We start from the raw sequence: 144,179 nt of genomic DNA, 5'->3' as shown, positions 1-144,179 counted from the left end.
GTCTGGGTCTGAGCACCGGCAGTTATTTTCAGGGGACGTCGAAACTGGTCTCTATCGGGCTCTATTTTCGGGCCTCGCAAAGGTAGTCTGTTTTCTTTTTTTTTTTTCTTGGACTGTAGTGCGAGCATGCACATCGTTGTGCGCATGCTCATTTTGCTCACTACTGAGTAGTAGAGGTCAATGCATGACGTCAATTCCAGGTGAGCTGCGTTGTAGGAGGAAGGGAAATCCTTTAAAGAGTCATTTTCTCTCAGGATTTCCCTTCTCTTTTTGCAGTTAGCAACAGCCATTGACAAAGTCAATAGTCCTGACTTGTAGTTATGATGTTACTTGTTGTATCATATATCTGGATGCAATGACAGAGACAGCAAAATACAAGTCGGGCACCCTATGCTAATTACAGGTTTTTGGCTGACATGGTTTTAAGCCACGCCCTTAATTACATAGGCCATGCCCCTTCTTGAGACCCCCCAGTTTTTTTATCCCACTTAAAGCTCTGCCTGATGAGCATCACCTATGCAGAGCTGGAAACCCTCTCTTTGTAGGAGTTACCAACTCACTTTCTCCGTTACCACATCATATCGACTTTTTGCCGGTAGATCGTGCGAAGAGAGGCAATATCGTTCGACAGATGGTGACACCATGGGTGTTGGCAGGTTTGATTAACTTGCCTCTAAGTATTTTATAATAAGCTTCATGCCTCAAGGTTCAGCTACATACCAGGAAAAGGATGCAGGCACTTTCTGCTCTTCCTTTTGCCCAGGGCGCAGATAACTTTACATCACATGTGGCGACGAGGCTGTTCAGATGTATCAGGACAGTGCTGGGTTATGGAGAGCCTACCTGATGTCTGAAAGGGTCAGCCATGTACACACCCTGTAGTTAAAAGGGTGTTCCCTTTCTCTCGTAACATTTTTGAGTGGTGTGGTGGTGAGGCAACAATCTGGCCAAATCCTATTCCTGAAAGGTTGACCACTCCACTCCTGGTCTTTGTGGACACTGTCTCCTCCCTTGAACTTTACACCTACAAATCATTGATTTCTGGTTTGTTGGCTACTTCAATGGAAGCAAAACAAGACTTCAACACCCAGAATGCACTAGGCACACAAAAGCTGAGGACTGTAAACAGTGTCCGTAAAGAACTGGAGGAAGGTGGTCACCCTAATGTCTTCCCATCATACGTTGCCTGGACAAGCCCTGGATTATTATATGTCCACATACCTACAGGGCTCCCAATGAAACTCACTGGCTTGGAATGTTGTGAACCCATGACACCAGAACTTGTGCCAACCTTTGCAGACACTGAAAAACACAGACCTACAGCCACTCCAGTGGCTCCCTGTAGATGAAAGAATATTGTTGAAGGTTTAAAATCATTGCGAACACTTGCCTCCCACTGTGAACCGTGATTGCTTGACTGAAGGACTCAAACTGCACCTCACTGATGAAACCCAACAAAGCATAAAACAGCCTGTGGCTGCTAGAGTTCTCAGTAAGAAGGGGCGCGGCCCGACAGTTTGTTCTGACTGTTCCCATTGGACCAGGACCAAGGCTGATTTGCATGCTGCACTAGACATCTAGTGTAGTGAAGTGGGCGTAAAAAAGAAGGATTGGAATGCAGTCCACGTGATTGCCTGTTCCTGAGACTTTTGCAAGTGTTACGCTCATCGCCTACAGTTTTACTTATATTATTTGGGCAGGAAGCCAACACACCCTAACTGGGACTGGAGTAGACGAACACATGGAAGACTTAGACACACCCACTTATTTTACTGCAAATTTCAGATCATATTGCCTCTACAAGGCCTGCTTCCCTACGCTTCAGAGCTCAAATGGGGTAAACGAAGGAAAGTAGGAGCAGCCACCCTATGAAATACCCCAAAGACAAAACCCAAGATATAGTGCACACTCCGTCAGTGAGATGGAAGCCGCAATCTCAAGCAAATTTACCACTCAAGATCACATCCGAAGCAAAACCTCCAATCATTCAGACCACACCACCAATGCTTTCCTGACCTAGAGGATGGCCGGGAAGTCCTCCGTCATAGGCCTCTGGAAAACTCACCAATAGCAGCCCTCAGTTTGCCCTCTAGAGAAGAAAGTTCCAATCCGAGCTAGAGACTAATGCACATCAATATTAGAATCGGCTACAAGTGGCAACATAGCCAGTGTTGTTGGCTTAAATTGCAAACTGACAGGAAGTATGCCTCGTGGCATAGGATTATTTTTCCGTTCTCCTATCTTTTTGTATTATATTATCAAGGGGTACTTCCATTAAGACTGTTTCCAAAATAGGTGCCACGTGTGACATCTGTAGCAATGCTGGCATTTTCTTCAACTGCAGTGGACTAAAAGTAGTAGAAAAAGTGAAACTATAAGTACCCCGTAGGAAAGTGACCCCTTTTGCATGGTTAACCCCGAACCTTTTGAAAGATACTTGATTCCAACTTGACTGACTGTGCCCTGGGTCCTGAGGCAAAGTGAAGCACACATCTCAGTCCCCTCCATCTTGAAGATGAGGGATTTCCCCAATCAGGATGAGGCATATGCCCCCTCCCACTGGAGTGTGCCATAAGAGGGGGTGTAGACACCCCAGGGAAGGGATCCATTGTTCCCAACCCACACACCCCTGTAACACCCCAAAATCTAAGTATTTAGGGGCACCCTTGAACCTTGAGCCTTAGATTCAATCACCTACAAAGAAGAAGGACCAAAGAGCCGTGCAGCAGCGATGAAGGATGACAAAAACTGCCTTGGCCCCAGCCCTACCGGCCTGTCTCCTGCTTCAAGACCTTTCGTTTAGCAACCAGAGTGACCTGCATCCAGCCAACTCCAGGACCCCCTGGAGACCTGATCTGCCTTCATCAATGGCTCTTGTCTCCTGAGGACACAGATTGTCCTACAAAAGCCTCCAACTTCAAGGACTCCAGATCCAGGCGGATCCACATCCCCTGCACATTTTGCACCAGACGCCTTCGGCCCGAGTTTGAGTGACTCACCTATCCTGTGAAGTTTCCCCGGCGATCCTTACCTTGTCTGCATCAGTGACCAACCTCTCCAGGACCCTCCCTCACCGCCTGCTGCCTTTGTTCAAAGGGTCCCCCAGACAGCGACCGGAACCAGCTGAGAAAACTCAACACCAAAGGGCACCCCTGCATCCTCCGCCCGACTTTGGGGAACTCAACTGAGGTGCCCAGGTGTCCCCCAGCTATCCAACATACCTGCCTAGCCGTTGGTCACCTTTGTCCAGCCTCCAAGCCTCTTTCCGAAACAGATGACCTCCATTGGAAAACATTGGGCGGGCGACGCTGATTTGCACCCGGCCGCCCCTGTGCCACTGGTGGTGTAGCTTTGGTGCTGTCTTGTGCCCCCCCCGTGCTCACCTTAACCCGAGGGGCATTTGCCCAAAGTCCGCCGGTACCTACCTGCAAACCGTTCATCTTCGAGGTACTCCCGGGCTCCAGTAGATAACATTGCACCCAGTTACCTCTGCACCCGGCCGCCCTGGTGCAGCTGCTGGTGAAGTTCCCACTTCGTCTTGAACCTTGCCCTGTGTAGTCCTAAACCCCCAAAGCCTGGGGAAGTAAGTTGAGTACTTACTTGCAAACTGTTTAACACTGTTTTCCTCCATAGGATTGCATTGTACTTCTATCTATTGCAATGAACTGTCTAACCTTATCACTGCATACGCATACAACTGTACATTATTGACATCTACAGAAAACATTCTTAATACTGTAAAGTATTGTAACCTGGGCTTGGGGTTCTGGGGTGACTGCTATACCAGGCTGCGGGTCAGGAACGAGAGTAACACCGGGTCGAGTGGGTAAAGAGGGTTTTATTGGAATCAAACGTCTCGATGGTAACATCAAAGTTCTTCTGGTTCTAAAGGAGAGTCGTTCCTTTGCAAACTGACTGGGATCCGTTTTGGCATTCTGGTGTTGGACTGTTCGTCTTTTCCTGTTTGACGTTTATGGGAACTTCGGGCTCTGGTCTGGTCGATGTGGCAAATCTCTTGGCTCCGGTGACCCATGCAAAGGAAGACCAACAGAGAGGGAGCCGTTAGTTCAACTGTCTACTGGGGTATTCCCTGGGACCGTGTGTAGTGACTGGAGGGAATCACCGGTGAACAAATACAGCTATACAAGTGTGATGTGTGGCTCTTACAGACAGTGAGGGGTAAACGCGGGGATATGGAAATGAGAGGTTGGGGAGACGAGGAAGAACAAACACGGGGGTTTTGTACACTATTTACACACGCTTGCCCACCCAAGCTGCCATCCGCTCCCGTACCTGGGATAGCCACGCTCCTCCCCCGGGAGAGTGGCACAGCAGCTCACAGGGTCGTTGGCCTCCTGGCTCTCCGTGGGTCGCTTCTCCGCCTCCTCGGTGCGCTTCTTCGTGGCTCGGCTCTTCGATCCTCCGCTCTCCAACAACGCTCCTCGCCTTCTCCTCCGGGGTGATGTCACACGCCACGTACATCACTTCCTGGGGTTTATCCAATCCGGCGTCCCTGACGTATGCCGAAGGTGTGTCCTCCTCCTCCGTGTATTCCCAGTTAAAGGCGCCGTGTCCCTCTTCTTCGAGTCCGTCCTGATCTGAATACCAGGAGTCCGTCTGTAACGAAGGAGGCAGTACGGGGTCATTTCCGGGAGTCCACCACCCCTCATTGTCACTCAGCCTCGCCCCGTTACACGTATATAACCACATTCACAAAACATTACTGCATTCTTGAAAAGTATTGCTACTTTTACAAACTGTACAACTTACCTGCTATAAGTGATTCTTGGTTCTAGTAATAAAACAACAAAGTAAGAACTTTTTGCACAACCCATTGGTCTGGATTCAGTATTTGTGTGTGACATCATTTCTTGCCTGAGTGTGTACAATAAATGCTTAACATTACCCTCTGATAAGCCTAACTGCTCTTTCTAGCTACCACTTAATTGATAGCATGGTATTATCCATTTTAACCTCTGCCATACCATTGGAGACTCACTGAACTCTGTGCACATTATACCTCTTTTTGATATAGTATATACAGAGCCAGCTTCCTAAATACCCCAATGCAAAGACCTCTCACCTGGAGTAGTTGATGAAGCAAAATGTGTCATTCAAGTGCCCTCTCAAAATTGTCCATTCGTTTGGAGTCAAGCCCCATTTTTCCAGCTACGAGCAGTGAAAGACTCTTTTAGCGCATTCTCCTCCGATCGGACCAGCGGAGGATGCACTAAAAGTGTGTTTCGCTGCTCCGATCAAAAATGATGCCATCAAAGGGCTTATTTACAAGCCCCTTTTGCCACCAGTACAACACTTTTTCCCATATTAAAAGTGACATACCGGTGGCTTAAGGGGCTTGTAAATAAGCCCCTAAGTGTTTTATACTTTTCATGAGGCTATAAGACTTCCTGTTGCTGCCATTTTCACTGCAAAAATCTTGCTAGTGGGAAGTTCTGTCCAGGGTGAAGCTACTATACACCAAAAACAGAAATCGGCTACCCCTTCAATCAAAAGTTGACTGTGCTATTTTTGTACCTTCTACAGAGCCCTACTATCAGCTAGGTTTCTGCTAGTCAAATAAAAAATACATACATATAATCATACATAAATACATACACTTACCCATCTCATTTGTGTTCCTGATCTGAGTGGAAATGGGCTAGACGTTCAGGCTGAGCGGAACCTTTGCCACATAGCTAATATCAATGTGCTATGGGTGATCTATGTATGTAAGGTCACAATGAGGAAATAAAAGATGGAATGGAATACTACCCGCAGCAAAGCCAGTGCAATGCCAAGGTTTGAAGTATTTCATCCACTTCCGGTTTGTTTGGTCTCATGCAGTTACTGTAGGAGGCTTATGATTGTCCAGAAATTGTGTACAGTTGGTGTAATCTGCTTCAGACAATGCATTCTTTACTGAGACCAAAATACATCCACGGCCATGTGCATCCGCGTTCAAATGGGACTTGGATAAACGTTTGGGCTGGGCGATCCATTTTGGAGTAGATTCAGGGTAATTTGCAAATGGCTCACAAGGTGCACTGCTGGTGTTTATGATAATTCCAATCAGTCGATCTGTCACATCATATGTCCTTATTCTTCTTATTAGGCAGATTTCTCTCATCTGCGTTGATTTCAGCAACCTCTCTAAGTTATGTGGTCACCTTTCTGCACAATTAAAATAAAATAATTTGCTCCATTTTGTACCTCTAGCAATTGCGTATGCTTCTGTAAAGAGACGTTGATCAGCAATTCTTAACCTGGAGTCCACGACACAATTCAGGGGGTCCGTGGCTGTTTAGAAAAAAATTAAACCGGAAAATGTTTAAATGCTTGCTAAATGTTAAGGCTATTTGGAATTGGAGGCTCTAAACATTAAGTTGGTATTCTTAGTTTGATTCATGGGAGCAGCACAGGTACAGCAAACAAACTTCGTATGGACGATTGGTGGCGTGAATTGAAGAACTAGTACGTGTTGACACTAAGAAGGAATTCATTAGGAGCACATAAAGTCAAGGATATGCTACTGTCCAAGATATTGCTTTAGAAATAAAACCAAATTAAAAAAAACTCCAAACTTTAAATTAAAAATAAAATGTAGACTTTTGTCAATTTTTTCTGTTGGTGAATTAAATAAAATATTTCAGAATTGGTCTATTCATTTTATGTATGCATTGAGTACTTTGGCCGGAGCCCATTGCTTCCAGTAATGATTCAGTCAGGGTCCGCAGAAGTCCAAAGGTTGAGACCCGCTTGCCCAGATGACCAGTACTTTTTTATAGAATTCGCGAATGCTTGCATATGTGTCATTCTGAAGGAGATTGCAAACATTTAACAGTTTAGTTACCAAAAATATTGAGTGTGATGTGTGAACCGTACAAATAACCTGGCTTTCGACGAATAGGCGAATACCAAAGGTACATCCATATTTCTTTCCTTCTTTCTGGAAGTCGCTGGGACTCCAGCTCCTAAGGTTGATGGTAAAGATGGTTGAAGGTAAAATGGAGGCCTGGGGTTGGGACTGGCTGCACCTGACCCCTGTGAGAACAATAGTTTCATCTCCAAACTCCTTGCAGACATTGAGAACTATTTGAATGTTTCTGGCTCACAAATGATGTTAAAAACCAAATCTGTAGGAAACAACCGTGAAGCATTAAATACAAAGGGTGAAAGCTGGAGCAATTATTAGTAAAAGCAGCTGAAAGAAAACCCGACCATGTGAGCTCAGAACACTAAGACATTTGCACTTCTTCCTACTTAGGTGTGCAAATGACTTCATTTCCGAGTAGCAATGCACAAACAAAAGTTTACAGAAGGAAATTGATATCCATAGATGTAGAATTGCCCAGTTTTGTGTAGGGGTGGGCGGAATTTGCGTAATCGCGTTACGCAAATCTCTGCAAAACGGAAAAAAATCACCACGAACACGCGGAATTGCTTGTTCGCGATGCTTTTTTCCTGTTCGCAATCGCTGTTTCCGTGCTCGGGGGGGAAATATCTTGCAACACGCATTTTGAGAATGCGAACAAGCAAAAAATGTCCCGAAGTCGCGGAACGCAGAATTTCGCGTTCTCCGCGGAACACGAAATTACCCAAATTCCGCGAACGGAACAGAATTTACCGCCCAGGCCTAGTATTGTGGAATAACAGCACGGCCGGGAGCATGGGATGGGCCTTCAAGAAGGACTGTGTGCTCAAAAGTTGGTGAACAGACTAATGTTTGCACAACATTTTCCAATCAATTCTTACCCTGGAAATGGTTGGAGGTTTCTTTCTGTGAAGGGCGGAAGTAAATGTGTTTCCTGGAAAGCCGTGACTTCCGGGAGTAATCTTAAACAGCAGTGAAGGGGAAATGACTTTTTAGAGGATATCCAGGCGGGTGTGTTCTTACTTGGGCAGGGAGCCACACCCCACCCGCAAGGGACAGGATATCTGAACATGTTCTGTACAAATGCTTACTTTGTTGCCGTGCTGGAGTAGTAAATATAAATGCTACAATCAGTGCTACTGGATTTATGCAATTCTGTGGCTGTGAGCTTTTCCCGTATAATTTAAATTCTTCCCACATAATTTAGTCGAGCCTGTTACACAACTTGTCCCTCTGTTGTTGCATAATTCCAGTGGCCCCAGTTGTAATTTTGGCCTCTATTTCCTTAACAGATCCTACACCAGCCCCACTACTTTGCCGGTCGCCTTCTGCAGCACTCTAGGATTCCCAGCTGAAGAAATCACTATAACATGTGGCAGCCTCCTCGGTGGAATGCAGCGCTATAAAACACTGTAATACAAAACATACCTTCTAGCGGTTCGGCAAACTCTCAGAATCCTGAAGATCTAACACGGACGCGTGTGTATCGAAATAAAAATCTTTCTAACAACATTTATATGGCATGTCTGCCCTTTTTATCCCCTCATGGTCTGGATATGCTGGTTGGTGAGGGCCCTGCAGAGCCTAATAACAAGAATATTTCTCCTGAATTTAAGTGTGGCTTTAGTGTACAAGGATAAGTTCTTACATTATCTCGCCTCAACTCACGAGTAGTGTTTTTGTTCTTAAAATAAGCATTTGTTTTTTTATTGCCCCTCTACCCTGGCACCCCAGGTGCTCCCACAGTCCTGCGAGAACCAACAGCTGCAGAGGAGGCAGAGAGGGGTGGCGGAGGGCTGGTGCCTGCTCGAGTAACACGGTCATGTGTGCGCACCTGCCAATAAATGTCCGAAATGGCGTCAGGGCACACACGCCCGGGCCTCCCTGGTGGGAGGGGCGTGTAGAGGCCCGGGCTGGAGGGGGTAGGGAAGCACACTGGAGGGGGGGTTATGAGACTAATGAGAAGAGGGATTAGAGACGTCTTGGAGCAACAGCATATGGGCAGACCCCCAGACAGAGTGGGGGCGGGGCCAGCCAGCCCTGCAGTGCTCAAGTGCACTCATCCGGACACTTCAATGTGGGCAAAGGCACTGGGGCTGGGAGGAGAGAGTCGCGTGACACGATTTGCACACTTTATTCTGCCTTTTTAAAATAATTATATTTTTTGCACTTTTATATAGCATGAACTCGACCCGAAGGTATTGGAGCGCTTTACATGAGCAGCAGTTGTGTTACAGATGGACACATTCATTGGGAGATTTAGTGATTTGCCCAGAATCACAGGGTGCGGAGACCACGCGGAGACAAGCGTGGTTCCACAGTTCGCGTAGAAATAACCCTGGTTCCACAGTTCCACCAGCTCAGACCAGAAGGCCACATCCTGTCCATAATTCTTTGTTTATGCTTTAGATTCAAATTGTCAAAATGCATTTCAAGGAGACTGAAAACAGGTACACCCTTCTGCCGAAAAATTGAATTGCATCACCCATTTCATAAATGAGAACCCTGTATGTACTGCTGAGATATCCCTTAAAGACAGTGGAGTGGGTGGGGGCCAATAATGGCTGGTAAAGGCCCGCTGCTCCAACATTCCAGTGCGTGCTTTTGTTTCTCTGATTTATTTTGAACTTCTGTCCTCCGTGTTTGGAATTTATTTTTTTAAGAATTTTTATTGGGTTTTTATGAGTGGTACAAACAGTCGTATACATCTCTTGCAGTGGTCTGGAAAGCATTACCACCCTTCTGACTCCGGCTATCTCAGTTATTAAAGCCCCTCTTCTTCATTGTAGGCCCTTGCCTGCAGCTCAGGCCTTTCACCCTGGAGAGTGACTTAAATACCTGCTATTGTGCTCAGCAGCAGACTATATTACTAACAAGCACTGGCAAAGCCAATAGCTCTCGCCTATGTAAGAGCTATTGACTTTGCCGAAGTGTTTCAGTCATTTTGTACAGCAGCATGGCTGCTGTTCAGCATGGCTAAAAGTTAGTGGTGTGGAGTATTGCAAAGTGGAATGGCTAAGAGTGTCGTGGAGTGGCATAGTGTTGTGTATTGGCATAGTGATGTGTATTGGAGTGGTATAGAGTCGAGTTGTGTACAGTGGAGTGGAGTAAGGCGGACTGATGTAGATTGCATTGGTGTAGAGTGTTGCAGAGTATAGTGGCTTACAGTGCAGCGTCGTAAAATGCTGTGGCACAGAATAGAGTGTTGCAGAGTAGAGTACAGTAGCATAGAGTGTTGTAAAGTATAGTGGTGTAGAGTAGAGTGGCAGAGAGTGCAGTGGAGTAGAATGGAGTGCTACAGAGTGCAGTGCCATCGAGTGCAGAGTGGCATAGAGTTCAGCGTCTGAGAGTGCAGTGTTGCACAGTAGAATGTCGTAGAGGTGTAGAGTGGCGTAGAGAGAACCGTGGCGTAGACTACAGTGGTGCGGTGTAGAGTGCAATGACTTAGAGTGCAGTGGTTTCAAGTAGAGTGGTGTAGTAGCATAGGGTGGAGTGGCGCAGAGTGCAGTGGCATGGAGTAGATTGTTTCAGTGTAGAGTGAAGTGGTGTAGAGTGGAGCAGGATAGAGTAGAGTTGCCTAGAGTAATGATGTTAAGTGGTGTAGGGTACAGTGGCAAAGAGTGTAATGGTGCAGAGTAGATTCGAGTGGAGCAAAGTGGATTGTATACAGGGCAAGGGTGTAGAGTGGAATGGTATAGACTAGAGTGCATTGACATAGAGTGTATTAGCATAGAGTGAAATGTTACAGAGTGGCGTAGAGTAGGGTTGTGCAGAGTATAGTGGAGTGGCCTAGACTGGAATGATGTAAAGTGTGTTGGCAAAGAGTGCAGTGGCATAGAGTAGAGTGACGTAGAGTGCACTGGAATAGAGTAGAGTGGTGCAGAGTAGAGTAGAGAGGCGTAGAGTTAAGTGGAGTGGTGCAGAGTGGAGTAGAGTGCAGTAGCACGCAGTGGTGTGGTGTAAAGTGGAGTGGTGCCGAATAGAGTGCAGTGGCGTGGAGTGGTATGGCGCAAAGTGCAGTAGCATAGAGTGAAGTATGCATGGTGTGGTAGCCATTACATTTGAACAGATGTTCAGTTTACTAGTTAAATTATACAGCGCACAAACGATAATGTGTGGAAATGGCATCACCTAGTGTATTGATTTGTTTTGATCATATACCACTAGAGAGAGCAGTATTGGCTCCAAAATAGCTGCACATGTGATTGTATATAGAGTATGTGAATACAGCGCTCAACCCTGAAGTGGCCTTACAGCTCAGAGACCATATATTCAACAAAGAAAATGGGAGTGCTTAGGAAATCCAGAAATTATATTTTCAACGTTCAGAATTCAATTAATTCCAATTATCTTCAAATTCTTATCTCATGAAATATGATCCAATAAAGCAGGAGCCATGGAAAAATGTTTCAATCATATCCATAGGTATTTTTTTGTATTCTTTTTTTTACCTCCAACCGCTGCCCAGCCAATGCGTTTCGTCCCCAACATGGGACTTCATCAGGGCTGAAAGTGAAAAAAAAATATTCATTTATATACACAAGTGCATAACAATATTTACACCAAAATACATGCATCTCACCATCGTATCAATGCATATTTACACACATTTCATCTGTAAAACATACTATGGCTCCCTACCCCAATAACAAACCAATGACAATTAAAATCTCACTGTACATGCATTACCTAACACATAAGATCTAATACTTATAGTAACTCTATATTAGAAGGTCTGTATTCAGTCCATCATCACTCCTGTTGGACTGCACTCTCTTTGTGTGTATATTTCGTATTGATCATATTAAAGTATTTCTGTCCAAAGCACTTCAGAATTAACAAACAATGTGCTTCATTTATGGTTTGCTAATTCTGCTATATTCTGAAATACTTGCACAGTTCCTTTAAATGTTGTTGTTTTCCAGACAAAACCCCTTTCCTACCCCCACCCTCACATCCAGCAAGATTGTCAAATAAATCCTCTCACTAAGAAGACATCAGAGAAAGAAAAGTAAACACCAAGCTCCCTCGGAAGATAGAGCCTGACATTTGACCTCTGTCTTTGAATACACAGCGATAGTGATAAGATAAGAACCAGATTTACAGGCCTGATAACAGAAAAGGAGGACTCGTGGAAAAATACAAGGAGAGGTAGTGTGAAATGGCTTTGCTCCTTGGGTGGGACGAACTGGACTTGGACAGCCTAAAACAAAAAGCCAGCAAATAGAAAGCCAGAAGCTTTATTTATTTATTTATTTATTCAAAGTTTTATATAGCGCGAACAAGATCCTTCCAGATATCAGAGCGCTTTACAAAGACAGGGTAGGGGCAATAAGAAATAACAGAGAGAATGGGAGCAGTATAATAGTCGCTAACATGGTAGGATAATAATAACATACATAGAACATATCAGTATATAATCAGGTAAACAGTAATAATAATAACATACATAGGACATATCAATATACAATCAGGTAAACAAGTAGTATCAGGAGAGCGAATCAATAAAACAAAGTGTATCATATATTGGTCTGTAGTAAGAGAGTAGGGTGGGAGTGTCCCCATCAGGTAGAAGTATAGTGCCAAAGGACGGGTGAACAGTGATACAAAGCAGTGCAGAGTCTCTGATCCAGCACCTATTAGGTTCAGGAGATCTTGGCCAGAAGGATGGTTTTCACCTCTTTCTTGAAGAGTGCAGTGGAGGAGATAAGCCTAGTTTCAGGAGGGAGCGCATTCCAGATCCTGGGAGCCATTCCTGAGAAGGAGCGCTTGTATGTTTTCTCTTTCCGAAATCTAGAAGGTTTCAGGAGTAGATTTTTTGTACTTCTATTGGCTCTAGAACCTCCTGATATAGATAACTTTTGAGCGAGGTAGTTGGGTGCATTGTGGTGCACGGCCGCGTGTGTCATAACTGCAATTTTTAGTTGTATTCTGGCTTCAAAAGGCAGCCATTTTAGAGACTTTAAGTCTGGGGTTATATGCAAATGTTTTCTTGAGCCAGTAATGAGTCTCGCGGCAGCGTTCAGGGAGGCTCTTAAGAGTGCTGTTGTGGATAGCGGGAGTCCGCTGAGGGCCACAATTCCGTAGTCTATTCTAGGGATGACTAAAGCTTGTACGGCAGTTTGGAAGTCTTCGGCCGGGAGGAAGGGTTTAATTTTCCTCAATGTGTTGATATGGAAATTAGCTCCTTTTGTGGCTTTGCTAACGTGCTGCTGCATGTTGAGCTTGGCGTCGAGTGTAATGCCTAGGGATTTAGCCGAGTCCACGATGGTCGGTTGGACATTGAATGCTGTTAGGTTATTGATCCAGGTTTGGGTGGTGGAGATTTTCGCCGGGGGTGAGATGAGTAGGAACTCAGTTTTCAGAGCATTTAGTTTGAGGTGATTATCGGCCAACCAAGATTGAGTGTTAATAAGCGTGGAATTCAGATGTTTGATATCTTCCGGGGATTGTAGCTTTAGGTAAAGTTGTGTGTCGTCAGCGTACATATGGAATTGGACATTGGAAGCTTGGAGCAAGGTGGCGAGCGGTTCCATGACGAGGTTGAACAGTGTGGGGGAGAGGGAGGATCCTTGTGGAACACCTAGGTCTGCAGGCACAGGTGTAGATAGCACATTGTGGATCTTGAACTTCTGAGACCGGTTGTGGAGGAAGGACGAGAACCACTTGAGAACAGTTCCCGATAGACCCATTCTAGTGCTTAGCAGCTCCAGTAAGTTCTCATGTTTGACCGTGTCAAATGCTGACGAGAGGTCGAGAAGGATGAGGAGGCAGGACTCATTGCGATCAAGAATTTGGAGGGCATCATCAATTATGTGTGTCATAGCTGTTTCCGTGCTATGTTTCGCTCTGAAGCCTGATTGATGAGGGTTGAGGAGGTCAAATTGGTCAATGTGTTTTGTTAGTTGGAGTTGGACACATTTCTCCAGCAGTTTGGCCAGGGTGGGGATATTGGTGATGGGCCGGTAATTGTTTAGGTCAGACGGATCTGCTGTAGGTTTCTTGAGTATAGGTGTGACTTGCCCCACCTTGAGGGAGTCTGGAATGAGGCCTTGTTGTAGGGAGCTGTTGATGATTTTGGTCCAGAGAGGGAGGAGCAAGGGGATGAAGTCTTTTACAGCATTAGCAGGTAGAGGGTCTGTGAGGTGATTAGAGGGCTTCAGGGTGCAGAGTAGTTTGTGTATTGCTTCTTCCGAGTAGGTATCGAAGTACAGCCATGATGCCTTGTTTTTAATGAGTAAGTGTGTAAGAGTACGGTGAGCCCGTAGGAAGCATTGTGCACATCTCTGCACAAGGTGTTACTGTCAGCAATGCATTTGTTAAACAACAGAGTTAGAAAGTGACTGCATACTCTGTAGAGAGCAAACCCATTGATAAATAGCTGCACAACTCCCTGGTGCTTCTGTGAACACATGTGAACATGATCACTTTATGGCCCCCAGCCTTTCCCGTAAACCAGGCTTTTCATTTGGCCTAAATCTGTTGTGATATTCCTGCTTGCAGTAAGAACCACTGAAAGTGCGAACAAGAGAACTGCTTCAGTCCTCGCTTTTCTACCACAAAACCAATGGTAAAGAACGACGGGAATGTATTCCCACAGACGTTTTCTGTATATCTCCAAAATGGCTTTAGCAAACCAGACAGCTGTGCTGTCTGGTAGGCTTCGACCCAAAAAAGCGGTATTACGAATCCAGCACTGGGAACAAGGACAACAGCGGGAGGCTGGATGGGAGGGGGAGACAAGGGCGTGAGGAAGGTAACAATATGATCAATGGCAGGAAGGGGCATCAGGAACAACAGAGGGATTACGTTTGGGGAAAGCACGACAGACAGAGTTGTGTCTGTGTGTAGGAGGAACATGGAGGAGGTAGAAGTACACGAGGGAGACTGCCGAAAAAGATGCACTCTAGAAGAGTGCTTAAACACACATTAAAAAGTAGAGCTTGAAAAAATGAGCAGTGGAAGGGCATAAGTAATGCACCCATACTTCAGGGGAGAGACAAACACACGAAGACAAAGGATGACACCAAAGAGATCAAAAAGCCATTTCCACCTTGGTGATAGAACTGTCCTCCATCATCTGGTGAGTTATATTTGAAGGAGCATGTGACAGCAGTGGGTCTACACCAAAGGGCACATGGACAGAACCAACAAAGTACTCTGGATTAAGGAATTGTTTGAAGGAGATGGTGGTACGGCTACATGAAATTCAATGTCAATCGTCAAAAATGTTCATTTTGCATCATAAAACAAATCTAGGGTCCGTGGTCACATTCTGAACCCACCATGGAGCCAGGTAGCGGGACGATCCCTACAGTGATTCTTAGCACTATATATTTCAATAAAATAAAGTGTTATGTCAAGTTCAATTTTTTGGGGGGAGGGGGTTAGTTTCCTATTTTGTTTTTTTCAGGCATGCATTTATGGTAGTTTAAGGCCTCCAGTGTACGGATCTCTGTGTTAATTCCAGAAGAGTGCCAGGTACTGCAGGTCAGTACTGCAGTGCATTGGTGTAAGTATACAGTTGGCTGGTGTAGGTACTGGAGCAGCTGAGGGTAATGCAGACTAGCTCTGAGGTGCATGGGCAGTAGTAGTAGCGGTGGTGAAGGAGGGTGGGGTACCAGCCCTGGACTGGCAGATATGAAGGTCCCACCACTGGAACAGCTGATGGATCAGGGATACTACCTCAGGACTGAGGAAGGTTAGTAGAATTGTGTGTGAGAGCAGGAGTGAATATTGAAAGGGTGCGGGGTACTGTAGAACAATGTTGCAGGGCACTAGCAGATCAGTGGAGAAGTCACAGTACTGGAATGAGGGGCGCTCTAGGACCGGGGCGGAAAATTGAAATATGAAAGTCATGTGCTCACTGTCTAAAAGCCATCTTTACTACCAAGAAGTGCCCGTACTCCCCCATTACAAGTAATGCACCAGTGCTGGTACTCTCCCTTCCACATGAAGTGCAGGTACTCCGTACCTACCCATTTAAAGCACTGTCTAGGACATCACCTAGCCACAATTAAACTGCTGTCCCATACCTATTGGTGCTCCTGCTTTGTAATGGGACTGCATCACCGAAAAAGCATTATTGCAAGTGTGTGTATTGTGTCAACCTCAAATCTTGTTTCGGAAAGCAAACACATCCTGGCTGGGGATTGGAGTGCTCGTTACAAAAGGAAACCCTGATCCAATAACAGATATTTCTAAACCTGACATCTCCTTCTGTGTCAGCTATCTTTAATGCACGTTCAGGGCTGTGGAAGATAGGAGAACCAAGGCTACAACTCCCAGAATGCCTTAATGTCAAAGAAAACAAGCACTGGCATAGCCAATAGGTCTGTCCTTGGGGACCTTATAAGTGTCTATCCATGCAACAGTTGATGTTGTTGCACCAATGATACCTGCTTCAGGGCCGGTCGCTCCACGCACTGCGCGGCTCCCGGCGAGTGTGCCCAGGCTTCACCGCTGCTGCCACGAGTTCGCCGCTGCCCTGCAGCTGAGTATTCAGTTTTTTGTGTTCTTTTACTGTATTTTCTGCCCGTGATTCGCCGCTGCTCCTGCAGCTGAGTATTCTGTGCCTGTATTTGCTGCCCGTGACTGTATTGTATTCTTGCCCCCTCGCCTCTTTTTTCCCGCTCTGTACTCCCCCCGCTCCCCTGCGGCCCCGCCCCTTTTTCTCTTCTGTACCCCCTTCCCATTCGCCGCCCCGCTCCCACCTCCCAGCTGCTCCTCCCTCCCACTTGGCCATTTATGGCGGAGTCCACGCAGTGGTGAGCTGTGTGCCTTGACCCTGCTTCAGGGCCGGTCGCTCCACGCACTGCGCGGCTCCCCGTGAGTGTGCCCAGGCTTCACCGCTGCTGCCGCGAGTTCGCCGCTGCCCTGCAGCTGAGTATTCTAGTTTTTGTGTTCTTTTTCTGTATTTTCTGCCCGTGATTCGCCGCTGCTCCTGCAGCTGAGTATTCTGTGTTTTGTATTCTGTGCCTGTATTTGCTGCCTGTGACTGTATTGTATTCTTGCCCCCTCGCCTCCATTTTCCCGCTCTGTACTCCCCCGCTCCCTGCTCCCCGCCACTGCTCCCCTGCTGCCCGCTCCTTTTTCTCTTCTGTACCCCCTTCCCATTCGCCGCCCCGCTCCCGCCTCCCAGCTGCTCCTCTCTCCCACTTGGCCATTTATGGCGGAGTCCACGCAGTGGTGAGCTGTGAGCCTTGACCCTGCTTCAGGGCCGGTCGCTCCACACACTGTGCGGCTCCCCATGAGTGTGCCCAGGCTTCACCGCTGTTGCCGCGAGTTCGCCGCTGCCCTGCAGCTGAGTATTCTGTTTTTTGTGTTCTTTTACTGTATTTTCTGCCCGTGATTCGCCGCTGCTCCTGCTGCTGAGTATTCTGTGTTTTGTATTCTGTGCCTGTATTTGCTGCCCGTGGCTGTATTGTATTCTTGCCCCCTCACCTCCCTTTTCCCGCTCTGTACTCCCCCACACTCCCCGCTGCTGCTCCCCTGCGGCCCGCCCCTTTGTCTCTTCTGTACCCCCTTCCCATTCGCCGCCCTGCTCCCGCCTCCCAGCTGCTCCTCCCACCCACTTCGCCATTTATGGCGGATTCCACAAGTACGCGCAGCGGTCACGCCGATTGCGTGCCAAAGGCAAGCCCGTCTACGCCTGGACCGCGCCCAGCGCCAGAACCCCTGGACCTCGCCGGACCCAGACCAACCAACTGAGATACGACCCCGCCACCCTCAACGCGCTCAACACCGGACGACCACCCGCCTGCTATCAAGCCACCCCCAAACGCACCCACGGACCCTTCACCTGTCAAGTCTGCAGATTCACCTGCCTACAAAACCGCTCCACACCCGCCAAACCAAGCAGCAACAACCACCTCAAGTGCATCCTCCTAAACACCCGCTCCGTACACAAGCACGCCATCGACCTCTGGGACCTCCTCGATTCAACAGCACCGGACGTCGCCTTCCTCACGGAAACCTGGATGAAAACCTCCTCAGCTCCCGACATCGCCATAGCCATCCCGGAGGGCTACAAAATCACCCGGAGGGACCGCATCAACAAATCAGGAGGAGGGATCGCCATCATCTACAAGAACACCATCAGCATCACAACCAACTCCGAAGACACCATCCCCACCGCCGAACACCTACACTTCCAGATCCACACCGACCCCCAGACCACCTTCAGAGGAACGCTCATCTACAGACCCCCAGGCCACGCACACAATTCAGAGAAACCATTGCCGACGTCATCAGCCCGCACGCCCTAGCCTCACCAGACTACATCCTCCTAGGAGACATGAACTTTCACCTAGAAAACAACAACGACAGCGCCACCACCACATTGCTCGACAACCTCGCCAGCTTCGGACTCAAGCAACTAGTGGACTCGCCCACTCACCTCGCCAGCCACACCCTCGACGCCATCTTCTCAGCCAGCGACCACATCGCCTTCAACCACGCCACAGGACTACACTGGACCGACCACAGCTGCGTACACTTCACATACAAGAGGACCACATCCCACCACCATACGCTTCGGATCCCCCGCAGATGCTGGAGCAAATGCACCATGGACCAGCTTACTACATCACTGAGACAGAACCCACCTGCCGACACCAACATTCCCGACGCCAACATTGCAGCGCTCAACCTCGCACACTGGATCACCAACTGCGCCGACGACCTCGCCCCACCCAAGAACACCCACAGCAAGACCACCACCAGAAAACCCTAATGGTTCACGGACACCCTCAAAGCCGTAAAGAAAGCCTGCCGAACTCTCGAAAAAACCTGGCGCAAAGAACGGACAACGGAAAACATGACAGCCCTCAAATCCGCCTCCCGCGAATACCATCAGCAGATCCGGAACACCAAGAGGACATCGCTCAAGGAACGACTAAACAACAACGCCCACAACAGCAAAAAACTCTTCAGCATCGTCAAAGAGTTCTCGAACCCGAATGCCAGCATCAACGACATCACCCCTTCGCAAGACCTCTGCAACTCCCTTGCCACGTTTTTCCACCGCAAGATTGCAGACATACACGACAGCTTCGGACCCCAACCTCCACCTCCGGACACCAGCCCTACGACCCCCACCAACACCATCAACTCCTGGACCCCATCAGCAGTGAAGATACCATCCACGTCATGAACACCATCCACTCCGGCTCCCCCTCCGACCCGTGCCCCATCACATCTTCAACAAGGCTGACACCATCATCGCACCCCACCTGCGGAACGTCATAAACAGCTCCTTCACGTCAGCCACCTTCCCTGAGAGCTGGAAGCACGTAGAGATCAACGCCCTCCTGAAAAAACCCTCCGCAGACCCCAGGGACCTCAAGAACTTCAGGCCCATCTCACTTCTCCCCTTCTCGGCTAAAGTCATCGAGAAGACCGTCAACAAACAGCTGACCGTGTTCCTCAAGGACAACAACTCGCTCAACCCTTCCCAGTCCGGATTCCGAGCAAACCACAGCACCGAGACCGCCCTCATCGCAGCCACAGACGACAACAGAACCACGATGGACGGCGGAGAAACAGCCGCCCGTGGTATAGTTTGCCACGGTTATTCCAAGCCTTTCAGTTCCTTTGGCTGCCAGTCTTTTGAAGGGAGTCCTGGCCACAGAGTCCTTGGATGGGTCTCTTGTGGATCTTTCCTTCGGCCATTACTCCACGAGTGACGTCTCCTCAGCAGCTGGTGAAGAATCGACTAGCTTCTTCCTCTTTGCAATTCAGCTGGTTTCCCTGTTGGTTGTGTGGACTATACACAATTGGTGTGCTCATAACTTTAATTTCTCCAAATAAAATGAATCCGCAAAACATGGTGATCGCCAATGAGACGCAATGTCTCCAGTCCTGGGATCTGAATTCGCCGGTTTCAAGCAGCGTGGTTGAATTGCTCTACTTGGAGTTGCCCTTGCAGAGCATTTTCAGGATGGAATGAGGGAACCGCATTAAAACTTGATGTACCCCTGAGTAATCTGGCACTGATGTGTGTGGGCAAAACCTACTGTGACACCCCAGGCTTCCTCTGTTATAGGCCACAATGTGGCTCTTTGTAACCAGACTCAATGGAGGCGGATAGGAAGAACAGAGAGTGAAACTGCTATAGCAACTGTGTACACCCAGGGAGGCAAGGGGACTTGGAGGCCTTCAAACTGCAAAAAATCCTAACTGCCTTGTCATTAGTGCATTTTCTCACAGTAGTGTGAGGTACGTTAAACTACAACTTTCCAAAAAAAGCTTTTCTGCCATCATCTCATTATCTGTACTTGAGTGCCCTCAGTCGAGTAATTTGGGCTCCGCAGGCTTTTCTAATGTATTTCTCCCCCCGCCTTTGATGAACCTGGCCATCTCCAAACTTACTTTGTGCACTATGGATGCCTAAGAGCCAAATCTTACCCTGACATCTTACAATTCTGTGTACCCCACAAACTACATAGCTGTTTAGGACAAAAAAGACCACTTTCAGCACTACATTTCTCAAGGCTAGGAGTTCAGATTCTTGAATGAACAGATCAGAGAATGGGAATTCATTCTACCTCCTGGCTTCAGGATGGACTTGCCCTCTATACAATGAAGGAAACTCTTCAATCTACCTTTTATTGTGCTCCTGCCTTCACCAGAGAATCTGATGCCAACCAAGCTCCCACCTCAAACATTTCTCACTGCCAGTATGATGTGTCGCAGTTCATAGTATGGATTCTACCATCTCCTTATTCTCAGCTCCTGTGCAGCCTAAAACCACAAATTATAGCTTGATTTAATGTTTTTCATCTAGATGATGGGCAGTGCCACGTAGTGAGCGGGTGGCATCAATTGATTAGGATCACTGAAGATATTTTTGAGAATTAATGCTACTGCCCATATTACACTATGTAGGCTGTACATTTTTTGTTCATGACTAGGTCAGAGGAAAAAGCAACCCGATGCCGCTGCTGACTCTGTGTCCTGAAGACACCGCAGGGGGCACCGCGACCCTGGTCTCACCGACTACGCCTGCTGACACCGCCACCGAGCCGCTGCTCACACCGTGACCTGTGGGCACCGCACTCCGCACCGCCTAGCTTCACGATGACGCCTTGGTATCCCCGACAATGCTCCACGCCAAAATCTATGCCGCTGCTTGCACCGTGGTTCGAGGGCACCGCTCGTAAAGCTACACGACGCACCGTCCTCATCCCGCACCGCAGCCTTCCCTGGCCTACCGACGCCGGCACCATCGACTCAAGTTTGTCAGCCGACAGCGATTCAGCCATGACGATGCAGCTGCTTGCACCGCCTTCACTTCCCACCGCGACCCTGTTCTCACCGACACTATCTGATGCCGCTGTTCGCACCACAACCTGAGGGCATCGCACCGCTGCACTTCGCACCGCAGCACCCAACGCCAGCGCTCCTGACTTCAACAGAGGGGACTTTGACCTGCAATGTGTGTGACTTCAAGGGCCCCGACGACTCCTGCATCGACCTCCGGAACAGACTCCGGCGGCCGCCGTGCTTTCGGAAGCTCAACAAGAGGTTGCAGACGCCCTGCATTACTAAAAGGTACTGTTTGCGGGTCTTCCCGACACCGTAGCTGGCCCGCGATGCCGCGGTCACCCAGAACTGTTTGGATTTGTTTGCTTACAATGCTGTGATAGCCCCAGGCGTAGCTATCGACATCAAGGAACTATTTTTCAAGCATATTTTGATAATTGAAGATGTTTAAGTACTGAATTGTGGATTTTTATTTTTTGTTCTTGTCTTTAATATATAAAAATATTGGATATTGTTCTACACTGGTGTGGTGTCCTTTTGTAGTGCTTATATCAATCAATCAATCAATCATGCCATTTGTATAGCGCACTACTCACCCGGGAGGGTCTCAAGGCGCTTGGGGGAAGGGTATGCTACTGCTCGAACAGCCAGGTCTTGAGTTGTTTCCTGAAGGCGAGATGGTCCTGGGTCAGCCGAAGGTGGATGGGGAGGGAGTTCCAAGTCTTGGCAGCCAGGTAAGAGAAGGATCTTCCTCCGGCGGTGGCTCTTCGGATGCGTGGTACGGCTGCGAGGGCGAGGCTGGTGGACCGTAGCTGGCGGGTGGGCGTGTAGAAGGTCAGGCGGTCGTTGAGGTACTTGGGGCCCAGGTCGTGGAGAGACTTGTGTGCGTGGGTGAGGAGCCGGAACGTGATCCTCATGTCGACGGGGAGCCAGTGCAGTTTCCTCAGGTGGCTGGAGATGTGGCTGCGTCGGGGGACATCCAGGATGAGTCGGGCGGAGTCTTTTCTGTAGCTTGGCTGTGGTTCCGGCGTAGAGGGCGTTTCCGTAGTCCAGTCGGCTGGTGACGAGTGCCTGGGTGACAGTCTTCCTGGTCTCGGTCGGGATCCAGCAGAAGATCTTGCGAAGCATACGCAGGGTGTTGAAGCACGATGAGGAGACGGCGTTGACTTGTCTGGTCATCGAGAGGGTTGGGTCCAGGATGAAGCCCAGGTTGCGTGCGTGGTCGGTTGGCTTGGGTGCGTTGCCCAGGGCTGGGGGCCACCAGGAGTCGTCCCAGGCGGAGGGCGAAGATCCCAGGATGAGGACTTCCGTCTTGTCCGAGTTCAGTTTCAGGCGGCTGTCCTTCATCCACTCGGCGACGTCTTTCATCCCTTCGTGTAGGCAGGTTCTGGCGGTGTCGGGGTCTCTGGTGAGGGAGAAGATCAGCTGGGTGTCGTCGGCATAAGAGATGATGTTGAGGTTGTGCTGGCGTGCGATGGCTGCGAGAGGATTCATGTAGATGTTGAAGAGGGTGGGGCTGAGTGAAGATCCTTGCGGGACGCCGCAGATGACTTCGGTGGCCTCGGAGCGAAACGGGGGGAGGCGGACTCTTTGTGTTCTTCCGGCGAGGAACGAGATGATCCACTCCAGTGCCTTCTCTTGGATACCGATGTTGCTGAGGCGCTGGACTAGGGTGCGGTGGCAGACCGTGTCGAACGCAGCGGAGAGGTCCAGGAGGATGAGGGCCACTGTTTCCTCCTTGTCGAGCAGGGTCCGGATGTCGTCGGTGGCTGCGATGAGGGCGGTCTCGGTGCTGTGGTTGGCTCTGAAGCCGGACTGCGAGGGCTCGAGGGCTCCGTTCGTCTCGAGGAAGGAGGTCAGCTGTCTGTTGACGATCTTCTCGATGACTTTAGCAGGAAAAGGGAGGAGCGAGATGGGGCGGATGTTTTTGAGATCGGTGGGGTCCGCTGTAGGTTTCTTCAGGAGGGCGCTGATCTCGGCGTGCTTCCAGCTCTCCGGGAAGGTGGCGGTGTTGAAGGAGGCGTTGATGATGTTCCGGAGTTGGGGTGCGATGGTGGAGTCGGCCTTGTTGAAGACGTGGTGTGGGCAGGGGTCGGTCGGTGATCCGGAGTGGATGGTGTTCATCGTGCGGGCTGTGTCTTCGGTGGTCACCGTGGTCCAGGTGCGAAGGGTGGCGGTGGGGGGCGTTGGTTCGACGGTTGGGTGCGTGTGTGGGGCGCCGAAGCTGTTGTGGATGTCGGCGATCTTGCGGTGGAAGAACGAGGCGAGGGAGTCGCAGAGGTCTTGTGACGGAGTGATGTCGTTGGTGCCGGTGCTGGGGTTGGAGAACTCCTTGACGATAGTGAAGAGCTCTTTGCTGTCGTGGGCGTTGTTGTCCAGTCGTTCCTTCAGGGATTTCTTCTTGGTGGTGCGGATGAGCTGGTGGTGCTTGCGGGTAGCGTGTTTGAGGGCGGTCATGTTGTCGGTGGTCCGGTCGAGGAGCCAGGCTTTCTCGAGGGTGCGGCAGGTCTTCTTGGAGTCCTTGAGGTCGTCGGTGAACCAGGATGCCTTCTTGCTTCTGGGTCTGCTGGGAGGGTTCTTTAGTGGCGCGAGGTCGTCGGCGCAGGCGGTCAGCCACTGTGTGAAGTTGCGGGCTGCTTCGTTGGGCTCCGTTGTGTTGGCGGGTGGGCTCTGGCTGAGGGAGGTGGTGAGCTGGTCTGCGGTGATCTTGCTCCAATTCCTGTGAGGTACCTGTTGCGGGTGGTGGTGGGTCGTGGATCTTTTGAAGCTGAAGTGGACGCAGCTGTGGTCGGTCCAGTGGAGTCCGGTGGCGTGGCTGAAGGTGATGTACTTGCTGGAAGAGAAGACGGGATCAAGCGTGTGGCCGGCGTAGTGGGTGGGGGTGTTGACCAGTTGCTTGAGTCCGAGGTTGGCGAGGTTTTCCAGCAGGGCGGTGGTGTTGCGGTCCTTGTTGTTCTCCAGGTGGAAGTTGAGGTCCCCGAGGAGGATGTAGTCGGTGGAGGGGAGGGCGTGCGGGCTGATGAAGTCTGTGATGTCTTCGCTGAATTGTGTGCGTGGTCCCGGGGGTCTGTAGACGAGGGTGCCTCTGAGGGTCGTCTTAGGGTCGGTGTGAATCTGGAAGTGGAGATGTTCGGCTGCGGCGAAGGAGTCGTTGGCGTCGGTCGTGATGCGGATGGTGTTCCTGTGGACGATGGCGATGCCACCTCCGGTCTGGTTGATGCGGTCCCTCCTGATGATCTTGTACCCGTCCGGGATGGCGATGGCGATGTCGGGTGCAGAGGAGGAGTTCATCCAGGTTTCCGTGAGGAAGGCGACGTCCGGTGATGTAACGTCGAGGAGGTTCCAGAGTTCCACGGCGTGTCTGTGAATGGAGCGGATGTTGATCAGGATGCACTTGAGGTGGTTGCTGCTGGTGTTTGTCTTGGCGGGTGCGGGGCAGGTTCGGAGGCAGGTGAACTTGCAGGTGCAGCAGGTGAAGGGTCCGTGGGTGCGTCTCGGGGTGGCTCGGCAGCAGGCGTGGGTCCGGCCGGCATTGAGTGCGTTGAGAGTGGCGGCGGTCGTAGGTCAGTCGGGTCGTCTTGCCTCGGCGGGGAGGGCCAGGGGTCCTGGCGCTGGGCGCGGGCCAGGCGCGGACGGGCGCAGACGGGCTTACCTTTGGCGCACCTTCGGCGCTAAATCGGCGCGCGTCCGCTGCGCGGTCGCTCTGGGGGCGTCATAAGTAAGGAGCCGGGAGGGAGGAGCAGCTGGGTGGCGGGAGCGGGGCGGCGAATGGAATCACAGGGGGGCGGGGCCGCAGGGAGGCAGCGGCGGGAAATTCCAAGAAGCAGCGGGCAGCGGGAAATTCCCAGGAGCAGCGGGACATTCCCAGGAGCAGCGGGAAATTCCCAGGAGCAGCGGGCAGCGAGCGAAGGAATCTGCAGGCAGGAGGCGGCAAAGGCAGGCAGGAGCGGCAGCAGTGAGTGGGGCGACCAAGCCCTGTGGAGGGCTGAGCGTATACATATATATATATATATATATATATATATATATATATATATATATATATGGAAGCTCCCTCGTTCAAAGAACGCACCACACTCACGGGGGTTACCAGGTTAGTGCTTTATTCACAGCAGCATGCACGATAGCTTACAGGCACAGGAGAAGGTCTCTGATGTATTCAGGGGCCAAGGTTCGTCTTGTATATAGTCCGACGCGTTTCGAAGGTCTTGCCTTCTTCTTCAGGGAAAAGACGAGCAGTGCTTTAAATAAAGCAGAACAAACAAGTCCATTATATATGACACGCCTCATTGCAGGCTGGGCTTATGTCGCAGTGTCTCATGGTTGTTGTAGTCCAGCAATGAATTTGCATATGTTGTCTCCTGTAAACGCCCTAAGCCGCTGTCTTCAAACACTTACAGGGCGCCCCCTCGCCAACCACACGGCATCCTTGCGGTCGGAGTAGGAGCGGATCATTCACGCAATCCTAACAGCCTGGATGGCTGCCGTTGCACGGCTCCGTTTCAGGGTGTCTCTTTGGCGGTGCTGGGCGTATGCAGTACTGCTGCTAGGCTCCTAGGTCCACCGAAGCGCCTTCTGCACTCTTCAGGGTGGGTGCAGTGAAAAACGGCGGTGGGTCCGTTGTAATATGGAAGCTCCCTCGTTCAAAGTACGCACCACACTCACGGGGGTTACCATGTTAGTGCTTTATTCACAGCAGCATGCACGATAGCTTACAGGCACAGGAGAAGGTCTCTGATGTATTCAGGGGCCAAGGTTCGTCTTGTATATAGTCCGACGCGTTTCGAAGGTCTTGCCTTCTTCTTCAGGGAAAAGACGAGCAGTGCTTTAAATAAAGCAGAACAAACAAGTCCATTATATATGACACGCCTCATTGCAGGCTGGGCTTATGTCGCAGTGTCTCATGGTTGTTGTAGTCCAGCAATGAATTTGCATATGTTGTCTCCTGTAAACGCCCTAAGCCGCTGTCTTCAAACACTTACAGGGCGCCCCCTCGCCAACCACACGGCATCCTTGCGGAGTAGGAGCGGATATATATATATATACATACAGCGTATTATACTGTAATACTGTTGGTTATGTGCAAATGCTCTACACACTGCCTTTATGATAAGCCTGACTGCTCGTGCCAAGCTACCAAGGGGGTGAGCAGGGGTCATTTTAGGAATGTAACTCCATTATTCAGACTAGAGTGGTGGTTTCTGCCTGACTTTGGCACATGCCCTAGCCGACCAAAAATCCAATTTCTAACAATGACCATATGGGTGGTTTGGACTGGTGCAAGGTGCCCACTTTAATTAGTGGACCGCATATACCAGGCCAACTTCTCACAGTAGTTATAGGCAGTATCACTGGAATTATGCGTTTTTTATTTTGTTTTTTTAGCCATGGCATTTTCCTCTTGGTTGGGGTTAATCTGGCAACATGTTGCTGCACAGAGGAAAGCTTATCTTTCTGTTACGTATTGCTGTATTTGGGTGTCAGACTCATGCTGATGAGGTGAAACCTCTGCCTGGCTAGTGTTAACATGTGTAACGAGCATTGGCAAAGCCATTAGGTCTTGCCTATGCAAGAGCTAGCTGCTTGCCAATATGTTTAAGTAATGTTGTACACCAGAGTGACAGCTGTTCAGCACAGCTAAAAGTTAGTGGGGTAAAGGAAAGTAGAGTGGCATACAGCAGAGTTGAGTGGCAAGCAGTGGACTGGCATGGAGTCTCATGGAGTGTCGTGGAGGGAGTACTGTCATAGACTGGAAGGGCATAGAGTTGAGTGGCATAGAGTGGAGTACAGAGTCCAGTTTGAGTGGCATAGAGGGTGTGGAGTAGAGTGGGGTAGATTGTCAGAGTGGAGTGCATAGAGCATTGTCGAGTGGAGTCAATGGGAGTGGCAGTGTCATAGAGTGGAGTGGCATGAAGTGGAGTAGTGTGTAATAGAATGGAGTAAACCGGTAGGCAGTGGCATAGAGAGAGTAGCATCGTAGAATGGCATGGAGTGGCATAGGGTGGAGGAGAGTGTCGGAGGAGCAGAGTTTCATGAATTATAGCATCACAGAGTGGAGCATAGAAGAGTGGCCTACAGTGAAGTGGAATAAAGTACAGTGGTGCAGAGTAGATTGCATTGATTTTGAGCACAGTGCAGTAGCGTGGAGTGCCATAGAGTACAATGGTGTGGAGTAGAGTACAGTAGATTGTTGTAGTGTGCAGTGTTTCAGAGTAGAGCGGTACAGGGTAGAGTGGTATAGAGTAGTGGTGTAGAGTACGTTGGCAAAGAGTGTACTGGCATAGAGTAGACTGACATAGAGTGCAGTGGCGTACAGTGCAGAGTATATAGCCATACAGTGACAGAGTACAATGGCGTAAAGTATAGTGGCATAGAGTGCAGTTGCGCAGAGTAGATTGGCATACAGTGCACTGGTTTTGGGTAAAGTGGTGACTGCATTGGCATAGAGTACAGTGGTGCAAAGTGGAGTGGCGCTGAGTACTTTGTTTCAGAGTAGAGAGCAGTGGTGCAGGGTAGATTAGAGTTGCGTAGAGGGGAATGGCCTAGAGTAGAGTGGCATGGCGCATAGAGTAGTGTGGGGTAGAGTGGTGTATAGTAAAGTAGTGCAGGGTAGAGTGGTGTGGCGTATAGTGAAATAGTGCGACATAGTGGAGTGGTGCGGAGTATAAATGCTTAGAGTGGAGTGGTGCAGAGTAATGTGTAGTGGCATGCCGGGATGTACAGTGTGATAAGGTGGAGTATGCATGGTATGGTAGCGTACTGCCATTACAGACCATACAACTTCAATTGAAATTACCATTACGTTTGCACTCTCATGCAGTTTTACTGATAAAAGTATCCAGTGCATGTAGCCGGCTAACTTAGTATATGGTGCACACTTAAATAAGTGAAGCACCTTGCAGTAATCCAGACAACCCTTGTGGTGATTTTAGTGGTCTTAGACAACCATAGAAAGATCTGTAAGTGATATCTTTGGAGAGCAGCCTTCAGGCTTAGTCCAGGAGTGTTAAGTAGCTTGTTTTACCAGAACTAACCTTTTACTGTAGTTTAGACGAAAAAGAATCACACAGTGTAGTTATAAAAATAGTTATATTTATTATACACACTACCACATGGGGATATCATTTTAGTAAAATTTAAGTCTTGGCTAACGCCAGACAGAAATACTTCTGAGCTACAAAACTGGAATACTTTGATTTCCTGCCTCATATTTTTTTTTAGCTTTTTAAGGGCTTCTAAGCACTACCACTAGGTTGTATCTCTCAACAAATCGTTGTTTGGACGCTATCGCACCCCTTGGGTGCATCTTCACCCATGCAAAAAACCCACACTAGTCTTCCAGTGAACCACTCTCCCTGGAAACCTTCCTCGCCCACCCAATTTTGTTCATCTCCATTGATTTCAATGGTTCACCTTCTAAACCCACTTATTCTTACTCTCTTTTGAGCTTCTAAACTTTTATAGGTATGCCCTATTTATTTTATTTATTTATTTATTTATTTTATGCGTTTTTATATAGCGCAGACTTTACCCGAAGGTGTCAGAGCGCTTCACAATAGGAACAGTAGTGATACATGAGGAAAAAATTACAAGTCAGCATGTTACAAAAGCAAACGTTACGTTACATGAGGCAATAGTGACAATTGTGCATGTATCAAGAGGAAACAAAATACAAGAGGTAGCAAACGATACGTTCGAAGAGGAAAAAGGTGACATATGTGTATGTTACAAAAGCGTACAAAGTACAAGTAGAGGTATAATACTGCACAAAATGGCAGATACTCAAAACACAAGAACAAACGTTACGAGACATGAGGCAATGGTGGCAATTGTGCATGTATCAAAAGCAAACAAAATACAAGAGGTAGGAAACGATACATTACAAGAGAAAAAGTGACATGTGCATGTTACAAAAGTGTACACAATACAAGTAGAAGCATAATACTGCAATAAATGGCAGACACTCAAACCACCAGAACACACTGGGAAGGCACTTCTATAGTCATGTAGAGCAGAATTTCCTTTAATGGAAGGACTTTCTTCAGATAATAGAGAGGGCGTGAATTAAATTTGGAAGTGTCTTATGGGAAGGGCATGTGCTTGTCCACCTGGCACTGAAGGGGTTAACTCACTGACCTATTTGACAAACGCACCCAAAATCTAACCTCCAGCCATTTAATAGTTTCAGAGGGATCTTTTTTAATGGACTTAAATAAAGTGGTCAATGGTAACTACAAAGCATTTTCTATCCCAAACTTAAAATGCATCCTTTTCGTTTTGTATGACGAGACATCCGGGTACAACTTGCAAGCACATTGTGGCAAAAAACATAAACCACTGTCTGCCTGATAAGGGACTGACTCTGCCCCAGCCCCAGAGACTTTCAAAGTCAGCCAAATGGCCCATCCGAATGTATACAGATGTTGCATACTCAAACACACTCTCATCTGGGCTCTAGGCGCCGCGCCAGCTGCAACAGTTGGCTTCCTGCGTCCCCAAGAGGCGCTAAATTAAAAATAAAAAAAAGCTGCAGCATTTCACATTCAAAAGCGTCCTCCGCGGTCAGTGCGTGCCAGGGGCCTCTCGCAAGGCCTGCCGGGAGCCAGCACCACACTTGAGCTTCTATTTCTTTTCGCTCTGACCAATCACAGCTCTCCCCCTCTGGCTCCATATTTTCCATAATACACAATCATGCACGGATTGTTTTCGTACTGAGGTCAGAAGGGGAGCAACGGGCGTTGCCTGCTCTCTGGGGCTGAGGCGGGAAGGTTAGGTTACCATCATGTTTTAAATTAACTCTTCTGGCAAGAGCCGTTGGCGCGCTTCAACGCGCCCAGAGTTGTAATCTCGGCTTCCCTCTTCACTCGACTGTGTGATTCTGGGCAAGTCACTTCCTACGCGTGCACCATTATCTTTCAAAAGCAGCGCCCCTCAACAGACCCGAGAGTCAGACAGGTTCTCTCCCGACTAAAATTAACTGCTTTAATAACAGTCAGTGGGGAAAATATATACCCCTATTTTTATATATTTTTTGCAAAATCTCTAATTTCCCTGTTCTAGAATGTTGACACGTATGGCTCAAAACAAGCGAACTGCCAATGCGAAGAGGCACTCCCAATTGGTCTGCTGGTTTATAGGCTGGAGTAGAGAGTTACACTTTCTGGCAGCTCACTCCTTCACATCTGATTTAGTGTATATTCTTCCAATTTGAGTTCCTTTTATTAATTTGTAAATAAAGTGTCGTATTAAAAATGTTGTACTTGCCCATTATGACTTAATCCTGCCGAGTATCCTGAAGTGTGACACCTGCCGCGAGTTGTTTATTTAAAGCCAATACACAGTTGGATTTTGGGACATGTTGTTTTTGATTTTATTACTATAACTATAGACAACAAGCATTGGAAATGCAATAGGTCTCGCATTAGAAAAGTTGGAGTTATTGGTCTTGTAAATGACATATTTTATTTATTTGTTGGTTTTTAAAATTGCTAAATTGATGGCTTTGTCATTTACAATGCCAATAGTTATAACTTTCGCGAATGTGACACCTATAGCATTTGGAATGCAACATGTTTTGTATTTACGTGACTTAGATGGCAGCTCTGGTCGTTAGGCCACATCTCTAGAGAGCAGGAGAGTGCAGCAGGGGAGAGAAGCACAGCAGTGCAATAGGTCTCGCATTAGGAAAGTTTGAGCTATTGGTATTGTAAAGGACACATTTTTTATTTATGTGCTTGTTTTGAAAATAGCGAATTAATAGCTTTGTTATTTACAATGCCAATAGTTTTATCTTTCGCAAATGTGACACCTATTGTAACACAATATGTGTTGTGAGGGTGGGTGAGGGGTTGAGGGTGAGGGGTTGAGGGTGGGTGAGGGGTTGAGGGTGAGTGAGGGTGAGGGGTTGAGGGTGAGGGGTTGAGGGTGAGGGGGTGAGGGTGAGGGGTTGAGGGTGAGTGAGGGTGAGGGGTTGAGGGTGAGTGAGGGTGAGGGTGAGTGAGGGTGAGGGGTTGAGGGTGGGTGAGGGTGAGTGAGGGTGAGTGAGGGTGAGGCTGAGGGGTTGAGGGTGAGTGAGAGTGAGGGTGAGTGAGGGGTTGAGGGTGAGGGGTTGAGGGTGAGTGAGGGTGAGGGGTTGAGGGTGAGTGAGGGTGAGGGGGTGAGGGTGAGGGGGTGAGGGTGAGTGAGGGTGAGTGAGGGTGAGGGTGAGGGGTTGAGGGTGAGGGTGAGGGGTTGAGGGTGAGTGAGGGGTTGAGGGTGAGTGAGGGTGAGGGTGAGGGTGAGTGAGGGTGAGGGGTTGAGGGTGAGGGGGTGAGGGTGAGGGAGTGAGGGTGAGGGGTTGAGGGTGAGTGAGGGTGAGGGGTTGAGAGTGAGTGAGGGTGAGGGGTTGAGGGTGAGTGAGGGTGAGGGTGAGTGAGGGTGAGGGTGAGTGAGTGAGGGTGAGGGTGAGGGTGAGTGAGGGTGAGGGGTTGAGGGTGAGTGAGGGTGAGGGTGAGTGAGGGTGAGGGGTTGAGGGTGAGTGAGGGTGAGGGTGAGTTAGGGTGAGGGGTTGAGGGTGGGTGAGGGTGAGTGAGGGTGAGGGGTTGAGGGTGAGTGAGGATGAGTGAGGGGTTGAGGGTGAGTGAGGGTGAGGGGTTGAGGGTGAGGGTGAGTGAGGGTGAGGGTGAGTGAGGGTGAGGGTGAGTGAGGGTGAGGGGTTGAGGGTGAGTGAGCGTGAGGGTGGGTGAGGGTGAGTGAGGGTGAGGGGTTGAGGGTGAGTGAGGGTGAGGGGTTGAGGGTGAGTGAGGGTGAGGGTGAGGGGTTAAGGGTGAGAGGGTGAGGGTGAGGGAGTGAGGGTGAGGGGTTGAGGGTGAGTGAGGGTGAGGGGTTGAGGGTGAGTGAGGGTGAGGGGTTGAGGGTGAGGGTGAGTGAGGGTGAGGGTGAGTGAGGGTGAGTGAGGGTGAGGGTGAGTGAGGGTGAGTGAGGGTGAGGGTGAGTGAGGGTGAGGGGTTGAGGGTGAGTGAGGGTGAGTGAGGGTGAGGGTGAGGGTGAGTGAGGGTGAGGGGTTGAGGGTGAGGGGTTGAGGGTGAGTGAGGGTGAGGGTGAGTTAGGGTGAGGGGTTGAGGGTGGGTGAGGGTGAGTGAGGGTGAGGGTGAGTGAGGGTGAGGGGTTGAGGGTGAGTGAGGATGAGTGAGAGTGAGGGTGAGTGAGGGGTTGAGGGTGAGGGGTTGAGGGTGAGTGAGGGTGAGGGGTTGAGGGTGAGTGAGGGTGAGGGGTTGAGGGTGAGTGAGGGTGAGGGTGAGTGAGGGTGAGGGGTTGAGGGTGAGTGAGGGTGAGGGTGAGTGAGGGTGAGTGAGGGTGAGGGGTTGAGGGTGGGTGAGGGGTTGAGGGTGAGTGAGGGTGAGGGGTTGAGGGTGAGGGGTTGAGGGTGAGTGAGGGTGAGGGTGAGGGGTTGAGGGTGAGTGAGGGTGAGGGTGGGTGAGGGGTTGAGGGTGAGTGAGGGTGAGTGAGGGTGAGGGTGAGGGGTTGAGGGTGAGTGAGGGTGAGTGAGAGTGAGGGTGAGTGAGGGGTTGAGGGTGAGGGGTTGAGGGTGAGTGAGGGTGAGGGGTTGAGGGTGAGTGAGGGTGAGGGGTTGAGGGTGAGTGAGGGTGAGGGGTTGAGGGTGAGTGAGGGTGAGGGTGAGAGTGGGTGAGGGTGAGTGAGGGTGAGGGGTTGAGGGTGAGTGAGGGTGAGGGGTTGAGGGTGAGCGAGGGTGAGTGAGGGTGAGTGAGGGTGAGGGTGAGTGAGGGTGAGTGAGGGTGAGGGGTTGAGGGTGAGTGAGGGTGAGGGGTTGAGGGTGAGTGAGGGTGAGTGAGGGTGAGGGGTTGAGGGTGAGTGAGGGTGGGTGAGGGGTTGAGGGTGGGTGAGGGTGAGTGTGAGTGAGGGTGAGTGAGGGTGAGGGGTTGAGGGTGAGTGAGGGTGAGTGAGAGTGAGGGTGAGTGAGGGGGTGAGGGGTAGAGGGTGAGGGTGAGGGGTAGAGGGTGAGTGAGGGTGAGGGGTTGAGGGTGAGTGAGGGTGAGGGGTTGAGGGTGAGTGGTTGAGGGTGAGTGAGGGTGAGGGGTTGAGGGTGAGTGAGGTTGAGGGTGAGTGAGGGTGAGTGAGGGTGAGGGTGAGTGAGGGTGAGTGAGGGTGAGTGAGGGTGAGGGTGAGTGAGGGTGAGTGTGAGGGTGAGTGAGGGTGAGTGTGAGGGTGAGTGAGGGTGAGGGGTTGAGGGTGAGTGAGGGTGAGGGGTTGAGGGTGAGTGAGGGTGAGGGTGAGGGGTTGAGGGTGAGTGAGGGTGAGAATGGGTGAGGGTGAGGGGTTGAGGGTGAGTGAGGGTGGGTGAGGGTGAGGGGTTGAGGGTGAGTGAGGGTGAGTGAGGGGTTGAGGGTGAGTGAGGGTGAGGGGTTGAGGGTGAGTGAGGGTGAGGGTGAGTGAGGGTGAGTGAGGGTGAGGGGTTGGGGGTGAGTGAGGGTGAGGGTGAGTGAGGGTGAGGGTGGGTGAGGGTGAGTGAGGGTGAGTGAGGGTGAGGGTGAGGGGTTGAGGGTGAGTGAGGGTGAGGGTGAGTGAGGGTGAGGGGTTGAGGGTGAGTGAGGGTGAGGGGTTGAGGGTGAGTGAGGGTGAGGGGTTGAGGGTGAGGGGTTGAGGGTGAGTGAGGGGTTGAGGGTGAGTGAGGGTGAGGGTGAGGGTACATGCTTTTCACTTTCTTCAAAGGTTGTCCGTGCATCAAGGGTAGTTGACTGAACTTTAAGTATAATAATTGTACGTACTCTTCGGTGGCATTGAGCTCACACCCTCGAATGGTCTTCGGTAGTATTGTTTCCTGTAGAATTCTATTTCCTGCTTATAAAGCGCATGTCTCGGTCAGTATCAGCAAAGTGGTATGTGCATGTGAAAGTCGGAGAGTTGGAGGCGGTTAAGGAAATGCAGAACATTCTGCAAAAGTAATGGGAAACCATTTTTATCTTGAAACTGTTTTTAACCGACAGTCTTTTATTCCTAATCATAGATGAGTGGGAGTAATACAGGGACTGGAGCAGCAGCGCCTCAGTTTGGATTGGTGTGGCAGGCAGGAGAAAGTCAGGAGAGGGAGGAGGGGGGAACTGCTTGCGAAATGAAATTAAAAGCGGCCGGCCGGGAAATACTCTCGGTAGCATTCGTTTGAAGTGTGAAGCAGGGGGCGGGAGCAGCCTTTGATGTGCGGATAATTAGGGGAGGAGCAGCCAGGAGATCCAAGCTGGGGAACAGATGGCTGGCGATTTGGTGCTGTGCACGCGCATTTTAGGTCAATGCGCTTGCGCATTGACCTAAAAGCCACGGGCACAGCACCAAATCGCCACAGTTAGGTAAGCTTTGTTTAAAGCCCTATAGTCTCGCTTCTCTCAATGCGCATGCGCATTGATAGGTCACGAGACCTAAAAATGCCATCAGTGTTATTGGATAGGGTTCCTGCCATCTGGCCATGATTTTATTATGGCTGGTATTTTTTTTATCAGGGCCAGAGAAGTGATAAAAAATGATTGTTTGCCTTTTGAAATATACATTTAAAATAGTAAATACAGGAAAACATCATTTCACACTTACTTTAGAATTTGTAAACTATGTCTACGTGATTATTAAAGCAATAGGACAGGTAGAATGTTTAAAAATAATATTGAAGTGAGCACAAAATCTTATATAAGTACCTCCCTCCACTGAGTCCTCCCAGAATACATTTTTTTTGTGTTTTTTTAAATGGAAAATGTGACATATGGGGCTAGCTGATGGCATTACAGCTACCACTAAAATCTTTGGCAGCTAAGTGCTGTCAGAGAAAAGAGATTTGGTTTCTCTGGTAATTCGAGAGGGTACTTCCTCCATTATATCCCATGTCATATTCTATATAAAGAATATGTTGTTTACTGCATCCACCTACCCTATACATTCCAAGGTAGTAAGAAGGATTTCATGGGGGTAGATGCAATGGATTACCCTGTCTAGTACTTCTCTTTAACCTGACCTGGGGAATGGTATGCCATATAGCGACATCTCTTGGACATCTCTTTAGCCAGGCCTGTCTGTCTTGCGTCTATGTAGCCTCTTGAACCCGGCCTGCAACGTATGAAGACACAGCATCTAATTTTCATAACAAAAGAAGACAAAGGTGTCCTGAGGAGCGGCTCTGCTCAGGGCCACATTGCTTTTCATTAGATGTGTACAATTCAAGTAATTTGCTACCGCATAATGTGAATTTTCAGCAAAATTATGCACAATTGCATAACATTTAAATCTGTCTTTTTGCATTATATTTTAGTGCAAAATGCATCCATTGGCCATTTTGGAAACAGTGACGCATTTTGCACTAAAGATATAGTGAAAAAAAACACAAAAGCACCACAAACAAAAGCCTCTCGCGTTAAGTTATTCCTGTGCATTTGGGGTACATTTTTACTGGGAATGGGGCCTAAATAGTCATAGTGTCGTAATGGCAGAAAAATGTCATGTAACAAGTGCAATGCAAAATTCCTGAAATTACATAGTTTATGCTGGCATGAGTAAAATTTTACCCAGATCTACTTATTATCCCTATCGAACCGTGTTGTTAATAGCATTCATAACCAAGACTTTTTCTTACCAAAAGTATGCCTAGCGGGGGTGACTTTCATGCATAATTGTGGTGGTCCGAGTCCAGGAAACTGGTTGGCGCATGAGAGGAATTTGCAAATAGAAATGCAACTAGGGGGCGCTATGGGCAGATTTGAGTAAGGTTGGATGTGATACCACTGATCTTATGAAAGATCGCTGTTACAAATTTAGATGTGAATCAAAGTTAGCTTCATTAAAATCAGGCAGTATATTGTGCGACTATTTTGCTAGTAGAGTAGATCCTGTTTGGAAGTCCTATCTGGATCAAATCTATCTAGGACTGAAATGTACGCTGTGCATTACATTCAGATTAGAGATTTTTCCTACCAGGGATTAAGATATGCAAGACTACAGAGAGGAAGCAAATATTGTGATTGTATGCATGGTGGACAGGATAATACTTTGCACCCTTTGCTTTTCTGCACAAAATGTGCTATTCCTCGTAAAAGAGGGTTGCTGCCCCTGTTTATGTACTACGATTTTGGCTTTGTTGGTACTGCCCTATCTTTCTGATTTAGGACGGATGATGAAATCATTTTTAATTCTATTGCTTTGTATCTTTGGGCAGCCTGGCCACGTGTAAGAGGTTTGTAACTAGCCTCACAGTAATTCAAAGCATTTTTTTTGAGCCGTGAGATGAACTTGAGATGCTTGGCTTATAGAATTTATATTTTATGGGTAGTGATTTATACCGTATTAGTAACTACTTTGATATTTTAATGTACATAGGATTCCTGTACTGCATTTAATGATTGAGAGGCTGTTAAATTCTAGATTATTGTCATCATTACTATGATCCGACCTGCACTTTAGTTGGCATATGCACTTTACGGTATTAGTATCTGCACTCTGGTGTCTTATTGTACGTTAGATTTCGTAAAGTAGTTAATGATTGCAAAGCTATTAAAAATGTTAGATTACTATTACCACTTTGAATCTAATCTGTACGAGATACGGCACATGCACTTTACTGAATTTTTAATTGATAACTTAAATGTACTGTAATTAGGGTAACATGCTACATGCTGCTAGAGGGAACATGCAATGTTAAGTTGAATGATGACATTTTAGTAGTATAATGGGATAATGCCATATAATGTATATAGAGGTATGTCTTATTTTTAAACTTTTAGTGGGAAGGGTATATGTCTGTCTAGAATTCCACTTTTAACAGAAATTTATACAGAATGGTATTATTAGTGAATTTCTTGTGGAAAATGTCGTGTGTTATTGTATGGCTTAATGCTGAAACAAAACATTGATTGAAAATAATGAAAATTAAAAAACAAGTTTTATTAGAACAAATAACGTTTTTTAAGGCAATATTCTGAGAATTTTAGAAAAAGGGTACATTATTTTTGAGGGACAAAATTCTTACATGTTTATAACATGTTCAAACTTGTTATTGAGTAATTTGTGCTAAACTGTGTAAACTTATTGGTATTGAAATGTACTTGCTGTCGAAGGCCATATGTTACCATGCATGTAATCTTTTGTATCTTTTAGGGATAAATCTACATTCCGAACATGTAAAAGCACCTCTAACCTCGCTCTAGTATCTGAGCCTATTAAAGCTGTGTAAACTGAAGGATCCATTGTCTACGTTTGTATAATTTTAGGGATAACTCTACTATCAGAATCAGTAAAAGCACCTGTAACCTCGCTCTAGTATGCGAGTCTTAAAGATCTCTGTAAACTGAAGGATCCATTGTCTATGGTATATGCGTGTGAAATCTCTACGTCTCGTTTTTCAAATCCTTCCCTTAAAAATAGTTTCTTAGTTATATACAACAACAGAGAGTATATGATGGAAGAAGCAGGATGGAGTAGTTTCTGTCCTGTAACTCCAGTTCTGTAGTAGGGGTATCTCTGTTATAGTCATAATCTAGTGAATAGTCCCGCCCATGTGCGTGGGCCCCGGAGCAATCAAAAATAATCTCTTACAGTGTCAAAAAATGCAGAAATGCATAGACACTTAAGAGAGAATTTAAAGACAGATAATGCAGCCAAAAAGGCTACACTGTCCAGTACTTCAACTAGAAATTCCACCATAAAATCCACAAAACAGCAAAGCCTGTACAGATTTCCCTTTGCTTAACAGCAAAGTCCCTCAGGAATGATAGAGAGAAGAACCTGGACAGACAAGCCCCATAGGCTGCCATTATGTGGCTTAATTAGGATACTGTGCCTTTAAGGAACCTTCCAGAACCTTCTCCCAGTATCCCAGAATGCATAGCAGGTCCAACTTAGCCTCAGTTCTTTTTGAAGGCGTAAAAAACGCCAGACCTGTAGCATTATGAACATGAATAACTCTCCACCGGGGAGGCGGGAGGGCGCTTATGACTATAACAGAGATACCCCTACTACAGAACTGGAGTTACAGGACAGAAACTACTCCTTCTGTAGTAGGGGATCTCTGTGTATAGTCATAATCTAGTGAATTGAATGGCAAGCCCATCCCCACACCAAGCGGCGGTGGAGAATAAAATAACGCCACTACTGTGCGAACAGATTCCGCAGCGAAGCCTGCCCAACCTGAGCGTCTGCCCTGGCATCAGTGTCCAGGCAGTAATGCTTAGCAAAGGTATGGACCGACTTCCAAGTGGCCGCCTTGCAGATCTCTGCAATGGGAACATTACGGAGCATAGCTGTCGTAGCAGCCTTGCCCCTGGTGGAATGAGCCTTAGGCTTGCCCCCTAAGGTCTTATTAGCTTTGCAGTAACACAACTGTATGCAGGACACAATCCACCTCGAGATGGACTGTTTAGAGGTAGCAAGACCTGTCCTGACTGAGCCATAATTGATGAACAATTGGTCTGACCTACGAATATCTTTAGTCTTATCAAGATAAAACTTCAGCACCCTCCGCACATCCAGGGAATGTAAAGACCTTTCCGCTGGAGATGAAGGATTCTGAAAGAACGTAGGCAAAGTGATAGTCTGGTTGATATGAAAATCAGAAACAACCTTGGGAAGAAACTTAGGGTGAGTATGCATAACAACCTTAGCAGTATGAAACACAGTATAAGGTTCTTGGCAACACAATGCCTGAATCTCACTCACCCTGCGGGCCGATGTAATAGCCACTAGGAACGCCGCCTTCCAGGAGAGGTGCTGCAATGAAGCCTTATGAATGGGTTCAAAAGGCTCCTTCATCAATCTGGACAGCACCACATTCAGGTCCCATGAAGGCGAAGGAAGCCTGACAGGAGGGAACACTTTCTTCAAGCCTTCCAAAAAATCTTTGATCACAGGGATCTGGAAAAAGGAAGTCTGTGAAGGGCCTTTCCTGTAGGCAGTCAAAGCAGCCAGATGAACCTTAATGGAATGAACATTATGGCCCGACTGCGCCAGATGTAGCAGATATGGAAGGATGACATCTTCCTTGCATGTCGTAGGGTCATAGTTCTTAGACCTACACCAGATGCAAAACCTCTTCCACTTGTAAGCATAAGAAGTCTTAGTGGAAGGTCGCTTAGCCTCCTTCAGTATGTCCATACAATCCTCTGGGAGATTCAGATGGCCATATTGCACTATTTCAGGAGCCATGCCGCCAAACTCAAAGACGAGAGGCTGGGGTGCACCATCCGCCCCCCGAACTTCGTGAGAAGGTCCGGCCTGCACGGCAGCTTCATGTGAGGAAGGAGAGATCGGTGAAGCAGGTCCGTGAACCACCACTGTCTGGGCCATTCCGGGGCAATCAGAATCATCCTGGCCCTGGATTGGGACAGCTTGATGAGAACCGCCGGAATCAGGGGAATTGGTGGAAAAGCGTACAGAAAGCTGTTCGACCAGTTGATCCATAACGCGTTCCCCAGCGTCCCCGGCTGGTAGTACCTGGAGGCGAAGCCTTGGCATTTGCTGTTTTCGGCGGTGGCGAACAGATCTACGTCTGGAGTTCCCCACCTTGCGAAGACTTCTCCCAGTACTTCGTCGTTTATGACCCATTCGTGGTTTTCCTGAATGAGTCTGCTCAGTTCGTCTGCCTGAACATTCTGCACACCTGGCAGATGGGTGGCCGTTATCGACAGTCCTCGAGCCAGAAGCCAGTGCCAGATCGCCTGCGCCTCCTGCGACAGAGTGCGCGATCTCGAGCCCCCCTGCTTGTTGAGGTAATACATCGTTGTCGTGTTGTCCGTCTGAACAAGCAGAGAGTTGGTCTGAAAGGACGGATGAAAGGCCTTCAGTGCCAAGTGAACAGCTCTCAGTTCCAGGAAATTGATGTGGTACGTGGACTCCGCCGGGGACCACGTCCCTTGAATTTGTAGGTGTTCGGAGTGCGCTCCCCAGCCTTGGAGAGACGCATCCGTCACGATGGTCTGTGTGGGAATGTCCTTGTGGAAGGGAACCCCTCTGAGGAGATTCTCCTTCGAGAACCACCACTTCAGAGACTGAAGAGCATGTAGAGACAGTCGTATCTTGTCGTCCCAAGAACCTCTCCTCTGGTCCCACTGAACCTCCAAGCACTCTTGCAGAGGTCTCATCTGTAGCCGTGCGTGAGGAGTGAGGAAGATGCAAGAGGCCATCGATCCCAGTAGAGAAGACACCGTCCTCACAGTCGTAGACGGAGTGTTCATGAGAGCCTGAGCCTTCCGAACGAGTGATAAACGTCGCTCTTCCGAAGGAGACACGCTTGCTGACAGCGTATTGATGGAGGCTCCCAAGTACTGGATGCACTGGACCGGAATCGGGACCGACTTGGACATGTTGATGTGCAACCCCAGCTTGTTCAAGAGAACGCACGTCTTCTGGAAGTGTGCTTGAGCTTCCGAGAAGGAGGAGGCCTTGATCAACCAATCGTCCAGGTACGGGTAGACAAACACTTTGTTCTTCCGCAGGTGTGCTGCTACCACTGCCATACATTTCGAGAACGTCCTGGGTGCAGACTTCAGCCCGAAGGGTAGCACCGTGTACTGATAGTGATTGGTGCCGACTTGAAAGCGCAGACACTTCCTGTGTTTGCATGCAATGGGCACGTGGAAGTATGCGTCCTGTAGATCTATGGCACACATCCAATCCCCTTGTTGCAGCTGAGGGTAGATCTGATGCAACAACAGCATGCAAAACTTTTCTCTGCGAATCCACTTGTTTGCCTGTCGCAAATCCAGAATGGGCCTGAACTCGTTTTTGTCCTTCTTGCGGACAAGAAAGAACCGAGAGTAAAGACCTCTTCCTCTTTGAGACAGAGGTACGTCTTCGATCGCCCTTTTCCTTAGCAGAATGTCCGCCTCCGCCTGAAGCTCGCGCAGTTGATACTGCGAGCTGACGGGAGGAATCGATGGAGGAGGGCTGGTGAAACGTAGACTGTATCCATTGCAAACAATATTCAGCACCCACTTGTCCTGAGTAATTTTTCTCCACTCTGCCAGAAAAAATTGAACGCTTCCCCCCACCGGAGCGGGTAACGGACGAGGGGGAAGTAACCGCTCAGGGTCGAGACCCGGCCGGGCCCTTGGTCGCGGTAGAGGACTGTTGTCTACCTCTACCCCCTTGGCGTTTCTGGAAGGGCCGCCTGTACTGCTGCTGCTGCTGCTGTTGATGTTGTCCAGCAGACTGTCCCCTTCCACGACCCTGCGACCCAAACCGACGTTGGAACTGTCGGAAGGGTTTCTTCTCCTTGGGCTTCTCCAAGCCCACCGCCGTCAGGGTCTCCGCCTCGGCCTTCATCCTGGCCATCTCGTCATCAGCGTGTTTTCCGAAGAGGGTATCTCCGGAAAACGGGAGATTCGCCACGCGTTGCTGTGCTTCCGGTTTCAGTGACGTCAACCTGAGCCAAGCATGGCGTCTCTGGTGAATCCCGTGGCAGTATCCGTGCGCTGACAGCAAGGAGATGTCCGCTGCGGCGCCGATGGCCTGGTTAGAGACCAGCATCCCCTCCTGGACGATCTCCATGAAGTCCTGTTAGACGGACCGGGAGGGTCGGCCGAGGATAAGGGGAGAGGTCTCCGGGGAGAGCCGTCTCCAGCGAATCGTACAGACAAGTAACTTCCCCCCCACAGACGGACACCACACAAGGATAAAGGTCAACGATACTTTATAGGGAATTCTTCAAGTACGGTAGAATGGTACAAGGAGGTCTGGACTCAGGGGTCCCCTCTATTCTGGTCTCTGTTTGGGAAAAGGGTAGCGGGACAGTCTTGTTACCAAAAAGATGGAAATAGCTCTCAATCCTCGAGCTCGGTGGTGTAGATGAACGGGCCGCGGCGGAGCCAGCTGGTCCCGAGATGGATGAAGGAAGACGACGGTCCGCGGCAGAGCCAGCAGGTCCCGACGACGATGAAGGATAGGGTGGTTCCCAAAGCCGCGGCAGCGCCAGCAGGCAAGACGAGGGTGCACAAGACAGAGCTACGGCAGCGCCAGTAGTCCGTCAAGGATGAGTTCTTCTTTGCGTCTCTCGACTCCAAGATACAACTGCCGTCCTGCCCTGGAGCTGCCCCAGTTATAGGGCTGGTGTCCTTTGATGTCCGGACCCTCGCACTTGGAGGTCGGGAGGTCCGGGATGAGGGGGTCCAGACACCCAGCAGGGGGGTGGAGCCAGCGCCCGGGGAGGCGATGGGCGAGCGGCACTTGGCGGGGGAGAGCCATCGACACCTTTTGCTCCCATTGACTGACCAAGTAGCCCGCTCACCTCCTGGGTGGATGTTGGTGCCGGAATGTCTGAGGCCTGGCCAGGCCCAGGGTTGAGGTTGATCGGGGGCCAGGCGGCCTCGTGGTGGAGTGTCCAAGATGGCGCCCAGGATGGGCGCGCAGGCCGGTAGTGGGTCGGCCTACGCGGTCAACAGGTTCGAGTGTAGGGGTCCCTGCGGGGACGGTGGACGTGCGATGGTGGTGTGTGGTACTTGCGTGGCTGGGCTCGGGCCTGGTTGGGCCGGGGGAGAGCGGCCCTTCAGGTGGCCTGTCCAACATGCGTCCCCCCCAGCTGAAGGCGGGGAGAGTTACCCATCCTCTTGGGGACTCTTCTCGTCGAGGCGGAAGAACCGGGACAGGCCATCTGCGTTGGCGTGATCTGGCCCAGGCCGATGTTCAACTGTGAAGTCCATCCCTTGTAGGGAGATGGACCAGCGTAGTAACTTCGGGTTTTCCCCCCGCATCTGCATCAGCCACTGCAGGGGTCGGTGGTCGGTCTGTACCCGAAAGGGTGTGCCAAAAAGGTAGGGCCGGAGCTTCTTGAGGGCCCATACCACCGCGAAGGCCTCCCTCTCTATGGTGCTCCAGCGTTGTTCCCGTGGTAGGAGTCGCCGGCTGATGAAGGCCACCGGTTGATCACGGCCTTCGGTGTTCACTTGAGACAGGACTGCCCCAATGCCATGGTCGGAGGCATCCGTCTGGACGATGAACTCCCGGCTGTAGTCGGGGGCCTGGAGCACAGGGGCGGAGCACATGGCGGCTTTCAATTGTTCAAATGCAGCTTGACACTCTGGGGTCCAGTTGACTTTCTGGGGCTGATTTTTTGACGTGAGTTCTGTGAGGGGCCTTACGATAGTACCATAGTCTTTCACGAACCTTCGGTAATAGCCCGTGAGGCCCAGGAAGGCTCGTACCTCGGTCTGGGTGATGGGGGGCTGCCAGGACTGGATGGCGGCAATTTTTAGCTGCAGAGGGGCCACCAGGCCGCTTCCCACCTGGTGCCCGAGGTAGGTTACAGACCCTTGCCCAATTTGACACTTGCTGGCCTTGATCGTGAGGCCAGCTCGCTGAAGGGCTTGCAGCACTGCTCGGAGGTGGTGGAGGTGCTCGGACCACTGGTTGCTGTATACAGCGATGTCGTCTAGGTAGGCGGCGCTGAATCCTTCGAGCCCCGCCAGGACCTGATTGACGAGCCGTTGGAATGTTGCTGGGGCATTCTTCATGCCGAAGGGCATGACTGTGAAATGGTAATGGCCATCGGGAGTGGAAAAGGCAGAACGTTCTTGTGCCCGGGGTGTGAGGCCGATTTGCCAGTAGCCCGCCGTCAGGTCGAAGATACTGAGGTAGCGGGCAGCTCCCATGCGGTCGATTAGTTCATCTGCCCGGGGGATGGGATGTGCGTCTGTCCTGGTGACCGCATTCAAGCCCCGGTAGTCGACGCAGAACCGGAGTTCTGGTGTGGTGCCGGGGGCAGCTGCTTTGGGGACAAGTACTACAGGGCTGGCCCAGGGGCTGTCTGAGGGCTCGATGACCCCGAGCGTGAGCATTTTGGCTACTTCTTCCTGGATGCAGGCTCGTACCCGATCTGGCACGCGGTAGGCCCGGTGGCGGATAGGGGGGCTGTCCCCCGTGTCCACATCGTGCGTACACCAGGAAGTGACACCTGGGGTGAGGGAGAACAGGCTGGCGAATTGTGACAGGAGAACTCGGCACTCCTGGCGTTGCTCTCGGGTGAGGGCCTCTGAGAGTCGGACCCCATCTACGGAGCCGTCTTTCTCCCGAGTCCGTAGGAGGTCAGGGAGGGGCTCGGAGTCCTCTTCAGCCCCATTGTCTGTGGCCATCAGGAGGCTGAGTTCTGTCCGTACAAAGTGCGGTTTCAGTCTGTTAGCGTGGAGGACCCGGGGGGGGTTCCGGGAAGATTCCAAGTCGATGAGATAGGTAGCCGGACCCTTGCGCTCGACCACTTTGAAGGGCCCTGTCCACTTGTCTTGTAGGGCGCAGGGTTCGGTGGGGGACATCACCCATACCTGTTGCCCAGGTTCAAATTCGATGGAGGAGGCATTCCGGTCATACCACCTTTTCATGTCCTCTTGACTGGCCTCTAGGTTGGCTTTTGCTAGTTCTCGGAATCGCCGGGTCTGGTTGCGGAGTGTTAGGAGGTAGCGGAAAACATCTGGTGGGTTCTTTAGAGGGGGCATCTCCCAGCCTTCCTTGACTAGGCTGAGCGGCCCCCGCACGGGGTGTCCATATAGCAGTTCAAATGGGCTGAAGCCCAGGGACTTCTGGGGAACCTCTCGATAGGCGAAGAGGAGGCACGGCAGCAGCACATCCCACTGGCGACGGAGGGGCTCTTCCAACCCCCCGATCATCCCTTTGAGCGTGCGGTTGAACCGCTCAACGAGTCCGTTTCCTTGAGGGTGATAGGGGGTCGTGAACCGGTAGGTAACCCCGCACTGTTGCCAGAGAGACTTCATATATTTCGAAATAAAGTTCGTGCCTCTGTCACTGACGACCTCCCGGGGGAAGCCCACCCGGGAGAAGATCCCCATCAGAGCCCGGCCGACTACCGGGGCTGTCACAGTCCGCAGGGGAACAGCCTCCGGGTAGCGGGTGGCGTGGTCCACTAGCACCAGGATGAATCGATGGCCTTGTTTTGTGCGCGGGTCCAGGGGCCCTACGATATCGATTCCGACCCTCTCGAACGGGGTGGTGACCACGGGAAAAGGTTGCAGGGGGGCTTTCAGTTTGCGGCCGCTCTTTCCACTGGCTTGGCACGTGGGGCAAGATCGGCAATGCTGGTGTACATTGTCCCTCATTTTGGGCCAGAAGAAGTGGGTCACCAGGCGGCTATAGGTTTTGTCTTGACCCAAGTGTCCTGCCAGAGGGACATCGTGGGCCAGGTTTAGCAGAAAGTCTCTAAAACGGAGGGGTACCACTAGGACTCGGCTGGCCCCCAGCGCCGCGATTCTTTGCTCACTGTACAGCAGATCATTGTCCCAGTAGACCCAGTGAGTTCCGGAGGTATCCCCTGCGCTTTGGGCTAGCGCTTGCTGGCGGAGTCCCTCGAGGGAGGGACAGGTTTTTTGTTCTTGGCGAAATTGTTCTTGCGTGGGCCCCCCCTCTTGAGGCCACTGGTCGGGGTTAGCGAGGTCTGGAGGTTGAGCTGGTTCGGGGGGGACGTCACGGTCGGTGGTTTCGGCGGGGGCGACCGGAGGCGGTGGCGCCGGCCATTCGGGTTCCTCTGGGCGGGGGTTGGCACGGGCGGTCATGGACCGGGTGGTGACGCACGCCCAGTCCGGGACGCCCAGCATCCCCAGGTGCTCTTTTCGTTCGACTGCTGCCCATGGAGAGCTTTCCAGGTCATTACCCAGGAGGCAGTCTACGGGGGCATCATCTCGGACCGTCACCTTCAACATGCCGGAGACCCCTCCCCATTCGAAGGGGACGCAGGCCATCCGACACAGACTTTCTGAGTTATCGGCTGAACGTACAGGGCAGAGAATGTTTGGTAAGTATTGTTCGGGGGTCACCAGGTGACAGCGGACGGCTGTTACACTGGCCCCAGTGTCACGAAGGGCTTCAGCCCGGCGTCCATTGATGCCCACCCATTGGCTGTACTTCTGGGTATTAGCGGGTAGGGGGACCCGCGGGACCATGTCTCTCCCCCCTAGGCAGGCGAGAGCCATGGCGGCTGGCTCCCATTCTTGGTGTTCCTGTTCATATTCTTCTTGTTCCTCTGAGATCTGTTCCTCCCCCAGAGCAGCAGCGGCTACTTGGCGGGGTCTTGGGCTCTGGTACTGGGGGCAGTTTGGGTCGTTTGCATAGTGTCCGACTCGTTGGCATCGATGGCAGGTAACATTGGCTCGATATCCCGGTCGCGCTGGGGTGCTGCCCCGATTGGCCGGGGGGGTGGTGCTGGTAGTGGGGGTGACCGGAGCGTTGCTTCTTCCGCGTCCTTGGCCTCCACCTCCTCGGGGACGGTGCTGACCATTGTTGTTCCGGTTCTGTTCGCAGGACCCATTTCGACCCACTCTGGTGATCTCCCACCGGTCAGCTTCGGCTGCGAGCTGCCGGGGATCCGTTAACTTGCTGTCGAGGAGGTGCTGGCGAAGTTCAATGAAGCAATTGTTCGACAGATGCTCCCATACCATAAGATTGAACAGTTGTTCGTAGGTTGTGACCTTGCTTCCCTTGATCCAGCCCTCGAAGGCTCGGCTAAAGTAATTGACATAGTCCACCCAAGTTGTACCCGGGATGCGGGTGCAGTCTCGGAACCTCTGACGGTACATCTCGGGTGTGAGGCCATAGCGGGTGAGGAGTGCAGCTTTCATATGGTCATAGGAGGTCATCTGGTGGTCCGGGAGTTGCAGCAGGGCGTCGCGGCCCTCATTGAGGAATCTCCCCCACAGACCGGCCCCCCAATCGCTTCTATCGATCCGGTGTGCAGTCATAGCGATTTCATAGGCCTTAAACCATTGCTGGATGTCGTCCTCTCGGAAGTATTCTCGAACGACATCCTTGGGGATGTGTACCTTCTTCTCTGTTGCCCCTGGAGTGAGGGGTTGCTCGGACACCCCTGCTTCTTTATTCTGTTTGCGTAGGTCGATTTCAGCTAGTTTCCGCTCATGTTCATATGCCAGTTTCTTTTCCTCGAGCTCCCTTTGTCTCTGTTTCTCCTCTCTTTCTTCTCGGAGACGCAGGTGCTCTAAGTTGATTTTCTGTTCGGCCAACTTCAGTTCAACGTCCATTTTGAGCCGGGCCATTTCCAGCTCGTGTAGTCGAGTTCTTTCTCGTTCCTGGATCTCGTCTGGTGAGAGACCCGTTCTTCGCTCTTCAGGGGCCATGGGGGTTTGTGCTGCGATGTTTTGATCGGGGGTTCCGGCCGCCCCGGTTTCTGCCCAAGATTCTAGGGCCTGCTTAAAGTCATCTTTGGTATTTAGTCCGGTGGTAGCGATACCTAATTCGATACAGAACTGTTTAAGTTCACGATGGCTGTACTCGTCCAATTTCTCCATCTGGAATCTCTCCGTTGATCCGCTGTCTTTAGTTGACATCGTGATTCGCCGTGGGGTGAGCTACTCTCTGTACGGTTTATGCGGTGATTCGGATCGCGCCGCTGGCCACCAATGTTAGACGGACCGGGAGGGTCGGCCGAGGATAAGGGGAGAGGTCTCCGGGGAGAGCCGTCTCCAGCGAATCGTACAGACAAGTAACTTCCCCCCCACAGACGGACACCACACAAGGATAAAGGTCAACGATACTTTATAGGGAATTCTTCAAGTACGGTAGAATGGTACAAGGAGGTCTGGACTCAGGGGTCCCCTCTAGTCTGGTCTCTGGTTGGGAAAAGGGTAGCGGGACAGTCTTGTTACCAAAAAGATGGAAATAGCTCTCAATCCTCGAGCTCGGTGGTGTAGATGAACGGGCCGCGGCGGAGCCAGCTGGTCCCGAGATGGATGAAGGAAGACGACGGTCCGCGGCAGAGCCAGCAGGTCCCGACGACGATGAAGGATAGGGTGGTTCCCAAAGCCGCGGCAGCGCCAGCAGGCAAGACGAGGGTGCACAAGACAGAGCTACGGCAGCGCCAGTAGTCCGTCAAGGATGAGTTCTTCTTTGCGTCTCTCGACTCCAAGATACAACTGCCGTCCTGCCCTGGAGCTGCCCCAGTTATAGGGCTGGTGTCCTTTGATGTCCGGACCCTCGCACTTGGAGGTCGGGAGGTCCGGGATGAGGGGGTCCAGACACCCAGCAGGGGGGTGGAGCCAGCGCCCGGGGAGGCGATGGGCGAGCGGCACTTGGCGGGGGAGAGCCATCGACACCTTTTGCTCCCATTGACTGACCAAGTAGCCCGCTCACCTCCTGGGTGGATGTTGGTGCCGGAATTTCTGAGGCCTGGCCAGGCCCAGGGTTGAGGTTGATCGGGGGCCAGGCGGCCTCGTGGTGGAGTGTCCAAGATGGCGCCCAGGATGGGCGCGCAGGCCGGTAGTGGGTCGGCCTACGCGGTCAACAGGTTCGAGTGTAGGGGTCCCTGCGGGGACGGTGGACGTGCGATGGTGGTGTGTGGTACTTGCGTGGCTGGGCTCGGGCCTGGTTGGGCCGGGGGAGAGCGGCCCTTCAGGTGGCCTGTCCAACAAGTCCTCCTTGCGGTCTCGAGGGACAAGGTCCGCAAACTGCTCCATCGAGTCCCACAATGCCCGGTCATAACGCCCCAGCAACGCCGAGTCACTGGCGGCCTTCATCGAAGAGGCGGACGTCCCACATGCCTTACGACCAGCAGAGTCGATCCAGCAGCTCTCCTTGTCCGGAGGCACCGTGGACGCAGGGGAGGTGGCATGAAGCTTTCTGGCAGCTGTCACGATCACTGAATCCGGTACCGGGTCCTTCCTCAAGAAGGCTGGGTCCGAGTCGGGAGCCCTGTACTTTTTTAGGATCCTGGAAGGCGCAGACTTCACCACTGCCGGCGTCAGGAACAGCTGTTCAGCGGGCTCAAGGAGCCCTGGCACCAGAGGTAACAGAGGGCGAGACAAGTGCCTTTTGTGTAATGTCTCAAAAATCACAGAAGTAGAAGCTGTTGACGCTTCAACCTTGATTCCCAACTTCGCCGCTCCACGCAGGAGAACCTCCTGAAACGTGCCAATATCGTCTATAGGAGACACCCTAGTCTCCGGCGAATCAGACAACGTGGGCGAGTAGGAACGGGTCCCAGAGGCAGAACGTGACCTGGACCGACGTCTCTTATGGTGATGCCTGGATCTTGAGGAAGATCCACGTCCACTCCTCGATCTGTCCCGTCTCCCCGAGCGAGACCTCGACCTCTTGGGTCTCGGACGTTCCTTCGGCCTCCCAGGGTCAGGAGTCCTAGGCTTCTTAGGAGTCTTCTTCGGTGGCGTCGGAAACTTGGGCATCGACACCGCCCTCGGTGGGACCGGGGGTGGAGGAGTAACCGGACGCGGGGTCTGCGGAGCCGGCATCGGAGGTGGGGTCGGGGCCTTCGGCGGCGGACCCTTCGGCAAAGTAGGCCGCGAAGGAGGTGCAGAGGGCTTCATCGGAGTATCCACCCCGGAATGCGCCGTTCCCGGCGAGCCACCATCCCGTCCGGAGCGTGGGGAGCCCCCCACAGTCCTGGGCCTGTCCTTAGGACCTCCAGACGCCGAAGATCGGTGCCCAGACGACGACCGATGGTCCCTCGACGTCGAGCGGCCCTTCGGCGTCGACCGTTTCTCACTTCTCGACGTCGAACCGCGTCTGCGTCTCGACGTCGACCCCGACCAGATGGACGAACCCCGAAACCTCGACGACGGGCGATGGTGCCTCGACGGCGACCTCGACCTCTTCGCCTGCCTCGACGTCGACCTCTTGGATCGTCTCGACGTCGACCGTTTGGATCGTCTCGACGTCGACCTCTCGGACCGTCTCGACGTCGATCTCCTTGAGCGTCTCGACGTCGGTCTTTTCGAATGCTTCGACGTCGACCTCTTCGGCGCCGGAGACTTCTTCCGTCTCGACGGCGGCCTCGACGATGAGGATCCCCTCGACGACGATGTCCTCGACGGCGAACGGCGGTGTCGCCTCGACGGCGAGCGCCGACGCCGGGCCCTCCGATGTCGACCACTCGACGCCGACACCGACGACGAGGTGATCGACACCGGCTTCGACGGCGGCCGGAACACGTTCCTCGACGTCGACGGGCGACGTTTTCTCGACCCAGAGCCCTGGGGAGACCTGGAACTGGCCGTTGACTGTCCTCTCGACGTCGTGGTCAGCGCAACTGACCCAGACGGAGATCTTGGGCGAGGGCTGGTCTTCCTGCCCCTGGGGAGCCCCCCAGAGGCCTCAGCATGGGCAGAAGGAGCCCCTCCTGACCCACCTCGTGCCTTCAACCTTCTCTCTTCAAGTCCCTGAAGTCTGATCTTCTTCCTCTCTTTCAGGGTCCTTCCAGAGAAGCCTCTGCAGATCACACAGTCCTCAGGAATGTGGGAAGAGGGAAGGCAGAGAATACAGACCTCATGGGGGTCTGACTTGGCCTTCTTCCTTGAGCACTCTGGGCATTTGTCGAATAATGCAGGCATTATGGACAAAAAAGAGAGCAGAAACTCAGAAAGAAAGTCACCAAAGTACTTTTAAAGCACCAAAAATCGAAATTAGTGTAAAACACCAACAAAACCCTTGAAAAGGGAGAGCTCAATGCTCCAGGGTCCCGCTTGCAGGAGCCGGAAAAAAGAACTGAGGCTAAGTTGGACCTGCTATGTATTCTGGGATACTGGGAGAAGGTTCTGGAAGGTTCCTTAAAGGCACAGTATCCTAATTAAGCCACATAATGGCAGCCTATGGGGCTTGTCTGTCCAGGTTCTTCTCTCTATCATTCCTGAGGGACTTTGCTGTTAAGCAAAGGGAAATCTGTACATGCTTTGCTGTTTTGTGGATTTTATGGTGGAATTTCTAGTTGAAGTACTGGACAGTGTAGCCTTTTTAGGCTGCATTATCTGTCTTTAAATTCTCTCTTAAGTGTCTATGCATTTCTGCATTTTTTGACACTGTAAGAGATTATTTTTGATTGCTCCGGGGTCCACGCACATGGGCGGGACTATTCACTAGATTATGACTATACACAGAGATCCCCTACTACAGAACGAAATTAGAGGGAGAGTGAAGAGAGATGGTACATACAACTTAAAAATGATGGGAATCAATGCCAAATTTCAGACTAATAATTGAAAACCCTATAAAACCTATGGCTCTGTAGACAGTTGCTGAAAAAAGCATAATTTTACAACAAGATCTTCATAGCTTTTTCAGAGTTCACCTCCCAAAACCCAAAAGTCAGATTTGGATTTCTTGACCACCGTAAAATCACTAGAATATTTCATAAAGGCCCAGAAAGAGCCGTCTGAAACACCAGTGTTTTTTAGGCAATTTTGGCTGCATAGTGTATCAGTAGACAATATGGGGGTCATTAGGATGACAGGCGGATTTTGTCCGCCCCTCATCCTAGCGGGGTTTGGGACCGCCCGCCAGGGCCGGACTGAGAACCAAAACCGGCCCTGGCAAAGTGCTCGGCCGGCCCCCTGGGGGTACGACCGAGCTCTTTGCCGGGGCCGGTTTTCGGCAGATTTTGTTACAGGGCCGATTTTGCAGCTATGCTGCAAAAATGGCCCTGTAACAAAAACGGCCCCCTGGGCCCAAAACCGGCCCCCAACCTTGCGGCGCACCGGGGGATTGCCCGGTGCCCGCAACGGCCAGTCCGGGCCTGCCGCCCGCCATAAGGGCGGGGGTCCCGGGGGTGGCATTAGGATGTGCCCGCCACTGTGGTGGGCACATCCTGCATTTCTAGCATTGTGGTGGGCGGTGCTCTCTGCACCGCCCGTCACAATGCTAGAAATGCTTTTCAGCATTTGCATAAACAAAGCGGCAGGCACCGTGCGGTGCCTGCCTCTTTGTTTATGCAAATGAAGGGGGGTACCACAGGTACCCCCCATGTGCAATTCCCACCCCTCCTTCACTCTGGGGGCCCGCAGGGGGCCCCCAGAGTGAAGACCGCAACGCCGCCACGGAAAGGCATCTACCAAAGCCCATTGTAAAATGGCTGGCGGTGTCTAATAGACACCCCCACCATATTAAACATTTTCCGCCCCGGCCGCAAGGCGACCGGGGCGGAAAAGTGGCAGGCGGTGTTTTTCTCCACTGCGGTCCCCCCACCATTGTAATATGGCGGGGGGGAATTCAGGGAAGGATGTCGGGCGGATTGCCCCCGCCAGGCTGGCGGTGGCTACCGCCAGCCTGGCGGGGGCAATCCACCCGACATCCTAATGGGCCCCTTAGTTTTCAAAATGAGTTGGTGGAAGAACTCTTTCACAGCTGACCCTCTGCAGTGGAAGTCCGTCTCACTTGCTTCTGGCATCTGTTTACACACCACCACTTTCAAAGATCACCAGCTGCTAGGTCACATAAATATCAAATGTGTGCTATGAACTACAGGTAACAACTCACTCTGGACCATGCTTTTCACAAGCCAAGACGATGACGATTGAATGTGGATTGTATTCTTTTGGTCTGGATCTATTTATTTTAGGTCCAAACAACAGTAACTTTTACATCGACAACTGTGGTCATTACATAGCTCAGTACTGCAGTTTGGTTGGTCTCGATTACTGTTATAGGTCAGTGCCCAATTTGTGCCGGTGGTTGCAAGTATTGGGCACCAGTCTTCATTTTTGAGGATCTGGATATATTTTTTATCTTCAAACTTTGTCCCAGATTAAAAAAGAGAGAAGCAGAAAATAGAGAATTAAAGCAAAAAAAGAAGTATGGGAGAACAGTACAATAGAGGGGAAAAATGGATAAATAGGAATTTGCAAGTCTCGAATAAAGATACAGAAATGGTAGTCTTTGACAGAAAGACTCATGAGGTGGACTCAAGAACAGGTCATCTTTGTACTGGGCAACCTCAGCCTTCAGCTCTTAAGAAAAGCCTTGAGCCTTGCACCTAATAATAATAATAAATTAGGGAAAGAGAGTGATTCACAAATGGTATATGAGACATTAATGAACATTTAGAATTAATGCAACAGAGTAACTATTTACTTTCAATTTTCATTTAGAAGTAACTCTCTTTTGATATTCAACCAGGTGTGTGTCCTGCCCCTTATAAGCAAGCGACTGGCTGCAGATCATACCACCGGGCATCAAAGGGGAACATCCCTAGCGTGACACAGCATCAGAGCAAGCCTTGATCCAAGCACAGGATTAGCCATGCTAATCCCTTGATCAGCCGGTGTCCCTGTCATTCGCCCTTTGTCGGTGATGGGAATTAGCCGCACATTCAGGGGTTTGACAGCTGTCATTCGTGGCCTGGAGTTGAATTACCTGGGTTTCTAAACACACACAAAAAATACACCAATTTGTGTGAAAATGACATCCAGACCACACTTTAGCTTCCTTTGGTGCCTGCTAAACTACATGTCCACCTGAGCAAGGATGTTCTTTCAGCAATATGCCAGGTTTGCAGGACGTGACATCATCATCATACACCCTTTGATCCCCAGTGACATCACAGGTTCGAGCCCTTGTCTTTCAAGCCACTTGCCAACCTCCTATAGGCTGCCGAGGGAGTAGACAGAGGGCAAGGATTGGTCCTAGAGCTATTTACTCTATTCTTGCTCCTGCCTTCCCCACTCCTGGGATCACAGACAGCAAACAGGAGTCAAGCACAGCAGATGCTTCCTCTTGGCACCACTAGCTGAAACCATTAGTCTAGGAGTTTTTTTTTGTTTTTTGTTTTTAGCACTACATGTCACCTTGAGGCCACTTCCAAGCACTTGGATATCAGGGAAATGTGGTAAAGGTGAAAGTCTAGTCTTGTGTTCGATTATCCTTGGTGTTTTTATGATTACTCACAGTCATACCTTTCAGAGTCCAAAGAGCCAGTGGACTGGCTTCTGACTAGAGGAGGTTGTGGAATTGCATCATTCTTGGGTTTGCGAGCTATATAGAGACTGGAACTTCTTTTAAAGATGGGAGGCCTCAGCGTCAAGTGCCCAAGCGAATTAAAAGGAATGAATGCCTTAAACGAAGATGACATTTATCCTATCACCTAGTCCTCCAGACTCACTAGTTCTCCCTGATAGCAGAGCGTGCATCTGGAGCACGTTGACTTCTTTGGAGGGAAATACTTCTGCATCGCAGGTAACTTCTTGCACACTCACTGGCACCCACAAATACACATTTTCTTGCACTTGGAGAAAATGGCTTCCTCTTTTGAATTCTTAAGGCATCCTGAGAAAGGCTCATGATTGGATTCTGACAGTGCCATTCATATCAATTTTCCTTCAAACCTGGCCTGTACGTTTTGTGCCCACGATTCATAGGTGCTAAACACCTCTTCCCCTACTGAACAGTGTATGTATCACTCACCAGGTGCTTATGAATGGTCTCCATTAAGGGATTTTCATTTTTGTTCACTATTCTCTCTAGAATATTCTGGAGTAGGTAATGCATAAAGACCCATTTCTGATAAAAGCCCTGTAATTTTCATAGATCCGCCATTACCAGTTAATTTGTTTTGCCTGATAGTATCTCCCAGCCATAGGGGACAATCCATCAGCCACAAATGGGCACAGACAGCAACATCAGGAGAAGCTTGATTTCATCATCCACCCGCCCCCGGATGTGGCCCAATATGGTCTAAAGTCACTGATTCCTGCCTCAAGGTGCCTTCACAGTTTAAGACTTCTGGTCCCTACATTAACTGTGCCCGGCTCAACTACATTGACTTGTCCCGGGGTTTCCGTATAGTATAGTGCTAACATAAGTATACAATAGCCGAAAGAAATCAATGTTCCATTACAGATAACAAGAGTATAGAGTCCCCCTTGGGCACTCACCAGTTCACACACTGATAGCTCTTCTGACTGATAGTACTTCAGACTCCAGTCTGTGGTGGAAACCTCAGAATCATTTGAAACACACATTTCAGACTCCATAACATAATGTAATTGTGTTTACCAAACAACACTGCTGGTCAACGGGTCACTGAGTCGTTTCTGGCATACAAAGCCTGAAATGTAGGGACACAGCTATTAGGATATCTGTTTAAAGTCCTGACAAAAACAGAATGTCATAACTACACAGAAATCACAGCGATATAATTGTACATTAAGTATCAAGGCGTAAGTGAGATCGATGAACTGGAACACAGTCAGGTTGGAGAAACATAAGTGTGCATGTCTGTTTAGCCGACCTAAGATGGCCGGCCAAACCGACATGCACACTTATAAGTGCACAGTACTCCTCCCTGCCATGTCCCGGCTCCACCCCTCCTGTCGGAAAAACAGCTCAGAGATAAATAAAACGATAACAATGCTTTATTTATCATCTGCTGGCAGTGGTGTGACGCTCCTCCGCCATACCGAGGAGCCGCCCTTGATCAGGCTTTAACTCAGAGGAAGAGCGAGAGGAAGACAGTAACGCTGTAGCTAAGGGAGGAAGCAAGGATGCTAAAGGACCTGCGGCATATGGAGACAGGAAGTGTAGGGTGAGGGAAGAACGAGTCAAGAGATGGTATCAGGGTGAGGCAGCAGCAGCAGTATTTGGCGGGAGGGGGGAAGCAAGACCGGGAGACTGCACTTGTTTCTCCTTGGGCACTTTTGCTGCAGATTTGTGTATCCTCCGCAAATTTGCAGAAAAAGTGAAAAAACCTTTTCGGCTCCCAGTGGGGTCCATATGGGACCCCACCACCAGGCCGTGGGGCTCAGGGTATTCCTAATCTGCCCCCTTAGGTTTTATTTTGACTTTTTACTTGTAACACGGACGAGCCCGAGTCCTAAGATGGCTGCCAACACTTCCTGGCTGAAGTGTTGGCTGTCAAATCCGCTGAGGAAATGCATCCCTAGATATCTATATTTCTTTAATAACTCTAAAACTACTGAATAGGTTTACACCAAATTACAAAGAGAGATCTTCTGGACCAAGATCTACCATTCTGCCAAATTTGGTGTAATTTCGTTCAGCTGTTTGGGCTGTAGTTGTGTCTAAAAACTGCAAAATCCCCATGGACATTACTTAGTGAATAAGTGTTTTGGGACCCACCCCCTTTTTCTCGGCCCCTGCTTCACAAATAAACTCAAAACCTTCCAGACAGCAGCTGAAGTCAGTGACAAACTAGTTTTGAAAATTTCTTGAACTTTCATCAAATGGCGCCAAAGTTGTTAGCAAAACAAAAAACGCTTTGTCTATGGGAAAAGTTGCCCCGAACTATAACTACATACTGGATATCGCCAGTAGGCTGTGGGTGTGTGTGTGTATATATATATATATATATTCACTGAAAAAAACCATAGGTTTCACACCAGTTATAGTTAGCTGGAAATTTTACTCGCATAAAACCATTGAAATTCCCACGTTATAGTTAGTTGGACTCACTATAACTTGCACGTCTGCAATGCACTGCTGATGACGTCACATATTACATCACTCATGACAGTGTTTTAAAAAAAAAATTGATTGGTTAACTGGCTTATTAAGTGTATCTTAGTGAATACATATATTAGCGAGTAATGTTTAAATATTTAAATATATGCATGAGTGATGTAATATGTGACGTCATCAGCAGTGCATTGCAGACGTGCAAGTTATAGTGAGTCCAACTAACTATAACGTGGGAATTTCAATGGTTTTATGCGAGTAAAATTTCCAGCTAACTATAACTGGCGTGAAACCTATGTTTTTTTCAGTGAATTTCAAAGGTTTTTTAAATGCTAATTCCTAACTATAACTGGTGTGTAACCTATGTTTTTTTCAGTGAATATATATATATATATATAAAATGTCTATGGCAAAATGAAACCCCTCATTTTGTTCCTTTTCAAATTAAATGTTTTAAGTGTTACCACTTTATTCCAATCAAGATGACTTCAGGTGTGCCATACTTTTGTCATAAGTAAGACTGTTAGCGTTCTAGTTGTTCTTTAGAACAGTCTGGGACATTCTGTCATTGGGCTATAGTTGGGCTACATCTGGCTGATATTTGGGCTACATTTGTTTTTTTTTGTCTCTGGTGGCCATCTTTGGGCTACATTGGTCTACATTTGGGCTCTAACATATATATAGCCCAATATATATTTTTTCAAAGTTAATTTTCGTAAAAACCACTGGAGCATATATCTTGAGACATAGCAAAGGCACATCGGGGTACCAGTCCCTACAATTTTGCCAAGTTTGGTGGAAATCCATTCAGCCGTTCGGGCTAAAAGTGAGTCCAACCGCCCTATGGAAATTAACATGGGGAAAACACGTTTTGGGACCCCCCTTTTATCTCGGCCCCCTCTTGACGGATCCCCCCGAAACTTTCAGGGAAGGAGCGGAGCGCAGCGAGGCAAAGTTAAGGAAAATTACAGGCAGATCCCTCATTCGGCGCCAAAGTTATTCCCAATAGAATGTTGCGGATTTCCTATGGAAAACAATCCTAACTATAACAACCTACTGGCGACCGCCAGTAGGTAATATATATCCGCTCATACACACCAGTTCTACCACTGAGGTGCACTCCTTTTCTGGTGGCTGTGCACATGCGATCAGGTGAAATCCTGTCAATCCCAGTGCAAAAGAGCCAATGGATGAAGTGTGGTAACCATTTGCTATATACTGTATTTTGTAGTAGGCAGAAGCAAAATGTAAAAGACACTTGAATAGACCAATGGATGAAGAGGGCTCTCAGAAAGCCCCTGTATGTGTGTATATATTTTTTGTAATGAGGATGCTGAAGCTGTCTATGGTTCATGCCAGATTTGGAAAATATGAGAATGGCGAAATAGATGATGTCTTTAGGTCAGACCTAAAAAGGAGAAATGTATATTTTTTTACACCCTCTGATTACTGGACATTTTTCTCCTTTTCTCAAGATTTGCCAGCGTAGTAATGAGGAGATTATATGATGTGCTCCTGAATTTGTAAGAGTAATCTATTTACAGGATAAAATGTGAATCAGGTCAGTTATCAGCAGTCAGAGTATACCTTTTATCTGGGGCAGTTATAAAAATGTATCCTTTTCTTGGAAAGCTCTTTCAGTTCCATGGTGAAAGTGTCAAGCCATGTGTGCCAAAAGGTACAGAGGGCACTATCTGTTTACTTAGAGTTAATCTTTACCATGCTAGTCCCACAGCTGATGAAGTTTATTAAAATAAAGTTTGGGAACTTTGATCCTGAGTGCATTGGGGAGGGGTTAGTGAGAGCGGGGATGGGGTCAAAGACGTGGTCTTTCACTGTGAGTTAACTCCTTATAAAATTACGCACACACCTTGAAGCAAGCTGGCTCTGTATAAGGTATGCCACTAAGTGGTTCTTCCGTGCACAGAGTCCAGAGATTTCCTAGAAGTGTACAGGGCTCAATGTGAACCCAAAGTGCTCTCTCTATTGGTGGTAGTGCGGGTGAGCAGCTTTAGGCGTAACACAGAGGAGCGTAAGGCATTTATTGCATAACATTGAACAATAATGGACACACGACTCGAAAAGGAGATCCACATCAATTTTAGAAAAACAAACTGTATTTAAGTTTTATTTTAAGACCAAGATCTTTGCAAAAAGGTAAGTACGTTATTCAGGAAAAAAATGTTTTGTCTTTTAAAAGTCGACAGTACAGTTTTCAAACAGTTCAATGTTATCCTATTGAGGAAAACAACAATGCGGTTTTACAGGTAAGTACCCAATTTACATTGCCAGTCTTCATGGCTTAAGATCAGCAGACGGCAAGGTTCATGTAAGCACAAAGTCTGCACCACCAGCGGCACAGGGGCGGCAGGATGCAGAGGTCACATTTGAGCAGGGCCCAATGTGTTTCAATAGAGACTGGGGATGCTTGAAGCCACACTACTTAAAGGTAGGTATATCAGTTACAGGGGCAAGCTTTGGCAGTTAGAGCAAGCACAGGAGGGGCCACAAGGCAGTACCAGTCTTGCGGCACAGGGGCGGCCGGGTGCAGGGTGCAAACTCAGCATCGGGCACCCAATGCTCTTCAACGGGAAATCTCGGTTTGTGAAACAGGCTGCAGGTGTCGAACCGGAGGCTGCACAGAGGAAACCAGTGACAGCAGAGGTACGTTGAGGTGTTGTGGGTCGCATGGACACTATCGGTTCAGCTCACCAAGGCCCAGGGGATTCGGGTACAGGGGTGTTATGACTTTGGATTCTTCTCACTGGAGCCTGTCGAGGCTGGAGGGAGCCTCTGGATTCAGTCTGCAGGCATTGTTGTGGCATTAAGGAGGGGACAGCCAACTGGGACTTGAGGCCAGAATCGCTGGAGAACCGTTTCTGGAACTGTGGGCTATCTGGACACGGGCCAGAGGCGTCTGGTGCAGAGGGGGCAGGACTCGCGGTTCCGAAGGGCACCAAAGTCCTTTTTAATGTATTCTTAGGGGGACAAATCCGCTGTCCTCTGGAGTTCTGGTCTTTAACAAAGAGAAGGTCAGTCTTCCCTGGGCTCTAGAACTCGCTGGCTGTAGGACAGGCGTCATCTTCTTTTGCCGAGTCTTGGAAGCTGGAGACACGTCTGTAGGGCTGGGGCCAAGTCAGTAGGTGTCTTCAGGCTTCGCTGCGCGGTGTCTTCTTACATCAGCAGGCACTGGTTTTCAGGGTGTGGGAGAGCCAACCAAATACTAAATTTCGGGGTGTTTAAAGGGAGTGTCAGGTAGGGCCAATGGGCATCTTACCTGGGGTGACTACAGCCTCAATTATGCCACCCTCCTGTGTCTCCACATCTTCAAGATAGCGGGGACTGAAAGATGAGCTTCACAGCACTTCCCCCCACCTTAGGGGTGGTTTTGGCAGAGGTGTGCACACCTCCTATCTTAGGTTTTCCCGCCCAAAGTGGGGGGTTTAAAGCGGGGGCTGCCAACTGCTTCTAGAAGTAGAGGCTGAGGGTTGCATTACAAAAGGGCAGGCCTTTGAAGCTTCCCTCTCAAGCAGGCCTGGGCTTAGTTCGCGGAGTTTTGCTACGCGGAACTCTGCAAAGTTACAAAAAAAACTCTGCAAAGTTCCGCGAGTGGCAGAGTGCAATCCCACAAGCATCAGTGTGGGTTTATTGAGAGGGCTAGTTTGGTACCAAACACTCCTGGTTTCAGAGAAGCCATCATAGTGCAGAGGACCTCGAGTTGTCGAGTTCCCAGCTTATGTACTCTATATGGCTTCCCTTGCACTTAGAATATTCAAGAATGGACTAAAGTATTGTAGTGGCATGTCTTGCCCACACCTGCGGTATAGTGCACCCCGCTTTAGGGCTGTAAGGCCTGCTAGAGGGGTGACTTACCTATACTTAGGCAGTTCAGCATGCCATGTCGACTTTGCCACTGCAGCATGCATGGCCTGGTGCAGACAAAACAGCAGTCTGCATGGCCTAGTTCAAGCCGAATGCCCTAGGAACCCAGGTACCATTTAGTAGGGACCTAAAGGTGGCCTGTAGAGCCAATTGTGGAAAAGTTTTAGGGAAGCAGCTCTGGCACAGGGGACCTGCTCGGCAGGTATCCTGTGTACTACAATCAAAACCACATACATTTCCAGGCAAAAAGTGGGAGCTAGCCATGCCAAAAGAGGCACTTTCTCACGCACAGCAAATACAAAATAAACACAAGTTAAACTAATCAGTGACTAATGCACTCCAATACCTTATGCAATCTCAATTGGTTAATGTTCTCGCTGCAAATGTATTTTTGTGTAAATAAGTCACAGAATTAAATCCTGGCTGATGCAGTGGTGAGTAGTGATGAGCCTTTATACCGCTACGAGTTCCTAGCATAGGACAGAAAGCGCAGTGAAGATGTAAATCATTATTAAGTTTGTTTTACACACAGTATAGGACAGGCTGCCGCAAAATGTGCAAAAGAGTTTTGTGTTTAAGATAAAACAAGTACAAAATATATATATTTTAGTAGTTTGCAGACTATAACTAGTGCATTGTTTTTATGAATGTCCATTAGAGGGATAGATTCCAGAACTCCGTTATCTACACCCTTACTTTACCTCTCCAAAACAATATATCTTTGTCACCAAGTAGTTTCATGTGACTCCACCAATTAAAGCATATACTGACTCCCAAGCAAACTTTATCAATGATGTGACCAGTGTGTCATGAGCCCTAGTGCGAGAAAGGAAAAGGGCCCACTTGCCACTTTTTGAACTTTGAAATAAAGCAATTATCAGGATTCAGTGGCCCCATCAGGCCTCTGTGTCAAATGCCAATGCACCTGATGCACCAATGTTAGCTACACCTGTGGCCTTCACGACTATTGAAACTATCCACACAACTTAAACGATTAACCAGTTGCATACATTTACATCTCTTTCCAGTAGCAGGTACCCTGGCAAGTACGCTTTTTTCTTTGTTAGTGCTCAGTACCTCTCTCTCCTTCACAGCACAGGTGACCACCCTCCTTCTGCTTTCAGCCAGAGACCATTAAAACCTAATATTAACAGTTTCCGAAGTGAACCCAATTATAGGTTAAACGCAAAACATTTAAGAAAAAAAAATGCCCTCTTCATGCATTTCTGTGCATCGGATTCTGAATGAAAGGGCACACAACCAAATAACAAATATGAATCGAAACAAAGAGAGCACGGAAAGGAAGCAGCTATTACTGGAGCTGTCTTTTTGATCTCTGTGAGTGTATGAGGGGTCAACAGGCTTTACAGAAGGAGGCTGGGAGGGGGGAGGAGAAATGCGAGACACGGCCTGGCGGCCGTGAAAGGGAAGTGAATAATTAGGGGAGGAGAAATGCCTGCCTGAGGCCGAGCGCACGCTGGGGGAAGCTTCAGATGCCTGTGGGAGGGAGGCTGGTGGCTTTGATGTGGACGCGCTTTTCACGGGCACTGCTTGAAATCCGCCCGATGGTTTAGCTCTTGTTTTAGCCCCAATACTCTCGTCCTATTATTCCTTGGGGAATTAATAGGACGAGCCCTAAAAAGTATGGGAAAATGTTTTGTAAAATTAAAAAAGCATGGGCATGTTGTTCCCAATATAATTCCACCCACCCCAATCTGACCCCATTCCTACATCCTTGACTGACCTGGAAGCCAGAAAAAATGCCACTGGTCTGCGGATGAGCAGTTGATGGTGTGCAGTCACATGAACCACCACTTATGAACCATAACAGGTATTTCCTGAATGTGCTGCCCACCTGCCCTATTCTTGTCTAACCAGTGCATTATATATGTCAAAGCATTCCAAGTATACCGAGGTCCCCAGTTCCAAAATAGATTAAAACTTTTGTTTCCAAAAGTGGTTGAATTAAAAAACAAGCATTTACAATGCAACGGTTTCGCCTTAGGAAAAGTTTGAGCTATTGGCATTGTAAATGACAAAATTTGTATTTATGTGTTGGTTTTGAAAACAGATAAATAAATGGCATTGTCCTTTACATTGCCAATAGCTCTAACTTTTCCAAAGGCGAAACCATTGCATTGTAAATGCTTGTTTTTCATTCCGCTTAAAGCCCTGGAAACAACACCATATCACATTCGCCTTAAGTCCTAGCACTGCATCATGCATGAATCGTGCCCTCCACTTTTTCAGATTGCCTATGTGCAGGGGCATAGTGAACCCTCCGCCACCCCACCCCTTGCTTTAGGAACCACAGCAAGGGTGACATTCTTGATGGGCCTCTTCTGTCTGGAACTCTGCAGATGAAGGCTCAGCTCATAATTACTATGAAAAGGTTGGCGAGTGAGTAAGTGAAGGGATGGTTGGATGGATGGATTGGTGAATGAATGATTGAAAAGGTGAATAGATGGATAATGGGCCAAAGGATGGATGGATGAGTGAAAGGGTGGATGATCTGTGAGTGAATGGGTGGATGGATGAGTGAAACGATGGATGAGTGATAGGGTCAATGGATGGATTCACGAGTGGATGAGTAGATGGATAAGTGGGTGGATGGATGGAAGGAAGGATGGCTAAGTGAAAGGGTCGATGGAGAGAGAAAGGGAGGATGGATTGATGACTGAAAAGGTGAATGGGTGAAAGGATGAGTGACTGGATGGATGAGTAAGTGAAAGGATAGCTGGATGGGTGAAAGGGTAAATGGCTGGATGGAAGAGTGAATGGATTAGTGTACGGATGGATAGGGTGAAAAGGTGGAGGGATGGATGAGTGAAATGATGGCTGAAAGGATACACAATGGATAGGTTTGCAAAAGGATGAATATGTTTGGATAGAAATGGGATTACTTATATACTATTGTGCGACCTCCTTTGATGTATCTGTAAAACCTACCTTTTGTCCCGAAGATTTGTCCTGAATTTTGACGCCCTGTCCTGAATTTTGACCCTTTGTCCTGAATTTTTACACTCACCGTCCTGAATTTGCACCCATGACAGTTGGTCACCCTAGTTCAAACTCTAATGAGGATAAAAAAACAGTCCTGGTCCCCAGGAATAAGTGCTGGTGATCATCACCTGCAGGTACCGCGCACACCAGGCCCTGCTTCCCTTCTGAAGTCGCAAGACGCATGCACGCACATTTACTGTCTGTCACCAAGGCACGTCTTTCGGAAAGGTAAAAATACACACATGAAAAGTGATTTCTGTTTATCTGGCACGAGTTAAATCCCGGGGGATTTGGTGTTTTCTGAGATTTTACGGATTATGTTCAGTGAGGGAACTAATTAAACTCAACGAAGAGGGAGAGATGGAATCCTACAGGGTTTAGAAATACGTGGTCACATCGCAGCTCTCAGAGCGGCTGTGTCAGTCACACAACAGGGCCAGTCACTCTGACATGTCAGTGGTGCTTGGAACATAGTCAGCCTGATGCTTCTGGTAGGGCTGAATCGAGTCCCTTCACTTGGTGCTCGGAGGCCTGTAGGGCTGCGGGAGGGTCAGTCACGTCAAGCTGGTGTTTCCAAAGGGCTATCAAGGTTCGGGAAGGTCAGTCACGTGTCAGGCTATTAAATGTGGATTTAACGGACGATGTAGTCACGAATGTCCTTTTCGACACAAAGAAAACCACCCACCTGGCAGTCAGCTGGCTGGCTGGCATCCGTCGAGCTGGGTCTGGTGGCGCGCTCCCCCGGGTGGCTGATGGAGAGAGACCCGCGGGCATCTGCGAAGGAACCAAGAATGGATGTGAGCGCCCCAGGCCGAGAGAGGGAACAGAACAGCCTAATATGTTCAAAGTAATGAACTGAAGTTAATTGACAGGGAATGACTTGATGCGGATGAAAATGGACGATCGAGGGAAAAAAGTGCAGCACAGTGGATAAACGTGGTAACCTGTGAGGCACTATATAAACAGAGTAACAAACAACAACAGTGGGAAATAGTGTGAAAACTTTGCATACTAAGGGCCACATGCATAAAAAGACAAGCACTCACCTCGGGAACAACGGAGGCCCAGCACGGAGCGGGCATTTCGGCAACCCCGCCCACGGTAATGTGCGCTCGGTAACACATGAAGCACACGGACAGGGGGGGAGCGGGAATGGACGGGGGGGTGGGGGGCGGGAACGGAAACAGAGTAACAAACAACAACAGTGGGAAATAGTGTGAAAACTTTGCATACTAAGGGCCACATGCATAAAAAGACAAGCACTCACCTCGGGAACAACGGAGGCCCAGCACGGAGCGGGCATTTCGGCAACCCCGCCCACGGTAATGTCGCTCGGTAACACATGAAGCACACGGACAGGGGGGGGGCGGGAATGGACGGGGGGGCGGGAACGGACAGCGGGAGGGGGGTCGGGACGGCTTCCTCCGTTGGCGGTCGGCCGAGGAATGGCCCAAAAAACCTGGTAAACAAAAAAAAATAAACCCCGCCCACGGCCGCGATGACAACATCGCAGAGGCGGAGAGAGAAAAAATCACGGGAACGCTTACGAATCTGGTCCGGCCATGACGGACAGATCTCTGTTCCAATGGCTAGCCTCCATTTATGGAGCTAGCCAATGGGACAGGGGGGCGTATTCCAGAGTCCTTACTGAAATCAAGAGTTTTCTCTGGAGGCGGAGCTTACGCTCCGTTCTCCAGGCGAAACCTAAAAACGGTAGCCAGTTGCTTAGGAAAATGGAGTGCAAACACACAACTGGCAAAATATAAAGGGGGAGTCAATTTGAAGTATGGTTTAAGGGAAAATAATTGTAATTATATGTTTGTTAACAATGACAGCCACCGCCTATGTAAAGTGGGAGGGCGGGCAGGTGTGTAATAAAATTAAAATATAAAAAACGTACCTGCCACTCCGCTTCCGGCCGCCCCGTTGCTCCTCGGAAGTGGATGTATCTCAAAGCACAGGCTCCCCACCCTATCCAGAAGCAACTGTCATGCTATGAGAGCAGCGCCAGGGTTGGTCTGAGCAGCCTCGTTTGCAGCTCAGACAGTGCCTGGGAGTCTGTGCTGTTTCTCCAACCCGGCTGTGAACACAGCTGGGTTGGAGAAACATAAGTGCATGTGTCTGTTTGGCCAGCCTAAGACGACCAGCCAAACAGACATGCGCACTTATAAGAGCACACTACTCCCCTCCTCCCTGCCATGCCAGGCCCCGCCCTATTCTTATTGCGCGGCTCGGGACACCGAGAAATAATATGATAAGAACATTGTTATTATCATCTGCTGGCTCTGGGGCGACACTGCTCCACCATTACAACGGAGCCGCCCCTGTTTGCTAAAGTCTTGTGCATCTTTTAGCAATTGCAGATCACTCCCAGTGTGCAATTTGTGAAAATATAAATCCAGGAGTACAAATTTGTTCTTCCGAATGCGCCTCCAGCGCTCCATTTTCTTCCGCCTCTTTATCTCACTCTTGCAGGTTCCAATTCATCCTTGTATTTTCCTTTTGTCACTCTTTTCCTACTCCTTCCTTCTTCATTTTCTGCCACTAACGGAACACAAGTCCTGCCAGTAAGCATTACTGTATAAAAATCCTCCCTGGTTTGTAACTGGGGTATATTGGCCAAGCTGCAGGCATGAAGCCAGACCTTGGGCACTGCCAATTGTTTGATACAACACCACTTCAGGTAAAGTGTTAGGATGCTCCACTTTGTTTTCCAAATAATAATTCATCACTTAGAGGCCTGAGGTTCTTTATGTGGCATCTCTGCAACTTCATAAAGGGTGATTGTGGACCAGATTAACTTTAAGAATTTGGCATGAAAAATCTTTTCTATTGCAAAAAGTCACAAACAAGATTCCACTTTAACTTTAAAACGATTGCCCCACCCATCATTGTGCTTTGTTCAATTGTGGATCCCCCATATTCACCATTATATTACACCCTTTCCTCGAACAGACGTTCCCATCCTCAGGCAAGTGTTACACACACCCAAGTGTAGTTTGTGCAAGAAAGTGCCTCTGTTTGCATGGTTAGCCCCCACCTTTTGCCTGGTTTCGATTGTAGTGCACAAGGTCCCTGTCAACGAGGTCCCCTGTGCCAGTGCTTCTTACCTAAAACATATCCCCAATTGGTACATCTGCCCCCATGTAAGTGCCTAGTAAATGGTACCCCGAGTACCCAGGGCCTGGAAGCTGAAGAAGGTCCCCTGGGATTTCCCTCACTAGGACCATGCCACTGCCCTTGTGGGAGGAAAAATGACAAAGTTGACATGGCACACTGACTGGCTGCCAAGCCAGCCAGCACTGCCTGGCGGGATAGGTAAGTCACCTCTCTAGCAGGCCTCGCCGCCCTACGGCAAGGTGCACTATAGCAAGGGTGAGGGCATATCTGCCTGAGTAGATATACCCCTACAGTACTTAAATCTATTCTTAATTAATGTAAGTGCCTGGGAAACCATAAGGAGTACATGGGCTGGAAACAACCCCTCGAGTTCCCCAGCACTATGATGGCTTCACTGAAACCAGGAGTGTTTGGTACCAAACAACTCCTTGTAATAAATTCACACTAATGCCAGGGTGAGATTTATTACAACAAGTACTTAGAGGGCATCTCAGAGGTGCCCCATGAAAACCTACCGACCCTGGTGTGGGCACTCACTGGCTTTAGGAAGTTGCCACATACACGTTTCTGGGACCCCGGGTGGAGAGCCTTTGCTCTCTTGAACCAGAAAAATGCACATCCTGGGCAGAGGTGTCACACCACCTCCCCCAGGATTGGCCAGTGCATGAATGGGAAGCTTTGAAGGCCTGCCACCTCTGAAATGTGACTTCCAGCTGCTAGCATCAGATGGCAGTCCCCGGTTTTCACCCCCACTTTGAGCAGGAAAACCTAGAAGAATAGGAGGTGTGCCCAACTCTACCCCTAAGGTGGGGGCGGCAAGGTGAAGCACATCTTTCAGCCCCCCCCATCTAAAAGATTGGGGACCCCTCCAATGAGGGCTAGGTCTATTCCTCCTCCCACATGAAGGTTGCATAATAGAGGGTGTAGTCCCCCAGGTAAGGTGCCCATTGTCCCTACCTGCTACTCTCCTAAAACACCCCTAAATTTAGTATTTAATGACTCCCACAGACCTGGAAACTAGATCTGCGATGACCTAAGAAGAAAGAAGACATCCCTGCAGATAAGACTGAAGATGACGACTGCCTTGGCCCCAGCCCTACCGGCCTGTCTCTAGGTTCTGTGAACCTGCGACCTGTCTTGCAGCCAGCGACCTCTGAAAACCCTGAGAGGACTGCTACCAACAAAAAAGACTGCTATCTCCCATGGACTGGGTATTTGTCTAAGAAGAAAGCAACTCCAAGGGCTCCGGATCCAGCTGGAACCGCGATCCCTGCCCACTCACCACCCGAGTCTGAGTGGCTCACCTGCCCAGTGAATCTCCAGCGATCCTGAACTCGAGTCCAGGGTTGGCTGACTGCTCCTGACCTCTACGACGACACTTGCAGACTGAATCCAGAGGCTCCTACTGACTGCGACCGGCAAGAATTCTCAGTCGAAAGGCACCCCTGCACCTGAAGCCCCTGGGCATTGGTTTGTTGAACCGGTGGTGCCCCTGCGCCCCCTACACTTAACTTACCTCTGCTGTTGTTGTTCTCCCCCTTGCAACCTTCATTGCGACGCCTGCAGCCTGTTTGTCAAAAAAAGAAACAGTTGTAAAACATTGGGCGCCTGATGGTGATTTTGCACTCTGCACCCAGCTGCCCCTGTGCTGCTGGTGGTGTAGGTTTGCTGCTGCTTTGTGGCCCCCTGTGCTTGTGCTAACCCCCAAAGCTTGGTCCCTGCAACTGATCTACTTAGGTGCAAGCAGTATGGCTCCAGGCACCCCCAGTCTCCATTGAAAAGCAATGGGCCGAAGTCTGACTTTGAGCTCTGCACCCGTCTGCCCCTGTGCCGCTGGTGGTGCAGTTTTGGTACCTACCTGACCTTTGCTCCTTGCGGACCTTTAGGCCTGAAAACTGGATTTGTAAGTGTGGTACTTATCTGTTAGCACAGGTACTCTGCTGAATTTGATTTGCCAGAATGTGTCAGATTTAGGTCACAAAGCCTGATAATCAAGCCACCATCACTACCTTGCTCAGCCCTATGAGGGACGATAGCAAAGGTACCATCCTGAAACTGATTTATTGGACTGTGTTCGGTTTGACGTCCAAGTTTAACAATGAGCATTGGCTTACCTATGTTAAAAACTTTTATCTTGTCATACTTCAAGAAACCTGGTGCCTGGAATATTTCACTTGGGACGGCTACCAGAGTTTTTGCATTCCAGCCTGCAGATCCAAGAGATGAAGAGCAAATGGATATTTAATGGTTTTTGTCCTCATAATTTATGAACCTATGCCTAAAAATCTTGCAGGCTTACAAATACTCTGGGTGGTTTATTCTAAGAAATCTCATTTTTATGTTATTAATTTTTACAATAATGCTGTTGGTTCTTCCGATAATACTCGTAATATAGATGATTTGTTTTCTACTGTGCAATGTTTACGTAGAAGATCCTTTTAATCATTTTAATGGGGGGGGGGGCGTTTAATGCCAAACTAGGTTCAAATCATACAGTGCTTGAGCCTTTTCAAGCATACAACAAAGATTATATTACCGTCAATACTGACTGAAGGGGTGAAAAGCTATAGAAGTACCTACTTGAATCTGGATTGTATAAAGCAATGGAATTACAAGGAGACATTGACACAAACTCCTACCTTCACTGGTAGAGGTACGATCATAGATTATTATATCTTTAGCCCTCCCTTTATGGGCACGTTAGCAAGATCAGTAGCTGTTTTATCAAGGACGTTTATTGATCAGGACCCCATTAAGTTTTCTTTCAATCTCCTGGAAACAGTTCACTCTCCTGCACTAACGGGTATTACCTCACATGATGGCGAGTTAAGGGTTAGGTGGCAGGAAGCGGACTTTTCCACGCTTCTTGGTGCAATGATCAAAACTAATTTACCTTTATTCATGGAACATCTTTTGTCGTTAAACCAGTCTAGCGATTTGATTGTTCAAGCTTTGATCTCCCTGAACGTTAACATTTGTTTACTGTGCCCTCTGGCTGTTAGTAACAAACCCTATCCAGGTTGATTTAATGAGGAATGCAGGGCGGCTAATTAATGGCTACGGGATGCCATCAAATCTGTTCTTAAGGAAAGGGTTCAATTGGCTGCTTGTTGAGTATAAAAAAGCTATTTGCGCCAGAAAATTGGCAATCAAGCAAGTAATGTGGGACAACCTTGTTCAAGCAACTGCAGGAAAGAACACCAAGGATTTCTGGAAAATCATTAATCGACCCAAAGTCACTGAAGCACCGACTGATGGATTAGGGACGAATATTAGTGCAGAGCTCCCGATCGAGCATTTTAATTCCATTTATTCTTACCTGGACTCTACAGATTGTAGCCATGTAGAATTACCACTGTCTTTTCCATTGCAAATTTGATTTAACAGGTGACTAGGCGCTAAGCGCCAGTCCATTGAGGAAGGCCCCCCAGGCCTGGCAGGGTTCAGATGGATTTCTACAAAAAGAATATCGAGTTTTGGGCACCCATTATTACTAATGTGGTTAACGGTGCTAACATTTGCGACATCCCAAGTTCTTGGCATACTGCTGTGCACATTCCCATATATAAGAAAGGCTGTAGACAAGATCCCTGTTGTTACAGGTCAATTTCTCTGTTAGACTCAACTGTGAAAATTATTTGGCGCATCATCCTTAGTAGGATGGAGGGCTAGGCTGGCTGAAACCAAGCGATTTCTCCAGTGCAATATGGGTTCAGAGAGGGGCGTGGTACCATAGAACAATGCCTTAACCTCTATTAGATTATTAACAAATAAACAACAGTCAAAAGGGGGTGTTATTCCTTTCTTTTATGGATTTATTCAGCACCGTTGACAGAGTTAACTGAAGTAAAATAAGGAAAATCCTGTTAGACCTGGTGCTTGATTCGGATTTTGTTGTTTTCTTATGGGTTTTACACTGTGGCGCAAGTGCCACAGCAAGGTATGGATTTGGAGGTGATGCACTGATCCTTTGATTTGCTGCAAGTTGTGAATCAAGGATGTGTCCTGTCTTGTTTCTTCTTTACATAAATGACTTGAATGACTGCCTTCAATCTTCAGGGAAGAATAGGGAAGGATTTGCCTAAGATTAAGTGCACTTCACTACCAGCCCTGCTTTAAGCAGAATATGCTGTCTCTCATTTCTAATGGCTTGAGCATTTTAATTGATAATTTTTTTCACCTCCATGGACAATTTAGAACCTAATATTTCTAAAACTAAATACATGATATGTGGTTCTAGATGAGCTCAATGTGCCCCTTCTGTAACAAGGAAACGTGTACTGAGCAGGTTTCTAAATGTTCATACCTAGGAATTAAGTTTGATTCTAAATGCTCATGGATACCCTGTATATCTAATCGATGTATACACTGTAATCATTCCGTTGGGGCTCTTTGACTTGGCTAAGACACTAGGCAACAATCTGATCCATCCTCTCCTGGAAATCTATATGCGAAAATATTTATCTGTTTTAATGTATGGTGCTGGAGTTTGGGTCTACAGTGACTTTACCAAGTTGTAGGTCAAAGAGAACTGATTTTGCCAGTGCTTGCTTGGCCTCCCCTCCCGCCCCTTCCCCCATCGACTCCTCGCTCTTTCTTCCATGAGAACTAGATATTGCTTATGTATCTGATCTAATTAAGGGTGCAGCATTATTGCTCTGCGTTTTTGTTAGGGGAAAACAAGCATAACACTCTTAATCTGGAGATTATTGCAGACTGTATGAATTGAGAGAAGGGTAATGCTATATGTTAGACCTGACAGCCCTTTGGGTGGCCCCTCCTATTATTTATTTATTTTGTCCCATTTTTGCCTCCTAGGGGTCGATTCCGATCCGGTAAAATCCCCGTCCGTACGATTCGTATCCGGAGCCGTTTCCGTACGACTCGTACGGACGCCGTACAACCGGACGATTCCGATCCCGATCGTCCGACCCGGTCGCGATTCGTACGGTACACGTCGATTCGTACGGAAAAGCGCACGATCACCTACACACTGTACGGCGCGTACCCCCCATGATCGCAGGGGTACGCACCGTACCCCTGTGATCATGCGGGGTACGTGCCGTACACCCAGCGTACATGGGGTACGTGCAGTACACCCACCGTACATGGGGTACTGCACGTACCCCATGTACGCTGGGTGTACGGCACATACCCCGCATGATCACAGGGATACGGCGCGTACCCCTGCGATCATGCGGGGTACGTGCCGTACCCGGGGGGGGGCGTTCTGTACCTGTTTCGGTGCGAACTCTGCGTTTACGACTGTTTTCGGCTCCCGTAGGAAAAGGGTCGTACGGTGCGTACCCGACACGAATCGTACTTGCTGGGTCGTAAAAACCAGCCGCGAACAGTAGTGATGTCGTGTACAGCGGGTTCCGAGTGAGACTCGTACGGAGATTTGAGTCGTACGGAGTCCTGTACGACTCGTACGGAGTTTGGCTCCTGGTACGGATCGTACTTCGTCGTACGTACGGGACGTTTACGGGTACGATTCGTACGGGGAAAAAACGCTCCGTACGACGATTCGGAGCGCATTTTACCGGATCGGAATCGACCCCCTAGTGTTTTTCATTTTTGTGTTCACTGAAAATATTTAGGTGTTGTCCTAGGGGATGGGTGCTTCCTTGTCCCTATAATTTTTTAGGCCTAGGTGTCCCTTATAGTGGTGGAAATTCAGTCACACAAAATGGTGGCTAGTAACTGCCACATCTGATTACCTCAGGAACTGGCGCCATAGGAGAGTATGGGAAAGCTCCAGAACCTTCCAGCTGGTTCTGGTAGCCTGAGGTCAGCCTTTATAAGGGTCAGAACCAGGGCGGCCATTTTAGAAGTGTTCGGAGGGGGAGTGCAGTGAGGAGTTTAGGCTACTGGGCAGGGAGGTTAGTGCACTGTGGGAGGGTTTGACTACCCCTTGGGGCTGCTTCCCCTCACGGTTGACGTTACCCCCTGTGTGTTGATCTAGCCCTGCTGACCACGACTTGGAGTAAATGCATCTTTCACCCTTTATCGCCCCATGAGAAGAAATTCTGGACTGGCGCTAGGGTGTGAGGGCATACAAGCCGGCAAGAGGGGAGGTGAGAACTACCGTCTCCTGAAGGGGACTGAGTCTATTTTTCATTACCCCCTCGACCTCGTCGAATTGCCTCAGGAGTCGTCAGAATTCCAGACTCCTTTTCATTCTGACAGAACTCCCTAGAACTTGCCCTCCAAAGTGGGTCCCACGACTACCACCGTCCCCGACTAGCTCAGCGTGTACCTGATCTTGCTGCCGCAGGCTTGCTTGGAGCCCCTGTGGTAGAGTGGGTGCTGCCGGGTGCCGGACCCGCTGGTATCCTGTTGCCCGGACTGGCGAGCGTAAGAGTGGAGAGGAAGCCGCCAACCGCCGGAGCTTCTGACCCGCCGTGGTGGATCGGCGCAGGAGGGAAAGGTGCCTCATTCTCCGTGAGGGGATCGGTAGCGTGAACGAGTGAAGTCCCGCCTAGCGCTGACAGGAAAGAGCGCAGGGAGGCGGGACGAGCTCGTAGGAGGCTGGAAATAGGGGAGGTTCCTTCCACGTTGTTAAGCGTAAGGGAGGGACGCAAGGAGCAAGGCAGGTCAGCCGTAGTAGGTGGGGGCTCCTCTCCGTGAGCCAGCCGCTAAGGGCCCGCCTTTGCTCAGAAAAGCGTCGGAAGTGGAAGCTTCACAACACCGACTGCCAAAATCGCCAGGACCTTCCGTTTCTGCCTCAGGTGACAAGTAAGCTGGGAACTGGGCTTGTGGGAGGCCAGACAGACATCAAAAGACCCCCGTTGAACTATGGTGTAAACGGCCCCTTTCAGCACATACGGGAAGAGTGTAAGAGGAACCCAGGGAGTGAGACTAGCAGAATCAAGCTGCCGGGGGGAGTTAATGTGTGGCAGAACTTATATCCCAGGATCCATACTAGTAAGGCTTTGGCTAATCTGAGTTTGGTACTTAGCCAGACAATCGAGGGGAACAGGTTGATGTGCTGAATTAAATGTGAAGCTATGTTACTCTTATGAAATAAGCCTTTCCCCCACCTAAGTCCTTAATTCGACTCAAGCCCTGCCTACTTTAAGTGGGTAATTCTTTCCAGCAATCCAAAGCCTGTATGTATTGAAAACCTGAACTATGATCTTAAACGAATGTAAAATGAATGCAATGTAAGAAAATGATGTACTGTGTTGTCCTGCAGATAGCATACTAGGCAGTCAGCTGATTGATTCCTTTATCAAGGCACCAGTGTGCAGAATTATTACTAGAACTATTTCTCTTTCTGATAGGAAATGTAATTAATTTATGATTATATCTAATTTACGTCATGATAATCTATGTGAAAAGGAAGAATCGTTCTTGAATTGTGTTCCTGTGCTTCAACATGTGCTTACAAATACAAATGTAACAGGAAAACAGTCTAGATGTTGATTTAATAAATCACGTGCAACTGCTAGACTAACTTAAGGGAAGATAAAGCTTTTCCAACTTTTATAATTACGGTGTAGTGTCATTTTTGGGTGGACGTACGCTGGGTTGCTGTGGAAAGTGTGACGCAATCACAACACAAATGTCTCTGAGAATAGTCCTTACCACTTGTGCTAGGCTACCCTAGGTGGGCTGGAATCACCAGGTCCAACACTATACCTTGACTAAGCTATGTTCAATCTACCTCTAAAGCCATAGAACTGTTTAAATGTCCCCACTCCCTAACTAAAGCGGATATCTCCTGAGCTAAAAAGCTTTTTATGAGTTGTCATGAGACATGCAGGAAGAAATGAGGAAACCCTTATTGCGCGACTATGCTATTGTCCAAACGTCATTAAACCTTGACCCATATCTGACCTGGGTAAAGACCCCTGGGAAAGATCACTCTTAACTAAATTTCAGCTGGGAACTATAAGATCCAGCTTTGCTTTCCTATGGGCCAATATTTTGAAGCATCTGTTTTAATCTGGCCCTGTGGTAAGACTTCTGTACAAAAAATGTGTTACTGTAAATATTACGAATTTCATATCAATAAGTGTTTAAAACCGGGGGGGCGTGGCTTGGCAAGCCACGATGGCGGCTGTGTCCTGCTGAGGCTCCGCGATCGGGCTAGCATCTTGCCCATTTCCTATGATCGCTGGGAGCCTCAGACTACCAACAACTACTCCATAGAGGCTTACCTACAGTGGGGCATCCTCTGACTACGTCGTGGGAGCTGTGTACGGCCGATGGGCACTGACCCGTCCCTCTCCGAACCCGGAGCCGAGCACCCAAGATGGCAGGCGCGGCTCCGTCTGCTTGCTGGATGCACCGCTGAACACCTGTCCCCGGAGGGCGACCCCTCGCCGAAACGGACTATTGACGGCTCCGGAACCCCGGTGAGGAGCGCAGCGACCGGATCACGGACTTCCGATCCGGGGCTGATAATTTACGGTGGCAGCCCGGTGCACAAAATGGCGTCCGCTTTGATGAAGTAGCGCTATACCGGCGCTTTTCCACGATCAGGAGCCTGATCCCAGTGCTGACCAGCTCACCGCCGCGGACCGAAGAACACCAGCGGAGGTGCCGCCTGTGTGGCGCTGAACCCTTCGGGCGACCACGATCCCTCCTGGAGGCGGTAGGTGTCAACCCCCCCCCCCCCCCCCCCCCTCCTCCTCCCGTGTGCCGGCGGCCCCCCTACCCCCTTTGGGGCTCGCCGAGGGGTCGCGGACCGCGCCGGCCCCTGCTCCGGGGGGGGGGGGCCAGAACGCCTCTATCTCCTCGCGTAGCCCGGAGGACCCGGGCGCCTGACCCTAAGATGGCGCCCACAGAGATCAGGGCGCCGTGATCGGCGAGGGACCCACCTTGGAGGCGCGGTACTCCTCTGTCCCTGAGGCGGTAGCACGCCATATCGTGAACACTTATCGGCCTGAGAACCCCCCCTGAGCTCTGGTCGCCTACTCCTTGGCCCCCCGGGGGTCGCCTGGGAGACAGCGCCGCGCGCCAGGGAGGAGGGGGCGCAAGATCCGGCCTCACTGAGGGCGCCCTGTCTCCGGGGGAAACTGGACTGTGGTGGCGGTGCCCTCCGGTTGCGCATCTCCTAACACCTGGACTGTCGCCCCCTGCAGTCACGAGTTACCGATAGCGCCCTGACCTGGCGGAGGTCCTCTAGAAGGGAAACAGTGACTGCCCCGGGATCGCATAGGACTGGGCGTTTAACCTGCACTGAGCTGGTGCCTACCTGGACGCACAGAAGGGAGGTGACCCGCTGAACGCATGGTGCACAGGGGCCCGGGGACCCCCCCCCCATCTTTGACAGCACTCATGGGGAAAACAAATTCCTCGAAAGGGACGACTGTCCCCGAGACGGCCCCCAGAGGATGCCACAAACAAGAACATGGACGCAAGCCCACGCGTCGCAGACAGACCCTACACTGTCGGCAAAGTTGGACCAGGTGTTGGCAGCAATCGAATTGTCCCGCCTTTCGATGGAGGAGAGATTAGGCGTCCTGACAACGGACATTAGTCTAATCCGCGACGACCATCGCAAGCTGGCGGACAGGGTGAAGGAGGGAGAACGAATCGTGTCCGAGCTGCAGCCTGCGATGAAAACACAGGACGCGGAACTGAAGGAGATCCTACACCGCGTGGCGGCCCTCGAGGAACGCACAGTGGACTTAGAAGGGCGCTCAAGAAGATGTAACATCCGCGTCCTAGGTCTGCCGGAAGGGATTGAGAACTCGGACCCTCTGACGTACATGGAATCCTGGACCAAATCTTTCACACCGGAGGCGGACAGGTCGGCATACTTCTCCATTGAAAGAGCCCACAGGGTCCCGGCCCGGGCACCCAAGCCGGGCCTTCCTCCGCGACCCATGTTGGCTAAATTCTTGCACTTCCGAGACCGCGATGCGGTGCTCCGTGCGGCCCGGACGGCGGGCCCCCTACAAGTGGAGGACCAGCATGTTATGGTATTCCCGGACTATGCACGAGAAATCCAGCACCAGCGCTCCACCTACCTAGACGTCAAGAGACGCCTCCGCGCAAATGATCTTCAATACTCCCTGCTGTTCCCGGCCCGCCTGAAAGTACTGCACAAAGGGAAAGCCCTCTTTTTCAACACGGCGGAGGAAGCGCAGGATTGGACTGAGTTTCACTGCCCAATAATCCCTAATCCTGGACCCCAGAGAGCACGCAACAACGACTTTAGACGATCCAGACGACGAGGTGCGAGCCGTGCTCGATCGGGCCGCCCCAGGGGCCAGGAGTCACCCCCCACGGGCTCACCCAAATCATGCAAGAGCGACCAGATGCCTTAAAAGCGGTGACTGGACTGCACACGTCGCCTGCGGCGTCGGATCTGGAGGGTCAACCGCACCTGTTCACCCCTGAGAAGGACCGGGACAGTGACGGAACAATGTCGGGGATTGGACCGATCTCCTCCCCCCTTGTTGCGGTGCACACCTTGGAAGCTACCCTGGCCAGCCAACCTGGCACCTCTTCATGATGAAAGGACTGCCCACTGTTATATCCTTCTCATGGTGACCTATTGTGTTGCGCGACGTCTAGGAGCCTAGACTGCTTTGTCATATGCTTGTAAGCGCTAGCGAGCGATAGACGCTTCTCCTGCAAGAGCCCGACCCGCGCACAGGCCCAGCAGCGACACACGCTGCCACCCCCGCAGATATTTGTTGTATTTCTCCCCTAGTGGGACACTAGTTTGGATATGCCACCTCCGGTGAGATATCCCCTGTATTGGGACTGTTTCCCACCTAAGGTTCTGTTTGTTGTTACTCCCCTTAGTCCCTCCCCCATGACTGTGGAAGCTTGGCGCATAGGAGCACACGTGACACATACACACTGGCGGCCGCCAGGGGCTGCAGGGGGTTTCTTCTCCCACTCACGACACCCTATGAATGGCAGTCTCAAGCTCAGACATTAATGTCCTTACACTGAACGTACGAGGCCTGCACACGCCCAGCAAACGCTACTCTGTTTACTCATATGTTAGGCGCATGTCAGCCAATATTGCGTTTCTACAGGAGACACACATTAACACTACCGAACTCACTCGCTTGCAGGTCAAATGGCGAGGGATCCTCTGTGCCACACACTATTCGGCGTTTGCGCGCGGCGCGTTAATTTGGGTCAGGCCTGGCACTCCCTTCCGGGAGCTTCGACGAGTGGTAGACAGAGAGGGCAGGTATGCGCTTTTAGAAGGGATACTTGATGGCCAGGGTATACTCCTTGGCAGCATATACGCCCCAACACGGATCAGGACAAATTCTGGGACCACCTCACGGGCGTTTTGGCCCAGTTCACTACAGTTCCGTGGGTACTGGGAGGTGACTTTAATTGCACACTGGACCCCACCCTGGATCGCTCGCATCCTCCCCCCACACACTCCCCGGCCCCCCGGCAGGCAGACCTCTTCAGGGCATGGACCATGCACTGGGCGCTCACCGACGCATGGCGACACCTACACCCACTGGCTCGCGTTTACTCCTTCCACTCGATTCCACATAACCTTAGGGTCCGCCTGGACCGTTTCCTCTGCTCTACACCAATCCTCCCTAAGATCACATCTACAGATTACTTAGGTCGGATCCTCTCGGATCATGACGCCCACATCATTCGGCTGAACTGGCGCCCCCCGCACCCACCAGTCCCCACCTGGCGCCTCCCTAGAGACTGCCTCTCAGACCCAGTATTCAGAGACGCACACAAAATCAGCATCCAAGACTACTTCACACACAACACAGACACGGCATCGTCGGTACTGGTGGAATGGGACGCTTTTAAAGTGGTGGCAAGAGGCGAATGCATCAAACAGGTAGTCGGGGTCCGCCGCACCTTGGAACGGATGCTCCAAACCTCAGAGCAGACTCTGGCCGCACTCACTACACAGCCTGACGACTCGGAGGAACACGCCATGCTCACGGCCAAGGCTAAGACGGAGTATCAGACTGCCTGCGCTGACCTCCGAAAATACAATTTTAGGACTTACGCCTCTAGGGTACATAAGGACAGAGACAAAACTGGAGCGCTACTGGCTTGGATGGCGAGGCAGGATACCGAAATCAAGCCGATCACGGATATTGTCAATCCGGACGGCGTGCTGGTGCGCTCACAGGCCGAGATCCTCCTAGCGTTCCAGCGACACTATACACAAGTGTACGGGACTCCGACCCAATGCTCCCCATTTTCTGTGGATAGCTTTTTAGACCCACTGACGCTACCCACAATATCGGATTCGGACAAGCGCACCCTTGACGCCAGGATCAAACCCTCTGACATCACCCAGGCGATTAGGGCCATGTCCCGGAATAAAGCACCGGGACTGGACGGCTTTCCGCTGGAGTACTACTCGACATTCTCTCCCCTAGTGGTCCCCCATCTGTCACGGGTGTTCGGGGCGTCCCTTCATCTAGGGAGGTTACCCCGGTCACTGCGGGAATCCGTGATTGTCACCTTTCCCAAGCCCCACAGAGATCCACTCCACATGGGATCGTACCGCCCCATCACGCTCCTATCGGCCGACTGTAAAATCCTGGGGAAAATTCTGGCTGATCGTTATGCACAGGTCATACGCCCGCTGGTCCACCCCGACCAATGCGGCTTTGTCCCGGGGAGGAACACCTCCCAGAACCTCCGCCGTGTCTTCCATGTTCAGGATCAGGTGCGTGGCAGATTTCCCCGCGCCGCCTACCTCATTATGGACCTGGAGAAGGCATTTGACACCCTCACCTGGCCCTATCTCTTCTCGGTCTTGCAACGCCTCAATGTTGGCCCAACGCTCATAGCATACACACGCCTCTTGTATACCGATTTGACCACGCGAGTCCGTATCGGGAAACGTATATCACCAGCGTTCGAGGTTCGGCGAGGCACGCGACAAGGGTGCCCCCTGTCGCCTCTCTTATTCGCCTTGGCAGTCGAGCCGCTGGCGGTTCGGCTGCGCCTTGAGGGTGTGGAATGGGGTGTTCCACTTGCGGACGGCACGCATTGTGTCTCCATGTACGCGGATGATGATCTCATATACGTCCGAGACATCGAAACGGACCTGACCCCTATAGGGGCGACACTAGAGGAATTTGCGGATGCCTCGGGATTACAGGTGAACTGGGATAAATCCACAGTCTACCCCTTACACCCGAGCCTGCCCCCCCGGGAAGTCGAGCTCGGAGCGCATAAACTCTCATGGTCCGCGGCAGCCCCCCGATACCTCGGTGTTCACTTGTACCATTCCCCAGCTGACCTCTTCGCAGGGAATCACCGCAAAGCACTTGCCAGTCTGCGCCCGGCTGTTGCCTTCTGGAATAAACTCCCACTGGCCCCAATAGGACGGATAGCACTGGCTAAAATGATAATGCTTCCCCGACTCCTCTACCACTTCACGAATTTACCAGTGGTACCACCCAGATCCTTTTTCCGCGACGTTGACTCCCTCCTAGGGACCCTTATCTGGGGCGAGGGCCGACACAGGGTCGCCCTGAAAACCCTCCAACTTCCCACGACGCTGGGAGGGCTTGGAGCTCCGTCCTTCGAGTCATATTTCCTTGCGGCACAGCTCCAGTGGCTGTCATACTGGACGGCGGACCGTTACCCTCAGGAGACTGTCACCTCGACCGGCAGAATCGCGGCCCCAGAACTCACCCGTCTACTACTCCCGGGCACCAAGCCACGGCGCACATACCCCCTCCAAGTGGCGATAGCGCGCCGGTGCATGATGCGGATCCACCGAATGTCCCCCAATAGACCTCCGTACTCTCCGCTCTTACCACTGATAGGCAGCCCCAGACAGGACTCCTACTTCACGGCCCCGTTCTTCGCCGAATGGTCGCGCTGTGGCATCACGGATTTGGAATCGCTCTTTGAGGAAGGCCAGATAAAAACACTTGACCGCCTTACCGCTGAATACGGGCTCCCCCCGGGCCAATTCCTCAGATATCGACAGCTGATTGATGGATACCGACCCCATTTTGACCTTCGTGCGGGTGAGCCAGACACGCATCCAGTAATACACGCTGTCCTACGTATGGGGGTGGGACGCCACTTAGTTACCTGGTTGTATAAATCCATCCGTGAACTCTCACACGCTCCCCTGACGACCTTGCGAGCTACATGGGAAGAGGACATAGGCCGCGCACTGCATGACTCTGAGTGGACTAAGGCGCTGGAGGCCCCCAAACGCGTCTCCAGGAACGCCCGCTTCAAGAACATCCAGTACTACATCCTACACAGGGCGTACCTCACCCCAGCGCGCTTACAGAAATTCTATCCCTCCACGTCATTCCTCTGCCCCAGATGCTGCTCCCCTGCTGCAGATTTTCGCCACATGTTTTGGAGCTGCCCTGACCTTCATTCCTTTTGGCGGGCGGTACACGACACCCTGTCGGAACTGACAGGTCTCACAACATTATCCACCTGGGAGTCTAGCGCACTAGGCATCTTTCATGTCCCTAAGCGAGTCCCGGTGCATAGACGCTTCGTGTCCTTAGCTCTCCTGTTAGCGAACAGATGCATAGCCATGCGCTGGCGATCCCCGGAAGGTCCCCCTATAGCAGCCTGGACGGGGGCGGTCGGTAAATGGGCGGCGGCGGAAGAGGATGCTCTTAGAGAGGAAGAAGCCAGAGGCGCGTGTAAATTTCCCATATCCATGGAATGGGCCATGCTCCTCCACAGCTTCCGACAGTCCACAAGTGTAAGTGATCCACCTACCCCTTCCCCCCCCCTCCCAGCCCGAGAAGACCAATAGCATCTACCTGGTGTTTTCCCCCCTCCCCCAGAGCAAGCTCCTGATTCACTTCCCACCCTTCTGGAACGCAGGCTGATTAACTCCTTGGGCCCCCCCCCCCCTGACGCCCGTCACCGGTATCCCCCTGCTTTGACCATGCTGGCGCCCACATGCTTCCCTCCCACGGTTTTGTCCCCCCCTGTTCTCTGGTAGCACCGTTCACGGACAGTACAGACCCCGATCCAACGCCCTTGTGACGGGAACTTACGTACCTGTTATCATCCACTGTCCTCTTGGCTATGCATGTTTACTGTCTCCCAACCTGCAGACATGGTTGCACGATCTGTACAAATTGATTGAGGAACTGTATATTTGCACCAGTTGTATAAACCGAAAAACGTTGCACGCATGGCTGAATGTTGAGGCCACGTCAGCAGATTATTTCCACTATACCCATTTACTTTGATGCAACAATAAAACAAATTTTAAAAAATAAAAAAAATAAAAAATACGTGTTTCAAACCGGTAAGTTTTATGGTTTCTGGCAAAGAAAGCCAGACAGCTTTGTATTTACTTCCGACTTACTTGGATTTGTTTTTTTAAGTTAGTATTATGTAAATGAAATAATTTTTTTTATTTCCCTTTTTATTATCTAATATATTAAGTGTATTTATGTTTTTTATACATGATATCTATGTATGTAATGCTTTTTTGATTGTATTTAAATAATCGAATAAAGTCTTTCATGTGCACATTGTATTACATGGATTTTTCCTGTCTCGCATTTATTTCTGAGCAGTATAATTTCCTGTTTCCATGGATGACTAGTACAAACTGTCCTTAAATAAGGGTAATATGAACAATTGTTGACACTAAAATCCATATTTGTAGAAGCACTTTCAGTGTTCCGAATAGGGCTTGTTTGTTATGTACAGCGATTAAACATCATGGCTGTGCATTAATGCAGCTCTTGGACTTGATGGAGCTGTTATCAACTGGTCGTAAACTGATCATTCTCTATTAAAAGTTTAAATGTGCAGTCAGTTTGGCTCTAAACTAACCTTCCCTCCTTTCACCAAGTAAATGATAGTGTAAAAAGCTCTTATTTCATTATCTAATTCTTTGGATTTTCCTTTGCCAGAACCATGTTATTCCTAAACTCAATGTAGTAACTTCCCGCTTGGTTTTCTGTTATGAAATTTACTTAGGAGTTCCAGACAAAACGCAGGATACACTGTAAGGTGTCAAAACCCACACATCCTGCCTTAGTTTTGGCATGAAATGATCTAACCACAAAAACCACCATTGAAGCATACGCAGTCACTCCTTTTTCAACAGCTAAATATGTTTGAAATAATATAAGCTTATCGCATTTTTTTTTTACTTCAAGATGCCTTTAGTCAGACACTGATAACACACTGGTTCTGCTCTAGTTAGTGACAGCACTCCTTCCTAACTGTGGCGGCAGAACTCTGTCTCTGAGCTCATAATCAGTAATATTAGACTTATGATTAGAACATTTTTGAAATATTCAAAAAGTTCATTATACTTATAATCCATGAAATGTTCAGGAGAGGCTGAAATGTAGCATTTTTTTTACATGTATAATATGCTTAGTTTTTTAAAAATCATTGTAGTTGATGTAGTCTCACAAAATGTATTTGAGATCGTATCAGTGCATTTAGTAGACAGGTTATAAAAATTGAGTTAGTCCGGTGCATACAGCTGGAATACACATCCAGTTTCACAGTTCCTGTATGATATTTCATGCTCAACCCAATCTGCAGCAAATAAAAATTACACTAAAAGTAAAAACATAAGAAAAAATACACTAAACCCAAACCCTAGGATCCATGCAAACTTACATTTGCATTAAACAGTTTGCTTGGGTCTAGAATGACACAAACAATATTGGTAAAGTAGGTGCTTCTTTTATTGTATGAGAACTGAAGCCTTCAATTTTTAGAAGCTAGTTTTAAGTTTAAATGTCCAGACTGGGAAAGACTGCTTGCCATTGCTCTTGAAAATAAATTAAGAACACTGCTTGTTGTAGTGAATATTTGTTAGGAGACTGTGATTTACGAGCATAAGGACACAGCCTACTCAGTGCGTAACATAGATGAATACCACTTTATGGTGTATGTTTTGGTATAGAGATGTGTCTACCGTTTATTCTGCCATTAGCTACATCGCAGCGTTTTGGTGTAGGTGGATGCCGAAGTAAAATCCTTCTGCTCACAGAGACCCTAATTTGATCAATCTGGCTATTTTGGAAGAAAAAATATGAGAGTGTAATCCTACGGCAGTGAAAAGCTCTAGAGCAATATTATAGAATAGAAAATCTTAGTATAATCAATGTTTTGTGGAAAACCTCACTCATCCTCTTTTCCAAGTATGTAAGTCGTAAACAATAATTTAAAAAGTGCAGATCCCAAATATTTTAATACGGAGCTTGTCCCATGTACTGCCAAATGGCAGGTTTTTTTTATTCCAAGACTACCTGACTTTGAATCCACATCATGCCTCTTACTTCCACCACCCTCAACTTCCTGTATTTTTATATTTTTTCTGTTTTTTTTCCCATTTGTGCTCACACTCTGTACCACTGTTTCCTATTTTTTTTCTTCCTTTCATCTCCCATTTCTGCCTTTTTCAGTCTTGTAATAGTTAAAAGTATGATGATGAAAAAGTCCTGATCCCCAAAAATGAGTGATTGTCCCCCACCAGAAACCATCAGCACAAATTAAGCATTGATTTACTGTAGCTAAGAGTAAAGATGAAATCGCAGCTTGATAAATACGAGTACAGGTTTTGAGTCACTTAGTAGTTAGCACCCGAACAGATGGCGAGAATAGGTGTCTTTAAAGATTTGTAATAATGGTCAGGTCAAAAGTTTTTTCAAAACATTAGCACCTGGTAGATCAAGCAATAATTTTGTTTTTAGGTTATAAACCGCCATTCTAATTAATTTAAACAAAGTTAACTTTATGACCACTGTAAGTGGTCTTGTGCCTTATTTTTAAGAGTAGACATTTTCCACCTGTGAAACAATCCCGGTCCACTGCATTCTACAGGTAATATTTTAACATTAAAATCAATGACAAATCTGGCATGGCATGCACCGTCAACATTGTTCTCACCCTAAAAACATCTGTGTCTGATCCCTAGGTCATCCTCAAACTAACAGTTGAATGAGGCTCAATTCTAATCTGATCATCTTTTTGAGCAATCCAATACAGAGCCTTTTTTTGAAGAGGCAGCACAGAATGTATTGTCATGTATAAAGTAATTACCACCCTTGCAGTTGGTGTGATAGCTGTATTATTTGTAAAACACAACAAGATGATGGACGAAGTGCTGAAACTTTTCAACCACTCACCCTCAGTAAAGAGATCTGGGTTTAATCCATTGTCCTTTTGCTCACTATGCCACCTCAGTTTGGACCCAGCCATATGCAAAAATCAGTCTTGACCCATCTCTTCTTAAGAACAGTTCAGCCCGAACTGGCATGCCAGGTCCTCCCTGAACTGGAAACAAGCATCCTGGGACCGGTTTCGGGGTACCATCCCATATCAGCCAGACTAAAATTCAGTGGCACCGGGAGCAAGGGACCCACGTCTGGGCATACCCACGGCCACTTCGCAAACACAAGATGATTGACGGAGTGCTGAAACTTTCCAACCACTCACCCCAAGTCAAGAGATCTGGGTTTAATCCAACGTTCTTTTGCTCACTGTGCAACCCCAGTTTGGACTCAGCCAAATGCAAAAATCTGTCTTGACCCTTCTCCTCATGGGATCAGTCCAGCTCGAACTGCCATGCCAGGTCCTCCCAGGAACGGAAACAAATGTCCTGGAATTCCCATAGGGGGGCGGGGTGGGAAGGAGGCAGGGTCAAGACTGTTTTGCATGTGGCTGGGTCCCAACTGGGGTGACGTGGCGAGCGAAATAATGAAAGTTTCAAAACTCTGTCCATCATTTTATTTTGTGATGTTAATTTGGTTGTATTATATGGCCTGAAGTGTGGAAAAACAACTTAGATGTGTTTAATATTGCAGACAAGGCCAAAAGGTTTGTCGTCATATATTGATGGGTTGACTTCTTGACAAAGCCAATAGGCTTGCTTTGCATATTAATGTGGTCACCGCCTGGATCCCGACTGGGCCAATTACAACCTACCTTACCGCCGACCTTTTCAGGGCAGTGACCCTGCCATGAAACTGTCAGTGGAAAGGCAGAGAAGGGGCCCCAAGTTGTTGTAGCCCATGGGAGTTACGCTCCAATCTTCTTGTATTGTCATGGGTGCACGGTGTGCCATGCATGACATGGTGCATGGTAGACAGTGCACCGACGCACAAGAGGCAGTGCCTTGGTGGTGGCATGTGCTGCAGGTTCTCTATGAGCCGAAGCATTCTGTCGCTGGGGCCACGGTGATGCAACACTGCTAGCCTGGTGATTAACCCATAAGTATGGTGACCAAGCGTCCTAGATTTGCCAGGAACAGTCCCGGTTTTTCACCAGCTGGCCCGGCAGATTTCAGGAAATGTAGCTTATGTCCCGGTTTTTAGAGGGTCGACTGAAAACGGCAGAAGGTGCTTTTTTATGATTTACAAAACAGGGATAGCTAGCAGTTGTTTCAAACAAGCAATTTAATTAACAGGGAAGCTACTGAGTTAAAAAATTGCATTTTATGTATGTTCTTACTGCCAGATCTGTAATTCTCTTCTGTCATTCTGTGCGCTCGCCGAAGTAAAATTGTAGTCCTTCTTCTATTTTTGTGAAATGTCCCAGTTTTTGGCTTTAAAGTTCTTGTTGCACTACCCATAATGCTGCTGTTGGGATGCAGCTGTAGTCCCGACCACCGAAATAGCAGTCTGGCAGTCAAACAGCCAAAGTCATAATTGGGCCCTAAGATTAAAGTGACATTCTAGCTAGGTAGGGTATTAAGATATTATTTTACGTCAAAAAAGCTTCTGAAATGTACTGAAAAAATTACTAAAGTGATGTTATTGAAAATATCATTTAAAACAAACTTTTTTTTTAAAAAACTGAAATTCAACAGTTATAACTTACTGCGCTAACTATAATGTATGCATGGTCATGCACTGCTGATGACTGCACATAATACATCATGATTGACATGTTCAATGGCCTAAGTGATGACATAATCCACCTTACCGTTCAATATAATCTGAAAACCAGTAGAGCCTTTGAACTATGTAAAAAAAGTACTAAATGGTGTAGAACTGTGAAAAGCATGAAAAAAATAAAGAGATGATCTTATTTTAAATAATTACACTGTAACCTACTCCCTCTAGGAACACTAGCCCCATTAGGTGGCCAAACCCCTACTTTGCATACATTTGCTCTGGATATAGCTCACTAATTACTTTCAGCGCCAAAAGTGTATTACAAACTGTCACATTTACGGATGATTTAATCAGTGATATCATCATTGGGAGTTACAAAAACATCCCCAAATTATACTTTCATGTTGTTTGCTGATTGAATGCACAAAGGCAAAGTTTCTCCAACATTATATAGACTATCAGCCTTGTCTTGGAGAGACTGTAGCCAAAGAAGTCAGAATTAAAAATGACATGTCAGAAAGGAATTTGAGATCTTTTCTGGTAATCTGATATATTTTGAATTGCACAATTAGTGGTAACATTCTTCAGGACGCTGTGCCAAAGTCATAGAAAAAAGCTCCCTAAAGAGGTCAAACTGGTCAGCGAGTTCAATTGATTAAAAGATTAAAGACTAATTTTTACAGATGGGTGCTCTGTGATTATTGGGGATTAGGCACCATTTCGTTTTGAACTTTTCATGTCGCTGTAATTATGTCAACGATAGAAATTGAATGAAGGATATTTCTCAAATACAAGAGCTGTTTATGTATTGTTCTGCTAACAAAGGGATAGGAAGAACTATTGTTCATTCCAAGTTAGTACACAAAATTGGTTTTCTCAGCACACACTAATGTCAACATAAATAACAGAAATCAACAATTCTTGCCTTCCTTTGTATTCGTTAGGTTTTTTTCTCATATGTTCTTGTTTAGTTCTTTTATTACCCAACACGTGTTTTGTCACCCATGGCAGGTGGTAATTCCGACCCGGTTTCCCCAAATAGTTACTTGTCTTCGTTCGTTTTTCTCTCCCAATCGCAGCGATGCCGCCTTCTGTCGTACCAGCGAGTACAAAGCGTACTCGCTGGGACGATGGAAGGCTGCAAGAGCAGACACTAGGAAGGCGGTAAAACGGATGACAAAAAGGAATAATATTGACACGAATGGGAAAGAAAAACTAACGAAGAGAATGAACTATTTGGGGAAACCAGGACGGAATTACAACCGGTTAAAAGAGAACACTATCCATACCGACGAAACAGCCCGGAGGAAGTCGTAGCCACCAGCCATGAGCGACAAAACGCATGTTGAGTAAAAAGAGGTTGAAAAAAGAACAAAGCAAAACATATGAGAATAAACCTAACAAATACAAAGAAAGACAAGAATTGCTGATATCTGTTATTTATGTAACATGTTGACATTAGCGTGTGCTGGGAAAACTAATCTTTTGTACAAACTGGGTGATTTTGGTCATCCAACTGTGGAGTGGGTGATCCCTCCACCTCCAAGCACTGCAAATAAATAAGTTCACAACAACTTTCAAGTGTATTTCTGTAGAGCACCACAGCACCTTCTGAAAACCTCACCTGCGCTAGCGTATTCATTCCAAGCTAGTTCAGGTATGCCCTGTAGACAGCAAGTTAGCACATGAAGAACACCATGAACATAGGTTTGTAGGTTTGAATAAGACCCAAAAATGGCACAAAGCCCACTGGAGGTGGGGTTATTTTAAATCAGAATGTGGTTCTTGAACAGGAAACTCCATGTGAAGACATGCATATACATTAAGAGATTCTGATCTCTTATGGACAGGAATATCACCTGGATAGATGAGTTTCCATACCTGCACAGTTTCCTCCTGATAGATACTAGCAGGTCAATCCAGACAAGATTTATTGGGAGACAACATTCTGAATCTAGTAAGTCAAAAACTGATCTTTTATGTTATGCCCCATTTCCATATTGAAATCTCGGAACAGGAGGCACTAACCATACCTGGTAATTACCTAACCCCCGGGTGATATAATAACAGTGGTAAATACTCCACCCAACTAGTGAAAGGGGCACCTTACATTACAAAAAAAACCTGCTCACATATTTTTGTCTCTTGATAACATTTAATTAAAATTTTAAATTCAATCTCTTTTAGATACAATTTAGCACGTTGGGGAGAAAATAGGAACTGCCAAGTTTGTCCGATTCTTAATTTGATCTTGCAAAATGTATTTCTTTTATCTACAGCTCTTTTCGGTGCCCGCATATTCCCAGCCTTGTACACCGGACAATGGCTGGGTAGGGTGTGTTAGGGTGCCTTTGTTACCTAGGATCCAATCACAACAGCCGGAGGGAATGTACACGAGTATAATTTGTGACGAGAATTATCTTGCTTTTACATTTTTCAAGAAGTTTAATATAACGACAGTCGCGGAAGTAGTTTAACCGAATAAACTGTTTATGCAGTTAAACTATCATTCGATTCTAAATTAACTTTTTCGTAAAATATATTTTAAGTACACGCGTCTGATAGTTGTGTGTTAAGTCCAAATACATACGTATTCTGTAGCCTTTCTGGGCAGTTTTAATCGCGCATAAATTCATTCAACGAGCACCGCAATACAATTCAAGATAACATATTAACCTCCACCGTCCCCTAAGCATTTTTCGGGCAGCAGGGGTGGCAGCCCCAATCTCATTGAAAGTGGTATTATCACAAGACTGTCCTACAGTCATCTTACGGTGAGTAGCATAAGGGGAGACGGCGAACCCCGTTAGCATTTCATTGTTTTCAAAGACAGCAAGAGCTAGAAACGGTTAACACAAAATGGACTTTGTTGGCACCCCTTCCACAAAATGGTCGCTTCGCTATGCTCCACTATAGACTAAGAAGGCTCCCGGCATGCACCGGTGTGAATCAGCCAAGCGAGAGGGAATGTAAGATGTACATTAAGGAACTAACATTGATGAAGGACAAACACTTAAACGAGCGCTCTGCTGGTTCTGCGAGTCAAAATGACGGCCATTTTAAGAGATTATGTTTTAAAAAGAAAAATTGAAAAAAATAGATACTGAAGCCATTTTGTTTGATGGTGATACTCTGTAGCATTCATGTTGTTTTTGCAAAACTTTGTTGTTTGCAAATTAAATATTTTAACTTGCTGTCCTTTGGCTCGAACAACTATGATGGGTTCATCCATGGTATCGAAATCTCACAGAGATTTAGTTTAGGTATTACAGTTGTATTTCAAGGCCTTTGAGGGAGTGAATATTAAAGGACAATCTCTGGTCAGAAATGACCCTCGGCAAACGTGCTTTCCCTTTCAACGGAATATGTGCCATCCTCCTGCTAACAATGTTGCAAATTAGAAGACCAATTTCGCCGAGGGCGGCCATTTTAGAACGGAGCAGTCCAATGGTCGTTCCCAGGGGGCGTGGTCTCGCTCCGACCCACTCTTGTCTCTGCCTATTGTAGGCGCGCCTGCGCTGGGAGGGTGGCGGCCATTTTGTTTTGCTTTTGCCCGCGCTTCTGATTCCATTCGCTCCAGCGGGCGGGAGATTGAATGAGCGGTGGAGCTGCTATAGCCGGGTAGAGGAGCCGTCAGCACCGCCGCAGCGCGCCCTTCGGAGCACCGGACGTCTCCCCCGCACCCTACCCTTCCAGGCAGTATGAGCCGCAGCAGCACCCCGAGCCGCGGCGCCGGGCCCGGCACCCCGCTCTCACCCACCCGCATCACCCGCCTGCAGGAGAAAGAGGAGCTGCGGCACCTCAACGACCGCCTGGCCGTGTACATCGACCGCGTGCGCTCCCTGGAGCTGGAGAACGACCGGCTCATGGTCAAGATCTCCGAGAAGGAAGAGGTCACCACGCGCGAGGTGAGCAGGGCGTCACCGGGTGAGGGCAGGTTGTAACCATCCCCATGGAGGCGGCATCATCAAAAGGTGCCTCTCCCTGGAAGGGTGAGCGTCCAACGCTCGCTGTATCTGATTTTTGCAATGCATTATTTTTTTTAAATATTTTATTCGTAGGATTTATGCCAGGGGATGCTATAGGGTAAGAATGAATCCTTTATTTAGGGGCGTAGTTTAGGCATACTCAGAAGTGTATTAGCAACGTTATAACTAATTGTGTACATGCATTGTGTCCTTTCACAGTATCATTCTTTATTTTATTTCAAAGGTTTTATATAGCGCTGGCTAGACCCGGAGGTATCGGAGCGCTTTACATGAGTATCAGACCATAGTTGCAAGTTCCATCGTTTCAAAGGTTACACAGTTATTAGAACTTGTTTTTGGTTTGGTGGAAGGAGTAGCAGATGATCCTGCATCTTTATTTGAGGTGTCCCTGTGACATCTAGCCGGGACCTCTTTTTGTTTAAGATTGTGCAGAAGTGGGTGTGGCATGTGGGGGTTCTTGTTATTTTGTTACTCTTTATGGCACACCTCAGTTCGACCGCCTTCAGCTGTGCTGACCGTAACAGATATAAGAGATTATTAAATCTGAAGGCGGCAGTTATTACAGTAACGATTATCCCAGAACTGAGCCGTTCATGTGTGTCTAACTGCTGGTCTCGTGTCTTAAAGTTTCAAGTGTTGTTTAACTATTTGATTCAACGTTGCAGTTCCCCGAGTGACAAGTTGTGTGGCATAAAATAAGATTGATCGTTTTGAACTACGCGTGCTGGTTTAACGGGTGCTTGTTACATTGTCTTTAAAGCACGCTGTATTATGTATACATTCGGGTGAATGTTGTAAGGATTTGAGATGCTCTGGGAAGTGGAGACTATTTGCTTTTGTCATTGTTTTTCTGAGCCGCCCTGATTTCACCAGAGTTAATTGTTACAGTGGCGTCCCCTGGATTCATTCATGTATCACGCCTTGGTTGAGCTGCATTCGCTTTGGTCACGTGGGGGCACACCTACAACCCTTTTGTAAAATGCAATTGAAAGTCACGAACGATTAGCTCTGATTTGATTGGCTAGCCTCGAATCCTGTTCCTCTTTCAACATTTTAGGTTTTGATTACCAAGTTGTACATTGCAACCGTAGCTTTCTGGCTTTGGTTATACTTTTTTCACATGAGGAAGTTTTATTTAGTTCATGTACTTGTTACGGTAAAAAGGGGATTAGGTACTTTATTCTTCAGCTTGTACCTGCTATTGAACAATGCAACATTATATTCTCCTCCCAATACACCATCATCGCATATTTATAGCGTGAGTGGTTTGAGGGCGCACGTTACGTTCTGACCCGCCCGCCTCCACTCTTCGAGGAAGGCTGATGTGCTGAAGGAAGGGCTGACTGCGAGCCACGGTTTTAATAATCAGGCGTCCTGCCAACACCCAGAGTTCAAAATTTGAAAGTGATATGAGTGGGCGTGTTCGCATCTCTGCAGTTTGTCTTGGCTGCCCGGTCGCATGTAGAGAACTTTGATTGCTAGTAACATTTCAGAGGAATGATGAAGTGCTTGTACACTGCACCCTCGCCAGTCCTCAGTTGGACAGCACTACTCACAGAAGATTGTCACTTGGTTTTATAAGCCTGGTTTGACAGAATAAATATGGTCACAAATCCTGGTGTTTTGGCTCTTATCCAGAGAAGAATGTACCTCCTCATTTCACGCTATTGGCTATGTGGTGTTTAATTCCTCCTTGCGGGAAGAGCTCAGATTGGAACGCGCGAAAGACCATCACAAAAGAGAAATTGTCATCATGCCATTTCCAATTTACTTTCTCTGTCTCCTCCTTGCCCCAAAAGTGTTTTCCAAAGCAACCCTTTTTTGTTCTTTCTCTGCATTGGCAAAGCCAATAGGGTAGGTATAAGTGTGATAAACAACATTTACGCCTGCTGTTTCATTAAATATCATTTGTAATGCCTGTTCAGTTGCGCTGCCACAGTAAATTCAGGGCTGTTGGCTTTGTCGTTATAGTGTCAGTAGACCACGAATTATTGTTTGGTACTTGAACTTACTACTTACTCCCACTGTTGCACTTCATCCTCTACTTCCAGCCATATGTTATTGAATTCTGCAGCCGCACTTCGTACGCCTTTCCAAACAAGTTATTCCAACATCCAAGTGTGCAACACACGGATGGCAATTATGCGTTTTTTGTGCCATTGGGTCTTTCACAGAGCATTAAAAGTTAGAGATGTAGACAAAAGCAAAATGACCCCGGCTACTGCAACTGAAAATGCTGCAAGGTGAGGAAAGAAGCTGAAAACCTTTGGATAAAGTGATTTGTCCGGAGTATAATTTCTAGGTCTTTTGATATGCGGGTGACCCAGTACCTACGACCAGCTACTTCTCCATCCACTGTTCATGGTGAACTTCAAATGGAAGCCAAGTTAATCCCCCTACTCAATGCCAGTCTTTGTCCTCCTCAGCTGAAGATCACTTCATTACTCGTTGCGGGGCCCTTGCTGGCCCTCCAAGTTGACTATTTGCATCTTTTCCGGTGCGGACTGGTCCGCAGAGGCACCCGCTGTCATAGTAGGTTCTGGCTGCATGGCCGCCCTGCCCAGCAGCTTATCCTCGTGTGTCATCCATTGAGACTTCCCCATATTGAAATTGTGAACTGGGCGTCCTGCTGGGACAATCTCAGCTTGTCAAAATGTCACCCTGGACCGCCCACGCTGCTTATCTCAACTGTTGGATAAGCCCTTTCTTGCATGAAAATGTTATGCAGTTAGTAAAGATCAGTGCACACTAGCAATACCACCATTTTTTGTGTATGGCTACTGCGTTTGATCAATCAACTTGAGGATTTTAAGTTATTAAAGTGAAAATTAAATCGTTTTCACTCTTATATGGGGGTTATAATACTTTTCTTAACACAGATGGGACAGTGTGATCAGTAATAGTACACTACACGTGACACCTACCAACACATGGAATGGCATGTGCAGTTAAAGGGCACTCTTCCTCGTCCTGGGGCATCTTTGAGTTAATATTGGGTGGTGTGAACGTGGGCAAACTGATATGGCCATGGGAAATTAAGTTAATATTTGTGTGTGTGTGGGGGGGGGATACAACAAAAAGCCCACATCAAAAAGATGTTACACCTGGATAGTGTGCAGATCCATATACAAGCCCTCTTCTGTCGTAAGGGTTTAACTGGGGTAGTTGGCCAAGTGCTTCGAGACCTTACTGGTGTTGCCCCCCCCCCCCTTATCACAAGCATTTATCCAGGTTGGAGGACGTGTGGAGCTTTTTGCCTTGTAATAGAGAACTGTACTTTAGTGTTGCCGTTTTCCTGTGCCTCTTTGTATTTCCCAGTTTTGCTAGATTTTTGTGAAGTCGCTGAAGCTTTGTTTCTTCATTTTTCTGACCCGGAGGTCACACCCTGGAACCCTAGCATCAGTACCGTGAGGTGCACTATGTTCTTTCATTTCCAAGAGGCTTTGTATGCAGCTGCTCCTAGCTCACCTCTGCTCACGGTTTACTGTTTCAGCACCGAGAATGACCTCCAAAAACTACTTCCATAGGCAGTGCCTGACAGTTACCCGGCGCCCCACTTACTGTGTCCATTACTGATGACACAGCAGGTCCTCTGGGCCCCGAATGCTGCTCTTTCATACGTTACACATCGGCACCAATCCGAATGGGAGCTATTTTTGCCTCTGGTTTAACTGCTGTGCTTATTCCAAAAAGTCAACTTCACCACCAGGAGTCGCTTTGACATCATCTTAGCCCCGCCCCCCACGTCTTCTGCGATCTAACGCTCCTTCGCCCCACTAGGTAACTACATGCATGACAGAACATGACATTGTCTTCACTTAAATGGCAGAAGCCCTGGAAACAAATAGTTTTGCCTCCGTTTTGAAGATGTATTATCACAGCCCTTAAAGATGCCCAGTCGGTACATTGCATATGAATTGCATCTTTTAACATGTGGCCATTTTCCCCTCACTATCCAGAGAAGTTTCTCTGAACTGACTTGGGCATAAGCGTGCCGTCCAAAAATATCCTGAGAGCTTTGTTTTGCATTAAGTTTTTGCGATAGTGCTTTGAGGTCGGGTCGCATTGGTACAATGCTGTCGGTATTGTGATATAAAGAAAATACTTGGGTAAAACTCGTCATGCAGCGGACACGTAGGATGCAGCCTCTCCAGTCTACACACGCCCCACTGCAAAGAAATAGACACGGGGCGTGCATCAAAACATTTCAACTATTTGACCTTCGGAATAACTTTTTGTGTGAAGCATAGCAACGCCAAGATAATTTTAGGAATGCAGATTGCTGTCTTCAAGAAAATTGAGTTTTTACCTGCAGGGGTACGCTTTGTAGTACGAAAAGAGCCCACCTGGAGCCCCATTAGGTCATGTATAAGGACTCTGCACAGACGAGGAGCGGCCTTTGTTTCCAGGTGACCGGAGGCGACAGCTGCACTTTTACCTGCCCTCGATCCACGGCCTATGGAACAGACCCATGCAAAAATGGAAGCACAGGTCAGCTGCTGACATCACGCAATCGGGACATAGGCAAAGCTGTCATGTGCAGTCTGGTGGTGGCAAAAACAGACAAAGGACTCCTGCACTCACTCTAACTTGCCACTCATCAGTGGCCCTTCGCATTTGTTAGTTCTTTCTATAGCATCTTTGACTTGTCCAGCGGTGAGAACTTAAGTTTTACACCACTGTTCATACAATCAATACCTAGTTTCCGAGATCGTCTATGAGAATGTCACTTTCCCTTTGCGAGGACAGCAGCTGCAGTTCTTAATGCAAGAGGGGTTTACATTTCCATGCGAGCCAGTAGCCAAACCCCACATCGTCTGCCCATCACTGTAATTGCACGAGTATGAGATGCACTATTAAAACATCATGTACCTGTATGTCCTTTTATTAGCATCACCTAATACTTGTTAATGTGATTGGAAGACGTGTATTTGTATATCGCTGGCTGCTCTTGTTTGTTTCCATTTTAGTGATCTGTTTGCTTTTGTGTTATGGGATTTCAGTACTTGTATGACCTCAGACATGTCCTATGAAGTGGTCAATATTTGTCTGTCCTCCCATTGTAGGTAACTGGTGTCAAAGCGTTGTATGAGGGCGAGCTGGCCGATGCCCGACGAGTGCTGGATGAGACTGCCAGAGAGAGGGCCAAGCTTCAGATCGAACTCGGGAAATTCAAGTCTGACCTGGACGAGATAACCAAAAAGTAAGACACTTACCAGGCTGTTGTATGAAATGCTCGATGTATGTTGTTAGTTACTAAAGTTTAGTAATTACATTTTTTTTTGGAACCTGATTGAGAACAGTCTCGCACATCTCAACTCTTCAAAGTTTTACTGCAAAAGTAGGCTGCAAATAAACGGGCGACGTTTGTAAAATAGCACGTGAATCATGGGTTTACATTTTTACTACACCTGGTAGTCTAGACAGGACACCTTCAGTATAGACCAGGTCGTATGTTCTGGATAAAAGAAGATGCATTCAGATATATTGCACAAACTCCTGCCCATACGCAAGGTTGAAAGACGCCTATGTTGGCACGATAGCTTCCATATTAGCTGCGGTGATAGTGACAGAGAAGAAAAGGGTGAGTCTTCGCAGGTTAAACCAAATATTTTGCAGCTATTGCATATTGAGCCTTTACGTTATTTGCTGGAGCCTCGGCGATTGCCATTAGATGTGTTCTGCAGAGCCAGTTATCCTTATCACCCCTGTTTTCCAGACCATCTGCTGCATGTCTGCACATTTCTATTTTGGTAAGTCCTGTACCATAGATGGAGATGGTGTCCAGCGGTAGGGAGTGCAGTTCGGATTCTTCTATTTTCAACCCTCATGCAAGTTTATTAGTAAAGACGTGGTGGGTTACCAAAATTACACCGACTTTGTCTCTGCATGCTCAAGCGCACACACTTACATTCTTATCCTTTTAAGCTTTTATTCCATATGAAACTGCTTGTTGCTTTTGGGAAAAGTGAACACTGAAAAATCTCTTCTTGGTGTGGTTCAAATTTCCAGAAGAGGTTCATTATATGCATTTTTCTCATGTTGCTTATAGCCACTTTCAGCTTTTTGTAGGTTGCCCTCCTCCTAAAAGTTACGTTTTAGTTGTTTATTCAGCTTATTTTGCTCTAGACACTGTTTGGGTGGCAGCTGAAACGTTTACTTAGCTGAAGCCCTTGCATCTCCTGCCACTGGGTTGCTGCTTACGTTTCTACTGCCCCTACTCCCTTTGCACAGGTGGCCTGTTTGTTCAGCTGTGTGTGCCGGGTGGTGTGTGCAGCTGTTGCGAGCCATCAAATAGTGCTCCAAAAGAACAGGTGCCATTTAAACGCTGCAGAGAGTTTGCACAATTCTCAAACCTTCAATGCTGAAAAGAAGAGACAGCTGAAAACAGCTATTTAGCAGTTGCAAATGAAGCACTTTCAATTAGAGTATGGAACAAAAGTGAGAAAACTTAGTATTTAGAAATTACAGGACATTGCTTCTAAAGCTGCTGCTTACTTTGTGCTTTTCATTCCGAATTTTTATTTCAGTGAATGTAGTTAGTAGAAATCATGTGGATTTAACTGCTTGACAAATTAAGAGCCCAGAGTCAGCGATATCCTAGTTAATGCCATCTCGGTTTCACACACCACATTTCTCATTACCTTGCTTCTACACACTAGCAAAGATTCAAACGTGTTGATTACCATGTCACACTAATATATCAATGCAAGGCTTATAAAACTTTCTGATGGAACTTAAGTGGCAAGCCAGACTATACGTTTATTTTTTAATCTGTAGCGCACAGTTGCGATTGCTCTCTGACCAACAAAATCCTGTTCTAGATTAGAGAACCTGTGCCTTGTCAGCCCTTCAAGTGCCAGAGGCTAAAGGTAAGATATCTGCTCTAAGTGTTGGTCTCTCTCGCTCTCTCTAGGACTCCATCGACCAGGTGCTTGGTATATACCCTTTTGGATCTGGGCGCTTTATAACTGGTGTCTCAAGATGCCAGGCATTATCAGTCTGTACAGTCGATGATAGTGGTGCTTCACTGCTGTCTTTAAATGGGGTTTTAATATATTCTTTTTCATCAGCCTTTTCAGTCCTTGCAATGTAAAATCCAAAAGAGCTCTAATATACTGCATTAAAAGACACAGTACATTAATCTTGGGTGTCCCTATAGCTTGTTTTACACCCAAAGTACAAACCCCTTTTAGCTGAATACTGAGATGGTACAAGACTACACTACCAACAGATGCCAACATTGTTGTCCTCGTTCCTTGAGGAGTCACTATTTTATTCTGTTCATTCACACTGTGCGTCCTGTGTTTAAAGGCAGTGTAGCTCTTTCTCATTTCTGGATACCATTGCACAGACAGTCCATCACAGACAATTATAGCTAATTCTGCAAATGTCCTACCGTAAAGACTCAAGATATCTAGTTGTGATGTACCAGCAATGTTTGTTGGCTGATTATCTAGTTAAAAAAAAGCCAAAACTTTGTTCAGATAAGTTGGATTCATAGGCCGAGTCAGAGTGAGCTTCCTAGTTGAGCTAAGATGGCCTGGAACATAAATAAAACAGATACATTCTACCTTTCAATGTTGAGCTAGCTGACAATTGTAAACTCTGCACCCATTCGCTTTCAGGTGAAGTGAATCTTGGCCAATGTTGTATTTCAGTAGGAAAATGCATGTTTCAAGAGTGGATTATAGAAGCATTTTTATTTATTTATATAAAGTTTAAAGTCACAGACATAGTCAAAAGCATAGCACCCCATGCAGGAAAACCCCCAAAACTATGAAGTAGCATTAATCAGGACAAGGAAGTCTGTGGAGAAGGTGAAAAGCCAGCCAGTAGCGGAACCAACCACGAGGGACCCAATGGCGGTAGGTGCCGTCAAACAAGGCAGTTCATCCATAGAGCGTTCACTTCTTTTTTGAAAGATGCTGTAGAGGGAGTCAGTCTGATGTATGGTTGCAAGGAGTTCCAGATTCTCAGGAGATACCCAAGAACACCCAATTATGAATTATTTTTCTGGTATGTTTGAGTTTTGAGCAGGAAAGTGCTAGAACTCCTAGAAGATCTGCTCCCACCAGAAAGCACCAGTTTTTGGGCTAGGTACAGAGGGCTGTTAAAATGGAGGGCCTTGTGAGTCATGCACACAATCTTAAGATGAATCTTAGCCTCCAATGGCAGCCAGTTAAAGGATTTCAGTATCAGTGTAATGTGGCTATTCCTTCTGGAACCTGTGATGAGCCTTGCAGCTGTATTCAGGGGAGCCCTAAGCGGCGCCAACTTGTAGCTGGGTAGCCCACAGAGTGTTGCGCATCCGTAATCTAGCCTGGAAATTACTAGAGCTTGAACATCAGACTTCAAGTTGTCCGGGCGGGAGGAAGGGTTTTATCTTTCTTAGAATACTCATGTCGTACTTGGCACTTTTGGGGCTGAGCAAATGTGTTCCTGCATGCTCAATGATTTGTCAAGTATAATTCTAAGAGACCTTGCAGAGTCAATGATGTGTGGGGTACAGTTGAGAGCTGTTAGTGGTTCAAGTACTCAGCGATGATGTTAGACTGTTCCGCGCGATCAGGAGGAATTCCGTTTTGGACGAGTTAAGCTTAAGATGGTGGGAAGTCAGCCAGTGCTGAGATTTGCGTAGGGTTGAGCTTAGTGATTTGATGTCGTCTGGGGAGGGAATTTTCAGGTACAGTTGGGTATCATTGACATGCATGTGATAGTGAATGTTGGATGAATTGAGTAACTTCGTTAGAGGCTCCAAGAGCAGGTTGAAGAGTGTGGAAGAGAGTGCAGATCCCTTAGGGACCCCAAGCGTGGATGGCAAATAGTTGAAGAGGAAATGATTGACTTTAAATCTTTGTGTTCTGTTAAGAAAGGAGGCAAACCAGGTTAATACAGGACCAGAAAGACCAATCCTTTGGTCCAGTAAATCCAGGAGGTTGTCATTGCTTTAAAAGCATTGCTTTTAATTGCAACATTCTAGATTAGCATAGCTATTTTTAGATAATGAAATAGATGCCTTCCTTCACAAATATTGGGATATTGTATGATGAAAAGACTATGGCAATATAGCTGTGAAAAATATATAGTCAGGCATGTTAACTTTGCATGCCATTCTATCAGAACTGCTCACCTTCATTCCTTCCGTGAAAAGGCTCTTGGCCTGCTCTTCCAGGTGAAAAATTGAAAGCTGCAGAATAGTCATTGATTCCCAAGTACCTCAGGGTGGTGCCGTATGCACATAAGGACTTCTGGCCAACTATAAACTGTCACTTCCATCAAGTCACAGCATTCTTGCTTGTCCGAGGTTTCATGTGATGATTGTGACTGTTCAGTTTTTGATTCCATCTGTGGCGTTTCAGAATCCCGCATTTTTTGCTCCTACGATGCTTTAAATAAAGTAGTGCGTCTGAGTAGTGTTTCTCCATTATATCAGTAAATGATAGCACCCAAGACCAGTAACCCATATCCGCCTATTAAGTACCAACTTATCTGTTAGCATGTAGAAGCAGTTCTGCAATCTAAGTAGCTTGATCGCTAATACGGGTCATGCATTTTCCAGAGTGCATTGAAGCTCTGATTCAAAGGAACTAAGACTAAGACTAAAAGCACTGGCAGGTCGTGTCACATGATGGGTTGTAGGTCTTTTGTATGGAGTTCTATTTATTACTGCATATTACATGGTTTAGATTTCTCTTCTTTCTGGAAACAGACTAGCAATTGTCTGTGAATAAATAGTTAAATAGGTTTTATGACGTTTAATTTACTTTAGGGCTTTTAAAATAACTAAAATGAGTTTCCCTAAATGACTCATGTTTTCGTTTGAGCTGCTGAATAGTATGCCTAATCTCGTTAAAAATGCACACCCACACTCACATTCTAGGATAACTCTGGAATTGCTGGGGAGAAGCACATGCCTGACGTGAGGCCAAGTCACCTGATTCTCCGATTTGTGCTGGAGATTAGCAAGAGAAAACGAATCCTAGTCACGCTTGTCTGCTTCTCGGATAACGAAGTCCATATTATAAACACGTCTTTTCTTTTCTTAAACTTTATTGATGTAAATATCACAAAGAATAAAAAAAAGTCTGGTTTGGCCTTTTTTTCCAGGTTGTTGTTGTTGTTTCAGTGAAACCCATCGCTTAATGTGGTAGTTTATGTCCCAAATGAAAAAATCTTCAATGGAAAATAGACTATTGTCGATCTTCCTTTTAATGTAGCAAGATAAATTTAGCTGAGGCGATGCAATAGAAACTTGTATTTTGTCTGAAGAGTACTGCTTTGCCAATCCTGTTTCTTTTTTCGCCTTTAGCTATAAGAAGAAAGAATCTGATCTGGCTGGAGCTCTCGCCCGCATTAAAGACCTCGAAGCGCTCTTCCACCGGAGTGAAGCGGAGCTCAATACTGCCCTAAACGAGAAACGGACCTTGGAAGGCGATGTTGCTGACCTACAGGCTCAGCTGGCCAAGGTATGTTTAAGGTTTCATAACTTGTTCTGTGCTTGTAAGAATCTGCCAACCTACTGGAGAAGCAACACTGATGACCTCTTTTCTGCATGAGCTGCTTTGCTTAGCTGAATTACCTGCATGTTGCATTATTTATAGCACATGCTACACAGCTGTGTGCTAATATATGTATGTTCTCTCAAGACAGTACTCTTTGAGTCTGAGTATTGCATCATTTATGCTAAAAAGAGAGCAGGAAACTAGGCATTTCCCAAGTTTTACATTGAGAGTAACTCCTTTATACGTTGAACTCCAACACAACTGATGCTCTAAATCTGCACACCTCAAATGCCTGGTTTCCACCCTAGATCCTGTGGCCTAGGTTGCCATTTACCTTAGTAAGACTTCACTGTTAACTGTAGTACTCGAGGTATGAACAGTTAAATCTGAAGGATTTGTGAATCTGTCTACCAAATCAAAACAAACAGTTTACTGTCCAGTACAACGTGGATGGGTTCAGTTAAGTAGTGGTCAGTACACTTAAATGGATGCACTAGTATGATAGGTTTGTCACAGCTGCAATATTTTGTGTCTAGTTTCAGAGGATTTAGGGACCTGTGATGTACTTCAAATTACTGTGCTTTTAAAGTGGTGCATGCACCATGGAAAAATCAAAAACTGCACCTTAAGCAGCGTACCTGTGGTTGGTTAGAAACAACCAGCTGGGGGTCCATATTACTATTTTATGTCTGCAACTAGGGTGCTTTTGCTAGGCCACTGGTAGTTGTGTGGGGAATGTATATTGGTTATAAAAAAATAATTTTAAAATTGCATGTATTTGCCCTGTGATGGCGTGTAAATTCTTGAACTCTAATGACAATAACTTCAATATTGGACAAACATCAGATTGCAATATATATTGTCTCTGTACTTGTTAAACTGACAGCTATTTTATATTGCTAGATCAACAGCTAGCTTCAGTTATTTTACGCCAGGTTTTTCTTTCAACTTTCTCTTTAATGTCTTTTTTCAAATATAGCGAAAGCTTTGACACAGTAGATGTTGTGATATCCTTGGCTTAAATGTGTTAAACTATTACTCTGAAGTCATAGATTTACGTCCAATGTATTGCAATGCTTGGTGGATGTAGTCAATGCTTCATCTTTTAATTTTATGCAGGCTGAAGATGCACTTGCTGTGGCCAAGAAGCAGTTGGAGAAGGAAACTCTTATGCGGGTGGACTTTGAAAATCGCTGCCAGAGTTTGCAGGAAGAACTGGACTTCCAAAAGAGTGTCTATGCTGAGGTACTGAAACAGTTTGTGCCGCAGCATCTCCCACGGTCGATGGCTTTGTTTGAATTCGTTATTTCCTATCAACTGGGTTTCTCAGCTACGTACAAGTTTATACTGCACTATAGGAAGTAGGAACGTCCTCGACAGTTTAACCTCTTTTAAGGTATCCAAGTAGAACTGTAATCCAGCTGTCCATGAGCACTTCCAACGGTCAACGGCACAGCTTGTATGCACCAGTGGAATCTTGATACGCACCAGTCGCCAAGTTTAAACTGGATCCTGGCTTTCCAATGAGTCCGGAATTTCCTGTTCTTCCACATAACATCGCCTGGTTACTATTTTCTTCTCTCCTTAGGAATCCCGCGAGACCAGAAAGCGACAAGAACGACGCATGGTTGAGGTAGACACTGGCCGCAGCTTTGATTATGAATCGAAGCTTGCAATGGCTCTTGAGGAACTGAGAAACCAGCATGACGAGCAAGTACGGATGTACAAGGCTGAACTGGAGCAGACTTTCCAGGCTAAAGTAAGACTGGATTACACTCCTACTTTCATTTGAGTTCTCCTATATCCTTTTATATGTATAAAACTATTTATTACTTTTTTCATTCGGAGTATGTCAAATCCACGTTTATCGGGTGCTGTTGGAGGTATGGGACTCTGGTTTTGTATTCCGTGCATAATCGGGCATCTAGTTAGTGTTTCCTGCCAATTGCACAGGTCCTATACCACCTTACAGTCTGATGCAAGAGTCAGTCTTCAGCCGGCCACCTAATTTTATTTCCAAATGGTGAACCTATAGTAGTACACAGTTCCCTTCAAAATAAGTTTAGAATGCAAATTAAATTTTTAAGCTGCTTGACTACTAAGGCTTTCGAGCATTGTCCAAACAGAACTGCCTGAACTTGAAAGCCTGTGTAGTATCATAGTCAAAACGTGTTTATTTGTAGAATTATATATTTTTTATGTATTTCGTAATACATTCTTTATGAATTAACTCAACCACTTGTTCTAGAATTAGAAAGTTAAAACCAATCTCCAGGTGCTGTTTACCGCTGCATGGTTTATATGAAACACCAACTGACCGTACCACCAGAGCATGGCATCTAACTGCATATTAACAAATAGAACCCAGTTAAAAATAGGAGGGCCTTTATTTCTTGCATTTATAGGGCGCACAGCTACCCAACAAAGGGTTTCCCGGCGCAGTAGATCCAATTGTTAATATGGCTTCAGAATACTAAATATTAAACAGCCACGTTTTTGAGGCCTTTCTGAATTTAATGTAGCTCAGCTCAGACCGCAGTTTATGTGGCATTGAATTCCAAAGTGACGGTCCAAGGAATGAGAAGGACTTGCCACCCATGCGTGACAGCTTGATCTTTGGAATTTCAAAGTGGTTGGCCGTGGAAGACCGGAGGAGCCTGGAGGGACGATAAGGGCGCACCAGGTTACGCAGATATTTTGGAGCGGTATTGGTGGCAATCCTGTGCATAAAGCATAGAGATTTAAACTTGACTCGGTTTTCAATTTTTAACCAATGTAGCTTCCTGATATATTTAGTAGTTGGAGTGGAGATGGGAATTTTCCATAGTAGTCTAGCTGCTCCATTTTGTACTGTCTGTAGCCTGCGGACAGTGGCTTTATTTGCCCCCAGGCCTAACCTCTTGACTTGCCTAAGTGGTGACCTATGGAGCATTTTATACTTCCTAACTTTTTATTATTTATTGTAAAGTATTAGATATTTTGTATGCATCCTATTCTCCTGCAGGAGTTTCAGGCATCTGTCCTATGGATTCTTATCAGTGAAGTGGACAACTAAGAAAGCTTTCACCTTCTGTCATCCTTAACCCCTTCCACGCTGATGACGAGCTGGGCTCGTCATCAGGTAGCCTCCTCGCACGCTGATGATGAGCCCAGCTCGTCACGTAAAGTGCGCTTTAGAAAATCTCAGCGTACGAGCGGAATTCCGCCCGCACATATGCGGTTAAAGCATAAAGCAAGGCATTAGTAGGACAATCGACTAGACAAAAAAGAGAGCATTAATACCATTGAAGCCAGTTTTAAATATATAGGCTAGTTATGAGAAAACGTGATCTGCATAGTACAGTGACTGACATTTTTTTTTTTTTTTTTTTGAAAACCTTTATTGTGCACGAAAAGAGAACAAATATGGGCCTACAACCATCAGGCCGGCCACGGGACTTTTAAGCACAGGTGCGAGCAATGCGGTTCTACAGCGGCATCAGGCAAGATAGCAGCAATTAGCAACAGTTACATTGAATGGAGTTATGCCGCCAAGGAGAAGGAGCATTGAAGGTTAAATTTCTAAAGTTTCGATTGAAATATAAATCAGTAAAGAATAGAGTCAAGGAGAACCGAGTCCGGACATTAGCTTCATAACATGAGCAGGCGGCATCAATAAGAACAACATTAGGAAGAACACCCCGTCAATATGGCAGTACCATACAAAACAACAGTAGCTGCAGTCCACTTTTACGCACCACCCTCAGCGCCACCCGCTCCCTACTAACCCCTATTGCAGACCCAGAACAGAAACCAGAACAAGAAAGCGCAGAAATGAGAGAAATAAGGCCCATAGAAACTAAAAAGAGGAACACTAAATCTACCCCCCCACCCTACAACAATCCGGAGGCTACGGCCTACCCCCCCCCGGCAAAGTGCCTGTCGCCCAGTAAAGAACCCGAAATGTAGAATAAGAAGAAAAGAGAAAGAAGAAAAGATAAGAAAATAAAGATGTTCACACTTGAAGTATCGGGAGGAAGAAAAGAACAAGCTAGTCCACCACTCCCAAAAGAGAAAGGAAACGGGGGAGGAGCCCTAACACTAACAAGACTCCCGGTCCCCCAGCCATGTATAGCCCCCTTTACCGAATGAAACAATAATATTGAGAAATACACTACTAAAAGGAGAAGCGAATCAGATACATCCGGGTCCCCGAGTCAGTACCGGAATGATCACCCCGTCCATAAGGGCAATAGCAGGATACGCACAGTCCCACCCCATGTGCAAAAATACCAGGATAGACATCATTAGCAGAACAAATGTGGGGAGCTATAACCATTACACACGCCAGAGAGGCAGCACAGTTCAAAATCGTACCAGCTAGTCTAACAAAAGTGAACCCCCGGAGATCTCCAGCGCTAATCAGGTCGCGAGCGACCACTACACCATGACGCCCAGCAGAAGCCCGCCCCAGTCGGAACAAAGGGACAAGATGGCCGCCCTAATGAGGACGCAGACAAAGGAGAGCAAGATGGACGCTACCCTAAACAAACAGCCCCCATGTCACAATAAACTTCCATGATCAGGAGACAGGAACCAAAGAGAACGTGGCGGAGCCGATAGCCCGCAATTTATCAGGGTAGCCAGTATATGGTGCCGACTGTGCCAGTAACAAAGGTCACAATATCTCGGAGGACGCCATGATTGTAAAACAGAACTACCACTAGCAATAATAGAGACAGATGGGGGAAAACAATCTACACCATACATACGATACATGCAGCCAGTACGTACAACATTCCAACCCCAATCCCCACCTGGCAAGAAAGTATTACAACCAGGAACCCGTCTAACCCTGTCCCGATCTCAGGAGCCCCCCCGATCTCAATCGTCCCCCTGAACATGGCCCCGGAGAAGGTCCCGCCCCTGTATAGACAAAATGGGAAGATGGCCGCCCTCTGCAAGACGAAGATCTCCAAGCATAAAATGGACCCCGCCTGTCCCATACATTGATGGCAAACCAAAAACACACTGTTCCAAGTTCAGCCCGTTGTTGCAAAAAATAATAAACTGAGGGCGGACCACGCGTGACATTCATAGTCAACGAGAGCAGTTGCAGTGCCAGCGGAGTCTTGCACAATCTCAGAGTTACAGTATCCGACTGCGTGAGCTGTGGCAGGATGGGAAACAGTGTAACCTCAACCGGATAAGCTGGCGACGGACCGTTTGAGTAGTCACTGCGAGAAAGCTGTTCCATTACACAGTTCCGCGGAAACAATGTATCGCTTTCAATGCAAAGAAGGGGCTGATAGGTGCAACAAGAAGAGCCGACAGCCAATGCACTCCCCAATCCGATAACGGCTTCATCCAGCTTCGCTCCAAGCGCTTGAAAAAACTCGTGCCAGTCCGCCCTCAGGTCGGAAATAGCGGCAACAACGGAGGCATAGGTGAACTCGGGCTGGTGATCTATCACATCCATAATCCTGGGGGCACCAACTTGTTCCACAGTCCTCGCGAGGCAGTGCGGGGCAGTTCAGTCGGGAGCCTAGACGCCGTCCGCCAGTTCCGTAAATGGAGCAGCCGCCATGTTAAGCACCACAATGAGCTCACTGTTCCCCTCGGCGAATCCCTTCCTGGACAGTGTAGATGCGTTTGCAGTGTAACTCGGGCCAGCCACCGGCGAGTGATAACACATAGGAGTCCCCCTCGCGCGGGCTCCAACAGGAAGAAGCACAAAAGCGAGCCGAGCAGCCAGGTCCGTGCCGGCCAGGAGAGGAGAAGCGCGACTCACCTCGGCGCCGCACTGAGAAGGGACGGCAATGTAAACCCACAATCGGTCAACGCACACCGTCCATTGGGGGGGGCTAATGCAGGCGCCGTCTCAGCCACCAGGTTGGCGGGGAAGGGATAGCAGAGCTATTCTTCGGACAACCCACAGGAGATCAAGCCGTCTCCGGCATAACGAGACCAACACGGGGTCCGGTCCCAGGGCTCGGCAATGGCGATCGAGCCAGCACCTCGATGTTACTGGCTGGCGGGCAGATAGGGACACCGGAGAAACACCCCCGGCAACAGCGCGTTTCACTCGTCCTCCCGCAGTAGCGCTATGGCAGGAGCGAGGTCAGGATATTAGTGCAGGAATCACAGGCTCGGGGAGCCGGGCGACTACACGTCCGTCTCCGCCGCCATCTTGGCTCCTCCGTGACTGACATTTTTGAGTTACTTGTCACCCCTTGAAATATTGATGTTGAATAATAAAAAAATGCTGAGCTGATTAAATGAAACACTCCCTCAATTTCCCCTGTGTGAATGGCAACGTGTGGTGTCTAGCATAAACAAGAAATACTTCAACTATGTCTCTCTCTTGTATAAGGCCAGTGGTGGTTTTCGGCTGCATTTTCAGGCCATGTTCTCTTGGGGCAGCCGTTTTTTCAAGATTTGTATTTATAAAGACTCAGTAATCCACTTTGAAATGTGTTCTAAATACAGAAGTGCCACAGGTTGTGTGCTGGAGCTGTGTCCCGAACACTGGAAACTGTCACAAATACAATAGTTCGTTTATATGTAATAATATATCCAAAGGGGTGAATACCCTTGCCCCAAACCTTTTTATTCTGGGTAAGCATTAGTTTGAAAAGAGCTACTATTTCTACCAAACAAAGTTGCGAACGAAGCTTGGAAATTCTTGATCAATTAAAAATGTCATAACATGGTATTCTTTGGCAGACTAAACAAATTGCCTCTTAATACATCTCATAAAATATAGTTTGTCTTGCATTTTAAAAGCCTGGTAAGTGCAATACGCATATGCGTTTATATCAGTGCAATCAAATACGTATTACTCCTTGATAAACACGACTGGTTTTCTTTTAGCAATTTGAAATGACAACTTTTGTAAGAAAAATATCTACGAAAGCAATTGAATGAAAGGGGCTTGGTGTATTGCTATCACTAAATAAGCACGTTTGGAAAGGTTGATTTGTGTTTTGAGCGTCTGAAAGATTTCTTGTTCTTTGAGTGGCCTATATTGTTGCACTTATAAAGCATATATTATTTTGGACCATCACACGTGGGCAATCGTATTTTTATTTAATATTTATAGAGAACGTATCCCCCCAAGGGCTATGCACTCTAGAGAAAGTGAGCCTGCTAGCAACCAGGCACAAGGATATTAACAAAATAAGTGAGTTTTGAGTAACTTCTACAACCAAAGATGATGTATTTTATACGTAGCACGAGGCAGATCATTTCCAAGTCTAGGGCCAAGATGTTGGTAAAAGTCCTTGGATACACGCAGCTACAGTTCACAGGCAGAGCAGTAGGACTGGGGAAGTTCATTATTCAAAAACTTTTCCTCGATACCAGACATCTCACTGTAACAGACTTTGCATAATGCATAAACCTTTGAATACACAGTCTCCTAGAAGGCAAAAGCAGCTGTTTTTCCTAGCCTCATAAATTTAGGTCATATTTTCCAATCCGTGCAGTGTTCTGACACACCTGACAGTCAGGTGTGGAATCCGTGGAGTGTATTGAATGCTTCCTCAGGCTCCCTAAATAAGTCAATCCGGTTAAGGGAACAGGCTGAAGCTGATTTTTCACTCGTTTTAGAAAGGAAAAAAAGCTTTCCTCTGTATTTAGTGTTCAAAAACCAATAATTTACCCATTGGAGTTAGGGGTGAGAAGTGACCCTACTGAAGGAAGGCAAATCTAATGGTGCCATCGTTGATTATGGTTTCTTGTACAAGAAACTAATTGATTTAAAAGATTAGCATGTCTGATGACTGTCATTTTCTTTTTTAGCTGGCAAATGCGAAGCTTAGTTCTGACCATAATGACCAGATGGCTGGTGCTGCCCGTGAAGAATTGAAGGAAGCCCGGATGAGAATAGAAAGTCTCAGCTACCAGCTTTCTGGCCTGCAGAAACAGGTATTTTAAAGACTGATTTGTACACGTTACACTGTAGCGTTCAAATGAAAGTCTAAACTCGAAGAATTGGAGGATATTTTTATGGTCACTGGCATGAAGATACATGTTGGCTCTTGTAAGTATGTGAACTGATGAGAAAAAAAATAGCCCCCAACCTATATTGGGCATAGAGTATGCTTCAAATGCTGGCGAAATATGCGAGACTGGGGTAAAAATTGGGCACTTATTTCAATGTAGGTGAGCAGCTAAATCGTGCATGGCGATGTGGGTGGAATAACATAGAAAGTGAATTTACAGGCGGAACCCAGTCACTTTTTTTCTGTTTTCATGTAGGCTAGTGCTGCTGAAGATCGCATCCGAGAATTGGAAGAAATGTTGATGAGTGAGCGAGATAAGTACAGGAAGATACTAGATGGAAAAGAACGGGAAATGACTGATATGAGAGAACAGATGCAGCAGCAGCTAAACGAATACCAGGACTTGCTTGATGTCAAGTTGGCCTTGGACATGGAGATCAGTGCTTACCGGAAGCTGCTGGAAGGAGAGGAGGAACGGTTGGTGCACTCATTGAACTTTAACACTCACATGGTTGCTTGTTCTGGCCCAATGTTCATTGATTTTGCATTTCCACTGTATTTTTTGGTGGTCTGATATGTTCATGTGTTATATATTTTTGTGGGGCTGTTCCTGAAAACTTTGTTCTCTGTTTGAATTGTCTTTTAAGTTTGGTAATGTTTGATGATACAGTTTAACCTTTCCGGACCTTAATGTACAACCTAATCTGGTGAGCAGCCTTTTGTGACCTTATCAGTGATGCACAGCATATTGGAGAATAACGTCTCTGGGCTAGAATATGTGGGGAAATCCTGTGTACCACCATAGATTGGAACCTTTGCGGTCATCACATTATCAATGCAGTCTTTACAACCCTGCCCAACAGGTTCATTCAATCCATATTGTGATTACTAATATATTCATGGACGTTAAATTTTGACCAAGTACCATTTCTGCCAACCGGCTCGCCTGTATTTGGAGTAGGTGATCAAAGGTGGATGGGAGAGAGTTGGAGCTGGAGGGGGATAGTTCTGGGGTGTGTAAAACCTGCTAAGCAATGAGCTGCCTATTAATTGGTATTTTGACTAATCTTTGATTCCAAATTTGATTTGATGTTGCAACTTACAAATGGCTAATAATTGTAATCCTATTGTGTTAAAATTCATTCCAAATTTTGTTTTAGGTTGAAATTGTCTCCAAGCCCATCTTCTCGTGTGACGGTCTCCCGAGCTACCTCCAGCAGCAGCAGCTCAACTGCTGTCCGTTCTTCCCGGACCAAAAGGAAACGTGTAGAGATGGAAGAACTTTCAGGGAGTGGTCTTCATTCAGGCAGTGGTCTTCATTCAGGCAGCGGTATTGGGGGCGGCGAAGCCGCTTTTACCGCAACAAGCATCAGCGGTACAGGTGCAACTGGGAGCAGCAGTAGCAGTAGTTTCCATATGTCGCAGCAAGCAAAAGCCATTGGGAGCATTAGCATTGAAGAAATAGATCTGGAGGGGAAATGCGTGGAGCTGAAAAATAACTCTGAGAAAGTAAGTTCCAATTGGTGTGCATTGGGTACATACTTTCCTTTACCATTTCTTTAAGTAGCCTTTTGTAACGGGAGGTGAATATGTTCCAGTTGAGTTCATAATAGAAAATGAATGAAGTGCTTGCATGTCCAGAAAAGTGCCCGTTTCATTGATAACAGGGACGACTTTCATTTTGTAGCATCAATTGAATAGAATTGATGCTGAGCAAACCCTCCTGACTTGTATGGGATGAGAGAGAAAAGTTAATTTTACACCTTAGACTTGCACGGTTGTTTAAGGTGGCTGAAAACGAATGTGTAGAGAGGATGCTTACTGCGTCGAAGAGCCTGCTGGTGGCATGCAGGTAAGGACTGCTAGTCTAACCCAGAAAGGTTGCAATTTGAGCTTGAGCAGTAGCACCCAGACAGCTGTATTGTCCCCTGATTTGCTTGGCAGATAAGGCAAAAATCTTGGTAGCCGTAAAGGGTGGTGTCTCGTTTGTAGTGTTTGATTATAGCCAATTTTATGCAAGTGGGTGTGGTTCTTCCTCATGGGTGTCTGGCGAGCTTTGATGCACTCCCACCATATTGAACTCTGAGCTCCAACTCAGTTTAGCTTAGCTGCTTATGTGAATTTGTGTGCTTTTTTTGACAACTGATGGATTGTATTGTGCGAACTTGACTAGCGATTCCTGTAACATTGTGGAGTATGTGTTCATGTGCTCCATACTAATCTAGCAGTAATTTTCAACCAATTGCGATAGCTTGATTTATCTTACTTGGGGTTTCTTGCACTTCAGTGCAGCAGGTGTTTGTCTTAATAATTCTTGTTGTTTTTTTTGGGGAGTACCTCAGACTTCCCTGTATTTGTAACACTTCAGAAGCGCCACACAAACCTAAAGATACTAGCATATTAGGCTACCTGCTGGAATTTTTAAAATATTTTAGCCTATATTAGTTTAAACATTTTATGATCTTGCCCTTATTAGTCATCCCTGAGCACTTTGCTCTGAGTCTTCTTTTCTTCTGTCCCTTGAGTGCTTTGATGTTACAAGTATGTTGCATTAAGTGTATATATCTTTTTTATTTTATTTGTAATTTCTTTATTTCGGCCGTCGGCCATAAAAGACACACATAAGTACATTCATTAACTCATATGTTAGTATAAAATACGTGCATCAGAAAACATTTAAGACTATAGTTTCAATAGTACGTTAAAAAAAAAAAAGAAATAATTTTCAACAGTTAATTCAGAAAACATCATTCATTCAGCGGGAAAATACAATTTTTAGCAGCAAGGTTCACTATTTAAAATAAATCCATCTTCAGAGCACCTGTCCCAGTTTCTTTCGGACAATAAAGACTGAATGAAGAAACCTACTGATACTGAATACAATAAACTGTGCAGTATTGGTTTTTAAGATCCTGTACGCTGTAGCACATGATCTAGTTCCTAAAAGAACACACATAGGTTTGAGCCATCTTTTTCGAGCTTTAAGATATGCTTTGCATATAATTAACATATGGACCTCATTCTCCTTGCATAAATCTGAGCACATAGGGCATCTCTCATTTATACTCGTAGGACAGTCCAGTTTTTTATTTGTCCAGCGCTCAGTGTTGGAATTCAGCATGAGATTCCCATACCTGAACTTCAAGAAGAGAGTCTTGGCAAGAGGAGGCTCTATTTCATCCAAGAAGGATTCGAAACATGGTTCACATTTGAAGGTTAAAAATTGTTTAGTTAAGGTGCCAATTCTACTGTCATGAACATATCTGTCGTTCATAAAGCACCAATATGCTCTTTTAACTGTATTTTTAGCAAAAGCTGGTAAATTCTCCGGGTTTTCCCAGAACGAACTCAGACCCAGATTAACAAACCATTTTTTAACATGCCCAAACCACCGAAGGGAATTGAAAGAATCTAAATTCAATACTTCTTGAAGACCATTTCTGTAGTCTACTAGTTCCGGAGTGGACCAAATCCTTATCCAGAACATTAATGGTCTTATGATGGTTAGGTGGTCGGTTCGTTTGAAGTTCAAATCGAAATGGAGAGGTATTAGTGGTGTGCTGGTCGGGACCTTTACAATTGTTCTCATAAATTTATTGTCAAGGCCTTGAAAACTCTCCCTGGCCCAAGGTCCCCATATCTCAGCCCCATATAAGGCTGCAGATTGAATTTTAAATTTAAAAAGTTCAAGTACGGGAGTTATACTTTTACTTGTACTAGCATTCAATCTACAGATTATAGGTTTTGCATTATGGGCGTATGCCACCTTACTTTTTTCGATTTGAGCCTTCCATGTTAACTTAGAATCGAGTACTACCCCCAGGTAGGTAAAATTCTCCACAGTACCTAAAGTTTCCCCATTCAGGGTCAGGTTCCCTCTGTCCGGTCTAATGGGATTTAAAGCCATACATTTTGTTTTATCAACATTTATTTCTAGCCCTTTGGTCACACAGTAACTGCTGAAGGAGTTTAAGAGTGACTGGAGGCCCTTCTTGGTTTGGGATATTAGGATGGTGTCATCCGCGAAGAGCAACGCAGGCACTCTCTCTCCATTCAGCTGTGGTGAATCATTACTGCAAGCATTAAGATAATCAGGCACATCATTGACAAAAATAGAAAACAAAGTGGGGGCCAAGACGCATCCCTGTCGAACACCACGCTTAATCGGGATATCTCGCGTCAGTTCACCTTTCGGACCCCACCTGATGTTTGCGTGATTTCTAGCATGCAATTCAATAATGTGAACCAAGAGACTTTCTGGCAGACCGGCTAAGTTTAACGATCTCCATAGCAGATTGCGAGGAACAAGGTCGAATGCCGCCCTCAGATCGATAAAGGCTACATACAGATGACCTTTCCGAATGTGAACATACTTCCAAAACAGACAACAAAATCTAAAGACCTGGTCTATCGTGCTGGTCTTAGACCGAAAGCCTGCTTGAAATTTGGAAAGTATAGCCGATTCCTCCAGCCAGTCATTTATCCTAAATAGTAGATGCTTGGCATAGAGTTTTTGCAGAATGTCCATTAAACTAATAGGTCTGTAATTAGAGGGAACAGATCTATTTCCCTTTTTAAAAATGGGGACAACTTCTGCTGCACGCCAACTATCAGGAAAATTACAACTTATGGACAGAGCATTAAACAAACTATTAATATAGGGTGCCCAAACTTCAGGTACATGTTTATAGAGGTCACCCGATATTTTATCCGGGCCGGGAGCTTTGTTATTTTTCAGTTCATTAATTGCCCTGTATGTTTCTTCCAAAGTAAAATCTAAACATACAGGTAGTGGGAGTGAACATGGGAGCTCCTCTTCCTTACCATTATCGTATGGTTTATATAAATTGGAAAAGTGTATCACCCATGTCATTTCATCAATGAACGAGTCCCTCACAGGTCTACCAGCATGCCCCCTATTTGCAACCAACCTCCAAAAGCCAACATTATCATTATGTTTTGCAGCAAACAGCATTTCAGCCCAAATTGACTCTTCCCATGTTTTCTGCGATTCCCTTTGTACTCGTTTATACTCCTCCCTAGCGAGTCTAACATCATCTTGGGTTTTAGTTCTGATCGCATATAGGAGCTTTCTCTTAGCCAATTTACATGCATGGTCATACCAAAGTTTTCCATGGCATCCCACGCGTACATTTTGCTGTTTCTTCATCGGCAATTTGGACATATAAACTCTCAATTCTTTAAAAAAGACCTTATGTAGCTCAACAAAATGGTCACAATTCTCAGTAGACAAAGGTTGTCCTACAAGGGGTGTAAATGTCTTATCAAACAGTGATCTTGCCCTTATTAGTCATCCCTGAGCACTTTGCTCTGAGTCTTCTTTTCTTCTGTCCCTTGAGTGCTTTGATGTTACAAGTATGTTGCATTAAGTGTATATATCTTTTTTTATTTTAGGATCAGTCTCTAGGTAACTGGAGGCTTAAGCGACAGATTGGAGATGAAGAAGAAATATCTTATAAATTTACACCAAAGTATACTCTAAAGGCTGGGCAGACTGTGAAGGTATGAAGTTCAATTATTTCAGCATTCTTTTCATTTGAAAGTTTACAGCAATCCAATAAGTCTCCTCATAACTTAGTCAGTACATTCAAGAATGTTCCAAGTTTTTTTTAATATAAAAAGCCTATTCCATCTCCAGAGCCTAAATGCTTACAAGTATCACTGACTTTGTATATGTTGTATGGGTTCCTTGTGTAGCCTTATGGCATGTTACCCTTATGACGTTAAAAAATAAATGATCTCTGACTCGTAACATGGCACAGAGGTTACCTGATCCAACATTGTTGTGCAATCAAAGCAAACTTAATTGTGAAACCTTGTCAACTATTTACATTCTCTGTTTCTACTTCACCTTTTCTAAATTTACTGGGGCATTGAGGTCAGGAGTGTGCGTGAACATGGGCTTATAAATGTAATGCAGGGTGGATTTATAGTGTGCTACTTGTCAACCATGAGGATATCCATGCGCTGAGTAGGTGAGTGTAGGTGTGGTAAGGCTGAGCCTGAATACAGGCAGTTTCAATGGTCCTGCAGGATGACTAATTGAAAGAGCAACCGCTGCTCCAAAGAGTATCCCAGCACTAAAGACTAATAAGTGGTAAGAATTACGCCTGAACAAAGGCCCAAGTCTTGAGCTGTTATCTAAGCAATGATACTGAGGGTAAAGACTGAAGCTCATAAGGGACTTTATTCCAGGCTAAAGCTGGCAATAAAAAAACTAGCCTTACTACTAGGAGCCTCAGCCAAAGGCTCATGAGACGCGTGCAGCTCCCTCACTGGAGACTAAAGACCAATTCCGACTTCCAGCTATTCAGGTCTGGAGCAGTAAAAAGCTCCAGAGCTTCATAGTAAGCCAGCTTAACAGAGTCAGTGAAAAGAGTTCAAATAGGGAGATACTGCTGCTCTAAAAGGAAGTTTAGGCATAAGCTGCTGCATTCTGCACAGAAGTCTGTTAATCAAATAGTCTGTGATGCTCAAAGTACGTTAGAGAGTCCAGCCTAGAGATAATTAAGGCAATAACAAGCGTCTTCCTAACCGATAAGGGACGGTAGTGCAGGTATATCTTTAATGTCTGAAGCAGACTGAAGCAAGGTTTTACCACAGCAGGCACTTGTGTCCGAAAGGAAAGCTGGTTGTGAAATTTAAACGCAAGATTTGTAACCACTACTAACTGAGCAGGCAGAGAAGGGGCTCTATCGAGTCAATAGTCAGACCACTTGTCGGGAGGGCTTGACTTGCAGTATCTGTCTTGTCTATGTTACACATCAGGTTAACACGACGGATCCATTCACAAACAGCCGAAAGACAGACTTAATACAACAAGAATCAACATCTTCGCTCTTGTTAAAGGAGAATAGAAGCTACTGGTCGTCTGCAAAAGAAATTACCTTAACTCCAAAGGACTCCACCAGCTTTGCCAGGGATGACAAACATTAAAATAAGTGGGACTCTGCTTTAGATACCTGTGGCGCTCTAATCAAAATAATAATTAGAGGCTGGAAAAAGGGTGGGGGGCATCCAGAACGCTTGACCCCTATTATACTGTAAATAATAATCAAACATTTATAGATTGCACAGCTACTCAACAGTGTGTCCCGGCGCTATGACAGAAGAGACGAGAGAACTTGGACTCAAAGACCAAGAGGAGCTAATAAGTTAGGGTAATTGTTGTAACCTCCAAGTTTTTACTGCTTTCTGAACTACAGAAGGGTCGTGGCCTGTCTAAGATAAAGGCAGGCTATTCCAAGGACAAGCCACTTGCACTTGGAAAGACCAACCTCCGCAGCGGGCTCCACAAAAGCTCGGTGCCATGATCAAATATTGATGGGCTGATCTTGGTGATCTGCGAGGCGTATAGTAAAAAAAAAAACATTCTGGATGTAATGTGCCCCCAGCCCATGAAGCAAGAGTTAGGGCTTTGAAGAGAATTCTGGACCGAACCAGAAGCCAGTGTAATTTCTTCAGATGGTGAGAAATCCGTTCTCTGGTTCCTAGTTTCAAGACCGTTCTGGCAGCTGAATTCTGAACAATCTGAAGCCTGTTCAGGAAGCACTCCGGGAGGCCTAGATATAGGACATTGACATAGTCCAATCTGGAGGTGATAAGAGCCTGCACCACTGACTTTCTATGCATCATCAGTAACAGGTAGAGAAATTTCCTTCTCATTTTCAGGAGTCCAAAACATGTGCCAGTCACTGTCTGAACTTGAGTTTTCATGGATAGCATGTCATCCATTTTTACTAATGTTTTAACCATGTTCACTACCATCTGTTGTGGCAACATTTTGTCAGGCCACCATTGTTTCCAAACTTCGGCTGGGTGGGGGGGGCATGGGGGAGGGAAGGGAGAGCGCCAAAAAGATTTCCGACTTCTCAAGATTGCATTTGAGTCGGTTGAGTTGAAACCAAGAGAACACCTGTGAAAGGATTTAATCCAATGCTAGTCGCCTTAGACCTATGGTTATCCAAAAACCTTGGTAAATGATGGCAACAGCAAAATTGTTGTATAGTTAGCTAAGACACTAGGAACAGCAACATGTCTTCTAGTTCAGCTAACTATGGCAGTGGGGAGAGAGGCATTTATCAATTCATTCATAACTGGATTGATTACATACACCGCCTTGATAAGCAGATCAATGTGCACTCACAGCTTGCATTAATGCCCATTCCCTAATATTGTATACAAGATTTTATATTTCAACTTTTGATGAATAAAGTAACTGTGCCCATTTTATTGTTACAATATGGTTCTACTACGTGTTTCCTAGGCCATGCACCAATGTTGATGTAACATCCATTTACTGAAAATTAAACATGTGTACATACCTTTATTTGGATTCTTCTTTTACTGACTTGAAATCTCAACCTGAATTCAGTGCAAGAACGATCTCTGAAAGAGGTCATGAGTGTTTCACGTTTTGAGTGCTGACTATTTTACTGTCTAGGAAACTAAGATTTTGTTGCAGTAGCCACCCACTTTTTGCTCACTTTTTATTAGCAACTAGATGCTGTTTTTCAACTGACTGCACCGAGGCCTGCTAACCAGACCGAAGTGCCAGTGCTCCTTCCTTAAAACAAAGTGATGTCTGATTGCTTCACAATTGGCTATGGACATTAGCACCCCTGTAAGTTATGTTTCAGTGGTTTCACCCAGACTTTTGTTTTCAGATTTATGGTGCGGATGCAGGTGTTACACATAGTCCACCTTCTGTTCTTGTATGGAAAGGTCAAAGTAACTGGGGTACAGGATCCAGTGTCAGGACGTTTCTTGTTAATGCTGACGGAGAGGTAAGTGATATTCAGAATCTTTATTTATTTGATGAGAATTCAGAACTATTTTTCGTGTGGGGTCATGGTTGGTTATTGCAACTAACTTCTATGTTCGACTGAACTAAAGTGATATCAAATAGAATACATTGGTCCTAGTGTGCTAGCCCTCTTAAAAATGTATGTTGTTTGAATACAATTTTATGCACTTCTCATTTAAGCTGTTATTCTCCAGACTTTTATGGGACAATGGTTCGTATAACCTTTTCCTACGTTCTCGGAGATGACAGCAAGACCCTCTTGAAATCTGTCAAGTTTATACTAGTTTGTCCTGCTTTGAAAGCAAATTACGAGCAGTTGCCTCGACACTAAAGGACATCTTAAGTAAACTGTTACCATTACATCTTAACCAATTTTGCCGTCAGAAATAGAAAAGACAACCAATCCCAAAGTTGAAATGAGCAGCAATTTCTAAGAAGACATAAGCTGACATTTTACTCGTCTTTGAATGTACAGCAAGTGGGACAATATAAAAACAAGATTTAAATGCATCTTTATTGCTACTTAACTTTCCTCCGAATTAACAGACCAGGTCTCCTTTTCCCGCTTCAGCTCTCCTGCCAGAAAGGACCAGTAGGCAAAAAAATAGCATTCCCTTATAAAATGTAACTCGCAAGCCTGCGAAGAATTTTCAAGGCCTATATTTTGATATGAAACTTAACTCATCTCATTATAACCACCTCAAACTAAATGCTCTGAAAACTGAGTTCCTACTCATCTCACCCCCGGCGAAAATTTCCACCACCCAAACATGGCTCAACAACCTAATGTCAATGTCCAACCCACCATCGTGGACTCAGCGAAATCCCTAGGCATCACACTGGACGCCAAGCTCAACATGCAGCAGCACGTCAGCAAAGCCACAAAAGCAGCTAATTTCCAAATCAACACACTGAGGAAAATTAAACCCTTCCTCCCTGCTGAAGACTTCCAAACTGCTGTACAAGCGTTAGTCATCCCTCGAATAGACTACGGAATTGTGGCCCTCAGCGGACTCCCGCTATCCACAACAGCACCCTTAAGAGCCTCCCTGATCGCTGCCCCGAGACTCATTACTGGCTCAAGAAAACATTCGCATATATCCCCAGACTTAAAGTCCCTAAAATGGCTGCCTATTGAAGCCAGAATACAGCTAAAAATTGCAGTTATGACACACGCGGCCGTGCACCACAATGCACCCAACTACCTCGCTCAAAAGTTGTCTATATCAGGAGGTTCGAGATCCAATAGAAGCTCAAAAAATCTACTCCTGAAACCTCGTAGATTCCGGAAAGAGAAAACTTACAAGCGCTCCTTCTCAGGAATGGCACCCAGGATCTGGAATGCGCTCCCTCCTGAAACCAGGCGTATCTCCTCCACGGCACTCTTCAAGAAAGAGGTGAAAACCATCCTACTGGCCAAGATCTCCTGAACCTTATAGGTGCTGGATCAGAGACCCTGCATTGCATTGTGTCAATGCACACCTTGTCTTTTGGCATTATACCTCTACTTGATGGGGACACTACTACGCTACTTTCATACTACCGACCAATATATGATACACGTTGGGTCACTGATTCACTCTCCCGATGCCCCCACTCAGTGCTCCCTCTATACTAAAACATTGGTATAAACCTTCCAGACACCCAAGGTGTACCTGAACACCTCTGTAGTGGGATCAATGACTTGTGCTGTCTTATATTACTTCTTTACCTGATTGTATATTGATATGTTTTATGTATGCTATTATTATCCTATCATGTTAGTGACTACTATGTTGCTCCCATTACCGCTGTTCATTCCTACTGCCCCTACCCTGTCTTTGTGAAGCGCTCTGATATCTGTAAGGATCTTGTTCGCGCTATATAAAACTTTGAATAAAAATAAAATACCAGGATGCCTTGCAGTTCTGAGCCTATGTATTGTATCTCTTCCCCATTTCTCCCTAAAATGTACCCACTTCTACACTGTATCTTCACCGCCCCTGTGCTCCAACTTTTTTTTCTTTGGCCCGTTTCCATTCGAATTTTGCCACCGATCTGCTAATGTTCCAGCTCCTTTTGCAATGTCTTTGAAGTTACTAACTGGACGAACACTCATTTTATGTTGAATTTAATGTTGATTATGATTTAAAAGATTTACGTTCTCTGAGTGATACTCGGGTCTCTGGTAGTTCTGTAGTAGGGGATCTCTGTGTATAGTCATAATCTAGTGAATAGTCCCACCCATGTGCGTGGACCCCGGAGCAATCAAAAATAATCTCTTAAGCTGTCTTCATTGCAGTCCTGCATAGACACTTAAGAGAAAATTAAAGACAATAATGAAACTTTCCTCCCCTCACCAAATCCTTGGAATGATAGAGAGGAAGGGATGGACAGACAAGCCTCCATAGGCTGCCATTATGTGTCTGAAAAAGGGATACCGTGCTAGCCACTTGGATGCTAAGCTGCCTCCTGCACTTCAATGTTATTTCCATTGAAATGAATGGGCACTCCATGACGAGTTACCCTTGTCATTAGCATCCAAGTGGTTCCACTCTCCAGAGACCCTCGGTATCCCAGCATGCACAGCCAAGTCCTTTTACTTTCAGTTCTTTTTGAAGGTGCATAAAGCAAGGCCTGTAGCATACATCACAGTACCATTTTCTCCACCGGGTAGCAGGGCGGGCGCTTATGACTATAACAGATACCCCTACTACAGAACTGGAGTTACAGGTAAGAAACTCCTTCTGTAGTAGGGGATCTCTGTGTATAGTCATAATCTAGTGAATAGAATGGCAAGCCCATCCAAAAACAACCCGGCGGTGGAGAAATATATACAACACCACTATTGTGCGCACATATTCCGCAGCGAAGCCTGCCGAACCTGAGCATCTGCTCTTGCCTCCGAGTCCAGACAGTAGTGCTTAGCAAAGGTGTGGACCGACTTCCAAGTGGCCGCCCTGCAGATCTCTGCAATGGAAATATTTCGAAGCAAAGCTGTTGTAGCTGCTTTGCCCCTAGTAGAATGAGCTTAAGGCTTACCCCCTAAGGTCTTATTCGCTTTCTGATAACGGAGATGGATACATGAGACAATCCACCTAGAGAAGGATTGTTTTGAAGTAGCCAGACCAGTCCTAACCGACCCATAGTTGACAAACAGCTGGTCGGACCTCCGAATATCCTTGGTCTTATCCAGATAAAATTTCAACACCCTTCTGACATCCAGGGAATGTAGAGACCGTTCCGCTGGAGTGGAGGGATTCTGGAAAAAAAATTGGTAAAGTTATAGTCTGATAAACATGAAAATCAGAAATCACCTTGGGAAGGAACTTAGGGTGAGTACGCATAACAACCGTAGCAGCATGAAATACAGTATAAGGTGTTCCTGGAAACACAATGCCTGAATTTCACTCACCCTGCGGGCCTATGTGATGGCCACCAGGAACGCCGTCTTCCAAGACAGGTGCTGTAGTGAAGCCTTATGAATAGGCTCAAAGGGTTCCTTCATCAGCCTGGACAGCACCACATTCAGCTCCCATGAAGGCTAAGGAAGCCGAACACAGGAATCTGGAAGGATGTCTGTGAAGGGCATTTTCTGTAAGCAGTCAATGCAGCCAGATGAACCTTAACCCCTTTGGCGCTAATGACAAAGCCAGCTCGTCATGGGCGTTACCTGCACTACGCGGATGACGAGCTGGCTTTGTCATAAACAAGCCATTTTTGAAATTCCCGCGCACAGCGGGAAAACGCAGTAGCGCGGTAGGGGTTAATGGAATGGAAATTAAGGCCAGACTGAGCTAGGAGAGGATAACCTCCTCCTTGCAGGTCGTTGGATCATAGTTCTTAGACCTGCACCAGATGCAGAATCTCTTCCATTTGTAAGCATAAGAGGTCCTAGTAGCTGGCCTCCTTCAATATGTCCATGCAATCCTCAGGAAGATTCAAGTGGCCATATTTCACTATCTCAGGAGCCATGCCGCCAAACTCAACGATGAGGTTGGGGTGCACCATCTGCCCCCGAACTTCGTGAGAAGGTCCGGCCGACACGGCAGCCGCCGATGAGGCAGGATTGACCGGTGAAGCAGGTCCGTGAACCACCACTGCCTGGGCCATTCCGGAGCAATGAGGATCATCCGCGCTCGAGACTGGGCCAGCTTGATGAGCACCGCCGGAATCAGGGGAATGGTGGGAAAGCGTACAGAAAGCTGTTCGACCAGCTGATCCATAACGCGTTCCCCAGGGTCCCCGGTTGGTAATACCTCAAGGTGAAGTCGCGGCATTTGCTGTTTTCGGCGGCGGCGAACAGATCACGTCTGGAGTTGCACATGGCGAAGATGTCGAGCACCTCGTCGTTTATGACCCATTCGTGGTTTATCTTTTCCCATATCCGCCAAGCTGCTTGACTTAAAACTCACTGTGATCTTTAATTTTCTTGTAAAGTTTACATTATGCCGAAAAACTATTTTGTAGTGTGCAGGGGTCTAGAATTTTGCCAGTATGCCTCCGTAGTTAAATATAGTTGAACATCTTTGGCTTGTCTCACAGTACAAACTCCTTCCTTCCAAAAGTGCCTCACCTACCAATACTTATTTATTTTATTTTTTATTCAAAGTTTTATATAGCGCGAACAAGATCCTTACAGATATCAGAGCGCTTCACAAAGACAGGGTAGGGGCAGTAGGAATGAACAGCGGTAATGGGAGCAACATAGTAGTCACTGACATGATAGGATAATAATAGCATACATAAAACATATCAATATACAATCAGGTAAAGAAGTAATATAAGACAGCACAAGTCATTGATCCCACTACAGAGGTGTTCAGGTACACCTTGGGTGTCTGGAAGGTTTATACCAATGTTTTAGTATAGAGGGAGCACTGAGTGGGGGCATCGGGAGAGTGAATCAGTGACCCAACGTGTATCATATATTGGTCGGTAGTATGAAAGTAGCGTAGTAGTGTCCCCATCAAGTAGAGGTATAATGCCAAAAGACAAGGTGTGCATTGACACAATGCAATGCAGGGTCTCTGATCCAGCACCTATAAGGTTCAGTAGATCTTGGCCAGTAGGATGGTTTTCACCTCTTTCTTGAAGAGTGCCGTGGAGGAGATACGCCTGGTTTCAGGAGGGAGCGCATTCCAGATCCTGGGTGCCATTCCTGAGAAGGAGCGCTTGTAAGTTTTCTCTTTCCGGAATCTACGAGGTTTCAGGAGTAGATTTTTTGAGCTTCTATTGGATCTCGAACCTCCTGATATAGACAACTTTTGAGCGAGGTAGTTGGGTGCATTGTGGTGCACGGCCGCGTGTCATAACTGCAATTTTTAGCTGTATTCTGGCTTCAATAGGCAGCCATTTTAGGGACTTTAAGTCTGGGGATATATGCGAATGTTTTCTTGAGCCAGTAATGAGTCTCGGGGCAGCGATCAGGGAGGCTCTTAAGGGTGCTGTTGTGGATAGCGGGAGTCCGCTGAGGGCCACAATTCCGTAGTCTATTCGAGGGATGACTAACGCTTGTACAGCAGTTTGGAAGTCTTCAGCAGGGAGGAAGGGTTTAATTTTCCTCAGTGTGTTGATTTGGAAATTAGCTGCTTTTGTGGCTTTGCTGACGTGCTGCTGCATGTTGAGCTTGGCGTCCAGTGTGATGCCTAGGGATTTCGCTGAGTCCACGATGGTGGGTTGGACATTGAGTGCTGTTAGGTTGTTGAGCCATGTTTGGGTGGTGGAAATTTTCGCCGGGGGTGAGATGAGTAGGAACTCAGTTTTCAGAGCATTTAGTTTGAGGTGGTTATAATGAGATGAGTTAAGTTTCATATCAAAATATAGGCCTTGAAAATTCTTCGCAGGCTTGCGAGTTACATTTTATAAGGGAATGCTATTTTTTTGCCTACTGGTCCTTTCTGGCAGGAGAGCTGAAGCGGGAAAAGGAGACCTGGTCTGTTAATTCGGAGGAAAGTTAAGTAGCAATAAAGATGCATTTAAATCTTGTTTTTATATTGTCCCACTTGCTGTACATTCAAAGACGAGTAAAATGTCAGCTTATGTCTTCTTAGAAATTGCTGCTGACTGATGCTTTGTAGGAAAGTGAGTTTCTGTTGCAGTAACCCCCCTCCCTCTTCCTGGTGCACTTTGATTGAGGGTGCACTGGGTCCCTGCCAATCAGTTTTCCAGTTCCTGTGTTCTTTCCCTAAACTGTAAAATTGCTCCCACAATTAGCACACCTCTGGCCCACTTATAAGGCCCTTGTAACAGGTAGCAGTGGTACCAAGGACCTTGAGAGGGTTCCTTAAGGCTGCAGCATGTGTTGTGGTGTAGCTCACTGCTGGAAATAGGTAAGTCACCCCTCTGGCAGTGTGCACTAAACCAGAGTCAATTCTTGAACACTGTTAGTGCAGTGTAGTAATTTTGAGTGCTTGGGCTCGGAGTATGTCAACACAAACTCCACAGCTCAATGATGGCATCTCTCCATAATAAACCCACACTGATGCCAGTGGTGGATTTATAATAAAAAGCTCCATGAAAAACAACCAGCTTCTAGTGTATTGGCTGACTGGCAGGACAGACGGGAAAATTAGTAAGCTGAATAGGAGTGTCCACCTTGGCTAGGCACATCCCTAGGGTGGCCAGGGGCTGAGGTGAACCCCTCTCCTTAAAATTCTTCATCTTGCTTTGGAGAATTAGGCCAATAAGAACAGGGATATGCCCCTCTCCTCAAAGGAAGGGGCACCCAAAGGGTGTAGTCACCCTAGGGGACAGTAGCCATTGGCTAATGACCTCCAACCTTAGTAACACCCTTAAATTTATTTTTTAGGGGCTCCCCTGAACCAACTTCCTTGGACTTAAGGGTTGATAGACCTCCCCTGGCCTGCAGCCTCCTTGGAGCGCTTCCTCCCCCCCCCCCCCCCCCCCCCCCCCCCCATCTGGTGAGGAAAAACCAGACGCTCATTGCTTTCTCCAGGGCACTCAATGCCTCCTTGCACCTGGCTGCTGGTGGTGCAGCTTTGGTTGTTAACAGATGTTAAACTGCCAATGCCAACATGTTTCGACCGTCTTAGACCCCACTGAGCAGGTCACGCTGGTCTTCATCAGGACCTACCAGTCCCAGTCCACTCTCCCACCGTACCTCAATCTGGTTAATAGAAGGGGTGACAAAGATCGCTATCGATCAGAGACGTGTGGAGGTAGTTCCCACCTTGGTTCGACCCTTGCCCAGTGTCGGTCAAACCCCCTGAAGACTGAACTTGTAAGTCGAGTGCTTACCTAAAAATTACTTATCTGTCTTTGCTCCCATAGGATTGCATAGGTTTCTCTCTTTATTGCTGATTCTGATGATAGTTCAAAGTATCTCTTTGACATTGAAAAGTATTTCACGTACTTGTAAAGTATTTTTAAAGTTTATGCAAACATTTGCCAACTGTATACTGAGAGTATTGTATTTCTGAAAAGCCTACTTACCAGTAACTGAGTTCCACTTGGTTCCTAAAATAAAAGTAACAAAAGCAATATTTGTATACACTTTGGCCTGGAGTTATTCATTGAATGTGTGTTCCTGCCTTGTATGAGTTTGTACAGCAAATGCTTTCACACTACCCTCTGATCAGTCTAAATTCTCAGCCCAGCTACGGCAAAATTGAGAGTAATTTTGATATAATATATACAGAGCCAGCCTCCTACATGCTTAGACCAGCGAACGTTTGAATGGTCCTTGAGGCTGTGTGTATCTTTCCTGTAGCATTGTGCGTATCTTTACCATAGATATGAACTCTTCTCAAGCTAACCATTAAAGCCTTCGACCAACTTGTCATCTAATAACTGGTGAAATGAAGTTTAATTCTCATTATTTAGGAAGTTGCAGTAAGAACTGTGTCGAAAGCCACTGAAAATGGAGAAGAGGAGGAAGATGAAGATGAAGCAGATTTCGGCGATGAGGACCTCTTTCACCAGCAGGTAACTTAGAGACCCACAGCATCACTTATTGAATTAGCCCATGGAACATGCTTTATATCACAGCTGTGAAACTGATTTGATTTTGGTTGCTCTCTTTAGACAGATGAACATGAGCTGGACTCTTAAAACCGTTCTATCCAACAAATGATGCATTAGCCACTGAAAGTGTGGCCATATCATGGCGAAGTTAGAGTTTGGGAGTATTACTTTGTTCCCTAGAGAATATGTATTGCCTAACATCCACTGGGGGAGTTATTGAATAATCATTAACTTGGTAAATATTTCCTATGAAGGCAGGTGTTAGACCAAATTGTTTTAGTGCCTGGACCTGTGAATCCCTGTTTCTGCTTAGGTTCATGAACACTGCATTGGTCACTTGGTGTCTCTACTTAGACTGTTGCAGATAATTTGGCAAGTGTGACTGTACTGATGTCTCCTGATTGGAGAAAATGTGGCGCATCGGGCGAGGTCTGATCAGTCCTTGAATTCCCAATATTCAGACATGACTGAAGGAGATTTCAGATGAACGCCATTCATTGGGTCGTCTTTTTTAAATACTTTATTTGTTTGAGTTTGAAAGGATTTGGTCAGTCTACTGGTTGTCAAGACTTCTAAAGGCTCATGTGTTTGCTGTTTGGGAGGTTTACGGAACCTAAGCATGAGGTTATGGCAGGAGAATCGTAATTTGTTTTCTCTTGCCTGGGTCATCGAGCTGTGTATTGATGAAGCTTCAACATGCAACCAGTTTCTGTATTTGACCACTTGAGTCTGACTTGGTTGTGCTTTATTCTCCTCCTTGTTTAGTGATTCATTCAGCTTCTTTCAGGGGTTACACTTTTTAGGTAAGGTTAGGATAGCATTTTCTCTAGCTTATGGAGCTTTAGCATTGCTGTGAAGATTCAGTGCCCTTGTAGGGTTCTGTGCGGAGGGTTGCATACAATATACCCATGGACATTATACAAGACTTCTTGGAAACTTTGGTAAGATCTTGTGTCCTCTAATCCAGCTATCAGTGCTGCAGGGAACGTGTTAGGCCTCAAACTGCTTGGATATTGATGGGGACTGACCACGAGAGAAGATATTTGCTGACATTGACAGGCAACAGACATGGTTAAACTACTGAAATTTGTAGAAAAGTTTAGCAAAGCCCAAAGCGCTCCCTCAGGGTCCCGTAGCAGCAGTTAAATAGCCTGCATACACCTAGTATTGACATTTATTCAAACTCTTATTTACGACAGTACTGTAGGGGAAGTATATGAATCTGACCATGAACGTAAAGTAGATGAAGGGTGGAATTAACGTAAAGTATATCAGAGGTTGGAAACTGTTAACAATTGCTTTGATGTCCTAGGTGACCTTTCCCAAATGGTTTTCATTTCTTAAACCCATTTGGTGATAGCTATTTGTTATGCAAGAGGGCTTAATTCAGAAATGTACATCCAGTCTTGGACTTGAAGCATTTAACGTAATGAAAAGTAAACCTTCAGGTTGCTTACCCAGATCAGATTTTCTGTCCACTCCAATCAATTTTTACTGGGTGTGCACAGTGGGTATTCTTGACACAACGTCCTACTCTAGTTTTTACGAAATAGAGTATTTCTTCTTTGACCTGTTTAAGATGTGACCTACTGCCAAATACAATTTCCTACTTCCAGTCTGCCAAACCTGCCTTTGGAGGCAAGAAAATAGTCCATGTTATAATTGTAGGAAAAGGAAAAGCTTTGGAATACACACCAGGAACCTTTGTACCAAAAGGTTTTGGTTTTCAGTCTTCCTCAGAAATCACTAACGATCCAGTATAGAACATTTTATGTCGGAAATGGATTCTGGTCAAATGAAGTTTTCTTTGATGGAGAGACTTCTATTCAGAATATACCTTTTTCCCCAAATGTTAATGGCTATCAGATATTTGCTGTTCTTGGCTCATTGTTCAAAAAGCTACGTTGAAAATGCTCTGGGAACTCCTAGTTCCAGCAGTCACGCAGGGCTCTCCTTTAATTCTGGTCAAGTTTATGCTGAGCGTGCATTCATATCAGGTTACCATTTCACACAATGGTGAATGCTTCACTAGAGTGATGTGAAGCCTGTATGAGATAGATTTTGATCTAAAAAAAATATTTAACGCCACATGGACACTGTTACCCAACCCTGAAGGCCTACTAGTTCACTCATTCATTTCTTGTTTTTGCTACAAGAAAACACCATATTTAACGTTATTGTTGTACAAAACTGTTTTAAAGACTGGGTCTTGTTTACAAACTGACCAATGTGGAGGAAAGGAGGAACTGGTAACTTCAAGTACAGAGAGCTGACAAATCTGTGTACACTTTTTTCCTAATGTGAGCGTATATCTTGTACTTGGATGGCAAAGGCATTTTTATCTACCGATCTGGCTTGCATAATGTAGTTATAGATCTAATCTTATTTGTTTTGCAATTAACCCTTTTTTCTCTCTTTTAGGGTGATCCTAGAACAACATCGAGAGGCTGTTCTGTGATGTAAAAAGTGTTGTATATGATTTTTATTTTTTATTTTTGCGGACTTTGATTTGTTTGCATTTTTCCTTCGGAGCCACTGAAAACTATTTTTGTATGTCTTTTTTCCTTTATAATTTTACTCATGTTACATTTTTGTAGAACACCTTTTTAATTCAAGAAAACTGCCAGAACTTTTAAAAAGCTTCCATCTTTCCTCCTGAAAACACTATTGGAAGGTAAATCACATTTTTTTACAGACATTGTTCCAGGAATACTTTCTCTTAAGGAAAGGAATGAGTAAGATCTCATGGAGTGCAGAGTAAATGTTCACGGCCTCAATCGTCCAGATTTCGATTCGGAGATGGATTTGATCAGTTGTGCTTGGTAATGAAAATAGTGGATGCAAACGTGCACATCTGTGCAAATCTTTATTTTGGAAACTAGACCTTGAGACGTTCCTCCTGATTGTGTAAATTCTCTGGCTCTGCTTATTGCCTTGTTCTAAAGCTGTCCCATGGCTTTCTGTGTAGGACAGCGTTATGTTAATATTTTAATGCAATTGGAATTTAAACCTGAGCACTCAAATCAATTTAGTTTGAGTCCACATCGAATGAAAAGAGTATCAGTCTGCTTTTGACATGTCTGCTGCAGTCTGTTATGTTTTTCTTTGTGGTAAGAGCTCTTCAGCAAAATCTGATTACTAGTTTAAAAACAAGGCATCTCCTTTTATCCAGAAACCCAAGTTTCATTGGTCATAATCCATTGAAGTAACTTATTTTAGACAACTTGATACAAAGCATGACCAAAGCCATAGAACTTGTTTTCTGGGCTAGTCTCCTCCCAACACCTATATGAAAGTGGCTGCTAAGCCGCATGGGTTCTTGCAGATGGATTTTAATAGTCATTTTCGTTAAAACTCACTGTTCCAGAGAGCTGTAGATATAAGCTTTGCTGGTCCTAGTATTTGGCTGTAAAGAGCCATAGGTCTACCACCGCTCCTGATGGTGCTCTGTTGTACATTTTGGAGATTGCATGTGTTTAATTTTTTATTTTATTTTTTGGTGGCATTTGGAAGCTCGCTTCTATGAAAAATATTAGACTGACAGATATTATCTAGATATTCCATTTTTATAGCTGAAATGATGACTGCTGAAATGCTGGTAGGGTGGAAATGTAATAGTGCAAAAATGGTTGTCAAGTAACCAGAAATGTCAAATGAGTTAGTTGATGGTGCTCAATATCACAACGAAAGGCAGAATTTTTAGATCACTAAAGAATGAAAAGCAATAGAAAATCAAAAGTAATTTCTTTTAAGAGCAAAGAAAAATACTAATTGTGCAGATTATAAAGGCACTATGCCGCTTTTTTGCACTACACTGATCACCCTGCTTGAGTAAATTGTTCAAATTGTTGTATAATCATGCAACTGTATGTATGTAAAATATATCCAACTGAAATTATGTTTCTCAGAGAATCAATTGATTAACTTGATATGCAGCTTCTGTAATTGAGATGCTATTTTTATAATACACCTTCCAACTGCTGTACACAAGTTGTCCTTGCTAACGTACCAAGTTAAAGCATCACATGTGAATATATTTATAACCTATATTTTTTTAACATTTTTTAAAATCTGTGCCAGTAAACTGGTTCAATTGTCTGCTTTTCGGAGGAATGTATTGATCGAATTCAGAAATTAAGGAAACATTGATCATTCTGCAACATGCTTTGGCCAGCTTAAAGTTAGTTTTAAAAAAGGTCTAGAGTTGAGAAATGTGCTTTAAGCATTGAGTTGCTCAAATATTTGTTCTAATTCTCAAACCTTCAGGATACGTGCAGCCATCTAATATTTGCAGACGCTATATAAATCATGGGCATCCAAAAAGCTTTGATAAATTGCCTTGTTTGAAAGATATTTAATCATTTGTAAATCTTAGACTGCACACGGGGCAAGACATTCATTTGTTTGCCTTTAGTATCACGTGCACAGGGCGCATTGTGTTCAACTTTCAGAACTGGACGGTCTTTGAGTAGCAGAATTGGATAGTCTAAGACTTTAGATGGGTATGGCAGGTCACCTCGTTTTGTATTTCTTTTACACTGGTTTGAATAGTTACAGGTTTTAGACACATTTACTTAATTTCTACACTGGGTTAATTCAGTACAAATCCATTTGTTGATTTACTTTATTTTGGGCACTTTGTCCTGACGCGCTGCCTTTTCCACACCTTTGCAGTGTATTCACTTCCCCTTATGATTGGCATGTGATTTGCTTTTTGGCAACTGCTTTTTGCCTTTTTTACTGTTGAAAGATTCCTCTGTCTAATAATGTTATGTTGGAGGATTAAATTACTCTTTGGGGCATTCATTCTACCACCCATATGTAATTCCACTTTTCAAGGTGCACGAAAGCCGTGCTGTGCAAGTAAAAGTACATGGGTGCCTCCAGTGGAAGTTTTCCACTTCTGGTATAGTATGATTTGTACTGCTCATTTACCTGATAGCAGACGGTGTCCTCTCCTTGACCGGAACAATTTTCATCCTGGCGACTGGTTGAACCTTTCATGTTATTGTACTTCTTACAAGTTGCAACAACTCTATTTGTGCAACAGATTTTCTCTGAAAGCCTTTACCTGGTGAGGGGCGCAAAGGATGACATGAAAAATTGTGGACTGGTTTTCAAAGCTGTATATTATCTTCTATGATGCCATTAAAAAGAACTGGCAGTAATAGCTTGGAAGAAGAAAAGGGAAATTATTTGACAATGAGTCAAACACATGGTATGGTTTGTGTTCTTTAAAAAAAATCACCCAATTATCTTCAGCACCTCATGTTAATAAAAGTTGGGATTAGTCTAAGAGGCACATAACCAGGAAATTAACACATTTTCACGCATGTTCTCTGCAGCCGTTCAACAATGCGAACTAAAGACTAAAATTGGTGTTTTGCCCACTGATCATCACAGAGCATATTTCCTAATGGCTAGTATATCCACTCTTAAATACAATTAGGTCAAAAAGTTCTCTGGACTGGTGAAATTTTTCCTTTCCTTGAATTTGTGGAATAATAAACTTATTGTAAACAGTCCTCATTTAATCTCCAAAAATCGTAATGAACTTGTCACTGCCAATAGTTTCTAGTTCATTCAGCTTCCTTCAGCTTAATGTACATTTGAAGAGTTTGCATTAAGAATTTAGATTGTGATTGTTTTGGTTGGTTAAATCATTTGATGGTACAGGAAACTGTATTGCATTTTGTTTGATAATTTATTACTAGCTATTTTTAAAGGGAGCCTTTTAGGTTTTCATTATAGTACCAGTTACAGGTGCCCCGGTCATTATTGAATAAGACTTTCAAAACTGATTCCACATTATTAAAGTATTTTGTACACCTATTGAAGCAACTCTGCTTTGAGTAATTTCGTGGCATTCAACACTTGTTAGATAGCAATGTTACATACACAAAATGCATTTCACGATGTAGGTTTTTTCTGAAAAATGAATAACTTGACCGTATAAAACTGCCCCCCTCCCTCCCCCCAATGCAACATATTTTGCACCCTTTTCACGGTTGTTAATGAAATAGTTGTAGTCATATAACGCAGTGCAATCTGCTATCGACTGTTTCTCCTATTTTTTTATTTAAACAGATTTTGTCAGACTGCACATATTATGCAGGGCCCTGCATTCCAGGGATAACTGCAGGTGAAAAAACACATTACATCATCTGAACGGCTATCGACTTTTTCTTTGCAAGTATAAACAGGTTAAGAGAGAATCGCATAAAACTGAACCCCCAGGGGGTTCAAGCCACAATATAATCCGCCCAGCACTTCCAGATTTTATAATATTTACGCGGGCGCCCCCTAGCCACGAAGATCGGCTGCTCCAACCCCATACAAAAGTTTAATCCCTTCTTCCAGACGACCACCGACGGGGCTTGTGAATCTGTTTCTATTTTTAAAAAAAATATATCCTACAATACTTTCCAGTGGAAAGCAGTAAGATAGTAAATTGTTAAAATGCCAAAGGTTTGGGTCTTCAAATTATATTATTTAGCCTGCTATCAACCTTCTAATGAAAACATCTGTTCTTTTGCACCCATACTTCTACCAATCTATCGTGCAGTTTTGCTGTACTGAGCAGACCCTGCTGTTTTCATTTCTGTGAACATCAGAATTGCATTATGTACACTACTGTAGTGAGTCTATGCCTTTTCTTCTGTTGTAAGTGGCCTAGGTAGCAGGCAACATCACTTAATCTTTTGATTCCAGAACACAAGGAATGAATCAAATTGTTCTCCACCATTGTGAAGTGTCCTGTATTTCTTCTTGACAGTGCTGAATTATGAGCTCTGAAACTTGCTTGTAGTGTTAATTTATTTCAAACCCTGCTTCCATATACTTGGGGAACTGCAGTTTATACTAGGTTGGTGTTTCTAATTTTGAAACTTAATTCGGAGCCTGTATCAGACTAGTCAAATACGTTTAATTGTAAGCATACTGTAGTGCTAAATGGAAAGCAATTAAAGTTTCAGGGTCAGTGAATCTTAAAATTGCTATACCATTTATACAAAGAACATTCACCTACATTGGCATTGTTTGCATATTTTCAATTTATTAGACATCAAACTATAATTTTTGCTTTTCAGCCCCTTTTTCAACCAGTGTGGTCATACATATCTATAAGCTGACTGTAGATCATCTCGTGTAGGGCTAAGTGCTGGGTTACACATTTCCAGATACTCAACAGTTTCTCTGTGAAAATTGAAAGCCATGAGAGACCTCCGATTTCAGAGACTGTGCAAAAAGGTGTTAGAATGTAATGAAAGGGAATAACCCCTTAGGGAGAGTGGGAATAGAGCTTTATTTGAGCAGCCCCAAAAAAGTGTCAAAGCTAAACATTACACTGGTTGGAGGTTAAAAATAGGGCCTATATGATTTGTCAACTTTAGTTCTAAAACAGAGGGAGTACATTATTTGCGGACTTTCTTGTGCATTTACCGTACATTTTACTTTAGTTGAGCAATGAACTTGACTGATGTTTGGTCAGCTTCAAAGTAAGGTAAGCCTACCTTTTGATTGCATTGTTTAAGAATTACCAGAACGGTTTGCTTTCTGAAGAGGATCTTACATGTAGCAGTTTTAACACTGGGTAATTTAAAAGAAACTGTGAACAGCATTTTTGAGCCACTTCAAAAATTGTTTCTGATGTCAGGTTGGATTTGTTTAAAGAAAAACAGCAAATAAAATGCCTCTTTTATAGAAGGTCTTAATATTTACTTAATTAAAAATTGAACTTTTGTCTCTTGCAACGAGTGATCATCCTCCACTCATTCGCTTCATGGTTAATTACTTTAGTAAGCACCAACTAGTTAAATGTATCTATCTTTAGATTAGAGCTGCCACATAAATGGTTTTATCATACACAACGTTCTGTACCATAAACTATCTTGATCCTCTAATTTGGATCAGAGGATTGTGTTTAAAAGCAACTTGCACTGTGATTTTAAATTTGGCTACATGACTTGCAAAATTCTCAAGACATGATCTGTAATTTATACACTAATTTGTCTTGAATTTCGCCAGTTCTAGTGAATGGTGGACTTATTTCCGTTGAATCCAACCGATAACTAAGACATTACTTCCTCAGACAGCCTAGCCTTTTGGTGCTCACAGATTGTGACAGAATAACAAAACCTTTAGCCTAATAAATAGTCTTAACAGGTTGTCTGCAGTTCTGACTAATCTGGCATTTGTAGTACATTCACTCTAGCTATAAAGTGATCTCCATCACTAGTAACGTGGCCAGGGCTTGAGTGACTTCAGAGCTCTGTGCTTGCTTCCAGTCCAGACACTATTTCACTGTGAATCTACAAAACTGTGAAGTGATCCTCTATACTATATATTTTTTTAATCGCAGTCCCATTGAGTTGTTATATAGCTACATTTATGTTAATCATCACCGTTTGGTTTGTACGGCAAAACAAGGTTGTTTAAAACAGCGAATGGAAGGTTTTGTATCATAGAATGAAAACCATAATGGGATGAAAGGATCCCTGGATAACCAAAAACCTCTTTAAAGGGTTTAAAATGCCTGGGAAACAGAATTTTGTTTTGCTCTCCTATATGCTTATCTTTAGGCTAAATTAAGGGATTTTTATATGATTGTATTAGCATATATTGAATATTTTGTAAACATAATGCCTTTATTGAAATGCTAACGTCTAGACCGAATGAAAAGGTATCCTCTTGGAAAAAGTAAGACCCAAGGGAAGCACAAATTATGTTAACTTGTCTGACAAAGGTTTATGTAATAGCACTTAAATTGACTTGTTCCACATTTTCATTTACATTAAGAGGAAGAAGTTGAGGAAAGCTAGCTAATGTGGGTCTTCCCAGGGCTCTGATTAACAGTATTCTTTTAACAAATATAAAAACCGCTTCTGTTCATTATTAACGATATTCCATGTTGACTAAAAGTAGCACAAAAAATTTAACTCTCCCATGAAACACAGGCTTTTCAAGTCATACCATTGGTTTCTAATACTTGACTGTCCATATAACCGCACAGAGTAACCTCTGTCAATGCTAATTAGATAGGATATAAACATTGGCTTAGCACACAGTATAATATGTTGCTTGCTGCAGAAGAGAGGTTTTAGTGCTTGCGCTGCTGTCACTAACAAATGTGTAAACCTTATAGCTGGGTTAAGGAGCTTCTATTGGCTGCCAAAGCAGTCACAATAAACCAGCAATACATTTTTCTGGGTGGAGCTTAACCATGCAGCTTAAGAAATATTCATTACTTTATTTGAAATCTATTTTGATAATTGATGCATTCTGACTTGAACTGTACATTTTTATCTTATCAACCTATTGAGTAACTGATATTCTATTTATACAGTAGTTACCCCAATTCTAAACTTATCAGGGTTTTTCAATTTTACTGTACAAGAGCTTTTGTATGGCTTATAAAGTTTTAAACATTTGTAGGCTTGTACAATAAAGCCTACAAAAAAGCAGATGAAATCTAAACTGCTAGCGATATTCGCACACAGATTTTTAAATCTACAAGAAAATCTAGACTTTATCATTTCAATGTTTTTGTTTGAATACCAGTATGCATGCCAAATGTCTTTATCAATGATTTGTAAAATACATATTGACTGGAACCTTTTTGTACAACACTCCCAATAAATGTTTTGACTTTTATCTGACTTCCGCATTGTCTTTATATTGATTATTTTAGTTTACTGTATTTAAAAAAAAGTTTTCTGAGAGATTTCTGCAGATTTCCCAAGTGATGACTTAATGGATTAAATATCATGTCTATGGACAAAATGTTTAATCCCAAATGCCTGCTGCACTTTATTGTCAATCCAGAATTGCTACACCACAAATTGAAGTAGAATGCAGCTATCAAGGTACTTTCTTGTAAGTTCTGAGTCTCACTCATGTCTGCACACAGTTTGCGAACTGCAACACGTAGATGAAGAGAATAAAAAGCTTACAGAAACTCACGTGGCAAGCACCTAATCCCCAAAGCACTTGCTTACTTAGAATTCAGATCAACACTTCACGTACACATCCTTGTACACCAAAGAGAAAAATAAGACCTTTATAAGTTACATCACTCAAATATTCACCAAATATACCTATAAAACACACTAAATCAAAGAATATGAACAAAAAATTGCACATGCGTAAAAAGCAGACCCCAACTCTAAATCATGAAACTATCCATAATATCACAGAATATAATGTAGATTCCCATGTTACACCTCACACAAACACATTAGGAATGAACAGTTTAATGCCCCAACGAGTACTCTGCTTGGTTATACTCCACCTTGTTTAATCAAGCATAAAGGCAAACCTTTTCTTAGAACATTTTCAAGCTACAATTTTTTTTACATAGCATTTTTCCAAAACACAGCAATTATGCTGAAAAATAACTTTGCAAAAAGACTTTGCAGAGCAAAAAAACTGTTTCAGGAGGGAACCAATTAAAATCGGTTTCTTTTCCAACTTAATCTCTTTCCTTTTAATTTCAGTTAGATCTTCCTGCACTCCTCATTTCCCCTTTTGCATTTGAAAACCTTCACACATTCAGGTAGAACAGAGTTTGTGTAGTTCTAGGTTACATACATGATTGCAATAGTTGGGAAGTATTAAACCACACCAAGAACTAATGGACATGCAGCATCAGAACCAGCTTACCTCCTTCCCAATCATGTAATTACACACCTCAGGCAATTTCACTCATGTGATTTTACTGGAGTTCACTTCAAACCCCTCAGACATCACTAGCTTTAAAAAAACCATAAGTGTAGTCTTTAGTGTAGCACTTGATTTAAGCTCTGGTAATATCAGCAATCTGTTAGGTCTGGAAATTGAATGCTTTTAGTCACTGAGAATACACCAAGCAATGATGTTAGACCTGGTCTACATAAGTCCATATCTGCTTGCTGCATAACACTTTTGAGAACTCACGAAAAGGAAGACTGGAGGAGTGGATGTTGTCCACAAAAGAATGCTAAAACAAATCAATTGTAAGTTACGAAAATTGCCACAAAACCATAACTCTTAATTGACCCTCTAGGATCATGTAAAAAAAAAAACCCTGTCCCTGCATAACAGGTGATTCAAATACATGCTTTGTTATACAGCAGTTGCTCACATACAAAGGTCTGCTAGCCAAATGTCAATAAAGAATCCGTTCCTGGTGCCTTGAGTCAGCCACGCAGCTGGACATTCATTTTTGCCCTTCAGAGCCCATTCAGTTACCAGCAAAATGTCCATTGATCTTTATTTACATTGGTTAAACCTCTACTTCTGTAGTAGGGGATCTCTGTGTATAGTCATAATCTAGTGAATAGTCCCGCCCATGTGCGTGGACCCCGGAGCAATCAAAAATAATCTCTTAAAGTGTCGAAAAATGCAGACCTGCACAGACACTTAAGAGAGAATTAAAGACATAATGCAGCCTATAACACAGGCTACACTGTCCAGTACTTCAACTAGAAATTCCACCAACAAAATCCACAAAACAGCAAAGCCTGTACAGATTTCCCTTGCCTCAGCAGCAAGCACCCTCTGGAATGATAGAGAGGAGGATCTGGACAGACAAGCCCCATAGGCTGCCATTATGTGGCTCAGAACAGGATACTGTGCCTTTAAGAGAACTTTCCAGAAGTCTCACAGTATCCCAGAATGCACTGCAGGTCCCTTTTATGTTCAGTTCTTTTTTTCCGCCTCCTGCAAGCAGGACCCTGGAGCATTGAGCTCTCCCTTTTAATGGGTTTATTGGTGACTTTTCACTATTAATTTCGTTTGAGTGCTTCTAAAGTACTTTAGTGTTCTTCTTCTTGGTTTTTGCTCCATTTTGATGTCAAATATGCCTGCATTATTTGACAAATGCCCGGAGTGCTCCAGGAAGGCCAAATCAGATCCCCATGAGGTGTGTATCCTCTGCCTTCCCTCTTCCCATGTCCCAGAGGAGTGTGAGATTTGTCAAGGATTCTCTGGCAGGACCCTGAAGGACAGACAGAAGATCAGGCTTCAGGGACTCGAGGAAAGAAGGCTGAAGGCGCAAGGTGGGTCTGGAGGGGCTCCTGCCCATGCTGAGGCCTCTGGGGGGCTCCCCAGAGGCAGGAAGACCAGCAAGGGTGCCCACTCTCCGTCTGGGTTCATTGCAGCGACCACGACGTCGAGAGGAATGACTACGGTCTGTTCCCCGTCTCCGCAGGGCTCTGGGGCGAAGTGCCGTCGACGCTGGACGTCGAGGGATGTGCACAGACCGCCGTCGAAGGGCCCGGCGTCTGCGCTCGCCGTCGAGGCGACATCGCCGTCGGCAAAGAGGAGGAGAACATCGGCGTCGAGGGGATCCTCATCGTCGGAGTGGTCCGCCGTCGAGGCGGAAGAGGTCGCCGTCGAGGCGGAAGAGGTCGCCGTCGAGGCGGAAGAGGTCGCCGTCGAGGCGGAAGAGGTCGCCGTCGAGGCGGAAGAGGTCGCCGTCGAGGCGGAAGAGGTCGCCGTCGAGACAAGAGAGATAGACGTCGAGGCGTTCGAAGTCGACGTCGAGGCATGGACGACGTTTGACGCCGAGGAAGAGACGCTCGACGTCGAGGGGCCGACGCTCGACGTCTCGTCACCGTTCTTCGACGTCTAAGAAGTGGGAGAGGAGGCCTGATGCCATGGGAGGCTCTCCGACGTCCCAGGCTGTTGGTGGATCACCGGGCTCGGTGTATTCCGATGTGTATACGCCTTCGCAGGTTACGCCTCCGCCACCGTTGCCGAGGGGTCCTCCTCCGAGGGTTCCTACCCCTCCTCCTTTGCCTCCGCTTCCGCACACCGTGCCTCAGGTGCCACTGAAGCCTCCTCCGGTTCCTCCGAGGTAGCCCAGGTTTCCGACACCTCCCAAGGGGACTCCTAAGCCGCAGGCCCCGGCCAAACCTAAGACGCCCGCGCCGGTGGAACCGACGGAACGCCCGAGGCCTAGGAAGTCAAGATCGCGCTCCGGACGGAGAGGAAGATCTAGGAGTCGGCACAGATCCTCCACTAGATCTAGATGCCGCCATAGGAGGCGAGGATCCAGGTCCCGCACGGACTCCCCCAGGACACGATCCTATTCGCCGACCTTGTCGGATTCCCCGGGGACAAGGGTGTCTCCGGTGGACGACATCAGCACGTTCCAGGAGGTTCTCCTGAGGGGGGCGACAAAGTTGGGCATCACGGTGACGGCTCCTACACCTACGACGTCTGTGATATTTGAGACACTACACAAGAAGCATCTGTCTCGCTCTTTGCTGCCACTGGTGCCAGGTTTGGTGGAACCTGCGGAGGAGCTGTTCCTTACGCCAGCGGTGGTGAAGGCCGCTCCCTCCCGACTTCTGAAGAAGTACAGGGCCCCGGATTCGGACCCGGCATTTCTGCAAATGGATCCAGTACCCGATTCCGTTATAGTGACGGCGGCCAGGAAGTTACACTCTACCTCCCCGTGTTCCACCGTGCCACCTGACAAGGAAAGCCGATGGATCGACTCGGCTGGGAGGAAGGCTTGTGGGACTGCTTCCACTACCATGAAAGCCTCCAGTGATTCGGCCTTGCTGGGGCGGTACGACCGTGCCCTGTGGGATTCCCTGCAACAGTTCACGGAGCTTCTGCCACGAGACAAGAGGGAGGACTTCCTAGAGATCCTTAAGGAAGGGATGCTGGTTTCAAACCAGGTCATCAGCGTGGCTGCGGATATCTCTCTCTTGGGGGCCCATGGTTACTGTCATGGTATCAACCAGCGTCGTCATGCTTGGCTCAAGCCGGAGGCCCAGCAGCGGGTGGCCAATCTGCCGTTTTCAGGAGAGACTCTGTTCGGAAAACATGCTGATGATGAGATGGCCCGCATGAAGGCGGAGGCAGAGACCCTGACTGCGGTGGGCTTGGAGAAGCCCAAAGAAAAGAAGCCCCACCGACCGTTCCAGAGACGGTTCGGTGCACAGGGTGAGGACAGTCTTCGGGGCAGCAACAACAGCAGCAGTTCCGGAGGCCCTTCCAGAAACGCCAGAAGGGTAGAGGGGGACAGCAGTCCTCTACAGCTAACAAATGCCCGGCCGGGTCTCGACCCTGAGCGGTTACTTCCCCTTCATCCGTTACCCGCTCCAGTGGGGGGGAAGCGTTAATTTTTTTCTGGCAGAGTGGAGAAAAATTACTCAGGACAAGTGGGTGCTGAATATTGTTTGCAATGGATACAGTCTTCGGTTCACCAGCCCTCCTCCATCGATTCCCCCGGTCAGCTCGCAGTCTCCAGGCGGAGGCCGATATCCTGTAAAGGAAAAGGGCGATAGAAGACGTTCCTCTGTCTCAAAGAGGAAGAGGTCTGTACTCCCGATTCTTTCTGGTCCGCAAGAAGGACAAGAACGAGTTCAGGCCCATTCTGGACTTGCGACAGGCAAGCAAGTGGATTCGCAGAGAAAAGTTTTGCATGCTGTCGTTGCATCAGATTTATCCTCAGTTGCAACAGGGAGACTGGCTATGTGCAATAGACCTACAGGATCCGTACTTTTTTTTTTTTGAAGACCTTTATTAAAGTTGCAGAGTGAGAACACAGCCTTGTGCCTACAACCTGATAGACCAGGCCGGCAGCGTTAGCATATAGATCAATCATGCTCCGCGACCCTGGGCGGGGAGCCAGAAGTGTACACAGCATGTCGCCTACAACCCATTTGGGCCGGCCGCGATGCATGTTATTTGAAGCTGCGAAAAGGAGGCATAATTCCGCAGGCAGTTGATCAGGTAATGTCAATTCTTAAACACTTGAGGTCTCATTATTTACTTTTTGTTGAACTCTAAACAATAACTCATTACAGAACTGAGGCTGTCAGTCCCACTCCCATGTGGGATCCCCAGTCAGGGGGACGCGGTAGGTGGGGTCTCAACTCCGAGTCCATCGGAGTATGTCGATAAGCCTTGGACTGAATGTGCGAGTGAATGCATACTTTCTGGTATAAGGGCCAGTCGCGCATTCCCCATGGGGGGGGGGGCGAGGGAGGGGCCATGTGCAGAGCCTGCGCCAGTCTTTGGGTATGGGGGAGATAACCCACCGTGGTGTGCCATGATATGTGCAGTGTGCCAGAGAAAGGAGGGGGGAGGGGTAGGAGGAAAGCAGTGTCCAACTCCGACACCTAGGGATTCAAAAATCCGTCTCGTGATCGGCCCGGTATGGAGCGGTTGATACCCATATATATTCATATGTAGGCTTCCGGGCCCACGTGTGAAGGGGCAGTGATGTCATTTATTCCCAGCTCAGGGCGTCCCTAGCGGGCTGGTAATAGGGGTGTCGTAGCGTCACTTGGCTATTGAGGGGAAGTGACGTGCAATTCACAGGGTTGCCCAACCAACCCAGCAGCCTCCCGGTCTTCAGCATCCGATTCAGCCATAGACTGGGCCCGGAGTAGATAGGCGGAAATCGGGCCCCACAGGTCTTTGGGTCGTGATTTATGTGGTAGCAAGTCGGCATAATTATGTAGTTGGTCCTGCCAGCCATATTTTAAATTTGGGGGCGCGTCCCCGGCCCCATCTGCACGCCACATGGCGTTTCGCAAGCAGGAAGCCCAGGGCAGTGAATTTCCGGTACTTGTTGTTCGCTGGGGTGGGGAGCCCTAATAGTGCAATTTTAGGACATAGTTCTATTTCCACCCTTATCATTATGGATATGGCCTCATGTACCTGCGCCCAGTATAGCGCAACAGCTGGGCACAACCACGCTAAGTGCATAAAGTCCGCTCCTTCTTGTTTACATCTAGTGCAGCGGTCATCTTCGCGAAGGCCAAAGCGGCACAACTTGGCGGGAGTGTAATAGAGGCGGTGTAAGAACTTATAGTGGATCAGTCGAAGGCGAGCATTTCCCGTCACTGACACCGTGTGGGAGCAGCTGTCCTCCCATTGTTCATCTGAGAGGGGAGGATCCAGGTCCGAGTCCCAGTCCAGCCTAGCTCGCAGCCCTGGGGACGTGGAGGACACATACGCGTGCTTGTAGAGCACGGAGACGACGTGTTTCGGGGTGTCTTGTTGAAGCAGTGCATAAGGGCGCAAAGACTTCTGGTTCACCCGGGAACTCTGGTGTTACAGTTTTGATATTCTGTCGTAGACGCGTGTAGAGGAATGTGTCCATAACAGATGGTGAGTGCTCCCCGAAGAATTGGTCCCTTGTGCGAAACCGACCATGCACATATAAATCTCCCCAGGTATGAAGGGCTAGTTTGGAGAGTAGTCGACTGCCTATTTCCTCCCGTGCAATACTCACTCTAGGGTAATTCGCTAGGGTCATGCGAGGGGAATACATAAGGGTCACCCCCATACGATCCGCGATTCTACGCCAGGCACGTACGGTGCAATCCACCGCGGAGGGGTCCCGATCCGTTGTACTGACTTCCGTGTAAAGATACCCCGACGGTTTTTCTGGTCTCATATACCCATCCTCCACCGCAAGGTGCGCCATAAAGGGAGGTGGGTGAAGCCAGTAGGAAGCAAAGTGGCCTTGTGCGCAATCGTAGTACAGCCGAAAGTTCGGCACTTCAAATACACCCTGATGGTAGGGCAACATGAGCGTTGCAAGTTTTAGCCGCGCTTGCTTCCCCCCCATATGAGGCGGGAGAGCTGGGACTCTAGTGCACGAAAGAAAAACGAGCCTGGATTATAGGGAATGTTGGTGAAAAGGTACAGCAGCTTAGGAAGAATGACCATTTTAATCATGGATATGCGCCCTGCCATGGACAACGGAAGATGAATCCATTTCGTTATGCTGTCCGTCAGTTTATCTAGGACCGTACCATAGTTTGCCCTGATTAGAGCTTCACGGTTCCTGGTCACGTTGATACCTAAGTACTTTATCTCATCATTCTCCCATAATAGCGGGTAGTCAAGGGGGAACTGGGGAGTATTATCTGTGAGGGGGAACAGGGCTGATTTGGACCAGTTGATCTGTACCCCCGCTATCGCTCCAAATTTGGTAATCTCGCGTAGTAGGGGATTGAGGTTTTCCTGCGGTTTATGCACATATAAAGTCATATCGTCGGCATATAATGAAATAAGCAGCTGGCGTTCCGGATAAATCAGGGACCCGTGGTTGTGATGCTGGCGAAGCTTGGCTGCAAGGGGTTCAACGGCTATGGCAAATAAAACTGGGGATAATGGGCAACCCTGTCGGGTTCCTCTACGTATCTCGAAGGGGGCCGAGCGGGACCCATTTAGTAGGACCGAGGCACTTGGTTTAGTGTACAGTAGCTTGATCCAATCTAGGAAACTAAACGGAGTTCCCATCCGTTCCAGCAACGACAAAAGGTAGTCCCATTCCAGGGAGTCGAATGCTTTGGTGGCATCAAGGAAGACGGCCGCTGCTTCGCATTTAGGGTCAATATCTTGCATAACCGCCTGCAAGGTGCGGAGGTTGTGCGAAGTCGTACGGTTCGGGACAAAACCCGCCTGATCCGGAAGGACCAGCCTCTCCATCAGAAGATTCAGACGCGTCGCCAGCACTTTTGCTAGTATTTTAACGTCAGTGTTTAATAATGACAGGGGTCGATAGGAGTCACAAAGCTCCGGAGGCATACCCGGCTTAAGCAGTGACGCTATCAGCGCCTCTCTCATACTAGGTGGCAGTGAGCCTTTCTCGAGAGCTGAGTAGTACACCCTCTTTAGGACGGGGGCGAGCAGATGAATGTATGCTTTATAGAAATCTATCGGCAGACCATCCGACCCAGGAGATTTGCCAGATTTCATGGACATGATGGCGTCCTTTATTTCGTCTAGTTCCAGCTCAAGGTGTAAGAACTTCTGTTGTGTCGGGCCCAGCCATGCAATCGCTGTGTCGTCAAGATATGTATTAAGGTCTAGAGGCATACGCCTCTGAGAAGTGTACAGCGTCTTGTAGTGGTCCGTGAGTACACAAAGCTGTCCAGGCAAGTCTCTCTGTGGCACCCTTTGGTCATCAAGCAGAGAGGTGACGTAATTGCTGTGTCTAGGGGGCCTTACAGCCGAGGCTAGAGCCCTACCCGCCCTGTCTCCCTCACCATATATACGCGCCACGTAGGGTTTCCCTAGGAATTGACCCTCCTTATCAGCCGCTTCAGAATACTCATTGATCTTTTCTGAGCCGAGCACGCGCTCCGTGCACTTGTGTACCACGCATAGTATCTCTCTCAAGCGTGCGTATTTCGGCTTCTAACTTACGCAGCTCCCCCCGAAGGGATTGGAGTACTCCCCCCTCCCTTGGAGATACACCAGCCTCGAACGGTGATTTTGAAGGCCTCCCATACGGTAGTAAGGCTGTCAACTGAGTCAATGTTGCGATCAAAGAAGTCCTGTATGTCCTGCTCCAGCTCCGTCTTGAAGGCAGAGTCTGTAAGATGCGCGGGGTTGAGGCGCCAGCTTAAATAAGGAGAGACTGCGTGGAGGACGCGTAGGGAGAGTAGGACAGGTGAGTGGTCCGAGAAAGTACACGCTAGATGCGTAGTGTTAACTACCCAGGGAGTAAGGCCTGCCGTAAGGAATATGTAGTCTATGCGAGCCCAGGTGGAGTGGACTGCCGAGTAGTGGGTACCCTGCCGCAATGTGGGGTGTGAGTGTCTCCATGTGTCTGTCAAATGGTGGTCCTCCATGATGCCGAGTAAGGAGCGTTGGGTATGCGTATAGTGTAGTGCTTGTGGGTGCGACCTGTCAAGAACAGGTTGTACCGCTGTATTGAAGTCCCCCCCGAGTATCACATGAGCTATGCCTAACGTCTGAATTTTGACCCACATAGTGAGAAGTGCAGACGGGTCATCCGTATTTGGGCCGTAGTAGCATGCAATAAGCACCGTGTGAGAGTACAGCCTTCCCC

At 47.0% G+C, this 144,179-nt stretch overlaps 1 protein-coding gene across 1 annotated transcript; it reads left to right on the top strand.

The window, feature by feature from the left end:
* The first annotated feature begins 89,108 nt into the window (after positions 1-89,108).
* LMNB2 (lamin B2) lies at positions 89,109-135,024 on the top strand. The gene is made up of 12 exons (XM_078670065.1): positions 89,109-90,005; positions 95,153-95,289; positions 100,399-100,555; positions 101,711-101,836; positions 102,180-102,350; positions 108,374-108,499; positions 108,833-109,053; positions 109,737-110,085; positions 113,992-114,099; positions 117,264-117,383; positions 125,228-125,329; positions 127,790-135,024. Exons 1-12 carry the CDS (start codon positions 89,799-89,801, stop codon positions 127,829-127,831), a joined length of 1,866 nt encoding a protein of 621 aa, XP_078526191.1. The 5' UTR covers positions 89,109-89,798; the 3' UTR covers positions 127,832-135,024.
* The last annotated feature ends 9,155 nt before the right edge of the window (positions 135,025-144,179 follow it).

The sequence above is a fragment of the Lissotriton helveticus genome, chromosome 12 (assembly GCF_964261635.1).
Source record: "Lissotriton helveticus chromosome 12, aLisHel1.1, whole genome shotgun sequence".
NCBI classification, from domain to species: Eukaryota; Metazoa; Chordata; class Amphibia; order Caudata; family Salamandridae; genus Lissotriton; species Lissotriton helveticus.
This window is presented reverse-complemented; position numbering and strand designations above follow the sequence as displayed.

Bases quoted from the DNA above. Each gene is read 5' to 3' on its own strand.
- LMNB2 (XM_078670065.1), top strand. From the start codon at position 89,799: ATGAGCCGCAGCAGCACCCCGAGCCGCGGCGCCGGGCCCGGCACCCCG. The intron at 90,006-95,152 runs GTGAGCAGGGCG...CTCCCATTGTAG, and splicing joins AAGAGGTCACCACGCGCGAG to GTAACTGGTGTCAAAGCGTT. The intron at 114,100-117,263 runs GTATGAAGTTCA...TTTTGTTTTCAG, and splicing joins AGGCTGGGCAGACTGTGAAG to ATTTATGGTGCGGATGCAGG.